A 144,179-nucleotide genomic window follows, 5' to 3' on the forward strand; every position below is an offset into this window, starting at 1 on the left:
ACTTGTTTTTGAGGTCAAGAAGTATCCCGTGCATAACCCACAAGGCCTTCCAAAAAGATATTTCCTGGCGATTCATAGCTCTGGAGCTCAGTTCTTCAGGTGAGAAATCAAATTTAATGGGATGTCCATACATGATTTTAAGCTAATGCATAGGTGGGGGGTTGGCATGGTGGTGTGGTGGTTAGCACTGTCACCTCACAGCAAGAGGGTTCTTGGTTCGATCCCGAGTCTGGGAGCTCCTCTGTGTGGAGTTTGCATGCTCTCCCTGTGTCAGCGTGGGTTTCCTCTGGGCACTCCGGCTTCCTCCCACAGTCCAAAGACATGCAGGTTAATTGGTGACACTAAATTGTCTGTAGGTGTGAATGTGAGCGTGAATGGTTGTCTGTCTCTATGTGTCAGCCCTGCAATAGTCTGGCGACCTGTCCAGGGTGTACCCCGCCTCTCGCCCGATGTCAGCTGGGATAGGCTCCAGCCCCCCCGCGACCCTCAAGAGGATGAAGCGGTTAGAAGATGGATGGATGGCATAGGTGGGCGAAGTACAGATCAGAACAAAGAAAATTAAGTATATTTAGAAACAAACAAACAAAAAAGTAACACTACTAATGAATGAATCTTTTATTGCCTTTCTGTTGTCATTGCTTAAAGATTTAAAGATTTCAGCAGAGGCAACAAATGAGGGTTCAGTATCTTGCTAAAGGAGATGGATGTGGCTCCAACCTGAGACAAGTGTTGCATGACTTTAACACTGAACAATTCTCTCTTGAATGTTGGTACCCTTCCCAGACAAAGCCACAGGATGGTGTTTTTATATCTGCTACCTTATATATTAAGTTTATTTGAGTATTCCTTTATATTCCCATTTTGTGTCAGTGTAAACGGCACACTATTAAACAGGCAAAAAATATGACAAGGAGGGATGTTTCCTGTTAAATCAGACAGTCCTGGATGGGTACTATTAAAGAGGTGAAATACTGAATAGAGGAACGATCATTTTATCTCAAGAAGGGCTCATAAACTGTATGACATTAATCTGTGTGGGAATGACCCACTCACAGTCCTCATAAAGCCTGGCTGTTATTCAGACCACAGGAAAATATGTGAGGGTTTTTTTTTTTTTTTTTTTTATAATCTCCACTGATGGATTTGAGTAGACGGAGCCAAAAGGTCTTTTTCATTCTATTCTGTAACAAATAAGGGGTGTTTTATTTTTATTTTCCTAACAAATTGAAAGAACTTTTGTTGAATATAGTTGTATCTGTACCTTCAGACATTGTATTTGCAGTGTGCCTACAGTTTCTATGAGACGGATCTACATTTATATCTCAGATCATCTACAATTACAGGTTTGTGGGTTTGCATCTCAAACTTTGCTCATTAAAACTTTTGCACTTTTTCGCTTATTGAGCTGGCTATCTGTCCAGGTCTGTGTGCTTTCCAAACACACCAGTAATTGCTGTCAGTTTCTCTGCAGATAAATAAACCTCAGATTGCTCTCCTGGCTCTCTCAGAGTTATGAATATATGTGCAAACAGTATCCAGTCCTGGCGGTCCAGGAAATTAGCATCGGTTTGGTCTCACAATGGAAGTGCTGCCTTTTGCAACACTTCTATCAGACACAGTTGAAAGCAAACCCACCAACCCCTGTATCCCTCCACCAACCCCCAGCCTGCAGCTGTCTGAATAATGAAGTCACCTCTCCCTCTTGGCTGCAGCCCAGGCGTAATAGGAGTATTGTCAGTATCACAACGAGGAAGAACGAGGGTCCCTTACTCACGAGACGAATGTGGTGTCCTTGTCCATCCAACCCCCACCACATGCAGCACCACTTTCCCCCTCCAGCTCCCTGTCACACACACACCTCACCCTCCACCAGCCCATCACTCACTGTCACTGTCATCCAATCTGAGGGAAAATGAAACCTTTGATGCAGACTAACCTTCCCTTTCACCTGCTGCAACAAGCTTAGTAGCTATTGTCTGATGCTCAAGCGTGCAGCGCTAATGCACAAGCTGTGTACACGCGATTGTGAATTCTGTTAGTTACACACACAAAACCTTAATCCCTACATTTAATCCATAACCCTAACTTCAAATGGTAATCCACCCAAAATGTATTCTTTAAGTATAAAACTGTCACTCACGCTTTGCTTCTTCACACAGAACAGAGGCAAGGATTCAAAGAATCATTGTAACTCTTGTGTACCCAAGGTGATCACAGCCTCTTGTATGTTAACAGCCTCCCCTGTTAACATACAAAGCACTACATTTTACGTCTACAAAGGTTTTTGACACCATTAGGGTCAATTTTAGATGCAGTACCACCACAACCCCCCATCAGTAATTTTAACCATTAATCCAAATAATTATGTGAGAACATTTGTTCTTATGATCATACACACATGTACACTTAAAGTAGATATAGCTAACCCAAACAGTACTGTGGCACACAGTCTCTGCTGTCTGTCATCTGTACCACACTGTCTTGCAGCCTGCTGTAAATCGACTCTGCAGGCAAGGTTCTGTGGCACAGACAGAGTGGTAACCCACTGAATCCATTCTTTCCATCAGGTGGGGCAACATTATTCTGCAGGTGTTAAGTCCGAGGAAACCCATATTGCTAGAATAATAATTCCCCGGTTCAGGCTATTCCCTGACTTGGGGCCGTGAGACATTGCGCTGGCGGTGTGTTTGTAAACCTTGTCTGAGACCAGAATGAGATATTACCTTGGGAAGGCTGGAACGGTCTTCGTTTAGAGGACACACAGATGATGCATCGCTTATATGAAATGATTAGAGGCAAAGAAGCATGACGTGGTGGCAAGTGCAGGCAATCTCTCAGGGTAAACCAGCTGGAAACCAAATTAAAATAGGCCTTTGGAACATCTAGGCTGGATAGCATGGCTAACCCCAGTAAAAAGGACTTTTCACTTTCCATTGCGTCCTAAAATGCTCAGTATATCTGGGCTTGAGAAGAGTGGAGAAAGAGATTGGACACACGAGGCAGCCTCTTGTGAACGCAACAAATGTGCTTTCAGGATAGACAGCACTTTTTTTTTAGCATACATCCTGCTGCATATGATGTCTGTGTTAAAGGGAAAGGAAGTCAAGTTTTCACATCTTGTTCTTACTCCAAATAAAGAATAAAAAGATCTGGCACCTGTGTCAGCTGCATGCTGAAAAATGTACGAAGAGCCCTGTTTAAAAACAAAAGTCAGCATGATGATTAATACTTAAAACACAGTGAAAACCATTTGTAGTGGTCATGGTTACAGTGATGAACCACTTCTATGGATCAAAAAGCTTGGGACAGACTCATCCCTATACATATGCTGGTTAAATGGTTTGCTTCTAGTAATTAAGTAGATCAAGTAGCCTACTTACAGTGTTCATTTTAGGTCTCTCATACATAACAAGAAACTATGGTAATTTTATTTCATTTTATTTTAATTTCTCTCCCATGATCTTTCACCTTGTGATTACCCATCTGCTCTCAGTTGGCTACCTGAAACTGGTGCCACATGCATATTGAAATGATTGTTCGTAAAAATAAAGTCATTATCTCTCAATAAAAAACAATGTGAAACAGTCATTGCTGTTAGTGATGGAGACAGAAAATACATGTCATGTAATGGCCACATAATAAAACAGTCAATTCAGAATATAGTGAATTTGCCCTCTTCATTACTTTATACTCATGTCATAAATATACACGTGTCAGTTAGATAGTAATTTGCATTAGAAATAAAGAAAAGGGAAAAAAAATGTACTTATAATCATCTGCTCATAATGATCAATTTGACTCAAACAGATGTGATCACTACAGAACAAATCACTGGGATGTGCTAACAACAATGTATTTTAGCCTCCTACAAAGACTCACCTAAAAAGAATGATGTCACTTTGAGTGAACGCTATATTTTGAATATTTTTATTCTTTACCTCACACATTAGCTGACTGAGGCAGTAGCAGACCAGCAACTCCCATGTCCTGCGAAGTTAAATCACTGTTTTTCAATGGAGTCTGGTAGCTTAGAGATAACGACTTCAGTTCCCTGTTGGAAAGTCTGACAGCATGTAAGGTGGTAAAAATATTCCACATATAGTGTACACTTAAAGTGATATTGATTTTGTTAGTACAATAATAATGGCGGAAAACTAGCCTCTCCAAATTCTTTGTCTTCAGTTTGAGACAGAGATATTCAGAGGCTATTAATTTCTATCCAGTCACCAACAATTTTGTCAAATTAAGTGAAAACTGCTGCTGTTAAATTATATAAGCTATAACAGCCTACTAATAATTATAAGCTGTAGATAGCTAGCTAATAAAGCTGGCATTAATTCCATGCATTGGTTGAAAGCACTGTCGTCAGTTCACTTTTTAACGTTTCCAGCTGACTTTAGGATGCAGTAAATATGCACTTGATGGCTACTACGGCTGCCCCCTAATAGTCAACCAGAGGTTAGCCGACCAGAAAGGTCATTAGTCGACAAGATTTTCAGAAAATAAAACAAAAACAAAAAAACAAACATGAAACTCTATTACGGGCTGCACCTTGTCAAAAAAATCTAAACCTATATGAGTGGACTATGTGACAATTTAATTTGAAAGGACAGACACAGGAAGTAGCCACGCTCAGTAGCGAGACAAGAGTCACGTTAATTTACCTGTGAGCTAGTTAATAACATGTTGGACAGGAAATCCAAAGTGTGGGATCATTTTGAGAAGGTGAATCATTCATTGACTACAAACATGACGGATCATCTGAAACATGTAACCAGCTACGTACCCATTAGCCACTTAGCACAATCATTACTGCTTTGCCAACAGCATAACGTGTGACGTGCACTTGTAGATAAAATATAGGCCTATATTAATGAAGGTTCATTAGTATGGTTTTGTATTTCTCTGTAATGTAGCACAGTGTTAACAATGTTACTGACACTATTCTTTCTCACACCTTCAACTCAAACCATTGTGTTGCCCCGCTCAAAATATGTAAATCAATATTTAAATTAATATTGTAAACATGCGGGCGACTAGTCAACTAATGGCCCTAAAGGATGTTTATTGGCGGACTAGGAAAATGCCCTAATGGCCTCATACATGATACTGGGCTTAGACTGAGGTTAATAAAGTTTCATATCTTAGGCATAAAGTTGCTCAGCATCCTCATGTTACTGGTACACAATTGTTCATGAGCTAGTTAGTCTAGATAGAGGTATGATAAGGAAAAATGTAAAATCAGATTATCATCCCAATATAACACTGTTAGGATGCTCAGCTTAGATGGCATCCAGGACCTGATTTTATTTTGGAAACCAAATATACTCTCATAACATGCAAAGTAAATTTAGTTGTTACTAAGCACTGATTGGACAGTCACTGTTCTGGGAAGAGAGACCAGTACAGAACCTACCAATGTTAATGTGGTAGTAAATTTATTTTGTGTGACACTAAAGGTAGTGTGTTACATAACTAAGAAAAGAATGTGGGCGTCTCTTGAACAGGTTTTCATATTAAAAGCATTTCAAAAGACACTTTCAAGTCATTCTTTCTAAACTGCCATATTTTTGTCTGGACATGAGAAAAACTGAGCAAGTTAAGAAGTTTTTCTCTGACTATAATAATTGGAAAGCTTTCAGTTTAAGCCAGTGGGCGGGTTGGAACAATCATAGTTACAGGGCCAGGAACCTGATGGAGGTTTGAGGTGGTTGTGAGTGCATGCGGAACAAAAGACAGGCAATTGTGCTGCTGCTGTTAGCAACTGCCTTTTCAAGAGAACAAAAGAAAATGCTTAGTTTTTATGTAACACACAGCCAAGTTCACTCATGGAGCAAAAGTTGACACTGAATTCTTTGAATAGCCAACAGAAGTGATAGGAATGCTCTGAAAGAGAAAGATGGAGAGGCGGCTCATCATAAAAATGATTTTATTATCCTAATTGTTATCAGAGGACGGATATCAATTCTTGACTTTTTACAATATATTACTATCATTAGAGTGTTTTATACATTGTTTCATATATTAATAATTTTCAAATAATTTTGTACATGCTTTTGGGACTGACATTCCCTGGTCAGATTAAGCAGAAAATGAAGAAAAAAAGGCACATGATTGCTCCTGTCCCCAGCGAGCAATACAGTCCAAAGAAACAAAGAACTGTAGTGTTTTGTGTGAGTGCAGGTGAAATGCGTCCCGATCAGATGGTGGGCAGCCTCTTTGAAGCCTATTACATGTCTTGCCAGTGTAGCACAATATGTCCAAAGCAATTTTCCAAATCACAGCCCAAAATAATCACTTCGATGTGGCAATTGACAGCAATCATATCTTTTGATTTGCTCAGATGCACTCAGAAAAAAACACTCACACGCTTACAGACTCTTTCTCATCTCCAAAGCTCTGATACCTTTACAGTAGAAACAAAAGTTTTACTAGGATCTTGAGTCACCTTCAGGGGCTGCACTCAGGTGTCTTGTTACTCTGTTCTATACATGTAGCTGAGTGTCAAAAATGAGGGCCATTTCAAAGAGTGCAGCTTGCCGTAAGTTCTCTGTGAACGCGCCGCTCAGTGGAACACATGAATTTATCAGATTCTTCTTTAAGACTTGGTGTTGGAAAGCTCTGTGGCCTGAGGAATGCTCAGTGTGCAGTGCAGTCTGTAGTGTGAAATACCACACACTGGCACTACCAGTCCCTGCTCCTCTCTCAACTGTCCACAGTTTGAGATCCAACTGCGACTTGACACGCTGCCCAAACTGTCTCAGAGGTTGCTCTCTGGCTTCAATGCCTGGGATGCTTAATCCAGTTTCGTATCATCCACTTCTGACCGGAACATCTCTGGACCACCAGGCGAAGGCCAAAGTTGGCATCTTTGGACATTTCTACCTCCAAACATCGACCGGTGTCCCTGCTGATGATTGGACCATTCTGAAATTTAAACACATGAGGATATGATCACATTTGTACAATAGCCTCATTCATAGAATAACTCCCACACTCTAATGCCTGTTGTTATTATAACAATGACAGTAATTAAGCATTCAGTAACACGTGTCCCTGTCTTATTTCAGGCTTCATTAGGACAAAAATCATTTGTTTCCTCTTTACCTGTGTAAAGTCCCACAGCCTCTGGGAAATCCTTGAAACTGCATCACATTTTTTCAGTCTGGGTGTTCGTCCTCTGCCGTCATCAACAAGGCATTTCGTGTCAGGCAGGAAGGTGGTCGACCCCAGGGGTCCCAGCTGGAGAAGCCCCTCAGTGGAGTAGCGGGCGAGCTGCAACAGAGAAAACCGATGTGTTACGCTGCTGGACTCAGGTACTGTGGCAGCAATCACAGCTTCAAAAAACAAACACTCGACTGTTTGGAGAGCACCTCAACATCAGTGGAAAGCACAAGCTGTAAATGGGCTTCGATGAGACAGACAGCAGTAACCACAGAGGCTTTAAAGTTTTCAGGCTGGTTGGCAGACTGTGTGACAGATAGAAAGGTTGTAATGCTTTCATTTTACACCTTTTCAAGCTGATTATTTTACACATAAAGTAACTGGCATAGAACCCACATAACACATAGAAACTGCAGATACTGCACTCTGCCTTTATATCATCCTTAAAATGAACAATAAAAATGGTCTTTTAGCCTCCTCGGCTATTTCATCAGTTTGTTCAAGAAAATGTGAGTATAAACAGCACAGGCCTAAAAAGGCATTAGCTTGTCAGATAAACCGTCCTTAGGAAGAACAAAACACCACCATGTTTTTTCATAAATTGAATATGTCCCCATTATGAAAGGGATGGACATAACAAAAACATTTTATACAGCACAAAGTGATGAAATTGATCCTTATACTGACTCACTGCATAACTGAATAAGTGCAGAATAAAACCACTCCAGAGATGTTACTAAACCTCATAGAATGTTTTCCCTATTAGGGGAATTTAGTTCAAATTTGCCTTGGTACCTGCCATTCACCACAAAGCAATAGGAATATCAAAATGTGTTTTGTTATAAACCTAGAGCCTAGAGGCTTTTGAATACAAAGCTGTTGTGTGCAGACATTTCATAGACACCATAAAAGTTATTTTCATTTAAGGTCATTCATGTGGTATGTTGGTACAATTCAGGTTATCAGGAGTAAAATGTATTTTTGCATGGTAAGGTGACAAAGTATGAATACTAAACTGCTTTCAAAAATCTCTTTACTTTAGAACAGTGTTGTGATAGCCATTATGACTGCAATATTCAACTGTGCCTATACAAAAAGTTATGAATTAATTTTTAATCGATTGTATCGGTATGTTGTGCGCACCCATTTCCCAATAAAGAGGCAAAGTCCAGCTAAGAAATGTAATTGAACTGAAGTTGATTTAAAAACCCTTCAGGGGGAACCTGTTGGTCACTGTTTGCACATGGGAATTATAAGTGTGTGACACATCAAAAGCCCAGATTTGCAGCCAGTGTGGGGGATGATACAATTAAACCGAGAAAAACAAGAGTGGGAGTAAATTACAACAAAGCACCAGAGAAGACGACCTACCATGGAAAGAAAAGAGATGAAAGTCAGGAGACAGTGTCATGTAATCTACCTGTCTTATTTTTCTTATGTTGTGGTAAGAGTGATAATATATGTTATAGAAGCTATTGTGCACAGATATAAAACAGGTGTACCTTGAGATTTAGGCTTGCTCTTTGGCGTGCTGTGGGCACAAAAAGTTTGAAAACCACTGCTATAGAAAATAAATCAAAAACAAAATTTTGATCCCATGGAGCCAAAGATATAAAAATATATTTCCTCTTACAAATGTTTAAACTAGCTCAACTAGCTAACAGATGCTGTCACTACTTTTCAAGATTTTATAAAGACTTTAAATTCTTTTTAAGACCATTCTGACTGCTATACCTTAGGAAAAAAAGAGAGGTCCAGTACTGCCATCTGAAGATGTCCCCACCCCCTTCACTCCTGTAAATTATGCCCCTGGCAGCTATCATTATAAGTAGGGAAAACCTGATAAGTAAATGTATTTTTAGCTTTAGCTAAGACTAGCTGTGACTGTCTCACCAGCTAGCTTTCATTTAATAAAGCTTCCCTGCTGTAGCTCTCTAGTTGGTTGGCTCTTTGTTCACAGTGCAATCTAAAAAGCTGTTTTCACAGAAATCATACATTTCTGTGGTGCAATATGATATGGTAAAAAATGTCCAAGTCAGATTTAGGTCTTAACTCAATCTTGATTAAATATGTAGTTTAGATACAAGTTTTTGTGTCAACCTTTTATTTTTAGACAGATTCTAAAAAGCAGGACTGTTTTTCCTTGTTACTTCTGGTTGTGTAGAATATTTGGGTGCAGAGCACCGCACGCAAACCACAGTGTACAGCTTATTAATGCCACAATATTTCCCCAAACCAAAACTTGATCCCTGACTGTTTAATCCTGCACATGAAAGGCTCTGTGATGATACATATCTATTACGTAAGGATACAGTAGAGATAGCATTTATTATTTATGGGAGTGATCCTCTGTGAAAAATGAGATGCCAAAGATAGGGAGGTCTTCAGCACGACAGCAGCCCTGCTTTGATGGTAACACGCATACATGACTGAATCTCACACACACACACACACACACACACACACACACACACACACACACACACACACACACACACACACACACACACACACACAGTCTTCTACTAAAGCACAGGGTAGGTAGTTATGTCACAGTCCTGGAAGGATCAATACAACAGCCTCTGAAAAATTGACAAAAATGACATATGTGTTTTCCAATGCTTTATTGATGAAGAAATATACTATACCTTTATTGTCCCATTTTTTTGCCCCAGAAAGGCTAGAAAGGCTATTTTTTCTGAGGGCTTGAATAAGAAAATTAGATTACATATAAGACATACAAGTGAACATATCGGTTGAAGTTTAAAATGTACTTGTATGAAAACCTATTCATTCATTCATTCATTCATCTTCTAACCGCTTCATCCTCTTGAGGGTCGCGGGGGGGCTGGAGCCTATCCCAGCTGACATCGGGCGAGAGGCAGGGTACACCCTGGACAGGTCGCCAGACTATCGCAGGGCTGACACATAGAGACAAACAACCATTCACGCTCACATTCACACCTACGGACAATTTAGAGTTACCAATTAACCTAGTCCCCAATCTGCATGTCTTTGGACTGTGGGAGGAAGCCGGAGTGCCCGGAGAGAACCCACGCTGACACGGGGAGAACATGCAAACTCCGCACAGAAGGGCTCCCACACCCGGGATCGAACCAGCAACCCTCTTGCTGTGAGGTGAAAACCTATTATTGTGGCTATATTCTGTTCAAGTTCATTTGTCAGTTGATTTCAGAATGTAAAACTCTCTTTAAACTGATATAACTTTGAGTGGAGGATTTTTGGAGTGTGGATGGAGAAAGTAGAGCTGCAGTAAGTGGCCTGTGTGGGTGTTGCTCCTTCTGAGAAGAGAGCGTACAGGTGGTTGTTAATCCAATGTTCTGCCCTTAAAGAGCCACTTGGAACAAATGGGAAAAAAAGAAGCACCAATTTATGTGTCACTTCAAGTTCACTGGAGCTGGTTGGGTTGTTAATCATGATGCTGATAAGGATAATTCTCTGGACGGAGAATATCCGACATTTACATAAACAAATTTCAAAGTCTCAGTCTACTGCAAGACACGTAATGTTGTGAACTTGTGCTGCTTTTCTCCCGGTGGCAGCCTAAAGGTCAATATTACAGGCAGTGTGATTGAGAATTCTTCACGGAATTTTAGATTTCTGTCTTGGGTCTTTCAGGGTTGTAATGCTCTAAGCAGGTTTATCCATGGTGTAAACTATGACTGGGCACAAGGAAAACCCCATATAATCCCTACTAATACCTGTTTACAGCTCAGTCTGGCAGCCTTTTATACGCTAATACATTTAAAATGGGACCATAACAAATAATTAACGCAAGGAAATGATTCTGCCAAGCCAATTAACCTGTGCCTCGCGCAGCAACATTAGACGCTCCATTGCCTTCCTGCCATCGTAAAAGTTCTGCAGCTGCTTTCTGGAGGTCAAGCTAATCACAAGTTTCTTAATTAGCTCATTAATGGTGCAACGCTGTGACAATGTCAATATAAGATGGAGTGTTTGTACATTGCATTGGGCTGTAATCTCCACATTTCTACCTTTCCTGTACCTTGCACCACCAGGAAGTTATGGGTAAGTTTATGCGACGGATTATAACAAATGTCTTAAGAAGAGCTTGGGGCCTCAGCTCTGGACCCGGCACATTTCCTTTCCATATAGGGCTACAGTCTAGCATGGGGATCTGAGTGAGCAAACCTCTATAGGAGAGACGTAAGTGGCCCCAGAGCCTAAGTGGTGCAGGGGGTGTCCATCAGCACCATGCACGTCCAAGTGCACGACACAGTTGGGATTCCTTGCGGCAGCAATTTGCTATTTGCTATTAATATGCTTGATTCTATCGTCCTCTGATTTGAGAAGTGCTGTGTCAGAGTGCAGTACTATATTGCATGGCCATCCACTGTGTTTACCTTTATTAAATGACACCAGACTGCTACAAAATACACCTCTAGACACATCAGACTGGTCGGCATTCTCCCTGTGTATGCTGGAAATGCTGGATTCCTGGGACTTATTCGTACCATCACAGCCTCCTTCAAACTTTTATAATTTTGCTTTATCAATAGAATTGATTCATGTTTTATTGTTAACATGCTTTATGGAGCAGACTCTGCTGTCACATTAATTACAATGTGATGTGACAATTTACGATGTGTGATGCACTAGAATTATGACTGAAATAGCTTTGGATTGACCAGACAGTTTTTTAGCATTTATTTTTATTGTCGGCCTCGGCTGCAAATACTATGTGGTGCTGTGTGTTCACATCCTACAACTGGCACAGTTGTTTCAGAGCTGTGAGAACTAGGGATGAGACTGGCTGAGAGCAAGGGCGTAGGTTTTATTTTAACTTTGAGGAGGATCCTTTGCCCAAATTTTTTTAGCATCAATTTCCCGATTTCTGGTGAATTTTGATGTACCAATTCGTGCATTTTATGCACTGTATGGATGTGAAATTATTATTATCGTTGTTGGCATGGCTCACGTTAAAACCTAAACTGGTGGGGCTTTCTAGTGTAAAACATTGCCAAATTGCTAACATTTTGCTAACATTTTGCTAACTGCTAACGTTACACTATTTACCAGAAATCAGTTCTTCTTTGTTGCTCTTTGACAGTAGTTTCCAGAAGCTGCACAGCAACTTGTGTAAGCTGCTGTTTTAGAGCATCGACGAAGAATTGATTTGCGGGAAAACTGATATTTTTTGCTATTGTGAAACTACCTGTAAGTTTATTGATAAATTATTTGGTATTGGATTGTTGTGTAAAGATTCACATACTCGTTAATACCCGATCCAGCAGTTTATGCAGTATTGGAGGCATTTCCAAAACTAGTATCGGGATAACTCTAGTATTAAAATATTAATAACAATAATACAATATGATATTCAAGAGCCCCAAGACTCAAGAGCTCATCTCAAATCTCATCTTAAGAAAATCTATGGAAAAAGATGCATCACTTTAACAGACTACTGCTTGGGTTGCGTGTGTGTGTGTTTGAGTGTGTAGAACAATGATGCAGGCTCTGTAGCTCATCCAACATGCTTTCACTGCATTAAACTATTGGACAAAGGTGAGGCATTATCCATGATTTAGATTTCCAGTGGGAGAGCCGGCAGAGAGAGACTCATTCCTCAGAAACACAGCAAAGAATTATTCTGGCCAATTATATTTTTTCATAAGTAAACGGAGCAATGGTTTAAAAAAGAATGCAAAATAACAGTGGCCCTTGAAATTGAATCTTGGACCCACTCACAGTAATGTCGGTCATCACTGTAATCTAATGATACAAAGACACAAAATTCATCTCCATTTGTTTATTTCCCCTGGGGATCAGGATTAAAAGAGTCAATGAAGCTTTACATTACTGGACCCCGCTGAGCTCTCTGTAGAGGGAGGGAGGACAGGCCGGTGAGCGGCTGACCTCCTTATAATACTCCCTCCCATGACAGATAATGAACATGTCACTCACCAGGAAGAGAAGCAGTGAAGAAAGGTGGGAAATTTAAGACATATTATACATGAATAGCATTTTCATGATTTGTATTCATAAACAGCTTTAGTTTCACAGCATAAAAAGCAGGACAACAGCCTCCCACCCACAGTGCCATTTGTCCTGCTATCTATTCAGGTAAAGGTTATGCTGAGCACACATGTTCTTATTTCTAGCAGCATCCACCTGCATATTCATAAAATTACATGTAATCTCACCTGGGAGTGGCCCAGTTTTGCTTCCAACTGAGAAGATCAGATAAAGCTGTTGGGGATGCCTTGCTCAATGTACTTTGTACAGTCAAACACATTTTACCTAATCATGAAGCAGTGGAAAGATTTGGTTTATTGTCCCAGGAGCTTTATATTCTAAACAATTTAACTGTTAAAGAAAAACAAATACAGCTTTCTGGTGAGATACATACAGCAAAAAATACTTTATATTTCAGGCTTTACATTCTCTGTGTTCCATGTGTCCAGAAAAAAAGGAGACAATCAGGTGCAATGATCTAAGTGGGCTGCTATTCTATAAAAGTGCTTTTAGAGTAGCATTATTTTATGTAGAGTTGTGGAAAATGTTCTGGCTCACACAATGTTGCAGCGTGCATGAGAAGTAAGGATAGATTAAAGAATAAAAAAGGGCATAAAGACACTGTCCACAATATAACTTACTTTCCCAGTTATACCAATAGATTTGGTTTTTACTGACACAATCTGTGTGTTTGCTGCATCTCCAGCTCTTATTGATTATGGTTCAAAGAAAAACCTCTTTATGTGATCCTCTGTGCATGAATCTGTATATAAATGCATACTGAGCATGTGCTTACATATCACTAGTGTGCATTTCCAGTCTCATTTCATTTATTCTCCAACTGTAATACCCAGAGTCTGTTGTGAATGTTTATCGGCTCCGCAGTAGGTTTAAGTGCTAATTAAACAAGTCAGGAGGCAGGAGGTAGCCATGTCATGCTCAATGGGAAAAAAGAAAGAGGTCCTTTAATGTGTCTGCTACACATGGATTGCTACACATAAACTGTATAATGTATATGAACCATTTAATAAATGACGAACCATTCCCAAGGATGTAGTAAGAAGATTCAGCCGCATAAAAAGATCAAGGTTTTAAGAACTTCAGCAGTGATATGGGTTAACAGACAGTGGGACCTCTTAGCTAATGGCAATAAATAAATATCTCCTTGATTATTAAATCTCAGTGCAATAGTGGTTCATGCATATTTTCAGATAACGTAAAGGCAGCAAGCCATCCACAAGTGCACCTCGTGTTTCACACTGTGCTCTGGACAGTGTTATACTGTATAAATGTTTGTGTTCTCATATGTGGTGTTATTTATGTTGCACTATCACTTCATATGTATTTCTTTATTTGATTCTTATTTCTTATTTATTTTTCAATAATTATTCAACTATCAGAGGTCCTACACACAGGTTTAGTGAATTTATTATAAATAGATGTGTTAAGACCTTGCTTGATTATTATCTATCTGAACATCATGTTTTATGTTTGTTTACACCTTTAGAATAATTTTATTGATATGGAGTATGGTGAACCCAACTTTATCTTCAAACCTGAGAACTCCTTGTGGGTGTGCAGATCCCTTAAAACCGACAGTAAAGCCACATCTTACTAGTTCTTCCTCCATGAGTATAGATGTTCATCTTTGGGAGTTTATTACTATTCGACCCAAATACTTGTTAAAGTAGAATTCACCTTATGATTGAATCCACACACCACTTTGTTTCCACTTAAGTAGCTCCCGAATCTAGATTTATAATTAACTGTATTTACAACTCATTGTGACTACTTCAGTAATGATTTGCGACATCATTTTATAATCTGACCTCAGTGTTTCTTGGGTGTGTCCTAGCCGTTTACTTAAAAGCATCAGCAGGGACGTGTGAAAGTCTGTAGTTCTGTTAAATTAGAAGCAATCAGGCAAACATATTTGTCTCGATGGCGCAGTTGCTAGCACCACTTATTAAAAAAACATTTGATTAAACTTCTATGGGGCTTGAAGAGCAGAGTAATTACACCACATCATCCTGAGGAGAGTCCTCAAGTGTTTAAATGCAGAATATGTTGATTCACAAATCTGAGAGCGAGTATTTACGTTTGCCAGGAGGGCAATACATGGAAACCAAATATAAAAATAACACTTGTGATGTTACTTTGGAAGACTCTACACAACTGACTCAAAGCTTTTTAGCCATGTTCATCAGGCAATAATGCCATTAATGAACACAACCAGTGGCGTAGTCACGATGGACCCCAGTGCACGCTACTATGACAGGCCCTAGTGCATGCTATAGTGCACATATCATCTTGTCACATGATCAGAGACTTAACACTGGATAACATCAATCATGGTGGCAATCACTCATGAGGGCCCATTCTCCACCCAACGCATTGTTGGAGGACCCACTCTCTCTATGGGCCCCCCGTCTCACAGGCCCCAGTGCAACCGCACTGCCTGCACTGTCTATATTTACGCCCCTGAAAACAGCTGTGAACATGAACACGCAGACAGCTCATGAGTCTGGTCTGACCTGGGAGGACATGCCGTGGCATGGGTAGAGGATGGCTTTGTCATCGTCCTCAGAGCCCTGGTCCAGGCAGTAGCCGCTAGCTTTGCTGTTTCTCACCTGAAAGACAACACAGGAGGTACAGGTTCTTTATGAATGTTTGGATTTTTAAAGAAGAAGTTATGGCAGGAGTTAGGAAGAGACAAGAGAGAAGATTTTTGTATGGTGGATGCCACTGTATTAGCATCAAAATTAAAGGTTGTTTTTTACTTTAAAAAATATGAAAATAATTTGACGTGTGAAAATATTCTTATCAGTCATTATTAAGAAGCCCCCCGAAAAACCCTTACCTTGTTGTTTTTTCAGGTTTTGGTGATATAATAGATAATAATATTATTGTTAATGAGCTTCAGAGGTGCTGGTAGGTAGATTTTGCTACCTTTGGATAGAGCCAATCTACCTGTATTCCCTTGTTCATGTTTTTTTTGTTAAGAGAACTGTGTCCTGGCTGTATCTTTAGATTTAGCATACAAACAAGAGAGCAGTATCAATATTCTCATCTAACTCTAAGCAAGCAAGCATATTAAGCACAGTTACAAAAATGCTGCACTCTGGCATTAATTATAAAATGGACAATAATTGTTGCGCAAATTATGATGGAGGTGGAATTCATTTCTCTCATCCGCTTCAGGGGTGTCGGCTAATTAAAAACCTGCCTCATCCACAAAAAGCTATTTCATTAGCATGACATGTAAGGTAGGACTATAGGTAGACATTATAGATATTAGTGTGGATGCCTGTATTAGCCAAACCCAAGTGCACACTTACACAGTGCTGGAGATAAAAAAGGATTTTGCTACCATTGCTCAAAAAGTACTTCTTCCCTGCTGGCTGCTATGGTTACATTTGCCACAAAATCGGATCTGAAAGCAAATCATTTGCCAATTGTTTATTTCCCTTTAATCCGACCCATTATTTCATGCATGTTACGCTGCTTCCTGTCTATCAGATCCACTGTGGCTTGTTCACATGGCAGAGTCCTCTCTCAAAGTGATGACCTGGACGTGACAGAATATCATCATGCAGTGACCAGTCCCACTTCTGTCTCTTCCTCTCCTCCGGGCCTCCAGATGGTGGTGTGCATTGAGCATGAGCTCTGGCTCTGTGTGATTTGAATGCATACGGCTTCATTTCCAGGTTGTGACATATCTATCATGTGCTGTTGTCAGGGAAGGTTCCACTCGGCTGGTCTGGTCAGCACGGCCGAGCGCGGCGCTGATGCTCAGTGACAGATGAGACTCACTTCTGCGGCGGCGGCTGTGTGGCAACACAAGGCTTGTCGACAGATCTGAAATAGTGCCACTTAAGTGGCTGCCGCTCTGAGGAATCCATTAGCTGGGTGCCAGAGCCAAAGCAGGCGGCAGGGGAAACAAAGGGGGTGGTAAATTTACACAACTTTGATGAATCTAAAGGTTAATTTTTAGGTGTATTCTGACATTGCATTTGCAGAGCATATAGATTTTAACACTGTTTTTCACTGTTGAAATTGATAAGACGAAAAATGGTGCTTTTCAGCAAGCCTCCAAATAGTGTCTGACTCTGAGGTGTGTTCAATTCTTCAACCTGTCATAATCCTGTTTTCTTCCCCTACTGTGCTGAGTGTGCAGCCAAGCCCAGAACAATCAAGTTGGAATGGAAAACTAATAAGTGTTTAATTAAAACTCATTCTGAGGAATTTGCATCTAATCCTGTGTGGTGATGCTGTATTGCTATAGCAACGAGATACTTTAACTTGAGATTGGCTACAGTGAATTCATATTTATTTGCATTGAAGTGTAAGGCTGGAGACTGTTACTTATCTTCTCACATCAGCTTGTGTTTGACCACTGCTTACTTGCAAAGGGTTTTGTACAAACTATAACAGATGTCAACTCTCTGCTTACGTCTGCGTTTCAGGGGAATATCTCTCAAAAAAGACACAGACGTCACAGAAATGATCCTGATAATGTACAGCTCACAAATTAAAAAATTCTCACGAACTCATTTTCTGTATCTATATTCTGTAGAATCAAATTAGCTGTCTCTTTGTATGCATCCTCTTTAAACCATGGCTCTGTAATAGAATTACAGATGATGATATAGCAAAATCAACATGCAGACTATTTCCAATAATCCTGTTAGTGTCTCACCTCGCCGTATGTGATGGTGTTGTTGTAAATCCGCATCTCTGGGTAGACGTGTTCAAGGTACCAGCGGAAACTCCGACACTGCAGCCTCTTCCTTAAGGCCAAGCGCTCCGAGACATCCCCGAAATCAACCCCAGGGTTCTGTCAACAAACGGTGCAAAACAAAGATGAAATTAAGCTCTTAGCCGGCGGGCACTTTACTTAAGAACCAAGTGAGAATACAAGCTGCTGGAGGAATGGAAGACGCGAGAGTGTTGAGGTGCAGAGAGGACGCAACAAGCATTTAGTTAAGAGATGGATAGATGCGCCTGTCATGTGGGACCTTTATTGTTCTTTCATTAGACATGATCTGTGCTGAGCAAATTCTAATCAGCTGCTTAATTATGAGCCCTCACGGCCCTGCCTGCCTTATGGAGGTGGCTTCCCAGATTGATTAGGGGAATGCCTAATAGCTGTACTGCCTGGCACAGAGGCCTGATCCTGACACACAAAGAGGGCAAGAGAGAACCCATATCAGTATGTGCATATACAGTGCACTGCTTAAATCTGCATGAATATGCAAATAAATGTGCTTTCTGTATAGCCATAGAAAACATACACATGCAAATGAAAGGACAATGGCCTTCCCATGGAAACTGCTGTAAAGACACACCCACACAAACAGTTTTGTCATTACCAGACAGCGTTTCCAGGCAAATCCTTCTCATCAGTTTCTCCTCTCTGCTGGAGTCTAAAACCAGCTGCTGAACTTGCTTTCAACATCTGTTAATAATGAATTCTAGTTGGAAACGTCTACTTTTTTTGTACCATAAAGTGACACTAACAAATGCATTTAATTTCAGTGAGATGTTGTTTGGTATTTGGACTAGGGGCCGGCCACTGTTGTGAATCATAAAGCCTTCCCCCACCAAAGTAATTGTGCTCTCAGCGGGTACCTCAGACAATAACAAGAATCAGTGATTGTGTGCATGGGCGGGTTGGGAGGGAGGGGGGGAGGGGGGGGAGGAGGAGGAGGGAGGGAGGTAGATGGAATAATCGTAGCGTTAGGTCTTTGTACTGTACACAAAATAACTCTGCGCCACAGGACAGCTGGGGTAATAACGTGCCATGCCACTGTGTTTGTAATTACACTGGAGAAAGGATGTGGCCTGATTGGCTAGTTTGTCAAAGTTGCCCCCCTCCCATCCCGCCCCTCCTCCTCCTCAACATGTCCTCCGTGCTGCACTCACACAATAGTTACAACATTTCCCCAGCTGGTGCTTCCTACCTGCACTTAGTGAGTTCTCATGTAATGATGTTTGTGCCAAATTTGTAGATGACATGCAGGCATCAGCAGCATGTCAGACCTGTATGTGACTGCTACACAGCTGGTCATTGTTTTGTTATGAACAGCAGTTTGTTGTTTTGGGCAGCACTCAGAGGCCTTCACTGATGTCCTTCACTGACAGTCATCTCATTCTGCATGGCTGAAGAGGCAATTAGGATTCAATATTAAACTCTTTATTAATGAAAGTAGCTGTTTATTATTTTGCAGCCCATCTCAAAGACCCTTGAAAGCAATTAAACTGAACTGATGTGTGTAAAAATAGACTGATTAGACATGAGGCTCATCACTTGGTGCCCGTCTCTCATCTGTTTGGAGTGAGACTCTGCTGCCTCCTCGCTCTGCCTTTGCTCTGCTGCCAGTGTGAAGGTCAAATGGGATGAAATCTGAATTTTGAATTTCTATTGACTTGTGTCTCTGGGGACCCGGGCTGCATGTCTGAATGAACAAGCAAGAGGGGAAGAGAGGGAGCAGAGGGAGCTCAGGGTTTGAGGGAGGGAGTGATTTCAAGAGGGAGGAAAAACTTACGTTCATGGGAATGTTCCAGGCCATGTAGACGTGGGATTTGTATTCATCCATCCACACCTCAGCGGCCCGCAGGGCATTGCGCTTAGCGTAGTAATCTATGTCATTGTTGTAGGGCTTCTTGGTGCGCTCGATGTGAGCCACTCTGGCACATGGCAGAACCTCCATACTCCCTCCACACTGCCACACCTAGACAGCAACAGGAAAGAGAGTCCATGGTTCAATCAAACGTGGATTCACACAGGAATAGCTTTACTTTTTAAATATACCTAAACATAACAGGAATGAGAGAGGATGCTTCATATTCTCTGTTTCGTGCAGGGGAAATTAAACTCCTTCACTGCTACTGCTTACCAGAAATGTGGAATTGCCCTCAACATCACTAAAAAAAATGTTTGTGTGTCTGTGGTGGTTATGTGACTCACTGCAGTCATTTTGCATCTTTTTGTAGTTGTTATGTGTCTCTTTGTGGTCATTTTGTGTCTGCTTGTGGTTGCTTTGCCCCTTTTCGTAGTCTTTGTGAGTCTCTTCAGCTGTTTTGCATTTCTTTGTAGTTGATTTGGATCTCTTTGTGGTCATTTTGAGTCTCTTTGAGTGACATTTTGCAGGTGAAGGTCAGGGGTCCCTTGACACTTTGGGCCCCTGGGCCTGTGCTCTCTGCTCATCCATGATTTAGTCTCTAGCTTTTAGACTCAAAATATGATTAGAAATATGATAAAAAGACACTGAAATACCTCCTTTTCCACACTCATGAGGCATTTACTGGAAGCGGATTACAAAGTAATTGTTGAGATCTTGGAACACAGCAAGAGTGATACAACAAAGTTAGTCATGACAAGAAAGAAAGAGCTGTCAGAAAATATGATAAATTGTCAACAAGCCAACAGTTTAGCCAGATTATTTCTCACCCTGTGTTTTGAGGTCATACTGAAAGAAGTCATAGCCTTGCACAGGGTGTGTGCTGTCACAAATATGGCAAGTACTGAAAGTTAATATTGACTCCAGAGCTTAATTTGTAAACAGTGATAGATGTTTGCAGCCTTTTTTAGCAACCTTAACACAAGTCAAAATCTTAACAATTAACTCAGTAAGTGCTATCTAATTATTACCAATGGGAAGAATGGCCCAAACTCCCAAAATATAGATAATTTAAGCCTTTTCACAGCACAACTCCATTCTGCCCACACTATCTGCATGCTGTGTTTGTTCAAACAGTCACAGTCTATCATTCTATGCAAAATGGTTGACACTGATTCTGAACAAATCAAGGTTGCATTTGCAGTACATCGTACATGGCATGTACAGAAATTCAAATTTAAATGCAGGGGTACAGGTCAAACATGTGTCTTGATTAATGTGTCAGTAGCATCACGTTCATTACTGGATTTGCTGTAGTCATCTGCTTTCTGATGCAGCCCACTGATTAACATATAAGATGTATGCATGGGCACACAGAAATCTGTTACTAAATATTCCAGTTCACAAAGGAGTCAAGCCAAATCTACAGTTCAGAATGCAAAGTCCATTCGATAAACAAACATGGGAGCAGACTGCAGCATGCACAATGACCACAACTTGGAAAATTAGGACTGGATCTGAATTCATGACAACTCAGATATTGTTTTAGTTTCCAGTTGTCAGTTTTGGAATTTTGACATTCTTTTTCTGTTTTGCCTAAGAAATGTTTATACCAGTGGCTGCCCACCACAATATCAACATTCACTGCCACATATTGATTTTCTTTCAGCACTCATTGGAGTGCTGCATTTTAACCAAAACCGAACCTGAACCAATCGAAACCAGTACTAGCCAATCAGAGGGAGAAAAGGGTGGGTCATGCCTGCGCCATCCTAGAAAAAAAAATTGCTGCTGGGGACAGCTGATGATAACCTCTTGGCACACACAGTGATAGGGCTAACAATTAGCATCACACAGCTAATGGTTCCGTAATTAGCTAATGGTCATTAACAAGGTTAATGACATAGTTGAGCTGTTTCGGTGTCGGTTTAAATTTGTTGAGACTGTCTAATGGCTCAGTGTCAGATGTTAACTGCTGCTACTATGTTAACTCTGGCTAACCAGGCAGATGTTGAACTGACATTCGCTAGAAAGAGAGAGGCTCTAGGAATAGACCTTCAGGACTGTAGAAACACATAATCCTATGAATGTTAATCTCAAATGAGTGTGATGGAGGGTTTATGCAGGTATATAAACTTTTTTCTTTTCCTGGCTGTTTACAGTATACATACCCTTCAGCCAAAAAGCCATTGGGATATATAGGAGAATTAGCCACTCCCACATCTACCTAGTGGTGCACCCACCTCATCAAATACCACTACACCACTGGAGCCTATTATTATGAGTATTTATGCTACCTCTCCTTCGAACACTGGGTTAACAAATATTTGACTAGCTTCAAATATTCTCTATTGATTACTATTGAAGCCCAAAAGATTGTACATCACAGCAACCTTTACACTATTTCCTCTCACCAACTTTTCCTTTGAGCTAGCTGGTCTTTCTTTAACTTGACACACATGTGCCTGATGCTGCAATAAGGTGTTACTGTCCGTTATGTTCTGCTGAAGCAAGTGAAAGAGTGTGTAATAAATAGCTCTGTGAGTCTATGGCCCATAAATACAGAAGCCCATGAGTGCTTTGTGTATGGTAAGGAGTGTATGGAGTGATATATAAACCCAGTAAATATCTGTCGTCTTGAACAGCATCTATCAAAGCAGGAAGTGCTGATTGATTGCAGACTTGGGAATGTTGTGACACTCGTCTGACATACTCAAGGTAAGAGAATAATGCCAGGCATATGGTAGAAAAACAACCATTTCTTAGAGCGCAGCAAAAGATTTGAATTTTAAAACTCTCCCCAAAATAACACCCTCCATTGATATACAGTATGCAAATCTGCAAATCTGTGCCATGCTGTGGGAAAGTGGCCCGGCAGTTACACACTCACGCAATGCCATCAGAATGCCACAGCATATGGTAATGCCCTTCCAGCCGTACAAACTGCAGAGCCACCACCACCCACAGCCTCTTAATGATGATCACCACAATGCGTAACAGATGTTCTGATCCATTAACTTCTCTCTGAACCCAAAACGATACCCCCTGCATGGTGTTAAAGGAGACTACTGCTGCAAAACTATTTCCTGAATCACATCCAGAGCAGAGGTTAAGACTGTTGAGCTGACCATGTTTATTTAAGTAAATACAGCTTCTTCTGCTTTAGGGCATCTTCACAACAATCATGCTTGTTGTGCTTTATTTAAACTGTGTACTTTACCTTCTATTGTCTCATATATATATATAAATATATATATATATAAAAATATATATATATATTTTATATATATATATATATATATATATGTATGTGTGTGTGTGTGTGTGTGTAGTATTTTACTGTTTAGAATGGGTAAAATTGTATGTCATTGTGGAGTTGCATGCATCTCCTTGCTCTGCTGTCTCTCCCTTTTTATCATGAGACTACTGCTGCAGGAGTGTGAGCTCTCTGTTGGCAGCTGCTGTTGTGTTAGCTCATGCTAACTGAGCAGACACTGAACTGACAGGGAGGAGACAGCTCCAAAGGCAGTCCTTTTAACCTATGTAACGGCAGCAGCAGAGTATTTGCTGATTTTTATAATGATAACTTTGAATTTCTGGTTTTATTTTGCTAATTGACACCTTTTTTGGACCCCTGAATGCAAATACTTTGAACATAATTAAAATCTATTTTGAGAATTTTGGCCTTTTTGGTTTATCTTACTATACAACGACGAAAACGCTGTCTGTCTGTCTGTCTGTCTGTGTGTCTGTTCCACGTTTTTCTCCTCACTGACTTGGTCAATCCATGTGAAATTTGGCACAGTGGTAGAGGGTCATGGGAGGATGCGAATGAAGCAATATTACATCAACTGGCCAAAGGGGGGTGCTATAGCAACCAATTGAACCTACAAACTTTGAATGGGCATATCTCATGCCCCGTATGTTGTAGAGACTTGAAACTTTGCACAGAGATGCCTCTCCTCATGAGGAACAAATTTGCCTAAAGAACCCATAACTTCTGGTTATATAGATCTTCCGCCATTTTGTATTTTTTGAAAAACACTTAAAATCGATCTCTTCCTAGGAAGTTTGACCGATCTGCATCAAACTCGGTGAACATAATCTAGGGACCAATATCTAAAGTTCCCTCCTGGCAAAAGTTGGAAAACTTCCTAAAACCAAGCTTCTACAAGGCAATGAATATTGTGGAGGGCGTGGCTCATCACATAAAGGTGCATAAAGGGTTTCACCGATCACCACACGACTTTGTAGGCATATGACCACACATAGTCTGAGGGGACCCCCTTCATTATTGACCCGATCAAACAAAATGGGAGCGCTAGAGACCTAATTTCTTATCTAGGCCTAACCGCCATATCGATTTTTATTTAACTTGGTAGATATGTAGAACAGGACGCCTCAAGGTGACTGGAGAAATTTAACTGTAATTGGCAACTGGGTGGTGCTATAACAACAGAAACATGCTTAAAAATGGCTAAAATATGACCAATTACTGTGGCCCCCCTGTGGCCAAATGTTCATTCATTCATTCATCTTCTAACCGCTTCATCCTCTTGAGGATCGCGGGGGCTGGAGCCTATCCCAGCTGACATTGGGCGAGAGGCAGGGTACACCCTGGACAGGTCGCCAGACTATCGCAGGGCTGACACATAGAGACAACCAACCATTCACACTCACATTCACACCTACGGACAATTTAGAGTTATCAATTGACCTAGTCCCCAATCTGCATGTCTTTGGACTGTGGGAGGAAGCCGGAGTGCCCAGAGAGAACCCACGCTGACACGGGGAGAACATGCAAACTCCTCACAGAGAAGCTCCCACACCTGGGATCGAACCGGCAACCCTCTTGCTGTGAGGTGACAGTGCTAACCACCACACCACCGTGCTGCCCGTGGCCAAATGTTTTTGGGGTTTTTTTTTTCTAATTTTTTGTATGACTAAGTCATGGTATGGTATACTCAATGGGTACGGACTAATTAAGAAAGTAATGTAAAGATGTAATCTTTAGAAACAGGTCAGAAATATACACTTAAAAGGAAAAAACACCTAAATAACTCCCTTAAACAGCTAGGCACACTAGATTTTAGCAAATGTTATTCAAGTATGAGTAAATATTAAGTTAGCTGGGGACTATTTTTAGCTGTGGATTAATACATAATTGTTACAGTAGTGAGCTTTTTGGCAGCAGGATGGTATATGTGGGATTGCCTCAAAATAAACCACAGTGCCCATGTTCATAACAGTGAAGGGACATGTTACCTGGGGAAACAGTGTCCTTGATTCAGGGTAATTCAGAATAATAGTATTCTCCAATTATATGGTCATTTGAAATTTGTTTCTTACTCTTTCCTTCCTTATTGCCTACTGTGTATGTTTTGCTATTTATTGTTAAATGTAGGGTTGCCTGGTGAAAGTCAAATAGTCTTATTGTTTTATTTTTTATCTGTCAGTTTTCAGTGCATTTATGGAGACATTTTGGCCCCCAGATGTAACTGCAGACTGAGCGCTACTCTGTTTCATATTGCTCTCCGGTACATGCAGCTGCAGACCCAGACCCAAGGTGAGTCTTAGTTACATCACTGTCACCCTAAATGTCCCGCGGAACATTTAAACTCTCAAATTCTGTATAGAGAAAAAGGAACGAACAGTTGAACAATTGTATTGAATAGCCAAATCCGATGCAACTGACATAAATCTGAGTCGGGTAGTAAAGGGTTACTGGATTCGACCAAAATTATGACAAAATAACATTAAAATCATCATCCAGCTCTGTGACCACGCAGTGCTGAAACAAGCTGAGCATTTGTTAAGATAGCAAAAAGCCCAGTCAAATCACCAGAGTAAGCTCCTGTGGGCAGGCAAGATGTCTGAATCAGTAAGCCTTGAGCCATATGGCTGAGTGTGCAGCATTCATGGAAATGAGAGACTATCAAACATTTACCCAAGTCCCACTTACCATAATTTACATGTTTCTGTAATGCTCAAGGGTGTATGAAAAGCCTGTGTTTAATTGTATGTTAATAAAGGCAACAATTCTCTGTTATTCTCTCTTACTCTCAAACTCTTAATTGCCCGGGCTGTATCTGTAGTAGAGTAGCTCGCCAGGGCTGACCTTAGCTTAAACACCTCCATTGACTGGCTGACCCCCTCATCTTCACCGCTGATGATCCGCAGTGACCCTGGCCTAAAAAATCCATTAGTACTGTGGAGTAGGCTTTACTTTCTTTGCTGCTGCCCATGACAAGTGCTGCTTTTCCACAATAGCCTTCATGGTTGGTGCGGTAGTGTGGGTGTAAGTGCAATTCCAATTTAATGCCAAGTCTTTAGTCCTTGCAGATTCCACCCATCACCCTTTGCATTATAGTAAGCTTTGTGTTTTACCATCTTTCTTTGGTTTCTTTATCCATGTTTCCGGCTTAAAATCAATAGTGTGTGTGTCAAAGTATTTATGTGTGTTAAGTGCTTGTGGATATGTGCTAGGAGCACTCATGGATAATTGAAAATGTGTATATGTGTAATTGCAGTTAGCAGTTTGCCCGGCACTAAAAGTAAATTGAAGATCGATATTTTCTCAACCACTATTTCCAGAAGGTCACAAACCTTAATAGCTAACTAGGCTTGTGAAACAGGCTTTAGTTTCTTTGCATCACATTAGACTTCACGTGGTGTCAATCGAAAGAACCAACACAAAGTTTTTGTCTCACTAATGAGGGAAAGGATTATTTTCTTTTTTTTCTTTCGTATTGCAGCAGTTCACTGCATGTCGTTACCAATGTACCCCCAGACAGCTGATAATAATACTGTGTGGCTGTAATCATCTCAATAAGCATAATTTCTTTTAATTATATATCACAACATGGTGTGCTACAAATCACATACTAAGTAAATTGCAAGGAACTATTTAATGTGGCATCCAACAGAGAATAATGCTATATTATCTGCCAATTTTGGTGGCTGTAGGTGTTTGGAGATTCAGATACTTTTAGGGCAGGAAAAGAGGAGCTATTCCAAGAGTGTTCCAGTGCTGAAAAAAAGATAGCATTGCTGAATAAATTGAGCTGCTGTAGCTTCTTTCATACATACTAAGCTCTGTTCACCTCCGGGAGCAGGGGAGAGACTGTGTTTAAGCCAGCAGTTTTATCTGTGTGACTTACCTTGTTTGTCAGTATCTCTCAGTATAATTAGAGTGAATGATGTGTGTTTGTACAATTGTGCAAGCATGCATGATAGTGACCAAAACATTTCCAAAGCTAAAATCACTTTATATTAGAAGAAGCGGATAAACAGGACGCCTTTTTGGACTCCACATTATAACTCACTGGACACCACATCAGCATGTTGACAGCATTTTACAGTCTATGAAGGTTGTGATTTCTTTCTAAAGGTTACTGAGATTAACATTGGAGCACTGCAGTGTTTGGTTTTGTTGATATGTGACAAGTGAACACAAGCATGGCATCTGCACAGCAACCGTGTTAATGAAAGTTATTTTCTTCTTCTCTCAGTAGGTTTCCTCACCACTAAACTCAAACAAAAAACTAAACTAAAAAATGACCCTTAAAAGACAAGGGGCTGTATTGGGGACGGCGTGTCGCTTCATGTACCAGTCAGACGATTAAACATGAAATGTGATCCAGGGAGTTCTGTTAGACTGATACATACATGATTTTGAAGGCTTATCCGAGACCAAAACACTGCACAGCTGTTTAAAGCTCCAGTGTGTAGGACTTAGGGGGATATATGGGCAGAAATACAATATAATATAATAATAAGGGTTTTTTTGTGTATAATTACCGGAAATTTAGAGTTGTGCTTTTGTTACCTCAGAATTATACGTTTATATCTGCATAGGAAGCAGGTTCTCAACTACCGAGATCGCCATGTTGCACTGCTATGCTTCTATAGTAGCCTGGTACAGAAAAACCAAATACTGGCTCCAAATAGGGTCAGTCACAATTTTGCATTTTATGTGTCGGCCAAAGTAGTTAGCAGCCCTTCCACGACAAGATGTTTGGAAAAACATTTATTTCTTTATTGTGAAACTGCTTTATTTAGTGCTCTTACCAGTTTAAATAAGGAGTTCGTTAGTTTTGGAGGCAAAGAGACCTCTGCAGACGATTCTGCTCCTGGTAAAAACCACCTGAACAATGAGCATGGAATTCTAAACGGGATAAGTTTCACCTGGCTGCAATCTGCAATCCTCACTGTTAGATACCACTAAATCCCCTAAATCTTACACACTCTTCCTTTAAAATGTTTTGACAAAGTACTTAACAAAAGTTAGTAAAAAAAGTACTTTTTTCTAAATAATGCTGCATTTTTACTTGCCAGAGGCTCTGCATCAAGACCCCCACTGGACCAACAGAAATGAAGATTAGTACCTTCACAATATCCAAAGAGTTTATACAATATGGTGTTTCCTTATAAATTAAACTACCTAATATACAACTACATTTTCATGTTACATTGTTAGCACTTTATGTGGAGTAGAGGATCTGAATACTTCCTCTACCTCTACTTCATGTCTGTGTGCAGGTCTCAGGACCTGGCACAGCATCTCAGCTGCTTGACATGCCAGTTGTGTATATTTGTACATAATTCATTGTTGTAGACTTGGCTGTTGCTCTGTACACTATTTACTGGACTGCACCACCTCACCACAGTGTATTGTACAGTTTCCCTCTACATGTGAAATGTGTAACGGAGTGGAAAGACCACTTCTATGCAATAGAGAACATCTGTACACATTGTAACCTTTAATCTCTGAGTTAAAAGACAATTGGTGATGTGAAAAAAGCTAATCGCAAACCACCAACTACACAATAAAGTGGAAGAAAGGGGGATGAAGTACATTTCTTCCTTGATTTAACAGCAAACAACCTGCTGCAAGACATCTGCAGGGAGTCAACTCTGCCTTTAAGGATCATCAGTGCTGATGTGAACTTTTTCAACGTGTGAGAGAATCACCGATCTGAGGATTTGGAGGAAAAACAGAACAGCAGATTGCTGGCTCCAACAGTGTGAGTTACATTCCAGGAGTGCTCATAACTCTATCCTGCCGCCTGCATCTTCATAACTGAAGCTTCAAAGCATTAGCAAAACAAATCAGACCAAATGTCTGAATGTTTTCCTTTGACGTAAACACATAATAAGAATCTTGTGCTTTTGCATTCACATTGGAAAGCATACTAACAACATGACAAGAGCACCTCTGCTAATGACATGGTCTCACTCTGTGTTGTTGTTTTGCAAATCATTCAATATAATGATGATTCACACTAACTAAGCCAAACGGTTATCTGCCACTGCACTTACTAAAAAAAAACTGGAATACTTAAATACAATAAAATCCCTCAAACACATGGAATACATACATGAAAAAACACAATATTATACCAGAGGTACAAATGGGAGACAACATGCTGCAGTTACAGATTGTGTCTTTAAGTATTCTAATGTTATGGAAATATAATAAAATCTAAATACCAAATCAGATTGTTTTAATCTTTTACCCCTCAAGACATCCCACACATGGGTCCTCAGGACTGCATTTTGCACAAGTTCATTTGGCACTGACCCTTCATAAAATTGCAGCCTGCATCATTAAGAGGAGGCACTTAACACAGAGCACTTTGATGTAGTGATAATGTAATTGCTAATTTAATTTAATTGTCTCTGTACATGCAGTTAGTTAATTGCAGCTGGACCATTTGCGTGATAAGCTCCATGGGGCTACAGAAAACATCAGCCATAAAAAGCATAAAAGCTATTAACAGCAGTAAACAGGTTTCCATCAGCGCCATTACACAATACAATCAATAAACTGGGAAAATGCAGCACACAGAAGCTTATGACGGGCATTTAGACAGGCTTTGGATTTAAGATGTTGGCTATTTTTTATAGCAAAACAAAATATTCACACGTGGAGGAAAAAAATCCAATGAAACAGCATTTACACACGAACCATGGACACTTTCGACTGAACTTGGATACCATTTAAAACAATAAAAACAGGGGGCATCATCAGTGTGTCCGATTGGAATACTTTGCAAGGGACTGAATCAACCTTTAAACAGTCAGAGTCTGCTTGCAGGTTGCTAGTCAGCTACAACAGTAACAGAGAGAGCTGTGCATAAGATGAGGACGGTGTGCTGGCATTGCTCTACAGTTGTAGGGTCTGTGAATCGAAACCCATCCAGCATGCTATCACAGCACTCAGATGTGCCAATCAATTGGACGAGGAACGAGCAACCCCTATTTTGTATTTTGAGTTTCATAGCGTAGGAGATGCTGAGAGATGTAAAGTGCATACAGTCTCTTTCAAAATGCACCACATTGGTACAACACCGCAAACCGACATTCTTTCCCTTCAACAACAGAACCATGTGGTTACGTTTAGTCAACAAACACATGTGATTGGGTTCAGGCAACAAAAGCTTGAGGTTTGGTTTAGGAAAAAGAAACAAGATTTGCCTTTACAATCATATGGGAAGCAAACATTGGCCTCCCATGTGAAAGTGGTGGTGATGGCTGATGAATCCATCCACCATCCTTTTAGCACACCCTACTCATATCTTCGCCCCCTTCTTATGTTGTTGTCCAGCCGTGTTTCCCCCTGACGCCGTTGGGCACCCTTACGCAATAATGGCAACCAGCCGCTTATCATGCCAACGTGAAAAGACGGTTCATTTCGCTGGTGTCTGACGCCAGACGTCACTGCCCAAGCGCCAGCATTCGATGACTTCTAATGTGGAAAAGGACTGGTTGGGGGTATGGTTAGTTTGTGCTCAGGTTAAGGTGAATCAAATTGATGGCGCCCAGACAAACACTAGCCATCACAGAGTGAAGCGAGACCCGCTAATTATTTGAGTAAGGGGATAATGGCACACATTTTAAGATTGTCTCTCCTGGGAGGCATTCATTGTGTTGCACTCAATTGTAAACACCTGAAGTGCCAGAAATGGTTGTGTAGACGAGGAAAAATGTTGAGCTTCTTCTCTAACCTCTGCACACCTGGCCAATCAGGGAATTAAGTGTGTGTGAAAGTCGGGTTGTTGGTTTTGGTGTACAGAAGTTATCAGACACAGCTCTGCCTCTCACCTCCCCCATTTCACCGTCTGACAAGCACTTCCATAGCAGTACATATAGGCCACTTGAAAATGGCCCCTGATTTTCAGATCCACCAGCGCAACCTTTACTGAAACTGCAAGGGTGATATTACCAATTAGGCTTTTTCCTCAGTCAGTGGTCAAAATGGAAAATAGGGCAGAGGAGACGGAGCCAGTGAGCAGCTAAGAACCCAGATTGAGATGAGGAAAGGGAGTGCCGAGGTCAGTCAGACTTAATATAATGCCTCATCTTTTCAGACAGCTGACATGTTTGACGGACAGCGAGGAAAATTACCCTGCAGCAACAAACAGAGACCCCACGTTTGCCCAGATGAGTGTAGCAGTAGCCTGGGGTCACCCAGAGTTCGTCTCCACTCTCCGCAGCTATTTTGCTTGCGTGACTTAAACTGCTCGGCCACATATACATGCCAATTGGTTTGAAGCTGTGCGGGTATTTCATTTGAGCATTACTGAAAGAAATATTATTTGGAAGACTGATTCACTGAGTGTATTGATCTTTTCAAAAAGAAGAAGACACTGCATTCTGCCATACTGCTCTAAAACTCAAAGCCTTCGCTAAATGGAGACATCAATGCTTGTGTCTTTGCCATGGATATAAATCTATGGAAGTATATTTCTGCATCAATTCATTTATTTAACCTCTGACAGGTCAAAATTTCACCTTGTCCAACAGTAACAGCTGGATTCCTGACTCCCTTATTCCAGTTACAGTGGCCAGAGATGCTTGCCATTAAAACGAAAGTACATACTGAACTAAACTTAACTTATTCTGGTAAAAAAAAAAAAAAAAAAAAAACTTTAGGAACTATTCACAATTTAACAAAGGAACAAGGCTCTTTATTATAGGTGTCATATTGCAGAGTGAAATGTTGTAGCAGCTCTGGTTCACTGGGGGGCATTAATTGACTGCCAATCTACCTGCCTTCTTCAAGTTTCTTCACAAAACATCATAAAAATACATTAATTCCTGCTGCCATTTGTTCCTCTCCGTATGGAGCAGAAGATAATTACTACTGTGTCATTACTGCACTGTTGGCGGAACACTGGGAATTAACTTTATATAACTCATCTCTTTACTTTCAAACAGCTTCATTTATTTAGTATTCCTCTCAGCTACTGCGGTGACTTGCGATTATGGAAACGTCAGACGACTTTGTGCTCTCAGTTTCTGTCTACTCAAAAACATTATAAATAATGTCGCTATAAATAAAGAAATCTAAGTATCTATTCCTTTTTATTTTGTAGATATTCAACAGGCTCAGTTTGCAGGCAAGTGACATTTCAAAACCTGAACGGATGATCTCCCTGCAGTGTGACTGCTGCATTCAAAATTGATTGCGCAGATGCATTAATCCGGCAGCTCTCAGTCCTCGTACTTGAGTACACATCCAAGCAGGTTTTTGTCCCACTAAATAACATTCATCTAAAATCCCAGATGTTAAGTCAGTTCCTGACGTGACAGCAAGAAAACCAGATGGGCTGCAATACCTAAGAATTAAGACTGAGAAACACAACATTAGCGATACTGCCAAAAAACACACACTGGAATTGATTATATTTTGTATGTCCTGTTGACACAAATATGAGCAAATGAAAGATGACAAAACCTTAAACCTGTATTAATTCAGGTTCACCACATTGGGGCAGTGAAACAAGCTGTACACATAACACTGACATATTCTCATCTAAAAAAGTTAATATGGTTAGCCTATTACAAAAGAATTGCCTACACAAACACAGCTGCTAAATGCTAAACTATGGTCACAGGCTACTTGCTCAAGCCAGTTGCCAGAGTAAATGTTGGCATTGTACGTTTCAGCAAACCACAGATATGTTACATTTGTATGTAATTATGTAGTGGTTAAGTGGAAACTTATCGTTTCTTCCCTTAAAACAATGCTGTGGTTAACATGTGGTTATGTTTAGACACAAAAACCACTTGGTAAGGGTTAGGAAAAGACCATGTTTTGGCTTAAAATACCTGCTTGGGGTGGCACAGTCTGGGCTGGAAATGCCACTAATGTCACTAAAAACCACAGTTTTGTTGCATGTGGGTCCTGAACAGTGTTCTGCAGTTCGGCAGCCATCTCACATGGGTGACATGCCAATCAACCATCCCCTTCATCGACTTTAGAAACATTGATATGATACTCGTAAAACATACAAATGTAGCATATCCGTAGTTTGATGAAACCTAAAATGCCAACATTTATTGGACTGGGCTGAGTTGTGAACTTTGTCTGCTGTTTGGAGCTGGGCAGGTAGTGTTAAGTAGGTTTATAAGAGCTGATGAAGGCAGTGAGACTCAACCAAAACATCAAAGTTCTGGGCCAGTAATAAAAAGAAAACAAACAAACAAACAAAAAAAAACAGCTGAAAGATGCTAAAATGCTCCATAGAGCTGAGGGGAAATGCAGATTTGGGTGAAAAATCTTAGTGTATTTGTAACTCCCCTAACATTACAAATTTGATTAATTTTTAGTATAAAGATACTGATTATATGCTTTGGGATGAGGTAAAGTCAGAAAAAATGATTTACAAGTTTTTAATCCGTGCAGTGTTGGCACCAGGCTCCAGTGCCAGTAGACTGTAAACAAAACTGCTATATGTGTTTTGATTAAAGTTATTGGAATCATACACAGAACTGTGTCACAGGACTACCTTCAAGTTCACACGGAAATTTTCACAATTAACTTGGAAGAAAGCCATCCACAGACTTGCTGTATCCACTTGAGATAATGAGTTGTGTGCGCTCGGCTGCATCTGGGGAATTTTACACGTCCCTGTTTTTAATTGAAATGCTCTCCACTCTGCAATCTCTATACCCAAGGGATGTCTTTTTGCAGGATAATATCCCAAAAAGTCTCACCCGTTTCAAAGAAATGCCAGGAAAGGCTTATTGAGGGTGCAGGCCAACCAGACTGAATGTTTATATTTTCTCTCATCCTTTCTTCAAGGTTATGGGGAGAAAGACATTAAGACATTATGACAAATATCATATAAAATAAAACACAGAGGGATTTCATGGGATACAGTGGACACAATCCGTGTTTCCTGTGATGTGTTGAACCATCTTGTGCTGGCAAAGCAGTTATAGACACAGAGAAGGCAGATATATTAAAACAGAAATGGGGCTAACCTTTTCCTTATTTAGTATCAGCTTTGGTGTCACTATCTATGCAATGTTTATTCACACTAACACTAATTTCCAGTCCTGAAAGCTGTGAATATCACATGGTAGCAAGTCATTTTATTGAAGCTGTTATGTGAATGAGAAGAATATCAACAGGGAAATACAAGGTAACATAATAATGTGAAGGAGTACAAACAGCCTGGTTTATTAGCTGAAATCTATCACTCTGCATACGCCACTCCTCTAACAGGAATTTAGATTTTTTTTTTAATCTCATCATAACTCTGTAAGTCTCTTGGGCACATTTCACATTGGCATTTGAAGAGTTAAATATGCAATAAGTAATTTATGAGTTATCGATCTGCATCAGCAAAGGAGGAAATGCAGCATTGACGGGTCTCTGGCACAGCTTAGAGTGGCCTTTAATTACCATAAATAAATTCATATTTTTACAAAAGCACAAACAAGCTAATTAATTAGGACAGAGCTCTAACAATGTAACATCTAGTTATGAATTTAACACGTATTCAAAGTAACAGTGTGTAGTAATAACTTATATTTGACCAGTGTATGTTGGGTGGTAAATGACTATTGAAAGGCTGAAATCTGAGCACCACGCAAAGTACACTCTGAGTCACTGAGCCATTGTGTGTAAGGTGACATGGAGCCTGATCCTGAAGTCTTAGTTAATGCACTTGACATTTGACTGATGTGTTGCAGCTTGAATGAGCATTCAGTGGCCTCCAACCTGGTACATTTTTTTGACTGTAACATTTAAAATAATGACTGGTGAAGGAATGGTTTGACATTTTGGGAAATATGTTTATTTGCTTTCTTGTCGAGACAACTTGTTCTCATTCCCAACTCATACAGCAGCTTGGACAGTGTCCCAATGCTTCAAACTATGACACTCTAAATACCCCTCTAGTGTCAATTGTGGATACTCAGGGACAGTTTGCCAGTTTCTGCTCTTGTGACATGACATGTATCATGTAACGTCAACTATGAAACATAATTAAGAATCAACGTCTCCTGTGTGAAAGTGTGTTTGTTTGACCCACCCATCCCTACCCCACACCCTTTCTCCCTCTTTATACTATGTCATTGCTATGAAATACTATGAAATTATACTATACTATTATACTAAATTTATACTGTGAAAAATAAAGCTAACACAAAGTGCTGAAAAGAGCAGTTCCTCTAATGGCCACTTGAGGCTGGCTCCTGAAGCGAGTCAGTCCATAGCCACCTATGTGAATGGGGACAGCATGGTACAAAAAATGGTTTTGGTCTCTCTAATTTCAACATTCATGACAACTGTATGGGAGGTGCATGTTACATAACTCCCTTGTGTACACTTTAGTTAGGCTTGAAGTTACACATTTAAGGGTGGGGCCAACTGAGTGAAAGGCTGTCATGAGGCGTCATCAAAGCCTGTGTTTCAGAACCACCCTCGCTGCTCCAAAGCTCCACCCTCTGGTCCAAAAAACAAAGATGGTGGGAGCCCAAATGTCAGACTTGAGGCTTCAAAACAGCAGTCCACAAACCAATGGCTGATGTCACGATAGCTACATGCATTATCTTATAAAGTCTATGATGAGACAGGTTGGTTGAGAAAAGATAGGAGGATACATACTTCTGTCATTGAATGCTAAATATGAAGCTACAGTCAGCAGCTGGTTGGAGACAGGGAAGCAGCTAGCCTGGCTCTATACAAAGGTAACAAAATCTACCTTTCGATTTCTCTAAAGCTCATGAGAATTTAGCAGTTTATGCTAAGCTATGCTAAGTTGAGCTACCTGGCTACTTAGGTTAGCTACATATTAACTGTACAGAAAAGGGTGGCATTGAAAAGGAGCAAATAAGAGTATTTCTTACCCCTGCCAGAGTACACTGAGCCCTCTGTGTTTTTATTAAAACATATTTACAACACCTATTGACTCTCTGTGGACATTTTACCCAGTTAGTTAATATCTCACACTGGACAAAATCCCTGCCATTCTAGCCTCCCCCATTCCCTTCCTCTCAGGTCTGGTGTAATGATGAGTGATGTTTCAAAGCGTTGGGAACTGAAGGCTCCCTCCTCCATTGAGAGGCAGGATATGCCCCTCCCCACGGCCCATCACTTCATTTCATGCCTTCTTTTCCCGCCTCTCCTCATACACCCATAAAATGGAGGATGCTGATGGAGAGACTGATAGATACAGAGGCCCTTTTAACTTTGCCTGTCAAACGCTAATTCCATCCACTGGCTGCCCTTCGTCTTTGATATGCCTGCCGATTTGCTGGTGTGGCCAAAATCAGCGCATGCTAGTGTTCTTCAAATACTTTGGTCTTGTCAGATCATTTCAGGTTTTCAGCCTGAGTCTGAAACATCTAACAGAAACAATTACGTGAACGGGTTAACTAATGTGCAGATAATGAATGAGATGAGCCAACCCATGCTTGTTAAGTGTTACTCTATTTCCTAGTGATAATAGTGTCCACGGAGAGAGCTTTTGATGCTTCTCTATATAATTCAATTGTACCAAGTAGCAGAAGGATGTGAAATGCACAATTCATCTAAAAATGATCTTAATTACCTTGTCAAAATGTGTTCAAATTAAGGTGGGAGTATCTGCAGTCACTCTTGAAAGAGGTTTTTAATGAAGTTTATGATTCACATGGATAATAGGCAAGCTGACAACGTCTGTCTAATTACTTATCCCTTTGGCCCTGAACACCAAAGCAGCAACTCTCTGATGTACACTGATGCTCAGGAAGCCATGTCATGTTTCCAAAGTCATTTTAGGCTGAGGAGTATGCTACATGTCAGTGTTAAACAAACGGTGAACATAAAGTATACATTCCAAACACACAATCTGTTGAGGCATAAATTACAGATATAGCCTGGATCAGCAAGATCTAAATTATAAGCGAGACAATACAAGTGTTGAATTACCTATGCACGGAACGCACAGACACATAAATGCAAATCATGAACACGTTTTATAATGTCAGCTGATTGAATGCAAAACCTATGGTAAACACAAAGCATATGCAGAGCTGTTTCACTTGGCCATATGGTGGTCCTTCAATAGCTGCAGTAATTCCTCTGAAACAATGCCTCATTGGAGTCTTGTATTCACATTTTTATCAGCTGCATCTATTCTCGCTTGTCTCCACTCCCTGAGAGAGATGCAGACTCGAACATACATTAATGAACCATGGAGTAAGTAAACCTGAGTCCATTAAGCCCCGACCAATTGATTCATCCACTAAATAACGCTGGCATTGAAAAAGACAAACGCTCAATCAATATCCAATGCTATTGTTACTTTTATGTGGGCTGTATTGATGGAGAGCAGATGGCTCCTCCCATGTCGTAGCTCTACTATGTTGTGAGAGAATGAATCAGGCATGTAACAGGGATGGAATGAGCAAACAGAGCAGAGTTGTAGCCAAGGCTACCTACTGCAAGTCGAAGACAAAGTACAGTCGAGACAAAAGAAAGACTAGGATCAAACAAGCCCCGGACCAAGTCAAAACCAAGACTGTCAAAACTTGAGACCTCTCCAAATTCAACTAGTCTTTAACCAGTGGCCATTAAATTGTTCCTTTCTCAGAGGATAGAAAACATATCTACATGAGACAACATGAGACCAGTCTCAAGTATCACAGCCCTGTAACAGATAAAACTCCCACAGGAGTTATATATGCAGGTCTATAAAGCATCTACCAGATTGTTTGGTATGTGGTGTTTTGTCCAGAGGCTTATACAGCATTCCTCATTATGGCATGTATCCAATAATTTGTCTCCTCCATTTGATGAAGTGTAATACCAGGATTCCTCAGAGGCCTAAGATTTGTTCTCATCTATGGAATGACTCAGTTTGTTGGAAAGGGCTCACATATGGTCTGCGCCCACTGTCATTTGCTGCTTGATGGACATGAGCACGCCAGTAATTTTGAAGCTGCCAGAATGGCTGGTGTCCACAGATGGCCGGGGCTTAATGCCGCCTCATAACGACATTCCTGCCCCTTTCAAGGTGACTTCTTTGGCTGTGGACGGCTGCAGCTTGTACGAGTCGGAGGCAAGCACTACAGAGGTTTAGTTTGCTGTTCTAATAGGGTGTATGTCAGAAATGTTTAAGGAATGATCTGTATGATCTGAATGTTCCTGTTTGTAATACACAAGACAACACACATATACACAAAACACACACCAGTGTAAGAGAGTTCCTGGTGTGGTATGTTATGAATAGGCGGAGAAAGCATACACACCTCTGCTGCTCCCAAAAGGAAACAGGCTTATCAGGAATACCTTGCTCTGGGCTTATCGTAGCAGTCCCTGATAACTCATGCGGATGATATTAACATTTACTCTGTTAGTCCTGGTAAAGGATCAGTGTTAGGCCCTGCATTACCGTCATGTCACTGCATTCTTTCAGAAAGTTGACAGCAAACTACGACAGCAACACACCACCCACCAGGTAACTTGTTAAGTCTCATGGTCCTGTACCTGTGATTTGTGGGATAGGCTGACTGAATGAAGCAAATGTAGTACGAGTAACAGCAGTACAGTAAATCCCTAGTTTTAGGGTATGGTCACATGAGCCGATGCAGGTGAGTGACCATCACCTACTGAGGCATTACTCACGCCAAATGTAGGCAGTGCCAGATGTGATGCACACAGAAAGCTAACCTGCTAATAAATACAACAAAATATGATTTGGTACATTTTCTATTTTCGTACACTAAAAGGCAGTCTCCTGACTCACCGCCAGCCAGGGAGTATCTCTCATGTGGGGCAGTTTGTATTTTTCACAGCCAATATCATACAAAATCGGCTGGTTAAACAATGCAACAATCACTGTCTCCTTCACACATACTACTTTGGTATTGGTTAAAGCTGTGACTTCGCTGGTCAAAGTTCACCAAAGTTAAACTCCCTGTGAAGACGCAAATTTGCTTTGCAACTGGAGGCGAATGTTTTATTAACCTCCTTGCTTGCATTGGATAGAAGTGAACGTGAATATTCTCCAAGGTTAATTTCGCTCATGTTTGACCGTACCCTTTGAATCACTATCAATGAAAGGCAGAATTGCTGTGTATTTGATGGTGTTGGGAGTCCCGAGTTCCCCTGATCCTCATTGTTAACCTGGATTCATACCTGACACAAGGTGTTAATGGGAGTCCTGCCCTAGACTGCCACAACTTAGGTGTATCAGAAGTAATACGCATATTGTGCTTTAATTATATTCCCCACAGCAACGTCCTTAATCAACTTTGCAATACAAGTGATGGTGGGAAGGTCCAACTTGTCACAGTATAAAGTGCACACTGCCACAGCAGGGATACCATCAGAGGTATTAATCCAACTTGACCTAACCACAGTTGCTGTTCATCTTCTAATCCCCTGCTCAGCTTTAACCCATACATTAGAACAAAAATGAACATAAAACAGCAAATAAAAGTCACTTCAAAAATTACACACTTTACTTTCAAGGTGGGTAGAAGCAAAATACAAATTGAGCTGTTTAACCCAAACCTTTTCACAGTCTCAAAACATCATGTTTATCTGCAATATCACAATAATACCTGTACCCCAGTACTCTGAGAGCGACAGGAAACATTAAAAGTAAAATTTGGATTTGTCTGTATATAGCTGTATATATTATCATCACACATTTAACAAAGCAACAGATCTGGAGTGTGCCAACTCCCTTTGAGTCGATTTGTATCGACACATCCAGGTGGCTTGTGAGGTTAATCAACCATGTTCAAGTGCCCAGGTTTCATCTGTATCAGTCAGCCAGATGTTCTCAGAATAAACTAAAAGCAACATCTGACTGCATCTACCTACTGCTTTGAAGCAGCACCTGTTATTGTGCCACCTGAAATAATGCTTACTGGTGCATCCTCACTTCACAGGTTGTTTATTTATTTATGTGTTGTTGTTTTTTTGCATTAAGCAAGATAAGAATCTGGAAAAATAGATGGACTGTATTATGAGAGTTGTGGGTGGCATAAAATGCAGCATACAGTATGCTAAGCTCTCGGGTTTATTGTGTGGTTGACTGGTTATTGATGCATCCAGTCAACAGATAATCCATCTTTTCAGTAAGGGGTGATACAGTTGAACGAGAATATACAATATTTGTTCTTTGGGGCATACTACATCACAATACTGATTTGCAAAGTTTTCCCATTTCGGAATTGATTTGGAATAAACTGAAGTAAACTGCATAGAGGCTGAATATAAGCTGTACAGCTAGGCCCATGGCTCTGTGACACATCTGTCATCAACAAAAACAAAGGGGAAATGCTTTCTCTATATCGGTTAACGCTTGGTATTGAGCACATAGATGATAGCCAGGGGTTTTAGAATCTGTGGGGACTCCTCAGACAAAATCGACAGAACTGGGGGTCAGAGGGAAGTAAACAGGAAGTACATGACATGGAGCCAGGCAGTTACCTTTGGGCTACAACTTGAGCACCATTTATTTAGCCTGTGTTTGTTTACATATTTGGGACATTGGCACCGTTAAACATATGCTTTTAACAATTAGCAATCCTGTTTGCAATGTACCCATGAACACAGCCAGCTATCACTGGACTACTGTAATACTGAGGAAAGAAAAAAAAAAGTACAACTTGAAAACATGATGGAAAAATTGGTGACCACACCTATATTTTTTGGGATTGTCCCAAATTGGATAAATATTGGAAGCAATGCAAACAATGGGGGTAGACCTGCCTCTGGAGGCAGCACTCTTTATACTAGGAGTGACTCCAGAGAAGATACCAAACACCAGACATATTTGCTTAGGGCGTTGCTGTTGATTGCAAAAAAAAAAAAAATGATCACAGTAATGTGGAGAAATGTAAAGCCACCAACTGTCCAACAATGTAGGGAAAGATTGAAAAGTGTATATTTGATGGAAAGCATATTGGCCAAGCTCCAACTAAAGACTGATGTTTTCAAAATTAAGTGGACTCTGGTTATACAACAGTTGCCAAGACTGATTAAGGACCCAACTTTTCTATAACCCTAGTGAAGAGGAGGAGTTTGATTGATACTGTTCACATGCAGCTGCAGCCATAAATACAGATATGTTTGTGATTTTGTAGAAGTACATGTATAATGGTGATACACTGAAAATTGACCTTCCTATCTATATGAACAAAAACATGTTTTTTTATGATTTCTAATCAATTTATGGACACTTTTTCAATGGACATCTGAGGTGATTCCCAGAAAGTGTAATTCACACTGAATCTAAAAATATGTGTATTGTGTCTTTTTGTTCACGTTGACTGGTTTATGACTCACTAAAGGAAGTATGACGTTCTACACAAATTGCAGCATTTGGGATGTACAATAGAACAGTTCACACCACCAGCATTCACCTGTCTCTTTCACCTCCCACACTGTCTCTTGTGCCTCACTGGGGAGGTGACTCTCACACTTTGATAGCCTTTGCTCTAATTTTTGAAAAATATGTGGCCGTAAATTTCCTGTTAAATATTTAACACATAAAACTGATGGAAAATCTAATCTTAATTCACAATAATAAACGTATTGAACTGTTGTACTGTAACATGTCATCACACTTTAATAACTCTGCTTGGGATGTGGAGGGGACCAAGTGAAGTGTAATTATGTCCCACTCCTGTCTAGCTGCTGGTACTGCTAGACTTTAATTAGCGCCATTCTCCTCACTACAGAGAGATTATGACCAGATGCCTCGAGGCCCAGCCCAGGTGGTTATGGAGACGAGACTTCAAAGAAGAAAAAAAAGAATAATTTTTTGGTTCATTACTTCTGAAAGGAGTTCCTAGTGAGTTTAATAAATGTCACTCAGACAAGAAGGCCACCCCATGAGATCACACTTGAGTATCTTGGATTTGGAAGTGACTGATTGTTATGAATATGAGACAGATTTCATGAAGCAGTTTGGATGGTTTCCTCATGGCAAAGTGAGCACATGGACATATTGTGTGGGGTAAACCCATCTAGTCTCAGATTGGCCTTTTTGGCAGGAATGAGGCTGCTGGCTGAACATTTTTATTAATAAATAATACACGTCATAGTGTTAGGATGAAACAGACCACTGAAAAACATAGTATAAATACCTCCTGTGCAGTGAAACCTCTACTGTTAATCATTGTTGTTACATTGATTTAAATACTTCTAATTTTGTCCAATTAATTTCTTATTTCTGCTACTGTCATGATTCAACAAATAAATGAGATGGTAGCTTTTTGTTTCCTAACTGGAAAAATATAAAACAAATGCAGAATTAACACAATTATCATACTGAGTAAAGCATAAGCATACAATAAGTAGATTTGGCCAGGAAATCTGATGGGTCAACTCATCACTGAAAATATTACTATGCCATTTCCATGGCAACAATGTAACTTCTAGGGCTGAATCAAAAAGCCATAGGTTACAATACTTAAGTGCAACACACACTGCCACCAGCATGGTGCTGTGGCCATCAAGTGCTGCCGCCCCCAACACACACTGGCAGCGGCGCGCAGCAGCACTGTCGATTTCCCACCCCAGCCCGCTAGGTGGCTGTACCTACACTATTTGCCAACGGTTGCCAACTGCTAGTAACGGAAGAAGAAGAGGAAAAACTTTGAGGCAACAACAACTTGGATTTCACGGGTGAGTTTCTTATCAAAATCGTCTTATTAAAAATTTGAAAAACTTAATGACGTTAAGCATCCTAAGCATATGGCGGCCGAGATGTACATCAAAGGCTTTTCTTGCAGTGCCGGCCGTGCTGGAAATAGAGCAGTGGGCTGAAGCAGAGCGGCGCGTCGGCCGGCGCCGGTGTGGGTTTGTTCATTGAATATAATGGAGGCGGCCGTTTTGACGCGCGGCGTATGTTGCACTTAATACTAAATGGATTTTTTTTGTTGTCAATTTTGATTGGAATCAACTTTCTTTAATGAACATTATTTATGGTGCTGCTAGACCACCCCCTTAACATAGGTCTGTACCCATCTTGTGTGCAGCAAGCCAAAAGGCAAACAATTTTGTGAGCACAGTGACTTCCTAGAGCCAGATGTGACCATATCTGGGCAGGAGGCTGACACTGTGGAGGAGCAGGGATGGATCTGACTAAGGAGACACTATCGGCAGACAGCCAGTCGCTACAAATAGCCTGTCCTCAATTATGCATAACTTCAAGCCTCAATAAAATGTAAACGGATGACTTATATTAAAATTCATCCCTAGTTCAGTGGTCATAGACAGGGAAATTAGCTGTAGATAACAAAACTGCTTTTTGTACCAGGCTGTAAACATATTTATTTCTGCTGTAAAGTTGGGCATTTTGACATGGGGGTCTATGGGGCCGTTCAAAGAACTGTCATTTTTGGCACTTTGTGTTGACTTCATGTTTCAGCCCCAGATACTGCTGCTTGCTTAACAGGGGACTAAAAAATTGTTTATGTTGCTAGTTCGTTACCAAGGTTGGAAATTTGCTTTTTTTGTCCACCTGCCACTGTGGCTGGTGGACTCCAAAATTGACAAGCCACTCCGGAGTTTACCATTGTTTTTTGGCTGGTGAGTGAAGCAAATTTAGTAGCCGCTTGCATATTTTACCAGCATTTGGCTGGTGGCTGGAGCTAATTTCCAACCTTTGTCGTTACTTAGAGTCGGCCTACTTGCTGGAGGAGTAAACTAGGCCTCATTACACAGGAGTCTAATGATCTGACTTCCATTAATAAGTCACCCTAGCAAAAAGTATTTCATCTTTTGTGTTGTTTTTAGCTGTTGTATAATTGCAATATTACACTTGACGGTGAGCTTTAAGGTCATTACTGGCACTTCATTGATGCAGGAGGACTGAGGTTCTTTCGCAGTCTTGCCAATTATATGGGTAAAGCACACTCTTATTTAATATTGCTGAAGTAAACTCCATTATGTACAGTAATATGTTATCAGCATTACAGCAGCCAAATTAATATTTTGGAGCAAAACATACTTTCCTTTTAAAAATACAGGCACATCCTCTTAGCATGCAATGTACTCTTGTGGCCTTTGAGGTTATGCAACACATCAGACTCTTAAAAAAGTAAATTTAGAGGCCCATGCCTAGAACATACCAAGGTAACATAACACTCAAACTTGCCTGCATAAGATGTCAGTCAGGTCAGTCATGTGACATTGCATTGGTCCATTGAAACAGAATGTTAGCTGTGGTCATTTGACTAGTACAAAAGAAAATGGCAGTTGTTAGTTGTTAGGGTGATGACACACGTCAGAGGGGCCGTCAAGTGTGTCACAATAACCATACATCAATCCAAGTTTCTGTCTTGCACTGAACTAAGACTAATATAGTGGTTTGTCAGTCCACTGCTCCATCAATCACCAACTCTGGTTTGGTCAAACAAACAAGAAGAAAACTGAATTCAGTGAGTTAAATGTGAAAAATATGCTCATCTGCTCGCTGTTTGTCCCCATGGTCTCATGTTCTCAGCTGTCCACTGAGCAGCAATTCTTACTTGTTCTTCGGGGGCAGCTACAGTAACACTACAATATGTTTCAACAAACATGCAATTAATGGCCACAAAAAGAAAAAACAGGGAAATAATAGTAAGGGTTTTTTTTTTTATTTTTTTAAAGAAATGGATTGCTTATTTGAAAATGTACTGCAGCTTCTTCGGTCAGTACTGTAAAACCTTTTCTCAGCGAGTTTTGACTTGCTGCTAGTCGGTTTGTTTATATAAGTTAGCCTGCTACTGTTGCAGTAACAACAGTACACATAAAAATGGCCGTCCATGACCATCCTGCTACACTGATTTGAATAGGAATGTCCATTCTACCCTCATTCTATTTCTATGCTTTGATCGCTGTTTCCTAAATCTGTGTCTAAGCCCAATAATTATGTTTTAGTTTCTTCCAACAATCTATGTCTTAATTTAAATTTGTAACCATTTTTTGAGGATTAATTGTTCACTTAAATGTGATGCGTGCTGTTGTTTCCCATACGTTTTAAAATGGTCTAAATGCTGTTTAAGAGGCTAAAATTGTTTGTTTTATGATGGAAATAAATACAGACAGGCCTTTAGTATAAACAAAGGTACCTGGCAACTTCTAAATAACCAATGCTACCACTGTGTGCCTTTGGGGAAAAAAGTCAAACCCCAGTAGATAAAGTTTACTTGCAAGTGCATTGATTCAAATGCAACACTAAATCCATTCCCTTACCTTAATCCATATACAGTAAGCTGTTAACTATATGTGGGGAGGTTTCCGTGGAACTAGCAGGAGCAGTGGCTGCAGTGATGACCCTTTATAGATTTGATGTAGTATTGTATTTGCAGACACATTTACCACAGTATAATATCTGTGCCCACAGGAACTTTGAAATGAAAGGCAATGTCTCGGTCTCCTGAGATGCTATATCAGCAAAGACTCAGTAATGCAGGAGGGGTGGGAGACACATTGCAAGATAAACTCATATTGACACTTCTGGCAGAATTCATCATTTCTGTCCCTGACCATTTTTCTCTGTTTGCAAACGGAGCTTAGCAGCAAGCAGGATGGTCGTGTTCAGACACTTAGAATTATTTAAAAGGTGAAGATCAAATTCCTATGTTGCTCATAGATGTGGCGAAAAGGAAGAAATGTGTTAGGAGTTTGTGACATAGACTGTACACCTGATGGATGTAGCTAACGTGATGTCACCCATTGGTTTGTGGAATGCTGTTTTGAGGCCTCGAGTTCGGCATTTTGGCTGTCGTGAACTTGATTTTTTTGGAGCCAGTGATCGTATTTGATGGAAGTTTGAACTATGGACTGTGGTGACACCTCGTAGACAGCCTGCCACTCAAGCGTCCCTGCTCTTAAATTTGTGTAACTTGGGGCGAGTTATATAAAATTGGATCATGAATGAACATGAATCAACATCATGAATGTTTAAATTAGCTACAGAGACCAAAACCGTTTTTTGTACCAGGCTGTAAACATGTGTATTTCTGCTGTTAAGTTGGGCAATTTAACATGGAGGGTCTACAGAGATTGACTCGCTTCTGGAACCAGCCTCAAGCGGCCATTCAAAGAACTGCAGTTTTGGCACTTAGTGATGACTTCATGTTTCAGCCTTGGGGGTTTCCCACTTGAGTGAAGCAGCATCAGTGCCAGAACTAAGCATTCAGCGGTACCCAAGGCAAGGCTCCCCTGCCTTCGATCTAATGCTCTCCACATAGGGTTCTCTCCACCGTGCCCATCAAGCATGTTCTGACTCTAATGATCACCTACTGATAAATACAGGTATGTGAACTGCATTGACATGACTAGAGGTGGTACCTCTTGTACAGATCAGTCATTACAATTATAACTCTGGATCATTTTTTTCATTTTTTTCACAGTTTTGTTATCTAAAAAAAGAAAAGACAAAAAACAAAAAAATACTTGGGGGGGATTTGTTTTCTCCCCTGGGTGGTGCCTATGTCGCCTATCACAAGATCTGGTGCTGAGCAGCATCAGGAGCTGATCCGGTAATGGTAAGAATACATCCAGTTGGTTCTAGTTAATTTCTTAATGATAACAGCTCCAATGAATGAATGTATTAGTGGTGTGGCTGCAGGTGGTGTAACTATCCTTCACTACATCATGCTGGGAGCATCTTATCCATTTTCTTTGTCTCTGAAGTTTTATCCTCTCTTTGTTCATCTCATTTCTTTTACAGGTCCGTACCTTGTAAATTATTTCACATCTGAACAAACAGAAAACTTCAGTGAGATCCATGATTTATTTTCTCTTCCCTTTGGTTTTCTTCTTTTCTCTTCCTCACGGAAACAACACCACGTGCAGTGGTATGTACTGTATAATCAGCTCTAGCACATTCTAGCCTGCTTTCTGCTTACAAAGAGGCCAGTTCTTTGGATCCTGGAAGCCTTTTTACCCAGAGCAAGCTACAGAAGCCAGGGCTCACAGTAAATTATAAATACACCATAACCTTTCTGTGTGAACCCTGCCTTTCATCAACCCCCTGTAGTCAGATGGTCCTGGGCAGGCTCAGCTATTGTGAGCTGCCCGAGCTAATTGTTAAACATGTTCTTGTCAATCAAGCCTATCTGAAATGGCAACTCCTCAGCCAGCACTACAATGAGCTGCCTGAGCCGCAGTAGCCTTAGAGGAGTAATTGCCGTCCACTCACCAGAAGCCCATCTCCATTCCATTAGCGGCTGTGCAATATGAATGGTTGAAGCTGGCTGTTGACTGCAGACCCATTCAAGCTTGTACATGTGCTGAATAGCCCCTTTTCTGTGGCATGTGTTTCATTTCCACATGGACAGGCCAAACAGGAGGAGAGGTAATTGCACTGGTGATGGCATTGTGTTTGCAGACAGAGCGGCATATTCTCTTCACTTCATAAATCAAAAACCCACAGTAAATATTCATAGTGAGAACAGACAGAGTCAATGAGGAGCCTGTGTGTGTGTGTGTGTGTGTGTGTGTGTGTGACAGCCAGAAGCTCACTGTTACACTATATCACACAGTTCAATAGAGTTGTTCTAACTTTATTTAGCTGCTGTTGCTGAATTGATCTCCCTCCATGAACTTCATCTAACTCAGTTGCATGGTTTGTTAGGTACATATAAGCAGCTCTATTGAATGAGAAAACACTGTGTAACCTTGGGAGAGGCTGATGGCAGTTGACACATAATACATAATGCTGAGTTATCACTTTATAATATTGGCAAAAGAACTCAGAGACAAAGACACAAGAAGCCAAATGATTTTGTCATTATTGTCGACAGTAAAAAAAAAACAAAACATGCTATTGATGTGGGGGGGAAAAGTGGAATAATGAGAGGCTCTATATTGGTCACCAACTACTGTGAACGTCTCTGATTTCAACAAAGCATAGCGGCAATCTGTAAACCAAGATCCATTCTCCGTCCCCCACTCAAGTGCTTTTTCAAAGGCGGCCGACACTTCAGAGGTGTCGTTGAAGGCATCTTGAGATTTTGAAATGGATGTGGGGATGACGTTAAATGAAGGAGTGGGATCTATCAAGCATATCTCATTCCAATAAGCCGAAGGAGTGCGTTTAGATTCTGAATGGTTCCACTCGGCTGGAGAGAAACATTTTCTGAATTTAAACGCTAACCAATTCTTCAGCAAGCCCTTCGCTCACATGAAGCGTTAAATTCAACTCAAAGCAGCAGCAAAAGAGATTTACATTTTCCGTATACAGGCTTTAGAGCCTTTGGGTTGGTTGAAGATTTGCATTAAGGGGATTTTTTTTCTCCTCCACTCCCATCTAAGAAACTTTGCAAAGTTTAATCATGGCTTCTGTTGACGCCCCTGGGTTTTGTATCTTAAGCTGTTTCCCCCTGGCTGGGGAAACATAAGAAAACTTCATCATAAGCTGTTCCAAAGTCTGAATATAGATTTCACAAATCATTCCGAGCAGGACTTTACATCTAAAAATTACACCCTCAAATATTGGATTTGTAATTATGGCTCTTTGTGTGGCCTTCCTGGTATATGGCTCCACACAAGAAAGCCTCCTGCTTTGAAGGAATGCCTCATTAAAAAACAACTTTTCTTGCAGCAATTCTCCAAGCAATTTCATCTTCTGCTTAAAACAGTGACTTTTAATTCAGTTTAAAAAAGAAAAAGGCAAATTGTTTATCAAAGTCTCCTTCCAATTTGAATGCTTTTAACAACAGCATGGGTGATGATCTGTGGTCCCTCCTTACCCGCATGCCGAGCTCGATGTTCTCGCCTCCGTAGACCTCCATGCCAGGATCCAGAAGACCAATCTCACCAAAGTATTCCCGATCGACCACAAAGGAGCAGCCAATCATTGCTGGAGTTCTGGATGAGCAGAAAGAGACAGCATCTTTTGAATTTTTATTATCCAGCCACTGAACTTTAATACACCCACAGAGAATGCTAAAATATTCAATGCAATCAAGGCAGGAGGCATCTCAGGTTTTTGAAGTTCTTTTGTGCCTTCCTTCTGCCCAGAGTGGCTCTGAAGTCTCTGACAGAGTGACAATATGCCAACTGGAATAATGAAAACAATTTGAATTTCTCATCAGCCCAGTGCAGCCTGGTTGATAAATGCAGCCACTGTGATCGAGGCAGACAAGTCTCTCATCCAATCACGATATATTGGGAAGGCAACATTTATCAAGTCAGTCAATCTTTTGTTAGGGATTCTACAATATGGTGCAGTAATAACTCATCTCTTGGCAAACATTCTTTCAGAGTTGTGTTTCTGATCACCTTAGAAATGAATGACCAATATTCGCTCTCTTTTAGCTCTGGTCTAGTCTCTACCAAAAGAAAAATGTCTGCTGCTAAATGCTCCACTACTGTATGTTGGCTGTTTGGTGCTAGGCAGGTGCTAACAGTCTGAAGAGTGCTAACAACGGCAACAATGCTGGCAGAGCTAATAGTGTTAACCAGGGAGGAACTATAGGGAAGGGACTGCTTCTGTAACATTGCCGTCCCATTATTTAAGTGCAGTGCAGAGCGGCAGCAATTAGCTATCCAATGGGAAACACACACAGGTTCACACACACTAACATGCATGTACACCCAGACCGTCTTCCACAACAATGAACAGAGAAGCTCAGATTGTAACACACGCAGAGTGGGCATGACTTCATTCTCTGCTCAGGAAGCCCTTGCCCAACATTACTCAAAAACTAAATCTATACATAGCAAATATTTGTTTGCTGTGATACTAATGCTTTGAATATCATAAAGAACTCCATAAAGATTAAAACATTGATCAGTGTAGCTTTAAAGGAATACTACATCCACATAATAATCATTTATATATCAGTTATTCATGCAACGTTAACTTGAATTCAAGAAAAAAAATGTTGCTTTTTTTGCATGCCTCTGATGAGCCAAATATTTTAAAAATGGCAAATACTGTTGATTAAGGGTCCAGTGTGTAGGATTTAGTGGCATCTATCAGGGACGTTGCAGAACTGAAACTTCTCATGGGCAAAGAATGTAGGAGAACTACAGTGGCTGACAGAAAAATGCAAAAACACAATGGCCCTATGTAGAGCCAGTGTTTGGTTTGTCCATTCTGGGCTACTGTAGAACATATATATGGCAGACTCTATGGAAGAGGACCCTCTTGGTATGTTGATATAAACAGCTTATTCTAAGGATACAAAAACACAACAATTCTTAATTTTAGGTCATTGTGAACTAATGACAACATAGCTATGAATATTCATCCATTTCTGCCGCTAGATGTTCCTAAATCCTTCACACTGGGCCTTCAATCGAAGTAAACAGGGCTTAAGTTTAACAGCTGCAAAACTATATCAAAATGTGTTTAAAAAGTCACAACTTCTGCAGTATAATCCAAGTCTCATTTATCTAGGCGTATGCTCAGTGCTTCCAAAACACGTTGCGTTGCCTTCAGCCCTTTCTGAACGGGACTAAAGGTGAAACTTATCTATGCTTTCACTTTTAGTCCCGTTCAGAAAGGGCTGAAGGCAAGGTAATGCAACATCTTTGGGAAGCACTGAGCGTACAACTGTATAAATGAGACGTGCAGGAGTTTTGAGTTTGTAGACAGAAGTTTTGATGTAGTTTTGCTTTTGCTAAACATGGTCCTTGTTTACTTCAATCAATCAACAATGTTTGCTGTTTTTGGATTCTTCATTCACTGGAGGCATGCAAGAAAAACAGGGTTCTCTTTATGAATTCAACGTGAACAACTGATATGTAAATGGTCATTTTGTGGGTAAGGTATTCCATTATTATTGAGATGAAATTAAAAGTACTGAAGAAGATAGGGAAGAAAACAACATAGGGTAAAATGCCACTCCTGTGCAACAATACAGCAATGCATTTTAACTGTAATTGTCAGATTTCATTTATTACTAATGCTTTACTAGAAAAATCTAAAAACACTTCCAAAACTAGCACAACTTGAAAACTACACAAGTTCAGCTGGTAGAGCAAGAGATAGAGAGTGTTTTTCACAAAACAAAGTGGTCACTTTCCACCTTTACTAAAAGGAATAGTCCTACTTTAGCTGCTGTCCCCCCAGGGCTGCTTTTCACTACTATTATCTGTCAGGTCTTAAGTGCTCTGGGAAAAAGCCTCACAAAAAGCATGACATTCATATGGAGTACTGAGCTGCGTTATTTTTTTTCTCTAAAGTGACCATGAGTGGCTTTATTCTTCTTTCTGGAATGACGCCAGGGGTAAGTCCACCATATATTGTTACACACAGACACACACACACACACACACACACACACACACACACACACACACACAGAGAGAGAGAAAAGGCATATGTGAGTCTGCCACTTCAGTTTGAGAGACATGGCAGTAGAGAGTACTAAAAGGAGAAAGCGGCATTATGATTCATTGACTCTGTATTAAAAGAGTGCACTGAGCCATACATTGTGTGAGCCAAAAAGAAGGGTGCTTTTAGGTTTAGACCTCACATAAAACACTGTCTGGACCATCACCACCGAGTGTTATTTTGAAAACCCTTGATGAGGAGATGAATAAATCTGTCATGCAGGAATGGATGTAAATGTACCTGGACCATTATATTTCCAAGAGCTTTCCTATCATTTTTGCTTACATAATTCTTTGTGCCTTGACACTCACAATAATTTTTATATGAGCAGTGCCAACTTGATGTAAGTTGCTCAAAACAAGACATTTTAAAGACACAGTAATGATATACATGTAAGTCTGTCCATTCTTGATTAAAAGCTGTTTTCTTTATAGAGTATGCCATGCACCATCTGGTCTTTTCCCTGTATGTGTGCTAACTCACTCAGTAGCCATGTTTCCATTAAATTGTCAAGCACATTTTAAGCTGACATGTTGCAGAAAAGAAATATGACGCATTAACTAGTGCGGGACGAATAAACTAGGTTCTGCAAAGCGTAATTTCACCAGAAGTTGGTGGTAAAGGCTACGTTTAATGCATGGCTATAATTTAAGCAGTTGAGTAGAGGAGGGTGGAAACTGGAAACAAAACAAGTCACCTTGGATATCTGCACCATCTACGAGAGAAAAACACTGAGTGGTATTCAGGAGTTTTTTTCAACTGGGCAGGTTTTAATTTTTTGTTCATGACAGCTAATATTGGCCATGTTTTAGTGCTGCCCAGAGACAAAGACAAATTGATGCAATTATTCTAATGCACCGGACGATACTGACAGAGGAAAAAGCTGATCTGTCATGTGAGTTACATGCTCACCACATCAGATTTTATTCAAAAAACGCCTTTCCATTTCCCATTTATTGGATCAGCTCTTTTCTGTCAAATCTTTTTCACCTACTCGAAGTTAAATTTTATCAAATTTCTATACAGACTTTCTAATGCAATACTTAAGATGTGCAGAAAAATACATTCATGGAAACACTGCTATTGACTTGAGTTGCAATGCTTACAGGAGTGCACAGATTTAATTGGTCAGATTATTTACAAAGAATTCAATTGGTTTGTGAGTTTCTCGAGTTACTAAACCAGTGCCATAAATTCTAGAATTGCTGCACTGGTCAAAATATAAATGCTCCATCAAAACATATTAATTCTCCATAACATATCAGTTATAGGTCAGGATCCAGATAGGACAGCATCTAGATCCAGACCCAAACCGCAGTCCAACTTTTAATGACCTCTGGGGAGGATGGAGATGGCTAGCAGTTTAACTTGAGGGATGCATTTTGGTCATTTTGCTAACAAGGGGGATAGCGTCCCACCTCATCCCCCCTTAAATCACCTACTGATTAAGAGTTATACTTTGGAATCCTTATGGTAAAAATGTAGTAGTCCTCTCTCGCCCTCCTTACTTATGTGACATCTGTCGAAATACAGTGATGAGAATAAATACTTACGTTAATGTTGGGAATGTCTTTGCTATCATTAGCTAACTTTTTTAAAACACCTTCGTTCCACACTGAGAAGTAACTTCAGTAAAAAACAAAAACACGCATGCTGACTTATATGCTCTTATTGCCTGATGTAGCTTCATACAGTCTTTGTTTGAATTATAAGGCAGTGACAGGGAGGCTTTCAAGTGCCATTATTTGCACTCAGTGTGCAGATAAAAACGACAGACACAGCACACACTCAGCCTCGTTCACCTCATCCTTTCTCCTCACTTGACAAGTGACCTACCTTGCTTGTCTGCACAGTGCAAACTTTGTGCGGCTCTCTTTCAGTGCTCTCTTTAGAATAAGCTTCCTGGCAAAGTACAGACTCAGCACCTTAAGTCAGATGCATGTGACGGTGAAGCTAAAACCTCTGGCTGATCATATTCATTATGTTTGTGATGCTTTTCAACACCAGGTAATGTTGATGAAGAAACAGTCACAACTTTAATTGGTTATGTATTGATAATGTTTACACGGGGAAGAAAAGGGAACAAATTATACAACAAAGTTTGGTGCCTCTGTCATTTGTCTGGTGTGCAAGGTGATCAAACATGCAAAATTAAGGCATGAAAAAGTAATTCCCCCACCAGAGCCAATTAACTGCAGCCAATTAAATGAGTAATAAGAGCCAGCTGTTCCTCCAAAAAATGCAGAAAATAGAGAGGCTGAGCATGTCCACTTTTGGTTTCCAGCATCAAAACAGTGACGGTTTCATTCCTGACTCACAATTTTACAGCAGCGCTCAACAATCAAACAAAGAGAAATCAATCATAGAAGAGCAAGAGGTACCAGCTTCTCCATCGACTGAAACGTTCAATAGGCTTTGATGCAACGCAACCACCATTTCTGCTCTGCGTGACCCTGCCATCAGTTGTGTGTGAAATACAACACAGTCTCAAGTGGCTTTTTTGGAATATTCTGTAAGTGGGAATGACACATCCAGCCATTGTTCTCTCTCTGTCGACATATTTTTCTCACCTGCACTGTTGTTCTGGCTCTTTGTACCTACATGTATACAGCACAGAGAACTCACTTCAAACAGCAACATGAAAGAGTGTTTGTGAAAAACAAGAGGAAATTATAAGAGTTTGTCACAAAGTAACTTCTGGGCTGTGCAGATTGATGGTGGAATCCTCTGATGGGTTTCTCATTTAATGTCATTAGGTTTAGTTATTTTTAGTGTGCAGATGGTCAGCCTGCAGGGCTCATCCGCCCCTCACACCCCTATCTTTGGCCCCCAGATTGCTTGCTTGCAGTAGGCAGTATGAACATCTGATACATATATGCAATTTGGCAGGATAAAGACTTTCATTTCAGACTGCTCACTTCTCTCCCAGATGAAGATACTGCTATTAAGACTAATTTTTGAACCTGACATTTGTCTGCTACTTCACTTTTCAAAATGTACGACAGTCCTGATGCTGAGGTATGAGAGGAAGATTCATTAAAAAATCTGTCATTTCAAAATAACAAATTGACTATCCTAAAAACTGTTTAAAAGAGATTTATCCATTAAAGCCACTACTGCCTGATATATAATGAAACTACTTCACTGGACTTTTTGGAAGATAATCTAAAAGGTACAAAACTGTATGTTTTCTATTGTTTCTTCAAGGGACAGTTCACCCCTAAATCATAGATGTAGAGCTATTTATCAGTCTAAACTGTTGTGATGTTATTAGGGCTGCCATGATTAGTCGACTAATCAATGACTAATCGACTATGAAAATAATCGGTGACTATTTTAGTAGTCGATGGCACGTGGCATGTGGTTATCAAAGCGCCAAAAAAATACACTTGAAAACTCAACAGCAATGTCTCTTTCCAGAAATTATGTCTCGGTCAGTCAAGATTACCTGCAAACCATTTTGTGAGCAGTTTTATGTAGAAATTATTTTCTTTACTAGACCTGACAACCGCATCACTGTGCAAAAGGAAGCATACATCTACTCAGGCTGTTCTCATAAACTCTTTGTACGTGTCCTAAGGAAAGTAATTCACTCAAATCCATACATATCCCATGTAATCATGAGCCAGTAATTTGTGCATAATACAGGTATTTTGGAAGGCTGCAATTATGTCACCAATGCGCTGATAGGGGTACATGAGGAAACTGTCCCAAGCAGTCTTTTAAGGGGGCAGGTTGGGGCGGTGTATAGGTCACAAAACACAGGACTTTCCCCCAGGACTTTCCCACAGAAATGCATTTTCATAACAATGTGACTTTGAGTCATTTTAAGGTGCATCATTACTATGTTTCTTTTCCTAAACCTGCCCTTAAGTAACTTAACGTTGATTACATACCTTCCATGGGGGGCTTATTTGTAGGATATCATACAAATTCCTGTGTGCGCATTTTTGTAGGATATCTTAAGAGTTGTTCTATGATGATACGTTGATCTGCTCATGGACAAGATGTTTAGGCTCATGCTCACGACAGCGCAAGATCTACATAGCATCCTACTGGGCCAGAAGTAGGCAACCTGTGGCTCTTTAGACCCTCTCCAGTGGCTCCCTGTGGCTTTGAAATAAAATTTTATGGAAATGTATAATGTATAATGAAATTTTTTTAACATTCAGAATTTCATTTGTCATTTTTGTGGGCCTAAAATGATTACTGCATTCTACAATTGTGAAAATGTGTAGTCTATACATTAAATTAAAAATTGTTTTTATCAACTAAAATGTGCGTCATACATCTTCGACCTGGTGCCTTTTGCTCGATGTCAGTAGTGGTGGTTGGCCTGGAGTCTCTCTAGCAAGATTAGCTATGGATTCCAAATCCATAAAAGGAAAAGTCTTGAAGCAAAGGATTTAATAGTGTTTGTACAGATTCATTTGCTTTTAACACCAACGCTGCAAAGTTATAATAGCCCACTGCAGAGTGGCCACCTTGCAGTAAATCATATTAATGAATGCTCATTTAGACCTATTCATAATGTTGATGGGCTAATTTAGATTTATACGATGGTACTTTTTTTCAAATATGTTTTGCAGCTCCAGACAAATTTTATGACTCTTTTAATGGTAAAGGTTGGTGACCCCTGTCCTAGGCTGAGCGGCAATGTTAGCTATCTCAGTGGTGCTCGGTGAGCTAGCGCCTAGAGTTGGCAGGTGTAGCTTAGTAGACATAAAGTAGTTCCTACATGAAACTGCTCACAAGAAGGTCTGTGGATTATCTTGAGTAATAGGGTCATGATTTCTGGAAAGGGACATTGCTAGTGAGTTTTTCAAATGTATTTTTTAGTGCTTTGAGCACAACAAGCTGAGTACCATCTAGATCCATTATATTTGGGAGACGGGAGATTTCTCTAAGCTGATATCTCCAACACTTGGCAACTCGCACCAAAACAATCTAGGTTGACAAATAGCACCACAGGTAAAATTAAAAATATGTTGTTTTTCTTTTATTTTGGGGTGAATTGTCTTGTGGGTGTGTGCTCACTTTATTCTTTTTTATCTACTGTTACACCTGTTGAAAGTGTTGATTTCTAACCTGTAATTTGCTGGTTAATATTAAACTTACTTTTATTTAGAGAAAATGTATACTCCTATTCATCTTCCTACGTCATATTCCTGTAGTGTACTCAGATGCATTAACACCTTTTAAGTTTTGTTCAAGTATCTGTGTGAGCAAGCTGCTTAGATTGAAGTAATTTAGTATCACTTCAACAGTAATTGCAGAAAGCACCATAAGTGCATCTGTTGCTCACGTCTGATTCTCATATTCTTTGTCTAGAAGTAATTTAAACTCAAGAAATTACACATTTTTAGCCTGGGCCTTCCTATACATCACTACTGTCATCCAAATCGACAGCTTTCCACTTGGAGCCTGCGTGTGGTTTTCTTTGAAAACTTGTAGGTTTGTGTCCACACATTCAAACCACTTTTCCAGTACCTTCCTATTCTGTCCTGTCAATAATCACTGTAGTTGCCAAAGCAAACCTCTTTTTGTCAAATCTCCAAAAATGGTTGCAATCCTCTTTACTCTCAGAATGTGGCAGTTTTGTGCCTTCATGAGCCCCTTTATTCACTTTGTTGTTCAATGTGTCCAAACAGCCAGAAAAGGCTTTGAGACTGAGCTCCGAATGGCCACAAAGCTTCTGTTGTTGATGGGCAGAAACCTCGAGGAAACAAGTGGGAGAATGATTTCCAATAGAAATCCACACAGCCGACACACTTCAGCTGGCCCTTGAGGCGATCTGTCCATTTGCAGCAAAGTGTCAATGAGGAAACACGAACCAGCTCTGCGGCGTATGTTGCTGTTCTGCGATCTTTCTCCTATCTCTAGTCTAGCACTTTATGCTCAATAATACATGATTTTCACTGAGCTTTGATAAGACATCCAATATTTAGGTCCACAGTATAAACTGTTATCACATTGTTTGTTTGTATGAGGCTAACTGTATCAAATGAAACCATTATTGCTTTGCCTACGCTGGACCAAGCGAGGTAATGAAACTTTGGAATTCAGTTTTATTGCCCCAGGTCAAAATCTGACAGTATGTGTGAATGCTTTAGCTTTGGTAGTTATTATGGTTATTAGAAGACATTCTGGCAGTAAGCATCAGTATGTTTGTATGCAGCTTGGTTGAAATGCGGCAGCCAAAGCTTTCAGTGACAGAAATAATAATAATAAAAAAAGTAGCTTATTCTGATTCTAGTAATTGGGGTTAGAATCAACTGAAAGATTTACTGATTAATTTTGAAGCACGGCAAGGTCCACCCTTGCACCCTTAAAATACTGCAGGGCCTTGAACTCCCCATTAGCCATTGTGCTCCCTCAGAACCTCAGGCAGCCTCCTTAAATCCTTGCAATGTCTGTTAATGATACTCAAGTTCAGCCTTTTGGCTACAGAACAACTGGCAGAGAAGCTTATGTTAAAATAGCTAATTTACTTGTGTGATTGCTTTTACTTTTATTTTGCTGTCTGTTTATGCTTTCTATGCTTGTCCTTGTGGTATTCTTTTGTTCTTAGTAATAAGCTGAAATCACAGCATATAAAGGACGTGGCGTGTTTGGAGAGCACTTCCACGGCTTCTTGGACTGAGTATGGAGCGGTGACTCGCCTCTTTATTTCTCGGCATTCGCTGGACTCTGTTGACGCCTGGCTGGTACCTGTCGTCGGCCTGGATGAGGTGTTCCAGCCCTGCGGCCCCTGCTCTCCTTGTCCCCGCTGGCACGGGGTGAATCTACGCAACCTGCGGCCTCTGTGTGTGGCTCCCCGGACAGCTAACGCTGTGGACTCCTGCCAGGATTGGGCTGGTAAATGCTAGATCGCTAGCGAACAAAACGTTTATCCTGAAGGATTTCCTGACTTCCTGAGGATTGGATTTTCTCTGTGTGACTGAGACGTGACTGACTGTTGGTGAGTCCAGTCCTTTCACAGAACTTACTTACTTACTCGATGATTGCTGCTATTTTAACTCCCCGCGGACGTCGGGTCAAGGAGGGTCGAGGAGGAGGAATAGCGACTATTTATAAGAGTCACTATAAATGTAAGCAGCTAGGTAAGTTGAGGTGTGCCGTCTGAGTGCCGTAAATCGTTTCGTCCTGGAAGCAACCTGGGGCGAACCCGGAGACAGTTTCCTAAAGGTATGGATATACACTATATAGAAATAGCTTATCTTCACACTGATGGTCTCATTTTCTGTTGTAGGTCACGCACAGACATCAGCAGAAATGAGAGACTTTTTAAAAGTTCCTTGTAGCGGCTTTAAAGCAATACCCTCCTTTGTTTTTTCTTAAATGTTTTCATGAGAAAGGTCCTAAGAAAAGTCTACATTAGAGTCATGACATGCTTAAACCGCAGAACTTTTCACACCTGTCTTCTTACGTCAATTTCCATTGTCCTTGTAAATTGACAGTGCATGCCAGTTGATCCTTATTAGTATAGTTAAATGCACTGCCAATCCCAATAAAGGGCAAGAGACTACAATTTCCAATAGTTTTTAAGTGGAGGTACTTCTTTAGGACATGAATGCCGAACAAGCTATTTAATATGGTCAGTAGTGTATATTAAATAACAAAAATAATGCATAGGAAGCTTGTTCAGTTAAAGCTGTATCCAGAGAAGGGCACGCAACACCCAAAAATTGCCACAAAAAAACACAAAAGATAGTCTGAGAAATAGCATGATCAATCACTAAGTACGCATGGTCCCCAATTAACTTAGCCTAATTAATGTGAACTTAAGTGTTAGTTTAGTTACTGTAAATTTTAAAAGACCACAATACTTTTCTATAATGAGAAAAATTATTATTTCCTTAAATATAATATACATTATAAAAAATATTACTATAATTTAAATCTGTAGTATTATACAACTGGGTTAACTAACTAGGGTTAAAGAAAACACAGTCACCAGTTATTTTACACTAACAGGACTCAGGTGCCCTTGAGTGAGCATGTTCTGTTCTTACCAAAGAACAAATCCCAATTAAGAAAACAATAGGGATTGTCAAAATCTTCTGAAAACTGCCTAAGTGGGCTGGATGAATAAATTTCTTCTCAAGAACAGTTGATGAATAATAGGGCTACACAATGTGCAATAAATAAATACAAATTTAAAAAGAATCATATCATGATTATTTTGACTGATACTGCAAGAGCAATTTTTTAGTGGGAAGGGTAATTTTTGCATTTCTTTTTCACTCAAAACATATAAAATGATGATGTAATTTTTGCTGGGATCTGTGCCAAACAAGCATGTTCCCTTACGTCTGGAATATTAATTATTATTATTAATTATTTTTTTAAAGATTATCTTCATGGGCTTTTTGCCTTTAATATACAGGACAGTGTGTGGGATGGGGGAGAGAGGGTGGGGAATGACACGCAGCAAGGGGCTGAGGGCTGGAATTGAGCCCATGGCTGCTACAGCGAGGCAGGGCCTCTGTACATGGGGCCCCGGCACTATCCACTACGCTTTTACCTTTTACCTTTATCAACAAATTGCAGCTCCTGCGATATGGTTATTGCACTTTGTCATATTGCAATTTCAATAATATCTTGAATAACTGAATAGGCTGAATAAGGCCCACTGTTCTTATATATTGTAACGTAGTGAATAAAATGACATGAAAACAATGTCATAATGTGAAACTGGTCACTCGTAGTGAATGTACAAATAATTAGCTCAGCACCAAACAGCAGACATGTTCAGCGACTAGCTGCGGAACATAGCGAAGCATTTATCCCTCAGGAGATGGTTGAGGCCAAAACAGATGGACACAAACACAACTCCAATGATAATGTTGCTCCATAACTGCTGGATGTAAAAATAAGCAACTGTTTGCTAACATGTTTGCTTTAATGTAACAGGTGATAATATCAGTTTTGTGTTTCCAATGTGCTTCCTCTGTCCAGAGGTGCTGTTATTATCCATGGTTCCTAAAAAACGCAGAATATTTTCAAGGTCCTGACAAGTCAAGTGGAGGGCCATCGCTCACACTTCTGTGGCCAAGTATCAAATTTGAGGTCAGTATATTATTTTCTTTTGCTATGAAAGACCATCTGGTATGAAACTTTTCATATGCCTATATGCTTTGACTTCGCATATGACCTCAGGATTTCATAGCAGTAAAACTGCAGCAGCAATGCACCAAGCCCACAGCAACATTTGCAATCCAGCAGTGCCATGAATATGAAAAAGATGGGAAACAATAGCTGAGCTACTTCATGCTGTCTCTGGCTTGACCTCACACACTTGGCTTCTGCACCAGCTTTGGCTTTACCACATTAATACAAACAAATGTAGTTTCTGTTCCTCCATGTAAAGCAGCAAAATGAAATGTTCAGTGTGTCCCAAAACAGTTTATAAATTCCCATATCATAAAACAATTTAATCATCATATTTCATACATTTTCACAGTTTCATTGAATTTTTCACAGACCCATGCATTTATTCATTTCATCAGGGAGATCAGAGCTCAGGGGCAGCTACTAGCGTTAACCCTGCACTTGGGAGGCAGATATGGTGTTTAGTCAAAAAGCACATTTCAACAGGCATGACCACATTTGCTATGTGCATACTGCACCTATTTTGTCATGTCCTTTTTGCTCTCATATTTCCATTATTCACTTATATGTATTCTAAAATCAACCCCAGCCAGAGATATTCAATAGTATCACCCTGTACTAGAAAAAGACACCACATCCAGTTTTGCAGCTACACCTCTCTTACTGGTTTTTAACACATTCCAGTTGCAGCTGTCTCCCTGTCTTTCTGTTGTTGCGCCTTTGTGATTATGAAGGCTCAGCCACGCTGCCGTGGCAACAAAATCATGGTAATTTTCTCTGTTAAATGATGTAACATTTTCTTATCATTATGGCAGATGATGCTGGTGGGCTGCATTCCCGCGGATCTGATATTGTATCATGAATCAGAAATGTGACTGGTAATGGTCTCCACACTCCAAATAAGAAATCTGACTCATTTAGCTTTAGGTGTTAAACTTCCATTGATATACATATCCAGGTCCCCACTTTGTGCATATACAGTATCCAGAGAGCCAAACTGCAGTTCCAGTTTTTTCCTGTTGTCCTGGTAAATTCAATATAATGTACACTTCCACAGCATTAATTACAACCTTGGAGTCTTGCCATGCTCTCCACTGCTGATGAGTTTCTCTTTTGAAACAGAAATACTATTTTGATTTATTAATTATTTGAGTACGTTTAGCTTTGCAGTTTTTTTAATCAGTGTTAAGTAACCTTTAAGGAAATTCAAACTTTCTGCATAGATGTTTTCCATTTAAAGCCTTCAAGTGGCTAAAAGACCATGCTCTGGCTTTTCTGGTAGACTTTTAATTTCGAATATTTGCAGGAGGTGTTGAGGTGTTGACTTTCAAGTTAAATGTGTGAAGTTAGTATTGTGGAAATATACATTCTATTAACTTTCATAAGGTCTTCAAGGCAAATATTTCTTCCTTTTACCAATACAGTCGCTATTTCATGCAGATATTGTAACCAATGGATAACACCACATTTCCAGTGTCTGACCCAAATTTGTTGTTTTACGTCAAAGCAGATCTGAGAGGTGAAGTGAAATGCTTTCTCCTTTTCTCCTTTTCTAGGATAACCTATCCACCTCACAGGTGTGGCATACAAGATGCTGAAGAAACAGCATCATTACGACACAGGTGTGCCTCAGGATGGTCACAGTGGAAGGCCACTCTAAAATATATAATTTTGCTAATGTGAGGGTTGTGAACAGAGTGTCCCATGATGGTGGTAAAGTTATGGTATGGGCTGGCATGAGCTATGGACAACCGACACAGGTGCATTTTACCGATGGCAGCTTAAATGTAAAGAGATACTGTGAAGAGATCCTGAAACCCTTTGTCATTACACTTATCCACTGCCATGACCTGATGTTGCAGCATGATAATGCATGACTCCATGTTGCAAGGATCTGTTCACAATTCCTGGAAGCTGGAAACATCCCCGTTCTTGTTTGGCCTGCATACTCACCAGATATATCACCCATTGAGCATGTTCAGGATGCTCTGGATCTGCTTTTACAACAGTGTGCTCCAACTCCTGCCAATATTCAGCAACTTCACACTACCATTGAAGAGAAGTGGGCCAACACTCAACAACCTGATCAGCTCTGTGTGAAGTAGATGTGTTGCACTGGATGAGGTAAGTGGTGGTCACACTAGATAAAGACTGATTCTATGGGGCATCTGTGACCAAAAATGCAACACTTAACGCAAGAAGTGTTTTTTTTACCCTCAAGATAAAACTGCACCTTTAAGAGTGGCTTTTTATCGTGACCATACCAAGGTGCACCTGTGCAATAATCAGGTCGTTTAGTCAAAACCTTAGTAGGTCCCCCTTCAGGTGGATGGATTATCTTGGAAAAGGAGAAATGCTTGCTAAGGTCCCAATCATACAGAAAGCATTTTGCAGGTTGCAAAATTCGAGGCACACCACACTGCCCGTTCTTATACCAACCTTCCCATGTAATTAATCTACCAAAATGACCAGGCGGAGGGTCCTTGCTCTAGTTCTGGTTCAGGGTAAAAGGCTGTCAGCAAACAGTTTGTTGGGCACGGGGAAACGCAGATCAGTGTGGGTACATGAGACACTAAAAAAGAGGGTGGATCACAGGAAGTCCCACCAGTTGGTTCCAGAGCTTCCCCTCCATGATGGCCATTTCCAGGCATATTTTAGGATGACTCACTAGTTTCTCCTCCATTGTTTTGCAACTGTAAACTTGTTGTTATGACCACCACAGAGGTCCCAACTCTCAAGTCATCTGATTAGATGATGGGAAAAAAGATGATGAAAAGAGATGACGTGGGGCACATGTTTTTACACTCTGAGTTGAAGTTTTTTTAACTCGAGGAGTTCAGAGCACTCTGCCAAAAATGCAAGGTGCATTGCAACTCAAAAACTGCAAGCAAAAAGCTTCATTCTCAATACAATAACAAAAAACTGCCCCCAGCTGCTAAAACGCTTTCTGTGTGATCCGGGCCTGACACAGATAAATAAAAAATTCTCCCTCTCATTCCAACTTAGTGGGGCTGGTGTGTGTCTTCTGAAACCTTGGGTCCTCTACCAGAGGCCTGGGAGTTTGAAGGTTCTGTGCAGTAAGCTGTTCCTAGGACTGCACTCTTCTGGATAGAGACCTCATATGTTGTATCTGGAATTTGCTAGAGCCATTCTATATCTATATCTATATCTATACTTCTATATACTCCTGCACTCTTTCTCAGTCAGTTTAAGTTCAATTTGATTTAACCAAGGACACATATAATCAATTCTAGGATTATACAGAAACATGATACAAGCCAGTGCTGTCCTCCAATCAGCGGTGGAATAATGGAATGCCCTACTCATATTCAACACACAATTACACTAATGACAGTGCATCGCTGTGGCCTTGTGATCCTGCATCAAAATGAAGATATTCATCATGGTAATTAGACAGCTTTGTACAGGAAGGCTTTATTTATGTGTTTGAGTGGAACGCTGGACCACAGAGCACCTTAGTTTGATGGTTCCACACATGAATAAGTCATATCCTGAGGCTATCCATATTTCATCAAACATCCTCATCTATAATGGACGCTCTTTGCCCGCCGAGGCCCTCACCTGATAGGGGCTGTCTCATCGCCCTTGTCCAGCCATTCCTGTGGAGGGATGATGTACATACACCACAGCCCCCAGTTGTAGCCATGGGCGGCGTTGGCGTATTGCTGCACCTCAAACGTGTTGTACTTGATGTTGTCTATGGCGGGCAAGATGATGCGGGTGTGATCCTCCTTCATCCGGGTCAGAATGGGTTCAGCCCTTAAAATGAAAAAAGAGACAGAAGTTAAGAGTGGACGTTCTGAGTTAAGTATGCAGAAGCTTCAACACACAGTTGCAAAAGGTGAAGAGAGACAGTGTGAGGAGAAAAGTGTGCTACAGGGCAAATAATAAAGCCATGCATATTTTCATTCTGCCCTGCAGAGGTTTGAAGTATTAATATTGCAGCAATGGTAGAATGAATAAATCTGGTCAACAATGGCCAGATGGATAATGTAACTGTGTGTAAATGTGAAGTGAAAGCTGTGAATGTGGTTTCACAGAAACTATGTGTAGGATTAAATATATTGAACAGACAGGTATTTACTCTAGATTCTAATTCCATGAAACAATGCCAGTAACAGCTATGGATGACTGCAGATGTCATCTCAACTTTCACTCCAGCGTTACATTTACATGGGTTTTCCGCGACGATGCAGTCTGTCGAGTCAGCATCTATTCAACATTCAAAACGATTGCCAGGATCCGTTTCCCTCCACTGTTTATGATGTGAAGGTCTCGCAAAATGAATTTTCTGCGGAACAACAAATAATATCATATCATATTTTATATCTCCTGCTCATGAAAACGAAATGTCAAAATGTGACACTTATCCCGGTGAGAGACTTGATAAGAGGTAAAACCTGATAAAGCAAAAGACATCAGGTGAAAAGAGAGGCTTAGTCTGCTCTTGGGAAAACTATCCTCTCTCTCTTTTTTCCCCTCTATGTGAAGGGTTGCAAGTTAGTTTCTGAAAAAGGCCTTGCTCCGAGCACTCGCCAGGCTCTTCATCTCATGGCTTTTGCTCCGAGGCAGCTTTGGCTGGCACACTTTCTTTTAGAAAACATCAAGTGGAGAGCATGGGCTGTATTCACAAAACATCTTAAGGCTAGGAGTAGCTCTTAACAGAACAATTTGGGAGAAACATCTCAAAGTGACGGGCTTGTCAGTCCGTTATACTAGAGTTGGGACAGTTTCAGGTTTTGCTGGTTCAGTGTATGAACTCAATTTTGTGCAAACCAGCTGAACCGACATTTGTCATTACCACACATTCTGGGGAAAAAAAAAAAGAAAAAAGCCTACATCAGCAACCTGTGCTGTCACAGTAACACAGCATAGTATTGCATTAGTAAAAAGCAATGTGACAATGTGATTTACATAATATTATGTTTGTTGAAAAACAGACTCATGGAGCCCCTAGTTTCTAACAGGCAGTGCCCCATGTATGACTGAACCAAGGCCGGCGTCATGAAGGGGATCAAATTTCAGTGGTCGTGGAAGGGAGGAAGAGCGGCATATGTTGTGTTGTTTACTACACCGTACATGTGGGTTTTTTTTGTTGGGAGGAGATAGGATATGGCAGAGTTAGTCCGGATGAATACCCAGATCGGGTATCGGCGCTGATCACGTTATTTTTCTACAAAATCAGAATCAGTAATAAAAGATCGGAGGAATCAAAACAATAAAAATGTCCAGGTTTTTCATCTGTGTTGTTCATTGTTGCCTCCGCTTTCCAATGTATAAAGTGTGGCGATCCTATATATTTTATAAATATATATATTTTTTTATAAGACAGTGGTTATCAGCTGATGGCTTGCTCACCTCCAGACACACCCACCGGTGCGATCAGCCAGTGGGACGGCTCGATCAGCTGAGCCCAGGTAGACCGGCCCCTACATGCTGCTCCTGGCAGTATGACGAGAGACGCCGGCGAGTGAGAAACGAGTCCTCTGCGTATTCGTCCTACCACGGCATTTTACACCGCTCAAAGTCCGCGGAATAGGTGCACTTACGATTTTATGACTCCACAATCGTGTAATGTGACATAGTGACTTTCAGAACAGGCAGAAAAGTCGTGTAGTGTGTACCAGGCATAATGCAAGTCTGACCTGTCTGTCAGCGAGTCCTCCTCCATCTATTGAGTCGTGGGAATTTTACTGACGATCCTGCGGAATGTTTTAGACTGCACTGTAAACAATGGCAGCATTTCTCCGACCATGTAGCGAGCCACAAGCTTCATGGCTTCTTTCGGACTGATAGGTTTAACGTTATCTCCGTTATTAGAACCAAAAGACAGCCGTTGCTGTTTCGGAGCTGAAGGACCAGCGTTCTAAAAGTAACGGAAGTAACTGATGGCTTGTTCGAAAATGTAATCAAGTATTTGATTACTCAAACAGCAAACTAACGCGTTATGTTACTCGTTACTGCAAAAAGTAATCAAAGTACTCTAACGTGTTACTTTGTAAAGCGTTATACCCAACTCTGGTCAAGACAGTTTGGGATTAGACCCCCTGATGAAAAAGGATTGAATGACTGTTTGACTGGGGACTTTTTATACCAGCTGGTACTGGGTTATAGTAGCAATACCCAGCAACATGTCGTTGTCCTGTTTGTGGTTCTGCTTCACTCTGCTTCTGCTTCTTCTTATTTAGTGTTTATTGGTGTTTAGCAAACCAACTTAGCATTACCACCACCAAGTGGACTGGAGTCACTCTCATTCATTATGTTGCATTCGTCATTAGTCACAAAGAACAAGTCACAAACAGTCCTGACAGTGGTCACTGCCTGCAGTCCATCTAGTAAATAGGCCAATACTTTTGACAGATTGAAGACATTCACCTTTTAAAAATAAGTGTTTCAAATGTACTTGACATTATTAATAAGAGTGGAGCTACATCGTGCAGAATTGTACTTTACATCACACCCTACATGCCCTCTTTAGATGCCACAGTGCTACAGTTAATTTCCTACAGATTTACAGCACCTAACAAAGGTCAACACTGTGGCAATTAACGTCCAGTCTCTTCAACACTGAATTCTTTGGAAGTACAAGTTCAACATGTTAGTAATATGCTCTTTAATTTCTTGCCAGGAATTAGATAAGAAGATTGATATCACTCTCATGTCTGTACCTTAAATACCGAGCTGGCCCCAGGACGTCACAGAGCCCAGATGCTGTTACACTGTAACTCCATGTAAAACCACAATTTGTAATTTTAACATTCTTGTTTGTGTTCGGATTTAACATGATGTAACACTTCAAGCAGATTTTTTATCTTCAGGCAGAGTGAGGCTTGCAGTTTCCCCCACCTTCTGCTCTTATGCTAACATAAGCGAGGGGGGAGTGATACCAGTTGAGATGATGTCTCTGTCTTACCAATGGATCAACAAAATGCTCATTATAGTTTTGTTATGTTTGTTTAGCTCAGAGTATCTTGTTCGGGAACAGTGTGTGTCACCAATAAATTGGTACAATGTTTTATTATTTATGAACACAGACTAAACCCTTCAAGCAATCATTAGATGTGACACCATCCAAAGAATCAACCCACCTTTACTTTTAAAGTTCTCTCCATTCCTCACAGTAAAAGCTGCCCTCAGCAGTTTTGTTAACAGATCTTAAGAGGCAACACTTTGCTACTGTAGGAACTTTAGTGCCATTTAGGAGGACTTCCACTGCGAAGAAAAATACTCCTGATTTTTTTCTGTGTCTCGGTCACTGGAATGCTTTTCATCACTGCCATACACAGTAAGCTCCCTGTGCTATTTAAAGCCTTAGCCAAAGGCAACATGGTCTTGAGATCCATATGGTACAGAATGATGCCGAAACGCTGCTGGAACTGGCTGCATTTGTATAATCTTCTCATGCTGAGAGATGATCTCCAGTATATCTTCAAAGCAACTCTTCATAGGCTCAATTCTTCACATGATATACTTCTAAATTTATAAAAGGAGGGGCCAATTATAAAATGATAATTGTATCTCTCCAGAAAATTCCCACAATCCAACTTTTTCTCTCTCCCCCCACCCACTGACTTTCTTACATTCCATCTTCACCCTGATCCTTCCTCTCTCTCTCCCCCCATCTACTTCTCTTCAAGAAGTGAAACCCATTTATCTTTTTAAAGCAAAATTACTACTTATGACATGAAGGTAGGGGACAGAAAGTACGGAGGGAATGGATCCAAACTGAACAATATGGGATGTCAGTAAAATATGAAGCAGTACTTAGAAAAAGCCATCATTTAATAACGAGAGAGTGGTCGCTAAAAGTATCACAGCCGCCCTTCTGAGAGGGTGGCAGACAGCTCTCTCTGTCTTTACTCCAAAGCTGTATTAACTAGACACATTTTAGAGTTTTCTTCTTTAATTTGATCGCCAGTGTTGTGGGTAACTATAACTTCCTGTCAGTGATCATGGTAAGGCAAACAACCAATGTAAATCAACTGAAAAATCTGTGTTGAAGCCAGAGCTAAACATGGCATGTCAGCATTACTGCAGAGGCATCTCAGGTTCAAACAAAATGCTAGACATTTTGGGATGTTTTGGACTTTTGTACAGATTAAACAAACAACACATAATGTGAGCTTTATATAGATTTTTGCTTTTACCTTTGGATGGATCCGTTCTACCTATTTCCTCCTGTTTCCAGTATTTATGCTAGACTAGCTCAACACATCTCTGCTCACCACATTTTTTTTAACTTTAATTAATCTCCAATAAGTGCTCACATTTACATTCTGTGCAGCTGCAGGAACAACGAACCAACCATGGATGGCAAAAGACCAAAACGCTGTCTGCAATGTGCTTCTGATCTTTTGCTAGCTAGCCTGGGTACCAACTATATGTTTCCTAGGTCAAATTCCACTATTGCAATTTACTGTGTTTCAGATATTAATCAAATCCATCCTCTAGCCATCCATGATGCCTTAGGGTTTAGTCTGTAAGCCAGTTGGAGGCTACGCTTCTGACCTGCCAGAGGCTGTGTCTGTGTGTTGTCTGACTATGTGGCAGCTCTGATCTTAAATGCACAATGCAATGGGATAAAAGGGACCTTCTTTTATATGGATTAAACTGTTCCTTCAACCACCTAAAATGGCCCAATTGTCAGGCCAAACAGGCAATTACATATCAATTGTATGTTGGGTATGTTATTAAATTAAAATAATTGTCCAGATCCCTGTTGATTTTATTTCATTTTTTACAGCTCTGATTGCATGTTTGCATTTTACGTTAATCGTACTAGTCAAGACGACCCGTCATCCTTTGCACGCAAGCCAAGCACTGTTAACTGGTGTCGTAACACATTTACAGCAAAGCTGAGTAGCGACACTGAGTAGCGACACTGCATCCAGCCCTCATAATACATCTATGGTTACACAGCACTTTCAGATTCTTTTTTTTCCCCAAAGCCTGTGTCATAACAGATTTCACACTAGTGTTTTAAGATTGAATAGCTTTCACATACACACAGACTACCTTCATCTGTCAGAGGGGAGACTGCAGACTGTGATGAAGCCAAACAACCACGCTCTCACTGTGCACTCAGTTTGACTTCCACAGTTATGCCAGTGTCGCTACAGAGCCTAATACATAAATCAGCCGACAGATTAGCCTACATGAAATATATATATATATATATATATATAAACAAAACAAATGAGAAACAATGACAAGCCATATTTACACATCACCATATAGAGGATGTATGTGTTGATGTCTGCCAGATATTCTCTTTTATGGAAAACAATCAGATAGATCTGACAGTTAGACTTTAGAAATTACTTTCTGAAGATAAACTGCTTGAATAATTTTTCTCTGTCTTTTTATTGCTGCGGGTTGCAACACGGTGAATTTGATGTTTCAAAGCCATCCGATAAACAGTTGAGCCATTCAGTTGTTTGAAAAAGACAGTATGAGCAAACATTGCTGACTGAAGGCCAACATATCATGTACAGCATGCAAGAACATGCTAAAAGAAAGACTTTGCTGTTAACCTTTAGACAACTTTTGTTTAATGTAGATTCTGATGTGGTTGGTTTGTTGTGGTTAGCTGAGGCGTTGCTGCTACTGAATCTCTTTCTACACTTCCTAACCTCCTGGAGCTTTCTCTGCCATCCCAGCACCTTCCATTCATCTCCCTGCGTCCTTGAGAAGCCCCTAAAACACCCCAGAGCCAGCCAGCAGCTCCTGCACCTCAGGGATCCACGAGGCTGATAAGATTGAGACGCTCTGGAAATGAGGACACATCTGGTTTTGACAGACGAGCCTGTGTCATCCCTCTTACTGTATCTGCCATTTCATCTGCATAAGACTGAGAGGGTTATTCATCCACACTGGCCCAAATCATACTCTGTTCAATACTACAATAGGATTTTTCCCCTTTCCGGCGATGACTCATCCAATATTATGAATACACGTTGACATCCTCCACTGCCGTCCGCTCCACCATGACGTTTCTTGTAGCGGTTCATACTGAAGGAGGAGCCCCTTTGATTTATTAACTCTACATGGCTGACTGTTTGTCTTTCATAATAGCCGGTACCTTTGTGGAGCTTCGCATCAGGGTGTGCACACATTTGGAAGATTTAAACAAACAGAACGACGTGTTACAAACCAGGATAAATATCACTGTACAATCACAGTTTATATCTGATTTACTCAACCTCAGCGTCCTTCCTTTGTCCAGTGCTGAAGTAAAAACCCTGCAGCTCTCCCCCCTTAGAGATTACAGTCTTTATTTAGAATTTCCAGATCAACAGATCTCAAATAGTTAATGATTCTGGAGCAGGGAATTATCAGATAATGAAATCTAACTGCACTCAGAATTATGCCCCAAAGAGCAGCAGGCCCTCAGTGCCTAAAATAAGATCTCCTTTTATTCTGCATAGGACTTAATGCAACAGAACATGTGAGCTACTCATGCAGGGGGGAAATGTAATTTCAGAGTACTGTAGCTCTCATGGATGACCCAAAAACTTGATGTGAGAGCATGGACAAGAATAGCATGGCAAATTGAGGAGAGTCACATTTCTGGTGTTAAGGAGAGCCTTCACAAATCTCACTTCATGAAAAGTTAATTTAACTGTGGTTTGACTTCATTTGTCTGTCAACAAAAAGCTGGTGTAAAGAAACGGTGTCAAGGTTGTTTTCTCTGAATTTAATTTTTAACTCCTAACCTGGCTGTGACACCACCAGTCCTCTGAGTGTTAACTATAATTCTTAGAAAAGGCTAGACCTCATTGATCCCCAGAGAAACATTCACATGCACTTATGCAGATACTTATCTTTATCTTGCTTGTTGAGATTAAGCCATTAGCCATTACCTGTTATATCCTCAGGTTAGCTTAACAGGTGTCCTTTTTTTTTTTTTTTGCTTGTTTAGTGTTAAGGGCTTTGTCTATAACAATCAGTCCTTTACACCTTCTGAATTTATTATCAAGTAAATGCAGGTATTTTGAGGTTTGCCAGCTAAGGCAACAGTTGGAGGGATGATGCTCCACAGAGCTTCAATTCAGCACATTAGTTAGAGGATTTTTTTTACACTTAAGTGAAACATTGACGTCACTAAACTAAAATTACCTTTTAATCATAAAGGCAATATGCAGAACAAAATAGGCTAAATGGCTGACCTATGTAAAGTGAAATCATGGAAGCAATGGATAAATTAATCTATACTGTTTCATGTAGATGGCTGAATTTATATTAACGTATTAACAACATTAACATCTAGAATGATTATGCTCACTAGGGCAGGGTATCGGTATTCGATATCTTTAAAGGTACTGATTGAAATAACCCAGGACCAGAATTATCGAAACATCTCTGCATACAATTATTTTTTTGCCTGTATAAGCGTGGTGTATTTGACAAAGTCAGTGTGCCAGGATGCCACCAAAACATTTGAAAGCATGGCTACACTACACACCACTACATTCACATTATGGGTATTGAATTAAGTACTCCATTGGTATCGGTATCACTTAAAAAGTACTGGTATTGTAATTTTTAATGATACCCAGCCCCAATGCTTATACACGTGTGTATACTGTGTGAGCATGTTTTTTATTTACTTCTTTAATTTATTTATTTTTTCTTATGAAAAAGGCTTAACATTAACACTGAATTTGTATGCCATGATAAACACTGTCGCTTTGATCTTTGCACGAATTCTCTCTCCGACCTCGTCACAAATTGACATTTGGTCATGGACTTTCCACATCGAGATACACCTCTGTTTTTACAGGAAATGTATAGTTTGCATACAGCCTCTTTCAAAATAAACACATTATGTTGGTACAACACCACAAATTGACATTTTTTTCCTTCAACAACAAACATACATGGTTATGTTTTGCCAGCATATGCACATTGGATTTAGGAAGAAACAACATGGTTTACAATCCTATGGGAAGCGAACACTGGCCTCCCAGGTAAAAGAGGGTGGTTGTTGGACCCATCGACCACCCCTCCCGCACGCCCTAATTGGAATTCTGCCACCTTAACTTTCATTGTTGTCCTGTTGCATTTCCCCCTGATGCCACCGGGTGTGCCATTAAACAATAACAGTAACTGGCCATGTGTCATGCTGACGTGAAAAGGACAGCCTTTTTTGTTGGTGTCTGACCAAACGCTTGATTTTGACAACTTCAGAGTGAGATCAGGTTGATTTTTGTGGTGTATGATTTCGAACAAAGGAAACACTTCGCACATCTATAAAACAAGACAGGTGCATTGGAGAAAAAAGACCAAAAAGTAGCAAAAGGATTCCCGCACACTGTCCAACTTGCAATAAATCATTTATTTGCGACGTTTCGGTACTAGACTTTCATCAGGCAAAATGTCTTTTTTTTGCCTGACCAATGATTTATTGCAAGTTGGACAGTGTGCGGGAGTCCTTTTGCTACTTTCTGTGGTGTATGATTCAAACCTAATTTTTGACAGTTTCCTGAATGTCACTGTTTATTGTATTATATGTGATTCATGTAACCATATTTATACACACTGCAGTGTTAATATAGAGGCAACACATGTATGGTTAACAATGACACTGTGTGGGAGTTCATTTCCAAATGCACACCACTGTTGAGAACACTCAACAGTGCTAAAGAGTGTTAAATTGAAAATTTTAAAGTGTTAAAATGAACTCTGATGGTGTTAATTAGTTTGCAGTGTATGTGTGATGCATGTGCATATGTATGTGTGTGTGTCTTTGACAAGAATTTAAGCCTGCAGTGCCTCTGGCCATTTTTTAAGTGCATTAAATCTTTGTAAATGTGAGGTTGTCCACAGTTTCCTGCCTGGCTGTTTCACAGAGCAGCCCAGACATGCACATGTAGAGCACATGTTACTACTGGCCAGTCTCCTGCCTCCCATAAAAAATGCATAATCAGAAAGAAAGTAAAAGGTATCCATGCAGAATGTCTATTCATTATGGCGTCAGAGCTTTTTGAAGTAGACAGTGGGATGCAGAAGCATGAACTAATAAAGGCTCCTACAATGCAGTGTTAGATTCCATGCTACTTCTAAATGCATTTGCTCAGGATGTGGTTGATATGGCACAAACGTAAAGGTGGTATAAATCCCTGTCTTGTCTGTGCTTTTGGAGGTCTGCCTGGCCTGTGCTCTGTGAAGCACTAAGTATGGCTGCAGCCTTCTTTCATGTCTCCAGACAGATATAAACACTGAGCCACCGCCAGACACAGTGAGCGAGGGCAAAGACACGATTTACTTTTGCTAAGAAAATATTTCCTCAGCCTTCAAGAATCCTGAAATCTGTATACCATCAAGTTTAATATAATACCAATACACCTGTGTGGCATAATAAGCAGACAGGGCTCCATATTAACAAAGGAAATATTATCAAAAATGGATGTGACAAATATTACATATTTCATAATTACAGGAGGCGGAGGTTGGTTTTATCCTTTTCTTATTTTTATGAATTCCACCACTTTGTCTCATTCTTAGATAAATTCGCCAGGTCACATAGCAGCGGAGCATTCAAAATTCATCAAAGTGTTGCTTTCTGAAGCATGTATTTCATTACAACCTCCCTGCAATAGCAATCTTATCTCCAGCATACACTCAGCGGGGAGCGGCTGCTATACTTCTAATCATTAATCGTTAATAACCTGAGATTGCAACTGTGCAGGGACTTCAAAAACCAAATAAATATCAATTTCCCTGCGCTTCCCCTCAGCAGCTGCATGGTAGCATACAGTAGGTCCTAATTACAACACGCTCCCATTTCCTGCCATTAATCCTGTTTATTTACAGAGCAGGCAGAGCGAAACGGGTCCTGTTTGGAGCAGAATGGACAAGCGTTGTCTCAAGGATGGATGGATATAAAGAGTTAGAGGAGATGGATTATGAACATTTAGCTGATGCAATACTGCCTTAATGATAGGCAACAATTTCATATCCTCATATTAAAGCAGAGCAACGCCGTGAAAATCTGATTCCATCACTCGTCTGGTGGAAACGGCTCGCCTCTTAACTCCTCATAAACCAACATGGTGTGAGGGAATGGGAAACAGCTGTCAAGTGCACTATACAGTACGGTACAATTATGTCCGCTTTAACAGTAATGTGAACCAGCATTACATTTCAGCTGCAAATGTACAGCACCCCAGGTGGAATGCCATGCCAATAAATCACAGCACTGCAGCTGAGAGCTGGCAGCATTGTCTCTGGCTCAGTATGTACAGGCAGCGTGTGCAAGGTCATTGAGGGAGACTCTCCACAACATCTATGGGACCCATCCATCTCACTTATCACTGTGTGTGCAATGGTGAATAATCATATTATGATAAATAGGGGGCTTCTTCGTTTGTAACAAATAGATAGTGTAGATAGCACGAGTGAATTTATCTGAATACAGGAGCAGCACAGAATGTTTGTAGACATACAGTAGATAATAAATGCCCGCACACACACACACACACACACACACACACACACACACACACGACATCTGAGCCGCACGGTGGAACTTCTTGAAGATGTCTGTCACCTCCTCGATTGCTATATCCCTTTCTCCCAGTGTCTACTTGTAGAAAAATCACAGGGATTCTGCTCTACTTTTCATTGACTCCTGTAAATAAAACCTCACGCAAAAGCAAATCTGAAGCAGCAAAACAATGAAAAAAAAAATAGGCTGAGGTTATCAAAGGAAGACGGAGACGGGTACGTGGGTGAGGGTGTGTGGAGGGGGAAACAAAGGAGAGAGGTATGTGAAATTCACACGATGGCAGCAGGTGAACTAACTCAAAGGAGACGCAGCCTCGGCATGTAGAACAGGGGGGCGGTGATGGCATAGCATGAGAACTCAGGAGGAGGAAACCTATGCGGAGGTGAATGGGTGAAGTGGGGCCATGAAAGGTATGTCTATTTTTGGGCAAGAACAGATGGGGGAAACAGATGAGGGATCCACCAGGGTATCAATTATCATCAGTATTGCACCTAGGCAATGATGGAACTTTCTCCCTGAGTGCCATTTGTTGGCTGGGAGGCTCGCCTTACACAGCCTCCGGGCCTTAAGTTCACATTTGTGCTACAAAACAGAGTACCGAGAGGCAATCATCAAGGTACATCAGATCACAGCAAGGGTTACAAGGTCAGTGCGTCTGCTGGTAAATGGCTGACTAATACATGGTAGGCGGTATGCATCTGCTTTACTCATTTCATAAACAGGGTCATGCTCACCCTCACCATTAGTGCATTCATGTCTCTTAACAAAGGGACCTTGATCAGTATTATACCAGTTAATAATGGAGAAAAAGCTTACTTTAACTGGCATGTCAGTACGCTGTTTTCACGAGGCATCATACATGAGCATGGCAATATTTGGTAGAATGTAACACAATGCTACTATCTGTTAATTCTCACATAAATATCTGCAACCATACTGTATTTGTAAGTGAGCAAAGCTGACACTAGATGTTAGAAATCATCTAGACTGCTTTATTTTGACACCCTCTCCACAGCCTCCCGGAGCGACAGAGGAGCAGCTGCAGCAGTCGCCTCATCTCACTGCGTTGCAGAACAGAGCATTTCGCGCGTCCTTTGTCCCCATGGCAACAAGACTGTTTAACAGCTCCTGAATCTAGTCACACACACACAGACACTTACACACATTACATTAGCCACAACTGGACTGGACTGTGGAATGGACAATTTTATTTTAATTTAAATTCAATTTCAATTTGTGCACTTATTTTAACCTTTGTTTGGTGTTGAAGAGGGAAGTGTGGTTGCTGTTTTTTGTCTTTCATGAAATGCTCGACAGCTGATTTCCCTTCAGGGATGAATGAAGTCCATTCTATTCTATTCTATTCTATTCTATTCTAGTCTAGTCTAGTCTAGTCTTGTTTTCTACTGCCATTTATATTCCTAATAGATATGTATGCGTTTATTAAGCTGCTCACCACAAAAATATACATAATAGCCTTTTAATTTATCAAATAATGAATCATTATTTGTATTTGAAAATCTCATTCAAAAAATGAAAATGTAAGACTAAATTTATTCCCCCAAAAAAGCTGTTTATGGTTGAGGTGGAAATGAAAAGAGGAAATACAACAGAAGTTTTTAACAGCAGAAAAAACAAGTCACAACTGTATTGAGCCATACTGTATGATTTTCCTCTCAACACTGCAGGTTGTGTACACAATGGGAGGAGGCCAAAGTGTTTGTCAAGTCTTAAGTGTCTATGATTAAAATGATTTATCATTAGTCATAACACATGGGCTGTAATAAGTCATTTGGTCTTATTGTATTTTTAATGCACGCAAAAGGAGGAGGTCCAGAGGCAGGTAAAGTTGTCTGTTAATTAAAAATAGTACAGGAAAATTCTATGGTAGCCATATTATTTGTGAATGTGAGATGCAGAGTTGCAATACTATATCTCAATCCAAATGTGCACACTCAAATTTGTAAATATATGCACAAAACTATGATACGTACATGTGTAGAAGAATCTAAAAATATGTTATCAAAAAATGGGCAACATTTAGAGATTCTTGTACAGATTCACAAATCTGAGTGTGCACCTACACATTGGTGCACAGTTTTTATTTTCCATGCACATTGCAAAAAATATTGCAACGACACTGTTCCCATGAATAGCTACTGAATAAAATCTATAAAAACAGACATGCATATTTGAGATGGTTCCTATAACTTCACCCCCCTCAGTTTCTGTCTACTGTCAAGTCACACAAAGAGCCAGGCTTCCATATCGGATCACAAGGTAAGGTTCACGTGAAGGGTCCACATGAAGGCCCCCCCCCCATTGTGGTATTCATGACCTTGCAAGTGGAAATTTCCTGAGAGCTCCGAGTTCATGACTTTGTCTACATCACTCCCTATGTCATAAACACTAGCTCACAAGTTCCATTTGAACACAGCAAACAACCAGCTGGATTATTACAACTGCTGCTGCTTGGAGGAGCACCTTCCTGTCACCACGATATTGTGGTAGTGTGTGGGATTTCTGTATGTTTCAACCTTTCTGGGTTGTGACTGAGAAGAAGTAGTGTAACATTTGGAGCATACCATGTGACAGCAGTGGGAGCTAAAATAAATTCTGCTTGCTTATGCTTTTCATACATATTTAGAGCAGATTATCTCTTCATATAAAAAAAAAAAAAAAGTGATAATATTTGTTTACATGGTGGGTATCTAGTTAGCCAAAACAGCTGAACGGCATCCAGGGACACTGTAAACAATTTATAACTGAAATATATCTCTCTGCTATCCTCGTCCATTCCTCCTCTTCATCCCTCCATGTCCCCCGCCTGCCTCCCAGGGAACAAAAGCTACACTTCATCTTCAAACACTGACAGCATGACAGGCTCACATTAGGTGCCAATTACATCTATTTGAGTGACTTGTTTGCTGGTAAACTTAAGCAGCAGGCAGACATTGGACTGAGACCCCCAGAAGTAATTTCATATCTCAAAATAAGCCCAGAGCCTGCAGGTGAAATTATGTCAAAATGCTCAACATTTGTGCTCCCTCTTTAATTACACTCAGTCTCACTTTTCACACTGTTTGGCTCGCTCTCTTGTCACCAGTGTGTATTTCCCAGACAGGTAGTGTCATTTAAATTGGACAGTCTTTTTATTCAGCTCTAAGCAAAGCCCATTACTCACACTTTCAAAGGAGATGCAAGAGAGGAAAGCTTATTAACGATAAACCCTCAGTAATAATAAGAGTCATTCTGCTGAAAAGTGCTGTCTCAGTTAGAATTGACCTGGCGCTATATCAAAATGCTTAGGGCACACTAAACTGCATATTTCAACGATAATAATCTTACATGACATCCTTCTGTTCTGAAAACATGAAAAGCAAACCACAAAGGCAAAGGTGAAAAAGGACAGAGAGACAGCTCAGACCTTCTCGTGTTAAACATGACCTTTTCTTACCAGCCAGTGTTGAACTCGACGTGGGCATCAAAGAAACCGACGACAGGAGCCGTGGCGGCGTTCCAGCCGTGTATTCTGGCTCGGATCAGACCTTCCCGCTTGCTGTTCCTCACAATCTTTACCAAGCCTGGGTAGCGTTTGTTCACATACTGGTCCAAGTTGAATTTCAGCTCCACTGAAAGACAGCAGATTAGAGAAAATCTTCCTTTAAATTATACCCAAATGACAGTGTGAGTACATTAACCATGGAGTGTAGCAAATGTGTTTCCAAGATGGTTTTGGTCTAACTTGCCTTGAGTCTTGATTTCAGGACGGCAGTGAAAAATGAGTGTTATTTTCTTCTTCTTCCTTTTTTTTTTTTTTTTTTTTTTTCCCTTTACAATTTTAGCTAAAAGAGCATGTGATGATGGTAACCAGTGTGGGAAAGTTGCTTGAAAAATGCAATCAAATACTCATTACATAGTCATTATGCATTAAAACAGTTTTTACAATAATTTTCTAATTATTCAATAGCAAAATAAATTTGATGACTCTGAAGTTGGCCTCTACTCAGGAGCCTCCAATTCAGCATTTAAGGGGAAAGTTAACAACAACTTAACTTACAGTGCTGAGTGACCAATAGTGCTATTTATTGCACCTCTTACTGTTGGAAAAGCATGCTGAACATTTTCGGTAAAGCCTAATTGCTGTTTGAAACCTACCTTCAAACTTAAAAACCATTTTTTCATTTGTGAAAATGCAAAAAAACTGAGATTTCAATGCTTCTTTTCCACATCGGACCAGATAATATTTATCGTAATAAGTTTGTTCAAAAATGTTGCACCACCATAGCAGGCACACGTAACACAGCGCAATCTTCACAAGATGGTGCCCCTGTCCAAAGAATTTAACATAGTATGACGACAACTTGACATTCTTTTTTATCTAGTTTAACATTACCTCTGCTAACTGCAATTAGCACTCCAGTGGTCTCGTCCTGTAGGGTTTAGTGTTAGAAATTAAGTTTTTTCTTCCAGTCACTGGAACCAGCCACCATTTTGTTTTCATAAATTTGTGTGTAACTAAATTTGATGTTACATTTGTCTGTCCAAATGGGGACCATCAGTTGTGTTGTGCAGGAGTCAGGTTAATACACAGCCGACAGCCCTATTGGACAACTGTTAAAATTCATATTATGGCAAGAACCAATCAGCTAACTAAACTTCTGCACAACACAACTGATGGTCCCAACCCCATTGATAAAGCAAGAAATTCCGCTAATTAACCCTGATAAGGCACACCTGTGAAGTGGAAACCATTTCAGGTGACTACCTCTTGAAGCTCATGGAGAGAATGCCAAGAATGTGCAAAGCAGTAATCAGAGCAAAGGGTGGCTATTTTGAAGAAACTAGAATATAAAACATGTTTTCAGTTATTTCACCTTTTTTTGTTAAGTACATAACTCCACATGTGTTCATTCATAGTTTTGATGCCTTCAGTGAGAATCTACAATGTAAATAGTCATGAAAATAAAGAAAATGCATTGAATGAGAAGGTGTGTCCAAACTTTTGGCCTGTACTGTGTGTATATATATATATATATATATATATATATATATATATATATATATATATATATATATATATATATATGTGTGTGTGTGTGTGTGTGTGTGTGTGTGTGTGTATGTATGTATGTATGTATGTATAGACATATAGATAGATATAGATATAGATATATCCTTTTTTTGGTAAGGGCTTGTTACGTGACCTTAACTCCATCCCCTGCGTCAAGCTAATGGTGTTTTTTTTAGATCAAACATGCAAGAGCTCTACCTAGCTTGTGCGGATAGGCGTGACCATACCATTTACCTCCCATCAATGCCACAATTCCATTGGATGCCTGTTGTGGAGGTCAGCGTATTCACCTTGTTTTCAAACACAAACAAATAAAATAGTGAACAACTTCCGTGTTTTTGTGCGTGACTTCCGGTCAGCCACTTTCCCTTACCGGAGCTAACGGCGCAAGCTAATTTTTTTCAGTTTTCAATTATTTATGTTAGTCAATCAGTTAGTTAGTTAGTTAGTCTGTGTATTTTATATAGATAACTGTGCCCACGTTTCCGTTATCCGGTAATTGTCAGTAAAAATAATTCCCTCTAAAACGCAAATAAATCGCACGTCAATCAAAAACTATGAACCAAAAAAGCACAATCTATCCCGAGTGAGACAAACTGCTTGATCCCTGTCTCCAGTGTACCAGCAGAGAACCTGAAGAACCTAATCAGCGAAAAATCACACCGGGCTACACAGCCTCTCTACCTGAGCAGCTGAAGCTGCGGCTCGCACCCTCGACACACAGACACACAGACGGTGCTTCTGCATGCCAGCCAAACGTGTGCGCAACTGTGAGAAATAAATATGTGAGGTGTGTGCTGCTTTTCTGTCTTTTTGTTCTTTCTTTCTTTCTTTCTTTCTTTCTTTCTGTCAGCAACATACACTCCAACTCCAAACTGATAGCACCCGAATGAATCAATCATCCAGCTGCACCCGTCTGCAGCTGCACGGACATTTCCACCGCTAAGTTACCTTTTAAATTATGTGGAGCAGCGCCAGCTTTTCAGGTGATTTATTCTTTAACGATTAACTTCAAATATTTAAAGTAAGTCCTTAAAATTGCTTTCAGTAATGTAAAGATTTCCATGTGCGCAGTAATGTCACTGTAGCAAATACCATGGGACATTTACATAGTGGTCAAGAGTGCTGGACCGGAAGTGTTGCACAAAAAAACGGACGCTGGCTGCCTTCTGTTTTACCTCCGTATCTCCGTGAAAAATAAGGTGAATTGGGTAAATACAGTAAGACAGCAAACAAGCCGAACCCCGAAATGTTGCTGAAATAGAGCATTGCTGGGATTAGTAACAACACTGTGATTACTGAATTTCGTGAATCGTAAACCTTTACTGTACTTATTAATTAGTAACCCCACTACTGAAACCAATACTGATGGTAACTGGCAGCTTTATGTAGCCTACATGATGACAGCTCAGAAAAAGAGAAGATGTGATGTTGCTTTGTCGGGCGACCCATCACTGCTTTATAAAAAGGACACCAAACTGATGAGCGAGGTAGAAGATCTACCAAGGGCTTATGTATTTTTGTTGAAAATTGTTTTAATCTTTGGCAGCTCAGGTGTGTTTTTAACTCGTATGCTGTATCAAATCTAACAAAATCCAGAAAAGCAGCATTTGTTTGATTATCCCAATTGAGACAGTCTCTTCAAGGTTACCATACAGGTTGCTGTACGGTGAGAGTATCTAATGCATTCCACTGCTGATGTCTTTATTCCAGATGGATTACAACATCTCTCCTCCTCTGCTCTCACAGACAAGTTTGGCTGTCATCACTGGAAAAAAAAAAAAAGTTTCCGGATAAACAGCCAGTTGCACAAATTGCTGTCTGTGTTTTGTTGGAGGATAGATGGCTGTTTGAGCTTCTCCTCTGGGTTACTGCTGAGCGTTCCACTTTCTGAGGGAGAGATTAATAAGGATGCTTGTGGCACACCGGCTCTGAACAGCATCCACACCTAGCTTCTGACTGTGGCTCGCCACATAAATCAGCCAGTGAAAGTAGAAAAATGGCAGTCGAATCCCCTGTCTGTGTGACTGAGGAGACACAGTGAGTGAAGGGATTGTCAGGAGTCTCTTTCTAGCTGAAGGTCTTAACATATGGCGGTGGCTGCTGCAGGGAGAGAGGGTGAATTTAGAGGCAGTGACCCGTGAAGCAAATCAGGCGTTAGCATTTGACACCAAATTAAAGAAACCACTCATGGGAACTCTCTCTCTCTGTTTCTGTCTATCTGTGGATGTGCTGATTTTTTATTTTAATGGTACTTTCATGTTTAACATAAACACATGGGCAGCAGGGAGCTCAGTAGTTTGCGCTGTGACTGCACGTAGGTAGTAGATTTGAAACTGCTGGGCAGCTGGCTGCAGGATTTCTGTGTGGACATGGCATGTTTTCCTGTTTTTTCTCCCACTGTTCAAAGACATGCTGCCTGTAGATGTAGATGAATGTGTCTGTCGCTGGTGGCCCTACTGTTTGTTAAGTTAGAAATACTTTCCTCTACTGTATGTTTTAGAAACTTTTATATATGAACCGAGATTATGTAGCTTTATTTCTGTCTGAATGTTAACCTGGTGTTGGGTGTTGTAGTACCCAAGGTTGATCTTGCTCTCGAGACCAGTCTCAACAAGACCACTTGTTGAGGGTCTCAGTCTCGTCTCGTACTGGACCACATTTTATCTCTGTCTTGTCTCAGTCTCAGACAATGAGGACTCGTGATTTTGTTTCAAGGCCACAACTATGGGGACATTACTTTATTGCCTGCAAAAAATTAGTGTAAATGAATAAATGGTTAAATTGATTTCATATCCTTAGTGTTTGTATTTGTTTGCTCATAGAAACCAAAGTAAAATGCCCACACATAAAATTCACCTCTGCAATGCCTTTTGAACACGCACATACATATACATATATATATATATATATATATATATATATATATACATACATACATGGCAGTAAAATGAGGTGAATGAAGAGGAATCTTTCTTGTTTTCTGTGGGTAATTATACAGTAATGTGGATCTTTCATATTTGCTGATGGTTTGCATTTTTCACACCTTCCACATTTGTATCATAATTGGGTCATGCAGTGTGGGACATGCCCTGGCTTGGTCTTGTCTTGCTCTCAATTCACTTTGGTCTTTGTCAGGACTTGGTCTCGTTTAGGTGGTCTTGAGTACAACACCGGGGTGACCTCTACCACTCAGAGGAAGTTATAAATCAAAAGAAAAGCAAAAATAAAACAAAAAAGGCAGTCAGTACTCCATCCAGAGAGAGCTGGACTCATCAAAGTTAGACCTTTCCTCTTTAATCTCTTTGGTATGAAGCATCTCAGCAGGGGATCGGCTACAAATGAGCCCACTGTTAGCATTTAGTACTAATGTCAGGTAAGATCATTTAGAAATAATGAGGTTCAACCTTACTGCATTCCCATTTGGATCAGTCACTCTTAAAAGCTGCATTGTGCCTCTTTGAAGGTCCTAAGACATTTGCAGTTTGGCTCTGTTTGCAGTGTTGAAGTTTTGAACCTGTGCAACTAGTCTCCTTCATCACAGGCCTTCCCTGCAGCTACAATATGATAAAAGCTATTAGAGTGTAATAATTACTGGGCTTTGCTGGGAAGGAGAAAAGTTATGGGCCTCCCTCTGATCCTAGCAAATAAAACATTGGACTGCGTCCATGGGAGGAGAGTTATGGAGCAGGGAATACATTTTAAAGGACTAGCAGTGAAACATAGCTGAGGATAAATAACTATCCATCATGCTATGAATTTTAAAATGAATGCATAGTAGACTGCACGAGGAGCACCATGAATTCCTTTGGCGACGTGGGAGGTGATGGAAGCCGCTGTGTTAAGGATAGATGGTAGGGAGGTATTGAACATGCTTTTGATTATATAAACTGCCTTAGAATTCACTTACATGCTGCAAAGCCTGACTTATATCCTTCCACATACTCCCTCCTATGTACTCACTAACTAACAGTACAGCTGTATTTTAAATAAGCTGCAGGATTCAGAGATCTAGAGATCAGCCTCAGAACGCCCATCAGTTGTGTTTTGTTGTTGTGTTCACAAAGGTCTGGTCTCTACTACACAAACCACAGACCACAATCTTCTAACAGAGGATTTATGGACTTGTCTGAGACGCTGGTACGGAAAGAGGTCTAAAATCAATCGCTTTGATCGATCATAAGAAGAGTAGTGAAGTTACCTAACGGGTAAACTGGCTCACCCCATTATTTTGAAGTTCATTAAATATTCAAAAACATGGCAGCCAAAAGTAAAATGATACTCCTCATCCTGGCATAACATCCGAACGCTGTGCCACAGTATAAGCTCTCCACTGTAAGTGGGAAACATTTTGGCAGTAGACCTGTGCATTGTGGAAATAATCTGTGCAGCGGCATGTCAGCAATATGGAGGTTATCCACCTCTCACACATTTATTGGAAGCAGCATGATGGTAAATTGGTTTGTGTTTTTTGACTCCTCCACCGTTAACCTACTCTTAACACTGTCACACGCACTTAGCTTAAAATTCTGCTCTGGCAATATTATGCTATGATTTTTCTCTGAATCACTGACAGATAACTTTTAAAAACAACCATCAGGGAAACACTTTCTAACCTGAGTTACACTCTTTTTCTCTGCTCTCTGTCTTTTCATCACCCACGTGATTGTATTACCTGCTCTATATACATGGATGGATTCTTGAATGGGCTTAGTGGGCACAGGCCCAGGAGCCTAAAGTGTCAAACAGGCAAAACCACCACAAAGTTTGAGTGTCTTGCACTGATGTGGGAGAGGTGGCGAGGCCTTTTGCATATCGGTGCCCAGGGGCCCATTACACTTGCCCATACTGCAAGTAGTGACTGAATACCATATGTGATGAGTGCAACTAAGACAAGCTCCTGCCCATTAATAGATTTTTTGCAACTGTCGAGTCAGACAGACTTTTAATGGAACATAAAGTCAGAGAACTCTAACAAAATTGAGTTTAAATGAAGATCATTTATAGATAGAGTGTTTTTCCAAAATTGTTTTATACAATGTGTCAATTTGTCAATGTGTCAGACAAATTTCCTGCAGAATGTTAATGGCAAATCATCCATTCTTTAATCAGATTTAATGTATGCAATGTTTAAAGTCATTCAGTTCCATTTGAAATTAATACTACAAGCTGTACTCAACTGGTCCTCAGTTTATATCCTGTTTTCATTATATGAATCATTAAGTTATCAATTTGGTGGTGGTATTTGCTGGAATTGAATCCTGTAGGGCTCATTAAGCCTTTCCTTGCTGCTACCATGGCAAACAACAATGAATTGGAGTCGTACCACTAACACACACACATATACACACGCACACACAGCCAAAGCTTATCACTGGGAATGTGACTTTACTTCAGACTGCTGGAACCAGTGCTGTGAATAAACCTCTCAGCCACCAATAAATGTCAGCGGCTGTCCCGGCTCAGGAAATGTGTCGCAGCGACAAGGCAAACATGCTTCCTGTGCTTGATTTATTATGCCAGGAGTGAGTGTGGCTGTACCTCCACTCATCTCACTGAGCCTTGTTTAAATGAGAGGGGACAGACAGAGCCATCCAGAAAAGGTCAAGCAGTCCAGCCCTGCATGTTAATTGTCTAATGTCACAGCAGAGCGGCTCCCAAGAAACAGCTCACACTTCTGCACAAATCATCATCACAGTTGGTAAACATACAGTAAGAGTCGCTGACGGATGTGTCAGATCGCAGACGGTGACCTGAATGTGACCCTATATTAAACATGCACAAGTGGACAGCCAAAACATCAACACCTAGTAGTCATGTACCGTGATGTCAGTGAACTGAACACAGCACGCTAATGTTGAGCACCAGTCTGTGACGCTTTACAGCAAAGGTTACCGAACAAGAGACAAAGGCAGAAGTTGTAACATGAGTTTAGCTTTCTGTTTGGCTCGCTGCTGTTTAGGACACAGCCTGTACATCAATTTCAATTTGTTGCTTCCTCTGGCTGGAGACAACGTTATTCTAACAGCTCTGATGAGTTTCCATGCCTGAGGGGTTATTGTGGCAAATTAGGTGAATCTCCAGGGTTTAATTAGCGGGAATGGGATGCCAACTTTGTGGTTTGAATATCAGGATATCAAACAGTCATGACATTTGTTGAAGGAGGTGGCTACTCTTGTCAAAAAATCCATTAAAAACAAGAAAAACGTGCAATTAAATTAAAAATTTCTTACATTGCTTATTGAGGCACTGCAACAAACAAATTATTCAACACTGACTTATAACCTTGTGATTTTGATATGGTGAAGCTGTCAAAGAGTTGCCTGTCACAGAGCAACATTAGTATTCATTGGGGGTCACGTTTCAGGCTACTTTGTGAATATAAGTCCAATATGCACCCTCTTTTTTTTAAGGGTTGATTTGCTCTCCACGGAGTCCTTAGGGAAATACCTGGCTCTTTAGCTGCTAAATGTCTCACTACGTTCACCAACTTGTTGCTAACTTTGTTTGTCTGCCATTCGGTGCTTGCCAGGCATTGTACAGGAGTGCTGCTGAAAACACTTGCATGCTACTGCTGGAAATGACACTGATGAGAGCAGCAGGGGGGAACCAAAACAGTGAAGTTGCAGGCTAAAACATTCATTCATTCATTCATCTTCTAACCGCTTCATCCTCTTGAGGGTCGCGGGGGGGCTGGAGCCTATCCCAGCTACATCGGGCAAGAGGCAGGGTACACCCTGGACAGGTCGCCAGACTATCGCAGGGCTGACACATAGAGACAAACAACCATTCACGCTCACATTCACACCTATGGACAATTTAGAGTTATCAATTAACCTAGTCCCCAATCTGCATGTCTTTGGACTGTGGGAGGAAGCCGGAGTGCCCGGAGAGAACCCATGCTGACACAGGGAGAACATGCAAACTCCGCACAGAAGGGCTCCCACGCCCGGGATCAAACCGGCAACCCTCTTGCTGTGAGGCGAGAGTGCTAACCACCACACCACCGTGCCGCCCCAGGCTAAAACATAAACAATGAATTTTAAAGATGATAAAACACTCTGTAGAGCTGAGGGGAACTGCAGTCTGATGACAGCTCACTATTGCTTCATCACTTTTCACATGGACATTTAATCCTTTCTTGATAAGAATATTGACTATAGCAGCTTTTGATATAGTTTTCTACTGATAAATAACAAGTTATTATGGAGTTACTCTGTATACCAAAGTAACTTCATTATGGATTTCAGTGAGAGTTTTTGCTATCATTAGAGTGTAAATGCTGTTTCTTTTAAACCCTTGCAACGATAATATTTTATAGGAGCAGAGAGACGCAACATTTAGCATTAAATACTTTCAGAAAAATTTTGCGGTCCTTATAGTGACAGTACAGTTGTCCTTCAAAGATCTGTTTCAGGAGAACCAGAACGTGTGGGGCAGACCGACATAAAGACATAATAAGAGGAGGGGTCAGCTTCCATTTTTGTCTGTTCACCGGCTTTTAACAGCTCCCTGTTTAATGGTAGGCAGTTAGAGCCTCAGCGGGGAGCGGAGATGTGCCAGTGGTGACTCCTACTCGGCCTTCTTTCAGTATGTTATTCATACGCCCTTTTCCACTGCCAGCCTGAGGGAGGCAGGCCGGTTACTCTGTGCCAAGTGAAGGAGGGCCAAGTGTCGTCTGGAATCTAGTTCATTGTCCCTCCCTCTCCAAACGGGGAAGCTTTTGGGATGCGGAGCCGAGCATCGTCAGCTGCTGTGGGCGTCATGGTGTGGAGGCAACTGAAGCATTTGCCCACATCGCCATGGAGACAGTTGTACACAGCAGTTTTGAAAAGGACGAGACAAATCCAATCCCTTCTCTTTCCTCTTTTTTTTTAAGCTATTTTAAAACCCGGTGTTCAAGACTCCACCCTCGGGGGCTCTCTATCCCTTCAACTGTTACTCACAAAATCAAACACACACACCGACACACAAAACTGTGCCACATACACACACCGACACACATAAGAAACTATACGACTGACGACTCTGGCAGGAGTCCAAAAACATCACACTAATTCATTTGTGTATGATGCCTTAGTTCACGTTCTACCAGGGAAGATGAGACATGATAAATTGGGTGACTGTCTCAACTGAATAAGCAAACCCACAGCATAAGACAGTGATAAACTGCGGGTTCTACAGGTTCTGTGATTTAAAGTCTGAGAGGATACGCTTGGAGATGAGAAACAATTAAACATGATGCAAAAAGGAAATGATCAGAAGGATGTTGGATCAAACGTCCACAGTGACTGACAGGATCTCAGTGACAACCATCATTTAATGTCCCGCAGAGCATATACAGTGAGACACCAGGAGCCAGAGACTTGTTAAATGTTGCTCCAAAGCCATTCTTAAAGTGGTGATCCTTGTTATTTTTTCATCCTGTTATAATTAAGGTGTCAAAAGTCTTACCGCTGTCACTGTTGTCATCCACCAGGATGATCTCCTTGAGTACGTGTGCTGGCGTGTGGTTGACCACACTGTGGACGGAGCGCAGGATCACTGACAGTGCCTCGTTCACGAAGATGAAGACCACAGAGATCTGAGGAAGGTCCTCCGGGTACGTCAGCTGCTTACACCTGTTAAGATACATTTAAGATTATGAGCCAGGGCTAAAACTATCTGGACTTGGTTTGCATATTAAGCAAGAAAAACATGTATACAGCTAGCTATCTCTGAATGTTTAATACGAGCAGTTAGCTAACATTTCACACTGCATATGCTCATTTCCTTTCTTGCCAAGAGCTACGTGAGAAGATGATACCACTCATGTCTGTCTGTTAAATATAAGGATACAAACAGGAGATGGTTAGCTTAGCTTAGCATAAAGACTGAACAAAACAGAGGTAAACAGTCAGCCTAGCTCTGTCCAAAGGTATGAAAATCCACTGAAAAGCAGATATAAGCGGCTTTTGTTACCCATTAGCTCTTTCCCCCTGTTTTCAGTCTTTATGCTAAGCTATGCTAAGCTATGCTAAACAAGCTAAGCAGCTTCTGGCATTAACTGCACTGTACAGACAGAAGTGTGATATCAATCTTTTTTTTTTTCTTTTTTTTTTATTCTTGGCAAGATCTATGTCTTAAAGTCCGACAAGCTCTCTATACAAAAGCTTAGTGTGAAATAAATCCAGTGTAGGAGAACAAATGTAAAAACTGATTTCTGTACACAACAGTTTTAAGAAATAATCTATTTAAATTAAAAATAAAATCCCACTATACAGTGTGTAATCATGACACATACTTTAAAGTAGAACATATGTAAAAGACAAGTGAAATTAAGATATAAGCAATCTTGCTGAAACACCCTGGAGCTTCCTACAAGATCCCTGAAACATCTTAAATAAAACCCCTTAATGGCCCATATGGGAACCGCATCATGGTCCTCTGATACCTCCTCAAGGACTCCTAGAGGCACCTCAAGAACCTTTGTATAACCATCAGCCCACTTTAACAGCAACAGTACAAACCTTTCTCACAGCAGACATTTTAACTTGTCATGGCAGGAAACTCACAAGTGTAACTAATAACATTAATGATGGCTTCCTTTCCATTTAGGTGTGCAGGCGAGCATGTGCAGTAGCAGGGCCCTGGAGCTAGCACACCTGCAGTCAATGGGATGCAGACATAATTAATGTGATTAGTTACACCTGTTTGAAATGTTCACCTAGAAAGGCCTATGATGTGTTGAGAAATCTGCCTCATCCTTCTACTGGTTTGAATCTTAAATGCTTTTTCCTTTTAAAATATTGAGTAAAATGTTCAGTGTCACATTCCCATTGTATCCCCATGGTGCATACAGCCTGATATTTCTTTCCAAAAGCAAAGGAATGTATCCTGGAAAAAATTTTCCTCAGTGCACCAAATCAACAAGGCAAAAAATAGCTCTCTTCTAAGATAGCATTTGAAGGCCCACATCCATTTGATGGTGAAACTGCAGCTCCCAGACCTGGATTCTCTGCACTGTACTGTGACTACTGCTGCAGTATAGCTGCCATACTGACACCATATGCTCAGCAAAAAGTACATTTCTCCAGGGTCACAAGAAGAATGTATGTATTTACTTGATTTGACAGGTTCATGACAAAGTAATGTTTGGTAGCACTCACTATACTTGCCACCATGATGACAGAGAAGATAAAGACAAAAAGAAAGTCTTCTAAAAATGATGTTTATATTCTTTTTATTAGTTAGACGATGCATTTTGTGGTAAATGTAATCCTGCTTCTATCAACATAACAGGAAAAACACTGAACTTTTCCTTTCTGCGTTTTTCTTGTGTGTCCTTGCGCACAGGTGGAACTCTTCTGTTTTTCCCCAACAAAAGTTTCCCTTTCACCGTGCCTGATGTTCTGCTGCTTCATCTGTGCCGAGTGTATGGTCTGCACTTCACTGAGTGTTGAGCAATTAATAACCCAAACAGTATGTATATTCCAACAGTGCACTTAATGAACGGTCCAGCTCCAAAAATTGAAAATCAAAACATGGTGGCACATGTTTTAATCGTGGCAGGCCACCACAAATGAATGCGTGGGAAACCCTGAGCATGATTAACGTTTATCTGGTTATGTTAAAGCAATTTAAAGCACTTTGTTAATGTATGTTAATGTTCAATATTCGACCACAAACACTTTCTCACTTTAACCCTTTTTTGTTTTAGTAACCCAAAGCTAACAACAAGTGGGACACAGGAAGCAACACAGGAGAATGTACGTGGCTCAGCAAGTTAGCTGTATATGAACAGAATTTTTAGCAGAAATGTTTTCTGCATTGTCACTCATGAAATATAATATTATAATGAAAAACTGAGTGTCATCTTCATCTTTTGAATATTTTTATAAAAACACAAAGTAGCCTACAGTTGAGGCTGTTGGGAATGTCATTAGTTGTACAGGTGGGTCTATTTGGTCACAAACCAAAGTATTGGACAAATTAAAATGTTGATCTGATGATGGCAATAGATTAATGCTCAATCAGAAGTGTGAAAAGACAAGTGTTTTGCTTTTTATCATTATGAAGTAATCACTGATTGCACAATGTAATGGCTGTAGAATAATGACACATATGTAAATCACTGTGCTCTAAAATGAGGGCTCAATTTACAGCACAAAGGAAATGCATCAACCATGATGCAACCAAAACAGAAAGAGTTAAATTCAGCTTAAGTTTTCCCCAGTAGCTATCCCCAGAATTAGCAGAGCACAAATATAAGTTCTTTGCAGTTACTATCCCCAGTAGTGGAAATGGCAGACAGCGGAAAGAGTACCCAATCAGGATGTTATCCACCCATTATATGGCCCTTATCTGTGGCTATAAGGCTCATAGATATGGCCAGCAGGGGCCTGTGATATCTCCTGGTAGGTTCATCCAATGACAGTTGCCAGTCCTTAAGTTTCACTTTCACTTTCTTAGATTTAGGCACAAAATGAAACATCCACTCGCACTTCCCATATGCAGCCCCACTTGCACATGAAAGCCCTATCTAGCAAAAACTTTAATTTCGTGGCCTGATAATGGCCTTCTCAACCAAACAGGTGTGGCAGGCCCTTACTAACCCATATCTGTGATGCTTATCACCACTGATAATGGCCATGTAATGGCCTTCTAACAGCTAGATCTGCTTAAAAAGTTGTCTGTTTCCACTCTAAGGGTCAGAGGATCACTGATTCCAATTCATCTTGAGGAAAACAGACCAACATTTCCTCCCCTTGAGCCATGCAGCTAGCATGGCTAAAACCAAACAATGCTCATTGACACAATGATGATCTACAAGCTGAAAAAAAGTCTGACTTTGGCAGTGTAGAGGATAAGCTGCACTGTCTTCCATTACTAATGGTAACATTGAGATGCCAACTCCTGTCAGGGTAGTAAATGCAACAGAGTCCAGGCAGCCAGCAGCCAAACTGGGTTCATCCTCATCTCCTGTGGGAATTCATTCAGCACAGAAATAACAGTGTGGCTGGATATGGGGAAGTCAAACGCATGCCTCCACTGACACAGACGATCGAAATAATAATCAGGTTTCTGTATTATCCTTCTTTATCATAAGATCATAGGCTTGATCTAAATCAGGGTAATACCAAAATCCAGGTTACAAGTTTGCTTCAAATGTAGACAGTGTTGTCCATCTTATAACCTGAGAGCTCTCGCAACCCATCTCTGCCTCATTCTCTCGGTCTTATACACTGTACAATTAGTACATGGTAACCAACTCTGAACATCTGTGATTTGAATCCTACCTCATGTTGCCACTTACACTGACACAATTAATAAATGAACTGCACACTTCCCAGGCAGATGAATATACACTGCATTCACTTGGTTTGTGTGAGTGTTTCCCTCACACACTCTGTCACAACAATCCCGTTACTCTCCTCTGCTGATAATCTCAAGTCTGTCAAATGTCCCTGTCACTTCCAGTAAAACACACTATTTTCTTCCAGACATACTGTGACTTTGAAGTCAGAAATAACAGTGTTGACCGGATGGAAGCACTTAGCTGATTCCTATGGCAACTGCACACACACACACACACACACACACACACACACACGCACGCACAGCCAACGTTTTGTGAATCTTTCCGCACTGTTCCATTCAGACTCTGAACCCAAAAGCTGACAAACGCATTTCACTCCCCTCTGCCTTTGTTTCTCCATGTTTCCACATATCTTATTCAACAGTGCTGACTCATTATGTAGGGACAATTTGGTGGCTATTGTAAATGTTGTGGCTAAATTATTTACAAGAGATTTTGGCTGCAGTGAAATACTTGTAATATTGTTCTTTATTGGAATATCAAATTGACATGAATCAGCTATAGTGTAAACAAATCTATGTGTTTTTGTTTAGCTTCAGTAAATCCTGTCAAGCTCTCAAATTCTCTTGCCAACCATTACGGCAGAGGAGTGTTAAAGACAGTGACATATTGCATGTGCCAGGTGAAATACCATCCAAACTAGAAATATTAATGAGACAATATATTGATTTGTCAGAGTGCATCAGTCTCAAAATCTATCACAGATTATTAAATGTGATAGGAGCAACGAGTGAGGCTGAAATTCAGTCTTGAAGATCTGCACTTAGCAAGTGGGTTATTTAAAGATGAACTGTTTCATCATTCTGAATCACAAATTAGGGTTGCTACAGAAATGAGCCTCCATAATCTCAACTAATAAAACACAGAAAACCTATCCTAAATGCCCAAATGAAATTGCGGCGCTGCATACAATCACTGACTTATCACTGTGTCATTTTTGCAGACTACAGCACGTACAGTGAAATCCAAACTTCCAACGTAAATGTAACAGTTATGACACTGCTACTGTTTTCCTCGTTCACCGTGTAGTCATATTTTTAGATGTGAAACTTAGTAGTGTTGGTATCAAAGTCAAAATTCTGCTACCTTGAACATGTTTTGTTGAAAGACAGCATGTTTCCTGCTCTTCCACCCTTGCTGTGAGCCATCTGAGCTCTACTGGTGCTCGGCACCCTGATACCCTGGTGAACTGCGATGTCAGCTTGAGTCAGCAGCATCCATGGGGTCAGGCCGCAGGGGGACGGCCACACAGCAGATGGATCCCAGCGTGGTGCTAAAGTTACATCCTCCTCTCTCCACCCATTGGAAGCCTCCTCGTTCTCCACAGCCGCTGGTTTGTGTAAGCGTGTGTGTGTTTTTGTGTGTATGTGTGGCGGGCATGTGTTAGCGGGTTCTCACCTTTCAACAATGAGAACTGGCAAGGGACGAACTAGCAATTATGTAGGATGACACAACAGATGGTATCTTATTCACTTGTGAAATTATATAGTAAATGCTTTGCATATCACCACAAAAGACCATTTCTGCTTTCCTTCTGTGCATTACTTTACATTTTTTTACTTTGCACATCTATCTAACACAACATTACTTGGGAAGGTACACATGCTGCATCAACTTCCTTTGTAAATGAATCTCTTTTGCAATTTAAGATGGTTGCTTTTAATATTAATTTTCTCAGAATTTAAACGTATGCATGCTGACGCACTCTTCTTTATTGCTGATGGTTAAACATCTGAGCTTTAAAGTAATAATCCTGAAGATTCTCATTTTTAAAAAAAAGTCTGTTAAGTCACCATTTATTGCCTGATGTGATGACACAATGTTGATTGAGGCTACGGCCCAATGATGAAAGCCCTTGCATTGCAGTATCACAAACTGTCTGCGGCGCCATTCCCTGAAAAATAACAAGCAGCACACAGTCATCAATAATCTGCTCTCACCCACACCTGAAACCTACATCCATGTGCGCACACACACAACAACCTGATTTACATAAATTCACCAGCCTAATTTAAACCTATAGACCAGATGCTAAAACTATTACTGCAGATCATGAGTCGGCAGCAGTGCGTCCTCTCTGAACAGCCCAAATGGTTAACATGGAAAGACAGGAGGCACCATTTCCTGGCTCTTTTCCTGGGACAGTTTGGGGCACATTGCAGAGCTACTGCCTCCTGCCCTTGGCATCAGATACTGACACACTGAGACACCCTTCAGCAGCAGTATAAGCTGCACCAGGCAGCAGCATTTTTTGATGCTCTGAGCAGCTGCCTTAGTATAAAGAGCAAGTTTCCTAAGCAAAACCAAAGTTGTAGTTATTTTAATAACAAAATAGTGTGCGAGTATGTGTAGCATGCTATGCTAATGACGTAAGTCATATTAGGTTCGTAAAAAGTGTAATTATTTTAAGCCAAACTACGATTTCTTTTTTTTCAAACTTAACCACATGCTTTTGTTGTCTGAACCTGAGGAAGTAAACCCAGAAACAAAGGTTTTTACCAACATTCTAAGCTTATTTTGAAAAGAGACTGTATGCATTTATCTAGCGGAAACTGTGAATTTCCTGTAAAAAAGGGGAGTTTATTTTGAAAAGACACAATGCATGTAACCAGCGTAAACTGACTTGTCGTCCCTGAGCGTTGAAAACTGATGCTGGGGCTTAACTGAAGCATATATTGACATGTAGGGCCACTGACAAAGCATCGGTATTTGATGTGTTCGGAGTGATACTGTGTTGATCTGAACCCTCTGCTGACAAATACACTTCAATTTCCGCCACCAAAGAAAACAAAATGGAAATCTTTGAGATTGCAACTTTAAATGCAAATTGACAACATGACACATAGTGTTTCTTCTATCCCAGAACTATCATTGAGCTTATAGTCCAGAAACTGGCCTACAGAGAGTATAGCAATAATCAGGTGAGGGTTTTTTTGTTATTTTTGCCAACTAATTCCTGTTAATTAGCTAGCTAGCTAACAGTTGGCTTTTTACTCTTTACTGTACATAACCAATAGATTTGGAGCAACATTATTTATCTATTATTTTATTTGTGTCATAGTCCTGTTTATCACCACCCAATGATCCAGGTAAACGCCGTTTTTTTAACTTATATTGTTTGACGACAACTCTGTCTGAATCTCTGCTTTGTGTGACACTACGGCAACAGTGCAGAGTTCAGCCTCACATATTGACACGGCTATGAATTTTCAGGTGGTTGGAATATAAAGCAGGTAACTGAGAGGCACTCAAACATCCTCATTCATTTCATTTCTTACATGACTCCTGGACTTAATACTGCAATTGATTCATGCATAGGAATGACAGTTTCAGTGACCAAGTAGGCTCGTGCCTGCTGCGCTGGACTGGGAAAACTTAATTTCATGCACTGTTATCAATCACTTCCATTACCGCAGCCCACATGCATTTGACAGCAGAGGTAATAAAAGGAAAACTAAACCACAGAGAGTGTTTATGATGGAGCACGCTGCGTACATCTATCTATACTTTAAGCCCTGCTCTCGCGCTGTATTCGTAAGAGTAAATGCACAAGTGTTTTGATTGATAACCCCTCCACTGTATCATTTTAGTCCTTCCCCGTGCATTTATGCTCTCCCTCAGCAACTCCTTTGTTCCCTCTCACAGCTTTCTCTATTGCCTCTCTCAATCAGCCTTGCCAGGTCTATAAATACAATGACAAATCTGGCAGTGAGTTCGAGGGGAGATTTTTTGCACCGAGGCACTCCTTTGCACAGCCACAACATGGCAACTGTGCAAAACAAAGTAATGTATATTTCACTCCTGTTCAGTTATACGACCAGTGGAGAGGCTGCATTTAATGAATATTACCAGAGTAATATCTTGAAAATGTCAGAGGGGGCATGGCAACCTCATCGCTTCTAGTTGAGATGTGGTGTGAGGCAGGATTTCAGTGTCGAGATCGTAAAGTGATATTGTAGTTCCATTGCCCTAGTTACTGGATCCAATTTAGGGCATCGCTCAGCCTTAAATTTGTACCTGTCTGCAGAAGCAGGGAAGCCTTGTAAAGCCGTAACAGGATGAGCGATCGACTCATCTGTTTGTAATGGGACTGAGCTCACTGGCCAGTGCTCATAATTTGACCCGGAACAAGCTTTGACAGAAACAGAGCACCAGATTAAGATGTATTCCAATCACACCTCCCCCTTCTCCTCCTCCACCAGCCTGCTGCCCCGGCTGCTCCCTCTGACTTTTTCCCCGCCGGCCGCTCTTATTCGCTGTGAAATTTCACATTAACCTCCTGTAACCCACGCCGTGCAGGCAACACCAAAGCAACTTTCCAATCCGCGAGCACTCCTCTCAGCAAGATAATCGTTTGCCTTGTCATTTCTCCACCCCCCCATCCAGGAGATAAACTCTAGCGCTAGAAAGAGCAACAATTTGCAGCAGGAGTTGCTGCACCACGGAGACCTTACGATCCCATTCTGCAGTATCAGACGCTAAGGAGATGAGGTAAGCCTGTTTCTGTAGCCTCCCTCTCTGGTTATCACCCTCCCACAGGCAGACAAACAGAAGACGAAGGGTCCTTGGGCTTCAATATAGTTTTGGGTTTAACTATTTTCACAAAATAGAAATAGAATCTTCGACAAAGTGACAATAGAGATACAGGTGCGATTAGGAGTAATTGAATATGAATCCCCTTGGAGGAAGAGAGCTGGAGGGTGAAAAGCAGATCTGATGCCTCGAATTGCATTTTTCCATTTATGAGTGACACAAGTTCCATTTAACATCTTTTGTTTGTTTTGTGGGCATCGGTAATCTTACCAGCTCGCCCGCCTTTGCTGTTTTTCTCTCCGCAGCCGAATGAGATGTTATCACACGTAAGCCTCCCAAGGACAGCGAATGGCAGGCTCCAAGTCACCATAATATAGAGCCTACTTAAGTCCCCGGGTATCTCAGTTAAGAATGTCACTTGCAGAAGTGAAGGGCAGAAGAGAGAAATGCAGGCTGGCGGGCGGTGAAAGGGGATTACAGGTTTTTGTCCGAGAGACAATCGCGACTGTAATTATTATGAATTGGTTTTTGCTGCAGACAGGCGTGTTTGAAAAGAGAGAGACTTGAGAATGTGCACATCGTTCTGTCATGGCGATGGACTTTGCTTCCCTATAGTCATCAAAGTCCTCTGCTCAATGACTCCTGTTCAATTAAAAGCCCATTAGACAGGAGGTGACTGCTTCCTGCATTTAACCTCGCTTCTGCAGTGCTGCAGTCACCTTTTTTTTGCCTGCAGGACATAATTACAGAATCAGAATTAGAAGTCAGAAATATGTGAGAGTCTTTCATACTTGTATGAGGCAAAGAACTGCTTAAAACTGAGGCAAACAGGTAGGTGTGAAAAAACATTTAAAGTCCTGACAAGTGCGACAACAAGTGTGGCAGTAACAGTATTGTTCTGGGTATACATATACCAATTTTCTTTCAATTGCAGTGTCTCTCTTTAAAGTGCTGCTTCAGTGTCTTAAACAGAAAAAAAGAAAACTATGTTTGCACATTGCACTGTATTGATTTCTATTGAGCTTCACAACAAATGTAAGTCTTTATCATAGAGTGTACCTATTGAAAAGCTGTCATGGTCTGAAGCTTTACCTTGTTTGACACAACATGTTTTGTTTGCACTCAGAGACTTTAAACTTTTTTGTATGGGTACAAAAAATATTCTGTAGATCAGAAACACATGATGGATTATTGCCTGGACACGGAGACACCTATCGAGAAGTGTATAATGACAAGAATCTAATCACACCCCATGGAACTGACACTAAATCCATATACAGACACACAGTCAGCGCCAAACAACCACTTCAGCAACCCCTCGACGCTCACTTCCTTTTGTCTCAAGTTCCAATTTTTGTTGAACAAGTTGATTAAAAGCAGGAATTTCCTAAAACCCTTCCATTCCAGAGGTACTCTCAGCTGACTTTATTAATTAGCAAGCTCCTTTTTACTCGCCCTCCTCCTCCCCGTTCCACTCTAGTCTAATTTTTCTGGGCGTGAAAAGAACTGGGAACAAAGCGGCGTGGATGAAATGAATTGTTATCCCCGCTAAAGCCCTCAGAAACCTCTCTTGGCCGTCAGATTTTCCTCTCAGCGTGTCTGCCTGTCACCATTGTTCTTTGACACTGTGTGATATGAATGCCACTGGCAGCCCTGATTACCCCCACACACCCCTCACATCACAATCCATCTCCGGCAGCACTCACTGTATCATAGCTGTAGTTCACTTTCTAAAGACAAAATTTATTAAAAGCGCCATTAATGCTACTTGCTGAGTGTCCACTGGGTCTCTTTCATAAAAAATAAAGTAATTCATGATTCCTTTTATTGCAACATTAGAACATAGCTCTTCAGCTATCAGCATCATCTTGCCCATGTCCTTTCATGTAGGGATTAGGCGTGTCTCAAGTCATTTTCTTTTGTGTGACTCCCCATGGCCGAGGCCCCAAGATGCCCTGTGGCTAAACTGACTGTACTGCATTGACAGAAGAGAGAGGGAAGAATTAAGTGGAGTTAGGCAATAAGACAGACAAAAAAGATAAAAAGTATCAAACAGGAAGTGAAGATGGCTTGTGAAGAAGGAGACTCTTGAGGGACCATTACGATGTGCGAGGTGAGTTGTGTAACAGCCAGAGACAGCTGTAGGGATCAGTACTGTAGGCTACACTTTGGTAGCCTTGCTAGCTTGTCTACTTGTGCTGCAAGACGGTATTAAGTGTAGAAACCTATAGTCCAACTGTCCTTGAAATACTCTCGACAGCAAAGGGTAAAATCAATGTGGTGCATTTCTCTCTTGTTCTCATCTCACTCTGGTTTTAAGAAAGCAGTACCAAATCACTATGATTCAAATGTAATCATTCCCCAATGTAAGAGCATGTAGCCTATAAACAGAATTAAAAAAAAATGTTTTACTATTTAATCAATGTCAAAATGTGCCTTTTTCTCAAAATTTTGCTAAACTTCCACAGTGGTGGCTAGTCTTGGGTCTCCCCAGCTAGGCTAGCTATGGATTCCTAAACCAAAAAAGTTAAAGTCTCGGAAGAAAATAGAGATTTAAATGGTGCGTGGACAAATCACTACCAAAGCTGCAAACTTTAAGTACCAAATAATCATAAATACCCCACTACATAGCAGCCATCTTGTCTCATTTTGACATAGTAGTAATGTAAAGCACACTAATTTAGACTGGATAAGTTGCATTACCTCCATTATAAGGCTCAAATATGTTTTGCAGCCCCAGTCTTTTTTTTTTCTGTCCAAAAATGGCTCCTCAGATAGAAAAGGTTGCTGACCCTGGCATAGATGTAGACTGACTATTTCACTATCTACTGAGTATGAAAAACAAGTGCATTCATCTCCCATATTTTAAATATCAAAGTAGCCAAGGACTTTTATTTTTGATGAATTTAAAGTCATTTTCACCGAGGGGCAAAAACTGATGAATACAAAGTCACCAGAATGCAGATAAGAAAGTGTTTGATGCTCAACATTTCCTGTAGGAGGACCCCATGCCCCCTTTCATATATGTCCTCATCTGAAGTTGAAACAAAACCTACGCCCTTTCATATCTGATATATATGCACATTTCATCAGGGATGCTGGAGCACAAAGGCTGCTCTATTGAACACTGCGGGGGTCACAAACAATTTCTCCACAGTCCATCAGCCAGTAAAAATGCTGACGGTACCTGCTTACAACATTAATGCCGACCATTGTGAAATGGATGCAAAACATGACAGAAGTGCATTTGTTCAAATTGCATTTTTTAAGCAAGAAACAAATGAATTCATACTTGTTGAATGCACTGCTCTGTCTGGCTCATGTCATTTTGCGTTGGTGCCAATTTACAATGTCCCATGTGCTATTGGAAAACTGGAGAGGGCCGGTGCAAAGTGAATGTCATAAACCACAGAAAGTCGCCCGCTGGAAGCCATTAAATTTACAAGGGTGACATTTGCATTTTCTTTTTAATATGGAAACCAATGAGAGGTAGTTCTTGATCCATATGACATTCCATTAATCTCCTCAGCAATCCAACAGTAGGTACTGGGTCTGGTGTTTTTGTAGTAAGTCTTACATAAAGATGAAGAGACATTAGAAAAATATACAGCATATACAGCACCTTAAATTAAACTTTGAGTAAGAAGCTTTGTTGTAATGTTGTAAGTAAGAAGCTTATTTGTAACTTGCCATGTTGTAACGGTCTTGAGAGATCCATCCACCACTCTGCCACTGACATCTTTAGAGGATAGCTATAACAAATTCTACTAGTTTCACTCAGTGCATCCTCACAAGTGCATACTGACAGTTCTTTGTTGGATTCACACCACTGTTGCGTGTATTTATAAATAAATATCAAATTTCTCATATTTCTCCTAATGGGAATTAAACCCAGTTGGTGAACTGTAGAAAAGAAGCTTTTCATATTTCACTGCTTAGCAAAAGCAAAAAGATAGCATGAGTGTGCCATGCACTTTTGATCCTGGTCTGAGCTTGCAGGAAGTTGCTGTAAATTCCAATAATCCTCAACACCACAACTTAACTGCACAGCTTATCATTTCTGACACACCTTGTACTGCGTCTCTGCTTCTACTCTGGCATAGTAAATGTCTTGGAGATTCACCAAAATCTAAATAAATACCAAAAAGAAGAAGAACAGAAAAAAAACCCACTGGACTTGATGAGAATGCCAGTTTCCTGACAAAAAGACCTGCTGTACATTGTGTGCCTTCACAAAAAACAGAGCCCATCAACTGCAGCAGGAATTAAACTGGCAAACCTTCCTGTTACAGGACTCTCTAACATTACACAACCCTGCTAGGAGGAAAAACAGGTGTATAGCTGTAGTTGGAAGGAGAATGGACATGACAGAAAATGAGAAGAAACAGAGGGTGGACATACTTTTTAGGCCTGTAGTCTGGGATGCTCCTGTCCAGGGATATGCGGTCACTGAGCTGAGCGTTGTAGCCGTACTCCTCGTATTTTCCCTCGGCATCACGACTGTCCTCTCCCAGAGTGGCAGCGGCTCCCCCCTGGCCAAGGCCTCCGGGTCCCTCAACTAGCCCCATGGGCTTTGCCAAACCTGCCAAAAAAATGACAAAACAGAGAGACAATCATCCAGATGTACATGGCGTGTGTGTAAAGGCACACACACACTCAGAGAACAGGGAGAGACAGGTGAGAGGAGAGGCTATGCAGAAGGGCAGCTGACTGACATTCTCTAGCAGTGCAAGGAGATTGGTGTATGGCAGCTCCGAGACCCAGCGGGGCTCAACCACAGGGCATCATTACACTGTCTGTCAAAGAAAAAGCTGAAAAAACCCACATGGACACAAATGTCACAAAAGTAAGCAGAGCAGAAGCTGAGAGACACACTGGTGAAAGGGTCAGCACTGTAACAGAGACCAGAGAGAATTCATAGCGCACAGCTGTAGGGGTGAAAGTAACAGTACAATTAAGTAACCTGTACTCTTGTTACTGTGACAAATTAGTTTTTAGTTTACTCGTACTTCTTGGAATATGTTTTAAACTGAATATCACTTTTAAGTACTTAAGCTAAGTACCGTGAAAACGTCCTGATAAACCATGTAAGAATGAAGCTAAAGAGAGGCACCAAATCAGCAGCTGCAGCAGGGAGTTGCCGCAGGAGGGCAAAGCTCCACATTCAGAGAGGTGACACTCTGCAGTCAGCTAACACTCTGAAAAAAAAAATCATGTTGTAATGTGTAATTATCAGACCCAAACAGAATCTGTGGAATTTTTTTAAGTTAGTGGAGTGTTGTTTGCTTGTAATTTGACAGAAAATATTTCTTCTTTGTGCCAAGCGAGTAGGAGAATTACAGTGGCCAACGCAAAAACGTGAATGGTCCTTTCTAGAGGCAGTTTTTAATTTGTCCATGCTGGGCTCCTGCAGAATTCCTCAATCCATCAATCAATCAACCAATTTTATTTATAAAGCCCAATATCACAAATAACAATTTGCCTCAGAGGGCTTTACAGCATACGACATCCCTCTGTCCTTAGGACCCTCACAGCAGACTCTGCGGAGGAGGATCCTCTTCTGTATGTCAATGGCTCATTCTAAGGTAACGAAAACTCAACGATTCTTATTTTCAGGTGATTTTACACTAATGAAAACATAGTTATGGATATTTTATACCATTTCTGCCAATAGACGCCCCTAAATCCTACACACTGGACCTTTAAAGGCCTAACCTACCATAGACATCTTGGACAGGCCTTAAAGTCCTTTCTTATAAACTGTCACAAAGAGGGGAAATACTATCAAACTGTTTATTTAAACCAATATGACTAGTAATTGTAGGGATGCACAAGCAATATAAATAATCAAGAAATGGACACGTATTCTGACTTTATGACTGCTTCAAAGGTAGCGTAAATGGTAAAATGCTTAGAGGAAAACTTAGAGGAGCGCAGAGGGATAGAGAGGTTGGGTCAATTAGATATTTTATGGTTTAAGAATGATCAAACAAATTATCTGAACCCAGAGCAGATCAAGGAGGATGTCGGTGAATAAAACTCACAGAATGGTGTTCAGACAGATGAGTATCAACACACACTTAGCAATAGATGTACTGCACACTTTACACCCCATCTCTCCACTCCTTTGTTCGGTCACCCACAATGTCTTTTATTTAAAGTATTGCTACCAGCATGAGCCATCCAGATGGCTTCCTATTATGTCCTGTAGTATTTTGTCTCTCCAGCATGAACAAAATGCAAATGTTCAAATACAGTCTTCAACCAACAGGTGTGGTATTGTCATGAGTAGGTCTAGCATCCTGCCACTGTTGTTATCTTGATGAAAGAAGAACATTTCTGAACCCTGCTGTTTCCTTATTGTCATGGTGTTGACTGACATGATGTTGTACTGTACTGTCAAGATGTCATTTATAATGCTGAAAGGACCTCACGCTGGGCTGTTTTCCTGCAGGTATTATTTCAATAGCAGGAAATGTAAATGTTATATAGCTAACAATTCAGTTATATCAATTTTCTGAGGTAAAACTATAGAAAATACTTGGACATGTAAAATGAGTAAAATTATCTTGCTGTTGCTGTTGAGAGGTGGTCCATAGTAAACACCATATTTACCCGACAAAAATATATGATGAGGAGAAAATATCCCATAGGAAATTTTTTGGCCTGTGACAAATTAGGTAATAAAAAATATATTCATTTTCTCAGATCGTTTTTTTTCCCCATCAAAGAGTCTTTTTTTTTTTTTTACCTGACTGCATTATCCAGAATCAAAATGACAAGCATGTAACCATTTGGACTGAAAGGTGATTTCATCTTAGCCATTTCTACAGAGACCTGTCCAACAAGGAGGCACCAGATGTTAGCAGTGTGTGGCAACACCATACTCCACTTTTGATATTCAAACAGTACTTGTTCCATGCGGGTCCTTTTATCCCACAAAGAATCCCTGAAGAGAGGCCAGATTGCCTTTCTGTGTGTTTAATGGTGAACTAGAGCCAGTCCTTGGCCAGCCCCATCATGTGAGGCTTCTTTGGTCTAATAAAAACTAAATTCAGCCCCGGATTTAATGTGTCGAACTTAAAATACCCCTCTGCTCTCATTAAAATGACTCATGGCTGTGATTTAACAGGCCGTCGCTTAGGTGCCGTGACAGTGACATTTTCAAAGAGGAAAGGAGAAAAATGTGGAACAGTGTCAAAAATGAAGTCTTGGCTGATAGAGGAAAAATAGCATGTTCACTGATTCAGACCTCATAGGGACTGGACTGGAATTATTAGGGTGTGAGCCTTATGTTTCTGTCTTTTTTTTTTTAAAAAAAAAAAAAGCATAACCCTCCCAAGGGTCATGAGTATTTGTTTGGACCCTCCTCTTTGACTGATAAAATAATGCAACACCCTCCTCCCTCAGATTAAATATAATTCCAAATGTCATATGTTAAATGGATACTTTATGGACCTTCAATCAGCTTTGTCTCATAACAGTGAGGGTATATGTAAATGAACTATGGTAAACTTCCCTTTGTTTTAGTTATGCCCAGCTCTCCCTGCTCATCTCTCAGCTCTAATCTGCTGGCTCTTGGAGGCTGTTGCTCAAACTATAGATTGTACTTCTGCATTTTTGTGTGCCTGGCTCTACAGACATAAAGAGTATAGCAGTGGATCAAGAGAAACATGTTCATTCCTAGAAAAACTGCTCAGTGGCACATGAAGCCAAAAAAGTTAAACTACAGCATTTAATATTGCCTGAACAACTGATGCTGCTTCTGCACTATGTGGCCCATAGAGCAGACATGCTAGAGACTTCCACCAGCCAAGCCCACTACTTCAGGTTTAGCCCTCCGCTAACTCTTCCAGACTTCTCGAAGACTGAATGGATCAAATCTGATGAAATAATTTATTCGAAATTTATTTGCAGATGTTGTGATGCTTAAAAAATGTATCTCTTGTCTAATGTAAGTCTATCGGAAAATGAGTTTTTGGGCCACACTGCATTACACAACGGTGTATTTACACTGTTTGGCCACTACATAAATTGGCTTCAAAGCCCAGCGCACTTCCTAGGAACCTGGTTACCAGCCAGCCACCATTTTGTTTCTTATAGAAAAATGGCCAAGCTCACATTATGTCACCAGGGAGCATTTATTGGTCAGGAGTGGTGCAGTGCATTCTGTTAGCTGATGGTTCTCTACCACTTGACCAAAAGGTCATGTGGTCATGTTGCATCTTTCTACTGCATAGCCAGTCTAGCTTTATGAAAATACCATCTCCTCAGCAGTACAATACTTCTTTAAAGGAACGATAATTGTTACAGCCCAAATTGCATATTAAGAATAGAAATAGAAACACATTAGAAAACATAATGTATGGAATATTTACTAAGTATTCCACCAAGCCAACATTTGTACGTGGGCTTGTGTAATAAATGGGCTGAAAAATGGGCCCTATATTGGATTGTCCCAAAGTTCCATAATGGCTCCATGCCATTTGCCCACATGGGTGGATTTACTCAAGTGGGCCCCAGATAGGATACCCATTTTTGGTCCATACCCAATTGGTTTCCTGGTAGCCCTAGCAAAACCCTTCTGGGTAAATCCACCCATGTGGGCAATTGGCATAGGGCCACTATGGAACCTGTGGACAATCCCAAAAAGGGTCCATTTTTCAGCCCATTTAATACCCAAATGGGCCCCACATACAAATGTTGGCCGGACAGCTGCTCTCTGTTCTCTATGTTTGACACGTGTTGTTTCTCACAGTCGACATATTGGTCGTACCAGCTACTTAAAAATAAAGCCCTGACACTGAGAAATGATTGTTGTCCTCTGCATATGGTAAGATGAACCTTTATGATCCATGGCACACACGAAAGGCTTTTTTTTTTGGACTATTTGATGTTGTGTGTTTTCCAGTAAATCTTGCAAGAAAAGGATTAAATTAATGTGTCATGGAAAGATTAAAGACTCTGCCTTCAAAAATATTCATATAACCCGACCCCTTTTCTGACCCTGTGCCCCCCTCCCAAAACAAAAGCCTGTTGTCAGCTCATTCATATCTGTCTCTGCAGGCTTGACTATTGTTTGACTATTTAAAATTCCATGAAACTGTAGGATAATGTCAGATAATTGTTATGCGAACCAAGCTTCCAGTGTGGCCTCCACAGAAAAATCGAGCTGCGTCTGTTCTGCAAATCAACAGATGGACACACAGACAGTAAGTAAACAGCGCATACCAATGAAGAGCTCAGCTCTCAGCTTCACCCCTCCAGGAACTGCGGAGTAATCACCATATTTGGATGGCCTCAAATCCTCGGGTGCTACTGAAGATTTGTAATTGGAGCTGAATGGTTGCAAACTGGCTTCTCCCGCGAGAGGGATTTAGCATGCCCTGCACCAGCCAATGTGGTGGCATTTTGACAAGTACGGGTGGGGTTCACGTCACCGACTAGCCATCTGGCATAGCAGCCCATGTCGCACAATAACACAGATACCCTCCAGAGCCGGAGACTCGAGTCTGGAGGGCCTCTCTGTCTCCACATGAGTCTTGGAAGCAGGACAATGCCCGCCAGCTTTGTTTTCTGGTCGCTGCATCACTTTACTTCCCCCTGCCTTCCACTTTCCCTGTCTGATTGAAGGAAATTCCATTATAGGATGAGAGGCCTGAAAATCTGATCCACTGTCATCTGTCTGTAGCACTTCAACATAAATTTAAAGATTCTGCAGAAGCAATCTCATGATGGAGGGTTTGTATTTGTAACGTTAAAAGAGCACTGCAGTAAATTGATGCTGTTTGTTTGGAAGCTTCAACTCTTTCTTCCTTTGCAGGGTTCTGTTTTTATGTAGTTGCTGACCTGTTTTGATAATGCCTGGTAGGTAATTTGAGGTAGCTAAATTGCTCTGCCGTGCTCGGATTTATCTTTTATGTTTCCTCCATTTGGTCTTTTCATCTTTTGAAATTTGCTTGGGAGAAAGCAGAGAGTCATGCAAAAATTGAATATGCATAAATTTATCAAAAGCAAAATGCTTCTTCTTTACACAGCAACATTTTTTTCCCCAAAAATGGATTGCTTGCAAACAAAAATAGAAGCTTTTAATACATTTCTTGAAAGAAAGAATTGGACCGTGCAAGTCTGTGGGTAGAGCATCACACTAACACTGTGGGGATTAAATCTGTATTCCCACGGCAACTGCATGAGTTAAAAATGTATGTACACATGATCCTGTGAGGCACTTTGTATAAAAGCACCCAGCAAGTGGGCTGTTATGTTCTGGTCGGGAAAAGATGACAATGACTAAAGGCCCACGCTGCTTACTGTAGTGCTGTGGCTAAGATAGCTGCAGAGACAAAATCAATGTTGATCTATAAACTAAATTAGACTATCGTGTCTGTAGAATTTGACCACACAGCTTTCAAATTTCTGAAATTTGCTGTAAAGTACTTTCATTCACTGTTCCCAATGTGAGATTCACTCTCCAAACGGCACCTTCGCACTTTCATCATCTCACCATAAGGTAGTTACAACATCTGTTTCTTCCACTTAGGCTTCACTCCCATCCAAAACTAGATGTGGATCATTGCATTGTTTGAATCTCACTGTGCCTGAGTATACATCTGTCTCTATGCTCCTTCCTCAAAATCCATTTGTTCATATGCCTCTGACGTGATACTTGAAACCCATAACAGCTATAAATTATACAGTAACCTTCAGAACGTGTCTGATTTGGCCTTTATAAGACAGAGTCTCAAATTCAAAGATGACCCCATTTTTAATAAATGATTCAAGAGCAAGAGTGGATTTATGCATGTCCAAAGTGATGCAGCGGAATTCTAAATATTGATGGTGAGGCGAGAGTAGGGGATTCAGTGATCTCTTCAAGAGGAGGAAAATAACTCGATCTGGAGAGATTTAAAGCCTTCAAAGGCCAAAACAAATCTGTGAAATATTGAGAGCTTCGAGGAGAGCTGCATTAATTCTAACACTGCCACTCATAACAGCAGCAGGCATGTCAGGAGGATAACAACTCTGATTTGGAAATTGGTAGCACTAGACCCCTGAATTATCTCTAAACAATGGATTGTTGTCCTTCTGCAAAATGCAAGCCCTACGAGAGCTGACATGATGTGCAAGCACAACAAACACAGAGCTGCTATCTCTATCTGTTCATTTCACACAAAGCATCTGCATTCTGGTTTTGGGAATTATCTGCTGCCTCCACTTGCTATGTCCAATTGTTTGTTCCTTCCATTTAAACTTTCCATGTGTGTGTGTGTGAGAGAGTTTAGCTGTTTGCAGACTGTACAGAGTAACATCCTGTTTAAAACATGTCCCTCAATTAATCAATAAAACAGTGGTATGCTCTTGACAAAATGTGTACCATAATAGTCAGAAGTTTTTCATAGGGGTATTCACTGAAAATCGTAGCAATCATATCAAGGGTGGCTTTCCCTTTGGCAGCACCACTGATAGTAGCTAATTTTCCCATATTGCATCATAAAAAAATGAAGATGTGCATAAAATTGGAGGATACAAGAAAAATGAAGTTGTCGAACAATAAAAAAGTAAGCTATTGACAAAAAGGGTCTCTCTCTTGGCCTTTTGTTCGCATCTTCAGGAGTGTCTCTAAATTCAGTTAATGATTTATCTGTTCACTGTCAAGCCACGTAAAGTTTTTGTGTCAAATTTAAATATTGCAACATACGGTGTAAATAACACCTGTGCAGCATCAGTCAAGCTTTATCCTGCACTGTGGTCTAATTAATTCTGATTATTACGGACTGACTATACCAAATATCAAACATATTGCCTGCATTTGTTAACATTTCTGTAATTCTGCACAATATAACATCACATTACATTAACTACTGTCTGTTCCAGTCTGAATCACATGACTATGAGATAAGATTCAGTTATAAGGAGCAGTTATATGTGTGATTTCTAAACCAAATCATGCCTGAAGGTCAATCTGATTACATTTCAATTTAAAAAAGAAAATGTTCCTGCAGAAATTCTAATACCATTTGCATTTGTTCAGAGTGCATAATCTATTCATATCTGAATAATGGTTTTGTATTTGGTTACATCTTTAGGACTGGTTGTAAAACATTTCAAAACACTTTTGTTCCATTTTGTCAAAATTCTCCCAAAAAAGAAAGATAAACAATCAAAGTGCGGAGCCACAATGAAAATCCATTTACATCATCAATTATCCAGCTTGGCATAGTGTCCTCCTTCATCAGATGTCATCATTAAATGTTAGCGATGTAATCACTGCATGACTCCAGGCCAGCAGTGTAAATATGAAGAACGCTCGCTCCATCTGAGATTGCCATTATTGTCTGTGGCTGACTGCTGATTGTCAGGTTGGCCGCTGAATTCATTACCATGATTCCTCAAGGCTGAGCAGAATTGATTCTTATCTGATTCTGAAACTGTTTTGTCGACCAGAGCCTCATCTACATATCATTATTGCAATATATTTCATTTCATCAGGCCTCACTGTGCTTCCCTGCAGCCGCATTACACACTGCACAACAACATATAGGCACACCGCGATGTGTATCATACAGATACAGTCAGAGCATCAAGTGCGTGTCAGCGTGGAAGAGAGAGAGAGTGTGACATTTCTCATCAAGTCTTTGCCCCAGCAGGCTTAGCATATAAACAGCATTGGTTTCTTTGCCATAATTGGGCATTATAGATAAGAAGCATATCTGGTGCTGCAGCTGGGCCTGTGAGGCTGTCTTCCCATCAGCACCTACGCACTGGGAGAAGGCCGGGAGTGACATGCATGGCTGATGACAACAGCCTCAGTAGGACCGTGAGCTGGGGGACAACAGCCAAGCTAAAGCAATGACACATCCAGCACTGGTCAGAGGAGTAAACTGCATAGTGGCACATCCATTTGCTAATAGCAATATCTGTTTTTTAAGAAGCTTATTTTTAGAGCAATTCTGCTCCGAGTAGAAGAAAGAGAGGCAATGAAAAGAAGGTCAGGTAGTTTCATCTGAGTATAATCCAATTTAGGTTTGATCATAAGACCATGAGTACAAAAATTAAACAAGATGGTGTTGTTGTTTATTCATTAGATGTTTTTGTAGTAGCCTAATTTTACATATATTAGTTTTGCAATATAAAGATGTTTTCCCAATCATAGCTTAGTCACCGTGCTTAGGCTTGGAAGGTCAGTCCACCTTTGGAAATCACCACAAGTTGAAGTGATGTACATAATGCTATGGTAAGATCTGAAGGGGATCTATCATGCAGTTCCTTATTTTATGTCATATAATGGTAGGTAAAGTGTCAAATAATTAAGTAAATGCATGTAAAAGTAATCCCTGTGAGCAAAAAGCTCAGGCTTTAGCATACTATAATAAATACGTAATACTCTGTATCAATGTTTTCTTTTTTTTTTATATACTTTTGAGCTGACATCAGATAAAGATACGAGATAGGATTTCTTTATATGGTTATCTACTCCAGGCACGCTACTGCAAGTGTTCACATTGTGTAGCCTACACTACACTACATGACGCTACATGCTAACATCAGGGAAACATGTTTTTAGCTGCTGGTGTTGTTAAGTTCTCCACAGTTTCAGATTATATTCCTGCTGCCACATGTCCAGTTGTGAAATTTTTGATTTAATTTTTGATTGGTGATATTTCATAGTAGAAAGTGTCTGATGACTGACCAATCTGAGCAGACTGGAATTTTTGGAGGAGGCCTCAAAGAGACAGATGCACAAACAGCATAAGGAAAACAGAGTGTTTTTATTTTATTGTATTGTATTTTTTTTTAATCTTTACATTACAACATGTAAACATGTTCTATAATAGAAATCCATCATACAAGTCTGAACCTGAAAATGAGCATAATAGGTCCTCTTTAAAGAATTAGAGGGTGTTTTTTTTGTGTGTCTAGGATAAAGTGTAATGAATGGATTAAACAGTGTGTTTGTCTTCTAAAATGTAAGATGCAATCATAAGCTAATAGTGATAGTTGTTAGTTACCACAAGACCTCATGCATGCTATTGTGACGGGCCCTATTGCATGGTCGTTACTAGTTATGAGGCGCACACACACACACACACACACACCACAGGCAAATGGTTAAAAAAAAAAGCCAAAATAATGTAATTGAGGGCGCTTCGCTACTTCTTCCTCCTGTTCATTTCTCTCTTGTCCTTTCTTACTGATGCTCATATATTTGAAAAGCATGACTACTCGCTGGACTTGTAGTTGTGCTCAGCTTGTTAGTCTTGACAAGTTAAACTAAGTACGGCTATAATTAGTGACATAATTACTGTTATAATAAAGTTAATTGGTATAATCATGTTAAATAAATATTATCAAAATAATGTTAACTAAAGTGGTACTATAATAAAGTTAGATAAAGTTAATTATGCCGAAACTACAACACTGACATGCAGGTTACCCAGCAATCATCACTGCAAACCTGTCTATGACAAAAATATCATAGAAAATAATTATTCATTTAATTGATTTTTTTAAATATATATATAGTTAATTCAGAGTTTTAGATTATGTTGAATAAGCATTTTTAATTTTTTTATAGATTGCTACTGACTATTTTATCCAAAAAAAAAAAAAATAATAGAAAAGAAAATCATGTCAGAGATGTGTCACCATTTTTTATTTAACATGAGTTCTTCATTGAACACAGGTCTAGGTCTAAGGTGGCAATCTGAATCATTTGCGAGGGCGCCCCCCAGCCCATGGGCCCCAGTGTAACCACACTGCCTGCACTGTCTGTATTTACAACCCTGCATTCGTCACTCTTAATCCTAAAAGCTTTTACTCTTATAACATAAAGACATATGATTAAAAATAGAAACAAGGACTCTATGTAGGAAAGAGTGTAGCCAAATAGTGTTATATTACAATAAAACACCTTTCATTTTCCTTATTGTATAGCTCTACACTCCGACATGAATGATGCTACTTCTTGTTTTGCTGAGATATTTAGCTTTAACCTCAGTCTATTAACACGATCAAGTGCCTCTCTGTAAGATTTCTGTCTGAAGTTCAGCTGTTAACATTAAAAAATAAGCCTAACACAACATTCATGTAATTCTTACTCAATACTCTTTTCAAAAGTAATGACATTACTTTACTTATTACTCCTTGTCAACAGCTATTCGTTACACTATTCGTTATATGACTTTTCCATTACACCTCATAAAACTATGTATCTCCCCAAAATTCTGGTTAATCGCTGGTTGGTGTAGCTAACCCTAGATCACTTGCAAATGATTTTGTTTTTTTTTTCTTTCATTTTTTTTTTACTTGGAGGTCTTCAGTTGCCTATGACCAGTATTTTACCAAGGCTATGCCTGAAAGATGGAGTGTCAGTCATGGGGCAACATTTCATCCACAAAATATCCAGCCACAAGCTTATTATTTCTTTGTCCACGATTAAAATCCAGTTTTGGTTGTTTAGCCAGTGTAGGGCTACAGGTCACGTCAGCAGCCTAGGAGGGCTCACCTTTGGTGGGGTATATTTCCTGGAGCTTCATGTTGTTGGGCTGTCGGTTATAGTAGCCAAGGTGTTTCACACTGGAGGTTTGAGGATATGTTTTTCACAGTGGAAAGAGTTTTAGTTCTACTACCTGCAGCAACAGTGTTCTTGTCATCTTTCCTCCTGACAAAATCAAAGTAATGGGAATATTTCCAGCCACTAAGGTTAAGTGTTTTCATCTTTCTCATTAGCTTGCTGTTTTGTGACATGCCTGCGCAGTGCAATGATCAGGAAATGAGTGTGATGATGTATTTCAAGTCAATAGTGATGTGATAACAAAAGTAATGTTGTAACAGGTCGTTTTGGGGTAACTAATATTATTACTGAAATTTTATCAGTAATTAGTTACACTACTCGTGCCCAACACTGTTCACAACTAATGTGTTGGTGAAGATTCTCAGTCATCCAGGTCATGGTAATTCTAAGTCACGAGGGTTTAAAGCCTGTGACTCCCCACCAGTCAGTTAGAACCGAAGAGGCCTCTTGGATGAGAGGTGAAACAACTACAAGAAACTTAAGCCCAAGCTCAAGTCCAGTTGCCAACCATATAGCATTTAGAATCCACAACTAACAAATGGAGATCACTTTAGCCTAATTAGCTAGCTAGTTTCTGATAGCCATTAATGATAAGCCTGCTCTTGTCCACCTCTGTCTTCAAAAATCATTCAGATTTTCAAGTGGTAAATCTGCCACCATTATTACTATAAACTGCATTATGTGCCATGTGTGAATAGCAAGCTTGAAAGATGTAGCAGCAGTAATAGAGTGGGGCAGGGCTTAGCAAACAGTGGATTAATTCTTTAATCATGTTTTCCCTGTGTTAATTGAATATCAACACATTATGTTGGATATCTACAGCTTAGTTCAAAATTTCCACATCAATATTGACCTTCAAAATCCCTATCAGTCAAACTCTAATGTTCAAAAGTACTCATTTCTATCTCTTTCTAAATAATGGCACTTAATCTTGCGTTTCGTGTTCATTTAGGCCAGGCAGACTGGCGGTGCTTCAGCAGGTAAGCACTGGCGAGGAGGTATTTACTGGTTCTAATGCAGTACTTAAGGTCAAAACACTGCTTCATAAGCTTGTTAACAAGCTTAAAACCCACTCATCTGATTACCCAAAGACGGTGGCTTCCACAGCAGAGCAGTGCTGCTGATAACCCTCATGTTGCTCATTTCTGCGCAGAATGGGCCACTGATAAAGCTTGACCGTTGTTTTCTTGTTGGGAGTCTGGTGACCATTCATCAGGCGACTATAAAAAAGGAATTCTGCGACTTGTTTATGTCCTTCAAATCTAATTGGACCTTGCTGCAGCTCCCGTGGCATGCCATTGGTAGGCAATAAACAACAGAGGGAATGGGCAATTACTTCATATCGCTACCGGACATGGTAATAGTTATTGGCGCACTGAGTCCTCCTCTCGCCATAGTTATTCCCAATGGCCACAGACTACAATTTGTGTTCTGTGCACGATTTAGAAAAAGGGCCAGTGACCTGGGATATGAGGATGTGATTAAGTATGCCATTAAAGAGCTCAAGACAAATCATGGAGGGATTGTGACAGCCAGCGAATGTTTCCAGCCTGTGTGCACTCCTGGGTACACATTGCCGCTGTCAAAGAAAAATTACGTAACCACGACTGATTCCTTTTTCTGTTCCAGACTTGGATTGTGTGGGAAGAGAGTTTGTCTGCAAATTGTAACTTTGAAATTTGTCGAGCTCCAACTGAACAACTGGATTTGCTGAATTAATGAATTCAAACTCAATTTGGAATCCAGTGTAACAGCGTGACACTGAGTGACATTATTACAAAATGCAATAAATTCATTTTAGACTGACACATAAGCTCAAGATGCTTTGATGCTCTTGTATTCCTGTGCTAACTGGAAAGCAGGCAACTGTGCCAGCTTTGCACTTAGTTCATTGCCGGTTCCTCTCTCCAGCTCATAATAACTGTTACTGTCTCCACTTGTGAGAGACCTGCAAAGCGTGTCCCAGCTACTTGGACTCTGCTGTGCTACAAGGGGAGTCAGTTTTGAGAGAGTCATCTTGAAGCTGATATGAATTTCACTTAAATAAAACAACTGTCACAGAAAGCAACTCTTTTGACTCTGTATCGACCCTTAGACAAAGTGAATGACCTTCAGACATCACTTAGGGAAAATAAGTCAATTACAGTACCAATTACACTTAAGCAAATAAAATTCTGTAAGTTCATGTTTTAAAATCCACCCACTCAAAAGTAGCATGAGACAAATTGATAAAACTCATAAAGTATTTCAGCTTGGACAAACCCTGTTGTATAATTCCACATATAAATGTTTAGTGAACAGATAAGTCTTTCTTTTTCCCTCAGCACAGTGTGTTTCTGTCCCACAGCAGTGACACAGTGTGGGGCTGCATTGTCTCTATATAAAGTTAAGTGACTGAGAGGATGCATTGTACTTTTTGAGAGGCAATGCCTGCTGGCTGGATGCCACATGCCAAGCATAACTCAAAGTGACAGAGTGACCCTCAAATAGCTGCCGAGGCTCGGGAATAATAACAAGATCATGCAGAAACAGTCCACAGCCGCACTGTTCGGGGGCCATGAAGCTGTGAAACCTCCTTAACTACTGACTGGTGAGCAAACTGTCAGATGAACTGTCGGGCCACTGTTTCTGGTTCTTGCAAACATTACAACCAGTTAGATGGAGACGCTGTATCTTCAACAATGAAAAGGAGACACTTTCTCCATATTTTTTCTATTTCTTTTCTGCATGTTCTTGGATTCAGGATTTTAACAGCTTTCACAAGGCTGACTTTAAAAGGGTATTAAGATATGTGACCTCTACTGGCAACCAGCGTGAAATATGACAACATAAGTAGAACCTGCCTCCTCCTACACAGTCCCCAGCCCTCACAGACTTCCCTTCAGCCTGAGCTCCAGTCACCTGTAATTTACACAGATGATAAAGTCACAGTTTCCCAGGAGAATAGTAAGCAAGTGAATAGAAATTGACTTTACTGATAGATTAGAAATCAGTTAGTAGCACCATGCTAAGGAGGAAAATTGGAGCATGCTATTTTTTATTATTTATGCTTGGGAAAATACATTTTGGCTAATGTAGATGACATGTCACTGGTTCAAAACATTAAGTCATTGCTGTTGATCTACAAGTTGATTAACTCGCTGTGAATGCTAAAGGATCAGTTTGTGCTGTAAGGTAGGACAGAATTTCTGTGGCATTCTCATACAACACCACTGACATTGAAATATGCCACCAAAGCAGTGTGAGAAATTTTTAGCTGTGATCCCACTTAGCCTCAATATCCTGTGAGCGAGTACTGTGCAGTCCAAAAAATACTCTGAATTCAAGAAATGTGCTTCCTTCATTACAAAAATGGCCTGTGCAGGAGTCAGTGGGAACCTGTCCAATTCATTTTTTGCTATCAGCCATGGATTACTATCGTCTGTTGCATAAACTGTTTATAGTTTTTGGCTTTGAGTCACTTACAAGGAAGACAATGGTACAGGACCTTTAAACTAGGGCTGGGTGATATGGAAGAAAATTAAATATCGCAATATTTATATATCACGATACCAAATACCTTGATATTGCAATGATAATGTAGTACTGACTATTAGTGCTTTCACAAATATTTACACAAGACCTTTGAAAATAATCATGAGTAATGAGACTATAATGACTATACTGTAATGCAGCCTTTGAAGTCAGGAAAAGACAACACCTACTACAGGCCTATTATGATATCCAAAATCTAAGACAATATCTGGTCTCATATCATACTTTAAATCTAAATTGACAGACAGATTTATCTCAGAAAATAGAAGAAAATTATAGTTCTTGGTAAAGAAATCTGTTGTAAAATGATTCATATGCATTGTCACTCTAGCCGAAGCAATAAATCAATTAGTTGATCGATGAAAATGTTATTATTTTGATAATCAATTAATTCATTGATCGTTTTGTCATTTTTCAAGTTAAAATGCAAAACATTTGCTGGTTCTGCTTTTCAATGTGAGAATTTCCCTGTTATATATTATAGTAAATAATAGATTTTTGTGGTTTTGCCTGTTGGTCAGACAAAACGAGACATTTAAAGACATGACCTTGGGGTCTCGGAAACTGTGACAAACATTTTTCACAATTTTTACATTTAGTTGACCAAACAATTAATCGATTAACTGAGAAAATAATTGGCAGATTAATAGATAATGAAAATAATCACATTTTGCATTAATGAATTAAAAAAAAAAAATAAAGCCCACAGACTCATTATTACTAAATTTGCCTGGCTAAAGCTGAGTGAGTGTAATTTAATACATGGGAAAATGGTGCTTGATGGGATTTTAAAATTAATTTTGAGAGCGAAAAAAGTTTGTTTGCTTCTTTAAAGTTATTTAACACTGATGCAACTAAAGTCTCTATATTCATTCTAATGAGTTATAAACTTGGAATATCTCATGTACTGTATCCAGGTCAGTCTTTTCAAGCATCTGCATGAATGACGCCTTTAATCTATGGTGATTATATGGATCTCCCACAGGAGAAGAGGACCATGAGTTAGACAGAGTCATATGTAACCTGATTGTAAAGGTTGCTGCTCTGCTGAGGAGACCAATTCTGCCCCACAGACTAATGGCCATGTAATGAAATACAAGTCTGTCATTCCGTTATAGAGCCATTACATTAGACTCTCCTTCAAAACTCAGACAGCTTGTTAAATCTGATATGTTTCACCAGCAGTGCCTCCAGTGAAATGAGCTGCTGCTGCTGAGACACAGACTTCCTCTGAGCGGGTTCTATACAGATCTACAGACATCAACACTTAAAGCATAAGTTTATGTGAAGTTTACAACAAGTCAATTATGGGTTAGGGGAGTCACGGTCTAATAGGCTGTTAAAGTAACAGCCCAGTAAAGTCTATCAACACAAATGATAGCAGCACATATATACTAAGTATTGCACTGTGATACATCACCCTGCTTCATTAGCTCCTATACAAGGGTTAGAGCTTTGGAGGCAGCAGATGTGTGACAGTGATTCATGCGTAAAATCAGACTGATTTTTCACTGCTTTACCAAAGAAATGAGGCTACCAGGCTGACAGGAAAATATGCATGAGTCATGCTCCAGGTCGGCAGAAAACTCACCCTTGTGCATCAGAATGTGCACCTTTTGATTCTGGAGGACAGTTTGGCCAATCAGGCCACAACTAAGTGCTCCACGCTGCACAAGAGCTGTCTATTTATAGACTATAGCTACAATTCATAAAATGTGTCGTTTGCAGTGGTCATTATCTGCTTCATTATGATGATGATCATTTCTGTAGCAGTAAGCCACAGCTTTTGCTGTTAAGATGATCCTACCGTTTAACTGGTTGTAGACCACATCCTCCAGCCTCTCCAGCCTCTGGAGAATAGACTGCCTGTCCACCAAGTTGGAAACTTTGCCATTCCTGGCTCGCAGCCTCTGGTCAGACATACGCCCTATCTGGATGAGCTCCTCGGATCGGTCCTGGATCCTGCAGTAGACCGAGAACAGGATAATCCCCACAAACACTAAAATGTTGACGGTCAGCAAAGTTTTGATTTTGCGTGCCACAGCCATGAAAGAGAAGATCGTCTGGCTGACTCAGTCAAGCCCAGCAGCTGTCCATGTGCGGTGGCCTGCTTTGCCACCTTACTCCGTGTGTGTGTGTGTATGCGCGCGCGCGCGTGTGTGTGGTGTGTGTGTTGCAGGAGGATGATTTTCTGCCCGGGGAGAGAAGGTCAACTCGTGGAGACCCGAGGAACTGACGGATCCGTTCAGCACCGCGGACAGCTCCGGAGGCTGCGCTCACTTCTTCCTAGCGGGGCATCGCACCCGTCACACTGACACTGAGAGGTGGGGAAGGTTGCTGGCGGCCACGGGGCTCGGCTCCAGCCGGTGAGCGAAGCTTTTCTGGGGCTCCACAAGCCAAGAAACGGCTGCAAACGCTCTGCCGCCGTCACAGCTACATATTACAAGACGCCAGGGCAGGCATGCATCCTTTAGAGGAGCCTACAGGCAGTTGCAAAACATCTTTCCTCCGCAACGTGATAAGTCGCCAGCTCCTTAGCCCCAATATGTCTCGTCCATCTTACAGGAGATGCACTGCAATAACCGCTCGCATCGAAGCATCGTCCTGCTTTGCTGTAGCATCTCTCTCTTCAAAGGCGTTGTGGTCACTCCATCCGTCCCGCTCTGCAAATATGAACCCGAGGAGCTTATGTCCAGAGAATATGTGGATGCTTCAAAAACAAGGCGGCGTTTCTCTCCCGCTCTCTCTTTCTCTCTCTCTCTCTCTCTCTCTCTTTCTCCCTCCGTCTCTCTCGCTGTGTGTTTGTGTTCCGTCAGTCCATTGTTGTTCCCCCGGTCGGCTGTGCGGGGTGGGATGAGTTGAGAGCAGATTCGCCCTCAAATGCGGTGGGAGAGATACAGCCGGGCTCTGGCATGCTGTCTCTCCTCCCAGCCTCTCCGCTCTCTGTCAGGGAGGAAGAGCCGCCGCTGCGTCCTGACGTTCAGAGGCTCAATCATGAATATTCACGAGCTGTGTTGGGCTCGCAGGATAAAATAAACAGCACGACCATGAAGGCAGCTAATACTTCCACTTGGTAGAGCGAGCCTTCTCCACGTATCAGTTAGTCAGCTGTGAAGATGTGTTAACAGAGTTTTGATCCGTAATGAGAAGGTTAACAGTTTCCATCTCACCTCTGATGCCACCGCCACCAGCAACTTAGCTGTAGTGCTTCACATCCATGTTGCACATAGGACTTAAAAAGCACGTTATGCAACTGGCTCTGCATACATGCATGGTCAACCTCAGGAGTATAATCATCATTTCACTAATCACATGCTTGAATGGAGCTTCAGTTCCATCATATTAGAGCTAACAGACACTGAACAAATAACCTATTTTTAATCAAACCCAGTGGGAGAAGAGGTGCTGTTCCTTTATGTTTCTATCTGAGCCACCTTCAGAACAGAAGTTCAACTTTTTCAACAACAACAACAAAACAAATCCAGCTCACATTGCAGCCCACGCTGCTGACTGGTCTCTGTGAAGTGCAGCAAAAACCCCACAGCTAAAAGCAGATATCTTTATATCTTAAAGGATATGGAGACCAGAGCCATGCAGTCATGATTCTAATCATCAGAAGCCACTTCTTCCTCACAACTCAATATATAGTAACCTCACCACTGCCATTACGAGCTCCTCATCTCCAATTCCAAATGAATTATGGCTCGAGTAAATCACGTACAAAGAGATTTAGTCTCACTGTGTACTTTTACTTGATTAGGCAAACCCAGACATGGCACAGGCTTCCCAAAGCACTTTGATCCCACTTCACACCCACCAGAGGATCTCAGATTTATACTCTTCACTTTGTTTGCTACTGCACTATAATCAGACGGCGGCTGTAACTGTAAAAAACCTTTATAGACTGCTCAGTTCTTTGTCAGAGGACGTCTGGTATGTACGTGATCTTGTAAGTATTCTCATACCTCTTTAAATGCCTTGATGGTATAGCTACGTCTTCAAGATGGAATCAATTCTGCTTGTCTGAGAGCGGATTCAAGAGCTTTTTATTTTTAATCCTCTCGGAAATCAGTTTTGGAGTTGCAGGGGAATGGTGCACTGTGGTGTTGAGTGTGCTCTACAAAGTGCATGACCCCATCATTTCTATCAAGACACAAACTTAACATGCTCAAGAGCACGGAGTGTTTCTGTGGTCTATATATTCCTCAAAGATCCTGCAGTCTGACGTGTGGTTAAATGCGTTCTCTTTTTATTTTGGATGAATTTGTCATGCTGTTCTCTGTGTTGTGATAACACGGAATCTCCTATCATCAACCCTTTGTGTTTTAATGATTGTAGCCCATGGTGTTGGTATGACAATTAGGTTTGAAATAACTGGCTTTGTATGCAGCGTTTAATTAGGATTCCTGCTGCACATGAGCCCCATTACAAAAGGTGCTGATTTAATTCAAGGTCTGCAGAAACAGACAGACTGTGGGGAAATCACTGTTACAGCCACCTCAGCCACAGTGCAGGCCTCACACACACACACACACACACACACACACACACACACACACACAGCTGCTTATACAGCAGCTACAGTATCACTGCCCCCTACGCTCCTCTATAAGACTCTCTGAAGACTTCTGTTCTGCTTTCTGCGTTCAGCACCCTGCATGACTGCAGACACTGGCACTCAAGTGTTTTAACCATATTAACCTGGGTCACTGCCAGCTGCACCTTAGTCATCCCACTCAGTGTTTCTACATAAGCCACTTGAACATATTCAGTGGGAGGACGCAGGCTGGATGGAAGTGTTTGCATTCAGTGCTGCTGCAATATCTCCAGCCACGTGTTTGCCAGATCTGTGCTTACAGGAGACATAAAGCACCAGCTTCAACAGTGACTATCCGGCAAAGAGTGGAAGTCACTTAAAATGTATGTATGAATCAGTGTGCTATGTATTTATCACAAATATGAATGCAGTGAAAATGCTAAAAGATGTCCTAAAGGTAGTCTTGTCCACCAAAAGTCCAAGTCCATACCTTATTTGTAGTAGCAAATTATGCTAAAGTGATACTTGAATTTATATTTTCTTATTATTGAAAGGAAGAAACAAAGGCATTTGGAGATAAATCTGAAATGTCACTGCAACCAATTTGCAGTTGTATTGAAGGAAAAAAAGATAGGTGTAGCATGTAAACAAATCCATCTGGACATTTTTCAGTAAGTTGTTAAGATGCCAAATGTCTAAGCCTATTTACTTTTAGCGCTCTAGCCTGCAAACTAAACTAGCCAATGAACTTTTCCTATAGTGGATGTTTGTTAGCCTGTACAGCAAGCCAAAGTGGGTTAGCAAACAGTTGCCCATTGGTATGGGTCAAAATTAGCAATCATTTCCTGTCATGTTCCAGGCAACCCTGTCTCCTAGAAATGAGGTTTGTAAATTACTACATTGTTTTCATAATAACATAATGGTGATGAAGTAATTGCCTGGATTATGTTCAGAGACAATGTTTCTTTGAATTAATGAAACACTATACCACGCTGGAATCACAGGGAGGTGATCAAGAGGGTTGTACACAGATCAGGACTTTGACAGGTCACATCAGGTTCACATCTGGAGTCATGTCTGTGGTAAGGTTTAGGCAACATAACCACTTTGGTTAAAGTTAAAGAAATATTGTGATTTTTGTTGATAAAAAATGCTGTAGTCAATACAAATGGATAGTGTATTGCAACATTACCTATTTGCTGATACTTCAAGTGTTCACATTTGTGTGACTTGCTAGGTAGGCTAAGTTAATTAGCAACATTTCCTCATTATGTTAGAAAACATAGTGTGTTTGTCTCCTTAAAAAACTTTATTTTTTGCTGTTCCAAATTAGTTGTTTACAGATGTAATTTCCTGGAGACAGGGCTGGTTTCAGGAGACCTGATGAATGTAGGTCACTCTTCTTGTAGCTCTGTTTTGGTCTCCACCATAGACTGTATAAGAAAGGTGGATGACATGACAATTCCCCAAAAGTGAACCCAAACATCTTGATCGCCCCCTGGTGGCTGGCTACATTACAGGTCATAAAGGTCGCCCCTTCTGTGTTAGCGGATGGGATGAGCCAAATTAAAAATTCAAAATACACTTAAAATTTAATTTTCCCAAAGTTGTTTTCTGTCATTTTTAGGTAGTTTATGATACTGCTGTATGCTCAAATGTTTGTTTTTCTTATAGGTTTGGTTGTAATTAGTTATTTGATACTTTGAAAATGGGGTTTGACATCTTGATTGACAGCTATGTGTACCAACCAGTGTGCTCGGGATCAATGGCGCTGTTCACGATTGTTGTGACAGGTGTATATATCCACTATATTCACCACCTAGTGGCTAACTTTGTGTACTGTTCGGTATGAGCCAGGTAACCTACATTTATCAGAGCTTTTTCACTGACAACATTTACGTTGTGCATCTGGAAATGAGGCTGATGAGAACTGTGAGAGTGAAGCAAAACAGTGATGCTGCAAGCCACCAAAACACCAACAGATGCAAAAAGACTTAGTGGAGCTGAGTAACTGCACAGTCAGGTAATAATTCTCTGTGGGTTCATCACTATGACCAACACCTTTCACTTCACACGTAGCTATTAGATCTCTCCTAAACACAAAAATATTGATAAGTGCAACTTTAAAATGTGAAGAATATATACTGTACATGGAGCATGCAGTAAATATAGGTAGTTAGGAATCTAGAAAAGTCTTGACCCCAAAGAGGATATTAACTACTGTAAAACCCAAGGTAGTGAGCACTTTGTTGGGGGTCATTTTGTTTGTTACACTCCAGTGATTTCAGTACACTGGGCATCCTCGTCAGCTGAAGCTGCCCTACCCTGTTTGGTTCACAAGAGGCCGACATGGCCGGGCAGAGTGTGTTCAGACAAGATGCTTTCAAACAAGGACAGCTAGAAGTAAACAGATCCACTGCATTGCAGAAATAATTTTAACAGCAGAGTATCAGCTTTTTTTGTCTGTGGAAGTATTAATTTAACATTTCATCCAGGTTTCCACTAACCACACACCAACTCTTGTGCCCTTGCCTTTCTAATAGAATAGAAAATCTACTCTTGGATGTGTTGATAGAATTTAATGAAAGAAAGACCTTGTAGTGTCTTCAGAAGTAAAGTACTTTGTATTCAGTATAATGTGAACTAAGAGTTGTTAGGAAAAAGGAAAATATGCAATATTTAAATATTAAATTATTAAATCACATCAACCGCTGGACACAGAAACTTCCATCAGAAATACGCAAGGTTGTTTTTTTCCCTAGGGAGAGAATTGTATCCTCCATTTGTATTCACACTGCCTAATGTGCATAATGTTTGGCATAAACACAAATGATCTAATTCACGACAAGCTACACCAAGGTCAGTGTGACCATTGTGAAAGAAGAAATAACAAAACAACTGACAAATCTGATGCAGCAGGAACAGTGCTACTGATGTAGTCGAGCAAATAATCCATGTTTGTCCCTGATCAGCTGACGTACAGACTTGCTGTGTCGCTTTCAGAATAAAGCACCCACTCTAAGACACTCGTTGGTCACTAATGTAGTGCTGTCTGCTCGCCTGCCAGAGCTAAGTTCATACATTATCACTTTGACCCCCAGGCTAACAGCTAAGCCCCAGTTCTGTCTGCCTTAACTTAGCTCATTCACATTCCACCTCCAGCCACTTCTCCCAACTGTGCTGCTGCGGGAGCTGTTGATTTGCCTAATGCCTTAACTAAATTAGAATAATAACCCTACGGACTGGAATATGTGGTGCTCAGCTCCGGGCACATTTTTACATGTTTTTGGTTTTTTGTACAACATAGTGAATGAAACAACACTGGGGGCCAGCAGCTGAATGTTTATCAGAGCCGAGGCCTCATTAAGACACAATGTGCTCCTTGACCTTGGCAGACAACTGTAGCTGTACCCGTAATGCATCACTCAGTGGCAACCCAATCACAAATGCAAAGTGCTTTTTTCTCAAGTAGGGACCAGGCAAATCTTGATGTTAATGAGACAAATGCAGAAGCAGTGTTAGCTCTGTACAAACAAAACAGTGACAGGAATTATCAGTGTAAGAACTACCAAAACATTAAGCTGGAGACTGAGCACATCAAATATGAGATGTCAAAATGAATGATTGGATTTATCAATATGAACATAAGCCTGGCTTTTCAATGTGTTCATTTTAATGGAGAAGGAGCTCTCCAGACGCCCCCAAATGTTTCTTGATTTATGGCAGAAGCAATTACATCTTGCCAGTGTACCGATGCTTGATGGGCGAATCGGTGCAGGTAATTAGAAAGAATAATGAAACAGGGAGTCAAGGGAATGAATCCCTGCATCAAAAAATCTAATCAAAGATAAATGGACTATCCATATTACCTAGTCATTATACCGGAAAGATTATTGTTTTAAATCCCTGTGTGCACCAGCTATGGACTCTTTCTCAAACAAAAGCCATTACTCTGCTGACACCTCCGACTTGTTTGCAGACTGATTGATATTCCATGGCTTGTGAGCATTCCTCCAGTTTATGTTTTCAATTTCTGGGTGAGACAATGGATGGGGGTATTTTTATACTGAGGGTGGGGGGTGGCGGGGTGGGGGTGGGGGAGTGGGGGGGGTGGGGGGGCAGCTATTGACGGATTTACAAAAGAATACAGAAATGTTATTAAAATGCACCCAAAAGCATACATTTGAGCTCAGACAGAGACACAAACATGCACACCTTAACAAATAGACGGAGCTCTGTGCGTTGGCTGATTCAATTGGTGCATTAAAGTGCATTGATAGAACTGTTGTGAGGATTTCTATAGTGTCAACACTAAACCCTTTAAAGCAGAATCAGCTGTAATTACAAGCAAATCCTCAGCTCAGTTCTGTTTGCATCTCAAGGTACTCCGTACCATACTGCTGCTACAGAGACAAAAAAAAACCTTAATCTTTCTGGAGGTTCTGTATATAATTTCCAAAATAAAAGTAAATGCAAAAACAGCATTGCTTTTTTCCTGGGAAATATATTTTTGGAAGCAGTGCCAGGGACTAATATAGGGCAGGGAGGCTCGAAGACTGAACTGGCACATATTATATATGATGTTATATAGTAGGGAGACCGGGGGCAGTTGTAACATCGTTTGGTTTTAAAGTCATGACTCAAAAAGCTCTTGAGCTATGTGGAAAAAAATTTTACGTAGGCAACATGTATCTGTGTTCATCTTGTTAATAGCCATCAAGCAATGTTAGAGTCACTATACTGATTAAAACAATAGAAGTCAAATGCTACATCTGTCCCCACATGCAGGGGCAATTGTAAAAAAGCACACTTAATACCTTCATATTAATACCTATTAATTGTATAGGCTAATTATACAAACATAAAAACATATCTTAAACAAGTATAAGATATCACTTTGTCTGTTATATCTTAAACAAGTATAATATATCACTTTGTCTGTTCACAGGTAGAGAGGGATCACCACAGAGCATGTGCAGAAAGTCTTGTTTCTTTTTAAAGATATTTTTTGGGGCATTTTTGCCTTTATTGGACAAGCCAGGTAAATGTGAAGGAGGGAGAGAGAGAGAGAGAGAGAGAGAGGGGGGATGACATGCAGCAAAGGGCCACAGGCTGGATTCGAACCCCGGCCGCTGCGGCAACAGCCTTGTACATGGGATGCCTGCTTTAACCCCTAAGCCACCGACGCCCCAGAATGTCTTGTTTCTGATTTCTGCAATTTAGGATGCCACACATCCCCTGTTTATAATTGTACAAACTCAATAGCTCCGACCAGGTTTTCAGTCTGAGTGAACTATTTAGTTTCAATACTAGGTTACTATTACAAACGAAAAAAAAATAACAGTTGAAAAATATATTTATTTCCAGGAAATGTGGCAGTATTTAAAGCGAGGACAACTTCTGATTCAGAGACATTAAAGGTTTTGAAAGCATGAGAAATTAGCTTTTGGCAGAAATATAATCTAGTGTAAAAGAGATTTAAACAGAACACAAAATAATTTTTCTTAAATTAGGGACTGTTCTTTACTTATCAGAGAAGGGGGGTGGCTGAGGCGTGACTTTTATTATTTGTGAGGTTTTTTTTGTTTTTGTTTTTTTTTTACCATCCCAGAAGCTACAAATAATTTTGGCACACCGTCCCTCCACAATGAATTAGCTCAGTAATTAGATTTTTAAAACGTACCCTTCGATGTTTGAAAGTGAAAAGTCGAAGACCAAATCCTGGAGTTGAATAAATCCTTGTTTTTTCACCCTTGTTTTGTATGCGGGTTAGTTAGTGCAAACAGTTTATTTTTGGCCAGATTTAAATGAGACATAGAATAAAGTGATCTTGATAAACTATCACTATTTTAAGCTCAGATTTGATTATGTTTGTTTTCTGACAGTAGCCTTTTTCACACATGATGAGTGCACGGACCATCAGAAATTTGAAAATCCAACATTATTTTTATTTATTTATTTATTTATTTTTACAGTTTATGACTATGATAAATGGTGTAATTTTGGTGGGGGGGTTTTTTTCTTAAAAGAAACATGTCACCCAAACCTGCCCTCATGTTATCTGTGCAAAAATAAATACAAAATACAACCATATACATTTGTGTGCCCCTCTCCTTAACCCTAAAATAAAAAGCATAAGTCCCTCCTCTGACCTTAAAAAAATATTTGACAAGCCTCCCTATTATTCCACCACCCCTCCCCCCACATAAATAATGAACAGTCCCTTATTCAAAGAAAAACAAAATCGATGTCACAAAGCCAGACACCGTTTTGATGGTGTCAGGTTCAGTTATAACACAGCATTACAACTGACCTCAGCCGTACCCATGACACATGCTACCCTGCTGGCTAGAAACAACAGAGCTAACATTTCACAATGATATCTAATATTAGACCAACAAATGGTCTTCAGAACTAGATAGATTTAAATATGTACATATAATATTATGACAGTATAAGGGAAAATACTGTAGATAAAAAAAATCACTTTGACAGGTAGGAGACACTAGTTTTTACTTTGGCAGGCAGAAAGGGGCCATTACAGACCATGTGCATAAAGAGTTTCATTATTCTGTCTCATTTCTGATCATTGCTATTTGCAATTACAATGCATTTGCGGTTACAATTTCCCTGATCTCCCCACACATTACATGTCATTTGTTTAATCTGTACACGACAAATAAAATGTTAAAATGACAGTTTTTGAGATAAGTGAAGGTATATTTTTCAGCATTGGACAGAGCTAAGCTAGCTGTTTTCCCTCTGCTTTCAGCCTTAATGCTATGCTAAGCTAAGCTAATCCTGCAGGCTCTAGCTTCACACTCTGCATACACACATGAGAGATGTATCAATCTACTTCTCAAACTCTCAGCAAAAACAAAAATAAGATTTTCCATAATAATATTCTAAAACCATTTCCTTTGAGGTGAATTTATTTGCAGCTTCCTCATATTTGAATCAGAATCTCATTTCCAGTGATGGTCTACAGCATTTTAGTGGTTTTGTTTTCCTGCCCAATAACAGATTTGTGATCACACACACCAACTTTGAGTGCTAATTAATGCCTAAAAAAGGCTGCAGCATCATCCTGAAAAATACCACTGTGAGGAATAACTTTCAAAGTTTCACCAAACTGTGGCATGGTCTGATATGTGTTGAACGGATACCAGGAGGATATTAGGGCTCCATTTTCACAACATGACTCACACAATAGCACATTGTTACAGCTTTCATTTCTGACGCTTTATTTACACAACAAAGTGTTCGCTGGGTTGAGCTCAGGGTATCGGGGACAGAAAGAAACTGGCATTGCTAGGAGGTGGCGGACTCAAAGCGGCTGATTCAGTCCAGTTTCTTGTCCGTTTGTGGCCAAAAAGAGCCAGCAGCCAACATCTCAGCCAACGCTCTAATCAGAGGCTCACAGCAGCAATCACAGAGCAAGTCGCTAATCAGTCAGCACAAACACGCACGCACAAACAAGCCTACATGCACACGCATACAAACCAGTGTCTGCACATATACTCCAGAATATAAAATGAATATTTGCGGTGGTGGATCACTAAAGATCTTTATCAATCTGTTTTTCAAAAATGTTGTCTAATTGCTGTTTCATATGCTCACAGGAAGACATTCTAAGAGAAACACTGCATATTTTTGCATGAAAGTGCTCAAATTTAAAAAAGCATATCTTTTTGTCTAACTTCTGCTTTGATCTTAAAATATTGTTTGTGTCAGTCCTTAAAAACCCATAATCTCACCACTTTACAATTTTGTATATACAGTATGGATGCATCAAGCAAAGAAAGAAATCATAGGCTATAGTACGAGCACAGTGATGCCCGCACACACACATACTAATCCCCCCTGCCAGTGTTCCCTCCAAAAAGAACAAAGTCGGCGTTGGCAGTGGGGATCAAAGCGTGCAGATGGCCAGACTGGATCGGAGCAGAACAACACGCTGACCATTGTTAAGCTAACATCACCGCCTGAAAACCAGCCCCGGATCCAAGCATTCGCAAGCTGCTTTGGATAAAGATACCATGCTTTACGACCCCTCACTGCCAGAGAAAATATGATGCTGTGTGGTCAGGATGAGGTTGACATGTAAGTATTGTGCCAGTTGCCAGGAAAGAAAAAAGGAAGAGTGGAGGGTACAGACATCAAAGCAACACGTCTGGTCCCTCCTGTTAAAGCCCGCTTTTGCAAAATTGTAATCAAAGAAAGAGGCGCATGCAAGCAGTATGTCTCCCAGAGAAAATAATTATGTGGCTCCGCCAGTTAAGAGGGCATGTGGGTGGGGGTGGAAAGGAGGGGAGGGGGTGATGGTGAATGGATGTGCGGCCGTGCAGTGGCTGAGGTGTGTGTGGTGGGAGGGGAAGCCACGGGGGATTGCAGCGGTTGAGGTCGAAGCGGGTGCAGAGGACTGCGGGTCATCGCTCCTCTTCCCACTGCTCTCCATTCAAAGTCCCTCAACATACACACACACACACACACACACACACACACACACACACACACACACACATTCCCTGATGGCTGATTAGAGGGCAGAAAAAGAGATAGAGAGAAAAAGAGGTTGGGGGTTGGGTGTGTGTGTGGAGGGGCCTCCTCCCAGAGGCCAGTCAGAGTGTAATGTTTGAGCAAGAGGTAGGATGAAATTATGGTCCACCAGTTGAAGCTGGATTTATTAGCACATACTGCAGCTGTGAATTAGAATTCTATGTGTGTTTTTTCATTTATTTATTTTCTAGAAACCATCACCAGGCAGGAATTTGTCTGTTTGGCAGCGACATCAGCATCATGTAGACTCACAACACACACTGAAGCTAATTTCATGTGTTTGTGGTTTTGATTTGTCATCTGATGTCTTTGCAGCATAACAAGATAGTGGTCCATGACAGTATCCATAATGAGAATTCAGCCAGATAGTGATCCATGATGGTAACCAGTGAGCCAGTGGAGCAGGATGGTGATCCATCAAGCAGACACCATCCAGCCAGGATCAGTGGAGATTAGGGCCTGTGCATTCCATGTTGCATACTAGAAATAAAAATAAGGCATGGTAAACACAAACACACACATACACACACATACAAAGACAAAAATAGCCTGCATAGTACAACTAAAGTCTAAAGTCTTCTTACTCCATGACTAATTCGTCGTGGTATGCAAAGACATTAGGTAACTGGGGACTGTGGTGTAACTGTACAATATAAGTAGTTACAGGATATTAAATGCAATTTCTATGGGTGTATGGATGTAGGCCTCAAGCACTGCACATCATGTCAGTTTTACCTTTAAGGAATAGTTTGACATTTTAGGAACATTTTTTGCTTACTTGCAGAGAGTCAGATGAGCAGATCAGTACCCCTCTAATGTCTTTATGCTAAATACGGAGCTACAACAGCTGCTGATTAGCATACCTTAGCTTAAAGACAGGAAACAGCTAGCCTTGTTCTGTCCAAAGCTAGCCTGCCAGCACCTCTCAAGCTCACTCACAAATTATATCTTATTTGTTTAATCCATACAAAGAACCTCAAGTGTAAAGGGCTCAGTTTCATGTTAGCTCACCAGCTATAGCCAGCCACATTGGCTTATGTAGGCCCCGTGCCCACTAAAGCGTTTTTCCCAAGCTGAAAGCGCTGGGCACTCCATAGGAAACACCCAGCTGGGAATGTTTGAGAGTGCTTTGGAGGCAAAGCGTTTTTTCAGCTGAGAAGCTTTGGTTGCATCTGGTTTCTAGGATATGAAATATCTGTGGAACTAAACATGTTAGCACTTGGTTGAGGGGAAGGCTGACGCATGCAGGGAGAAAGGATGGACGACTGGTCTGTTTGGGTTCATGAGAGGAAACATTGTATATTACAGTATACAGATTTTTTCCCATTTTGTTGTTGTTGTTCAGCACTTGAACATGTAAGATGTGACAGTTACATGTCACGTGTAAGATGTGACAGTTTGTCTTTGCGGTATTTGTCCCCCCTCCACCGTGATTGAACAGTTGACTGTGATGAGAGCAGCATTGTAACCCAAAGCAGAAAATTTCTCAACTCTCCGTGCTTAGAAAAAAAAAAAGCACAACTGGCAGCGCTCTGCACAGAATTCATGCCCAGTGCCTCATAATGCTGCTGGGGTTTGTAGCGCAGTGTAAACACACAGCTCTCCCATTGCATAGAAAATATGCTGTCCCTAGAAAAAAGCACTTTGGTGGGTATGGCCCCTTATGCTCAGCGTTAGATACATAAAAAAACATGGACATAGCCTTCGGTCTGTACTCTGTGTTCATTTTGTCCGTATTTGTGCACGTTTTCTAATAGCTTACAGAGATGTAATGGAGTGGTACCACCAGAGATCATTGGCAAAGGAGTAGCATATAGTTCAACTGAGATACAACCGTAGGACACGACAAAGACATTTTTAAAATGGCGGAACACAACAAATCAGTAATTTAGTAAAAACAATTCACTTTGCACATGTTGCAACATATTTAATGGCTTCACAGACCACCACTGTATACAACACTCTCAATGTTACAAAGGTACATTATTATGACCGTCACCATGTTTGTTGTTGTCAGAAACACCAGACATTTGTCGCTGTGGACAGACGTGACGTTGATGATGGAACCGTCAAATCCATGGAGCTATTAAAATACAGTGGGCAAGACTTCATGACATCCATTTAGATGAGCTGAACATGAAAAAAGTAAAGAAATACTGACTAAGATGTTTTTTAAATATATCTAAATTTGCGTTAGAGATTAAAAATGTAAAAAGGGGGCATTTGCACATTGGGAAAGATTATATTGCCAAAGACTTTTCTGAGAAGTTCATTTTTTATCATTTTATTTCAAATGAAAGTCAGTTGTCTTTAACCATTTGAGGTGGTCCTAACTAGTTTCAGTGCTCCAATGACGCAGTGAAGCATCAACTAATCACATGTTTTTGTATTTTGTTTCTAGGTGTGGTGCTGTGTTATTTAGCTTAGTTAGTGGTGCTTAGTTAGTTGGCAATACACACCAGGATGCATTGGGGTGGCAAATTATGATATTCAAATATTGCTCAGCCAAAGCATTAACAAAAGAAAAGACCAAATGAAAATTTTAGATGACTTGAAGTGCATTGTTGCAAGTAACAGACACACGCGAGCCCATGACAACATCACTTTGCTGACGAACTAAGTGGCTCCCTGACAACCTGAAAGAGGACAAGACTTCAGGATGGTGCTGGTGGATGGATTTGTTACTTTTGGACAAAGCCAGCCAGCTAAGCCAACCGACTCCTTGCTGTATACATATGTTTGCTAGACAGATATTAGAGTCATATTGATCTTTTTAATTTACCTCTCAGCAAGAAACAAAATAAGCAAATTTTCTAAAATGTCAAACCATAAGAATAAAATGGCCATTGTAGGCCATAAAACAAGGACAAAAGTAGCAGTTTTTCAGGTGTAGTAATGATCTGACAGAATCAATAAGAAAATCATCACATGAACTCTTGGATAAATTGCTTTTAGTCACTCACAGCCCCATTAAAATGAATGCCATTGTCCATTACAGCATTTTCAAGTGAAAAGCCTCACTTGCTTTGGAAAACCTAATAAGAAGAGGGTTTTGTGTGTGCAATACACAGCAGCCAAAAAAGGGTTATTAAAGAGGACTTAAATTAAAGGAAAAGACAAATGAGGGTAATGGATCTTTAGAACGTACAAAAATCACAAATCATCTGCCTTGGTATTGAGTCATGTAATATGATGTCCATTGTTACTGAGAATCCTTGTGGAATGAAAGCACAACTGGGGTTTCAGATTGACTCGTATTACTTTGAAACCCAAATGAAAGCTGAATCTCCTCTGTTGTTACTGTTTTCATCCGGCGTGACAAACCATGTTTGAAATACAGATTGGTTGCTTACTCCATTTTTCAGCCGTGGCATCTATTTTATGCGGAAGGGTAAGAAAGTCAATTGAAAGTTAATTTCAATGTGTTTGATTAATGGGCACTGGAGGATGCACTCTAATCTGCGCACTGTTCAGCTGTTCCATTTCAAGCCACGCACAGGTAATTATTCCCTGCTTTCTCCTGGAGTAAATGTTTTTGTTGCCCCTTCCCCTCCTCTGACACCGGTTGTCTTGTTTCCAGGCATCTTCCAGGAGATGTAGGGTAGGTAATGTAATGGTGGTCTGGTGTGTTTTTATTCCACCCAAATTAAATTAGGCCTATAAGAAACTTAGTACTGAGAGCTTCAAATTTATTTTAGCGTCAACACAGGCTGCAGGTCTTGCTGGATATCCAGGTGGTAACTGGAATTTTGCAGTTATGTGTGACAAATTGAAGACAAAATAATTTCAATGTGAATTCTTTAGCAGTGGTTGGGTTTCTGTGCAACACTACACATTAGGCAGCAGACATGGAGCATGGGAAACAGGCTGCCTATGTAACAAAGGGCTAACAGACAGACACCCGACCAGTGATACTCAACTTACAGGCTGCAAACCATAAAGGGTGCCCACCAACCATTTTCTTATTCATGATACCTTTTTTTGCCAGAAGAGGATCTCCTGGACCCCTTGATAGAGATTATGGCTGAGCCCCAAATGTCCTCAAGTCCTAGAAACATCCGTGAGTACACCTGACCTGCAGGGGCTGCAATTAGTTTATTAACTGGCCCCTGGACTCCCATCATTTTGTAAAAGTGGCCCCTGGGCAGAGCAAGTTCAGTAACCTTGGCCGATATCTTTTAACAAGAGATAACAACAGAAAGAGGATTAACCAAAATGTCCGGCGGTTAGTACGTGTCAATCTTGTGGCCAATCGGCTATCATCTGATGACGGTAGAGCCTGTGGGGGTGGGGGCCAATATTTCGGGCTAATCAGGTACAGCCAGAGGTTATACGTGCCAAACTTCCTCTCAAATGGGCGAATTTTGTCTGCAGAACTGTAGGAAATGGGACAAGATATTTTGTATCGGAAGTTTCCATATGTACCATCTGACCAATCACATTTAAGTGGGAGGTAAGTGACAGCAACACATCTTATTTAATCTAAATTAGCTTATAAACATTCCTAACAGGTCTAAATGATCATTGATTAATATGTTTTATGATAAAGTAGCTACTCTGCAATGGGTTATTTATGAATATTTGGTACTTGGTGCATTGGTAACTTTGCTGTTTTCCGTTAAGACATTTTCTTTTTTGGATTTAGAATCAATAGTTAGTCTCACTAAGGAGATTAAAGACTAGCCATCGTCACTGTGATTTGACAAATTTTAGGAAAAGGCGCCAGGCCATAGACGTATGATGCACATAGATGACAAGATGTTAAAACTTTTGTTTTTATTTAGTGCATGGGCAATACATTTATGCAGTTGGAAGATGTAGGGGCACCCGGCAGCTTAGTAGGTAGAGAAGGTGTCTCATATATAAAAGTCTTGCGGCCCCTTGCTGCAGTCATCCCCTCCCTACCCCTTTCACACTGAGGCTGTCCTATCAAACAAAGGCAAAAAGCCCCCAAAAATCTTTAAACAACTGGAAAATGTAAGAATTATTTTAGGCCTACAACAATAATAGATTAAAATGTTTAAAAAGAACTGTTATTCATTTCCATTTTTGTCAAAGCCACAGGGAGCCACTGGAGAAGGGCTAAAGAGCCGCATGAGGCTCCTGAGCAGCAGGTTGCCTACCCCTGGGTCAGACCACAATTTGTTTATTTATTTCTGATTAAATGTCCCCCCCTCTGACTCTAATCTTGCATTAGGCAGCATATGTAATTAAGAATCATCATAAGCTCACTGATAGTGGTATAACACGTGGCATGATGATTTCATAGCAGCAGCAACATACAACTAGTCAAAATATTACTGAAAATCTGCATATGACAGAAAAAAAGTGGCACACCATACATACACTGGTGGAACTCAGATGACAGGCAGTTTATGTTGCCCAAAGCTACAACGTACCATGTGGTGCTGCAGTCAGAATGTGACCACAGCTCAGCACATTTGGAAGAGAGTGGAGGGTCTCAGGTTGTCACAGTGTGATTGTTTCATGCTCACCTGACTTTAGATGAAGTCATTTATTTTATACCTGTCCAAGCAAAGACAACTATCTGGATGATTGAACCAGCCAGGTAAAATATAAACATACTGTGATGTTATCTGACTTCTGTGATGCTGAAATGTAATAGCAACCCAGTGAACATGAGTGAAATAAAATATGTAAATGTGTGAGATGTTGAAACTGCAGAATCAAATCTGTGGATTTAAAGCAGTGCTCGGTGTGCAAATGTGCATCTCATGTTGTCTGGGATGGAGTTCAGTTCAGTTCACATCCTCCAGGGTGTCCTGGCTCAGCTCCCCAACAGAGCCATGTCTTTTTCACCAGTTTGCTAATCCTGTCTGCATCCCTGCCCTTGATGTTTCCATCCCAGCACTCTACTGCAAAGAACAGAGGGCTGGCCAACACTGATTGGTAGAGCATGCTGAGCTAAGTGTCCATGAGCCTCTTGAAGAAGAGTTGACGTGGAGGACTGCACCAGCTTGATGGTCATAGTGAGTGACCTGAAGTCTGTTTAATTCAATCATTTGGTTTGCAAAATGCTAATTAAAATGATAATGAAACACATTATCACACATCTTTTTTTATCCATACAAAGTGATTTAATTGAAGTGAAGATAAATGAGTCCCTGGTATACGCACTTTGAAGTTCAAACGGCCCTCTGGAGGAAGGTTCAGGTCAGACTGGCTTTGGCTTGCCTCACCAAACATCCCTCCAAAAAACTGTTACACCACTTGTGTCTGGTTCACACCACTAACCTTCCTGGCGCTTTCCATTAAGCCCACAGCCTGGTTTTATTGCTCAAAGCTTGAGTGGCCAACCAGGCTTTAATAGACAATGTGAGTATAAATGATTCTATAAACCTGATAAAATGCGGTTATCATTTTGCCACAGACATTATGAGAGTTCATTTACCATTTGGCTAATATGATACAGTGCTATCAACCCAGTTACAACATATTTATAGCTTGCCACTAACTCAATTTCTTTGAGTTGTTACCCTCTAAATGCTGCTGCAGTGTGTGTTGATAACACTGTAGTTTGTCACACCAGGACACAAAAGCATCAGAAACACATTTATAATCAGCTTACTCTTGTAACAATATGAATCACTGTGATGCATGCCTAAAAAATGACCTCCAGTGCATTCATTAGCACATATTCTATGCACATGCAGGCTCTGTCCTGTTTTTATTACACTATGCACATGCTGTAAAACTGTGGAAAACCTCAAATGACCTCCTAGCCTGAAGAATAGATCACTGCCAAGGCGCTGCCTCCTCTCTGTGGAAGTGTGCAGGATGTTTAGAGGGTAATTGTTTGCTGCTACCACCGTGAGCAAACAGAATGCTTTAAAAGCAGAGCAGTAAATAATGTAAGCTTTCAAACCCAAAAGAAATGTCTCTTAATCTGGCGTATTTTTTTTTTTTTTCACTTTAGCAAATGTAGCATTTATCTCAGCATGAATAGTTTAGTTAGAATTAGATTACCTTAAAATGTTTCTCTAGAATTAAAGCTTGATTACTTTGGGTGTGTAGCACTCCGGATGAGAGTTTCATGTATCATAGGGAGATAACTACCAAATAATTAGATCTAGTCTCAGAATGATTGCTCACATGAAAACAAGAACATTATGGATGAGCGGAGGCCGGAGGGGTGGCGCAGCCCCCCTTAAAATCTGATTGGCTACCTCTAGTGGGCGGCGACTGAGATAGCCATTTTGCATCACTTTCTGTCTGGGTATCTTGCTCCTGTGTGGGAGGGGGGGGCTTTTACATGTCTGTGTCCATGGCTACATCCTATTTGGAGTTACAAATAGCAGCAATTTATTGATATAATTTCATATTAAAATATTTAAATTTGCTTATCTGACATTCACTTATTACACTGAATAAATATTGTAAACATTGGTAATGTGCAGTTTATTCTTGCCAAGAACCAGGGCCAATGGCATATCCCATCCCCTTTTTTTTTAACTTAAAAAAATTCAGACATCAAGGAAAGCATTAGAGTAATATATATGAAAAGGCAAAAGCCATCACAGGCACAGTGCAAAAAAGGAGAAGAGAAGAACATGAAATTTGCACATTCGCACATATCATATTCTGTTATTGTTCATTGTTCAATAAATATAACTGCAATAAATATATATGCAAAACATTTTTCAAATTTGTTGTAGGCCTATGGGTTACACATTTTTACAGTTGCATAATGTAAGAATCACTTTAGGGTTACAGCAAAGAATGAAAATGTAAGTGTTCATAAATAACCATGATTCAATTCCATGTAGCCAATTTTTTGGTCAAAGCCACAGGGAGCCATCGCAGAGGGGCTAAAGAGCCACATGCTGCTCCGGAGCCGCAGGTTGCCCGCCCCTGCTCTGGGTGCTAGGTCCGGCACTGACCAAGGCTTTGAATTTGAGTCTTAAAACATCTTTGAATTGACTGTTTCAATGCCTTCATCTTGATGGCCCCTGGTCAAAAGAGGTGCAATAAAAGGCATGTCAGTAATAATTAAGTGGCACACCCTAATGCAAATTTATGGTGTCAAGACTCAGCTGGGTTTTGTGCTCTTGACTTTAATATAACCCCACAAGCTAAAAAAATATGTTTTAGGACAACTACATTTTACATGCTCACTATGTACACATAAATGTGTTTAAGTGCATCGATGGAGATTGTCTATAAATGTCAGGGAGGGTGGGCGTTCCCTGGCTGTGGTGTGCAGCCAGCTGGCTCATCACTTCCTGTCATTAAACCTTTTCTTTTTCTGGACAGTGCATGTTCACGGAGCACAAAATGGGGCAAGCAAAAGTGTTATCTCCTCCCAAGCTAACTTAAGGTTCTGTATACTGTATTTGCTTAGGGTGATGCAGCACCTCCCACACATGGACAGCAGTTTCCCTTTTGGATGAGCTTTTGTGGCAGATCAGCTCTGCACTGCCTTCCCTATGAGAAAATTGTCAGTATACTGTGATGCAGAGACATTTTGATAGGTATTGTATTTACTGCTAATCCTGTGCACCCACACTGTGCACAGCTGAGTTCTTCCAGCGAAATGAGTGGCCTACATGCTGGCATTGACTGCTTGTTCTATACATGGACTAGGCTTGTGACACTGTAAATTGCCAGAAAATATATGCAGGACCAAAATGGATCTCTTTGCCCAAACTCATAATACATTTAGCATTTTTTCCTGTCTATAACACACAAAGAAGTCTAATCCTAATGTTTAAAATGTATCTTTTTATGAATGTATTAAGCAGTACAAACTGCTTACACACTTGAGACAAAAATAGTGGTGGATGTGGAATTAAAATGAATTACCCTGAAGCTCTACTGTGTTGCAAAATCAGAATAGGCAATACAGAACTGACTATTGCTGAACCCACTGCTTTTAAATCCTTTGCAAATGCACATTTTTGTGGGTTTCCTACAAATGACAATATTAACATTTATGAAGTAGAACTCAGGCAATTTTAATGATCAGAATTTTGAGTAGAGTTAGACAGAATATGTGCTGGGACATTGAGAATCACTTTGTTGATATTGTACATACATATATGGAGCATCATCACAATACCACACTGGAATTCATTTGATTGGACAAAATGTAGAGACAGATACATAAAAGCTGCTCAGTTACAGTATCAAGATGTCCCCATGAAGCGCTGAGCAGTGTGCGCTGTGCTTTCAGAGGAAAAAATGATTCAGTTCAGTGTGACAGGTCTCTCTACATACCACAGCTGGACAACAGCGCTCCGCCAGTCTGTAATGTCCCCGATAGACCCTCGAATGTCACCAAGGTAGCAATTGAAACAGCAGTTGGATGCCCTCTCAAGCTGATTGAGTAAAGCTCATTATCTTCAACCGTCACAGTGAATCCATTTCATCAGTGCAACAGCTCTCTATATCAACTGTCGCAACTCATCTCATCCAATTGAATTTCACCCAGGCCCTTTTTATCACAGACAACCTTGATGTCGTCGCAGTCTCTTTTAAGCAGATTAACTTAACATTCTCATGAAACCTGTTATGGTGTCCCTGTTGTCGCTGGTGTTGATTAACTGACTGTATAGAGGAAATAATGGAAACACCCTAAAGAATATGACCTTTGAGAAAACAATTTCTAATATTCAAGGCACAAATAAAACTCAAGTCACATTGGTCAGTTACTGTAAGATTCATCTTGCACTCAAGTAAAAGAATCATTGATGTGACAGACTTCATCAGTCAAACATTTGTGTGTAAATATTCGCTACTGACATGGATTTCTTATTTGTTACAAATTTAAGATAATCAAAATAACATTCATACTTAATTAAAAACAACTTAAGATTGGATTGAATTAAGAAATTTAGCATTACTACTCCATACCCATTGAGTGCACAGTTGCCCACGTACAGTTTCACATGGTGTGTGTTTGGGATACAGGTCATAGGAAATTGCAGATTAAATAGTCAACTGAACCCATTAAGAAGAGCAATGTATTCAGACAGAGTTTTTGAGAAATGTGGCACAGACAGAATGACTGACTGACAGAATGACACACTGACAGTTTCCGTGATTATGTACAGCATACCATACCATGACTTAAGTCAAACCAAAAATCAGGAAAAAGAAAAACAAACATTTGGCCACAGGGGGAGCCACAGCAATTGGACGGTTCAGCCTAGATAAGAAATTAGCTCTCTAGCGCCCCCATTTTGTTTGATGGGGTCAATAATGGAGGGGTCCCCTCAGATTATGTGTGGTCATATGCCTACAAAGTTGCGTGATGATCGATGAAACCCTTGAGATGTTATACACCTTTATGTGATGAGCCACGCCCTCCGCAATATTCATTGCCTTATAGAAGCTTGGTTTTAGGAAGTTTTCCAACTTTTTTAGATATTGGTCCCTAGATTATGTTCACCGAGTTTCATGCAGATCGGTCAAACTTCCTAGGAAGAGATCGATTTTAAGTGTTTTTCAAAAAATTCAAAATGGCAGAAAATCTATATAACCGGAGCTTGTGGGTTTTTGAAGCAAATGTGTTCCTCATGAGGCGAGGCATCTCTGTGCCACGTTTCATGTCTCTTCAACATACGGGGCATGAGATATGCCCATTCAAAGTTTGCAATTTCAATCGGTTGCTATAGTGCCCCCTTTGGCCAATTGATGTAATATTGCTTCATTCGCATCCTCCCATGACCCTCTACCACTGTGCCAAATTTCACATGGATTGACCAAGTCAGTGAGGAGAAAAGCGTGGAACAGACACACAGACACATCACCCACAGAGTTTTTGTCACTATATAGTAAGATGAATATAAAATTTCCCCAATAAGATTAAAAAAAGTTATCAATTGTGCAAAGTTTCTTGTCATCAAATTCGAAATAAGTGATAACAATTAGCTGCTAGCTGCCAGCATGTTGAGAGCTGTGCAGAGACAACCTGAGCCAGACCCAGAATCACAAATCTGAATGTTTCATACAGCTCCTTTAATGATGGAACATGACTTTTAGAAAAGCAATACATTTTAGCTGCTTGTATCCCTAATGTTTGCTTGGTCCCTCACCAAATGCTGTGACCATATGGTGAGAGTGGAAATGTACAGTAAATCGACAGTTTCATTTCAAGTTCCAGCTTCCTCGTCACCACCATATGGTTCACCTGCAAAATCTTCACACCTACTGTACAGTGACTGTTCCCATCTGCCTGCCTGTCTCACTCTCCATCATACTCTCATTCCTCAACAAAAGAAATACTGAGATACTTAAACCGAACTCCCACAACTCACTCCGAGTGCAATTCCTCAGGGGCAATTGTTATTATGGCCTCATATTTAAAGTGCTGACCCTCCTGCCAACTGCTTTACATTCGGCAGTAAACAACTCACTAAGAGGCCACTAAAGGGCTCGCAACACAGCTGAAATCTTGTTTGTGAAAAACACAACCTAGCATGGTTTTGTAGACACTGAGAACTGAGTCGTTGTGGAGAGTGCAGGCACAATTTAAATCACTCTTACAGTATAGAGTAAAGGCCCAGTCACATCAGAAAGTGTCGCAGCAAAATTTGTCCACATGATCTTATCAAATAGGCAGTGCGAGGCAGTACTCTGTGTGACATGCCACTGGTTAATTACTGTAGCTGATCACTTACAGCTACACACCAGCCCAAACAATCACATATAAGTCACATATAGCTCTGAAGGCATCTTTCTGTTTTCCCTGTATCTTGTCATTTATCCCCTTCTGGCTGGCAAGCAGTCATTCTGCAAAAATGTACTGTCCAATTAGCTCGGTCATTAACGGAAAATTAAATTCACCATGTTTACTCAGTTCAGTTGGACCACAGACTCCTGTCTCATATCTGCAGAGCAGTTTGTTCTCTGACAGAGAAGGGTTATGTCATAGTGGATGGTACAACACAGCTAATGAGCTTTAATAACTCTCCAGCAAGCCGTTCCCTCAAAGGTCAACAATGTCAGCCCTGGCAAAGTTGTTAATCTGCATGTCAAAGTTCACCAAAGTTTAACTGGACTTAATGCCTGCAAGTAAACCCACAGATTTTTTCGACATTAAACCACTTTATTCAGGGGGTTTTTTTTTAACCAGCTTAAAGTGAGAAGGAGACCTCTGCAGATAAATAAAACCCTCCTGATTGTCTGGATCACAAAATAAGGTGAGTACACATTAAGTTATCAGATAAAATAGCTGAGCATGCATTCGTAGGTGCTGGGCGAGCAGGTCATCTATGATGTGCCAAGCAGCATAGGAGGAACACTGATTTGTAACATGAAACTACTTTAAATTTTAATTAACAGGTTTTAATCACCTGGTCTGCTTGTTTCAAAGAAGAGACCTCTGCAAATAATTCAACTTGCAGTAAAAAGGTCCTGAACAATGAAAACTGAAAGAATCCTACCTGGTCGAAGTTTCAGCAGGTTGCAATCTGCAATCCTCACCACTAGATCGCATTAAAGGGGAACTAATGTTTTTTTCAACCTGGGCCCTATTTTCCGATCTACTTTTGTCTAAATGAGTGATAGGATGTTCAATATTTGACATTTCTCCAGTATGAAGCTAGGGCTGACCTGCCTGCAGCCCGTGAGCGTACGCTATATGAAATAATAGGGCACTCAGACAGCGTCAAACAACTACAAAATACGTCCACTAAAAGCGCATTCTTTTCATATAGATAGGCTCGGATTGTTAGTATAATTATCCGACAACATAACGGAAAGGAGAAATGAACGTCTGTGTTTACCTTTAGCTGGATTCGGCATGTTCCTCTGCCTGTTGCAATTTTAGTATATATGCTACCGAAGTAACACTGCTCCCTTTCTCTCCCCTCGTCCGCTCTTCAATTTCAAGGAGCTGTGCATCCGTGTACGTCCATGTACTTTGTGTTCAAATAAATAAGGGTGATCATCAAATTCAAATGGCTCATCCATATCCAGTTGGTCAAAATCGGGTAAAAATTCAGCCATGACTACTCCAAACAGAGTAACTCCTGGCATTTGTAAGGTCACTCCAGCAGTAACTTCCTGCAACAACTCAAATCTTGCGAGACGTGAGATTTCAGAGCCAGACTTTCACTCTCTGAGTGAGTGTTTTGACTTGCCACAACAAACATGTCTGAATTTTTACCCAATTTTGACCAACTGGATCTGGATGAGCCATTTGAATTTGATGACACGGACGTACACGGGTGCAGAGCTTATTGAAATTGAAGAGCAGACGAGGAGAGAAGGAGCAGTGTTACTTAGGTAGCACATATACTAAAATTGCAACAGGCAGAGGAACATGTCTGAATCCAGCTAAAGGTAACACAGTCATTTCTCCTCTCTGTTATGTTGCCGGATAACTATACTAACAGTCCGAGCCTATCTGTGTTAAAAAAAATGCACTTTTGGTGGACGTATTTTGACGTTGTTTGATGCTGTATTATTTAGTGTGCCTTATTATTTAATATAGCGTACGCTGACAGGCTGCAGGCAGGTCAGCCCGAGCTTCATACTGGAGAAGTGTCAAATATTGAACATCCTATCACTCATTTAGACAAAAGTAGATCGGAAAATAGGGCCCAGGTTGAAAAAAAACATTAGTTCCCTTTTAAATCCCCCTATACACAGGACCATTAGGAGCACTATATAAAATTTATTTGTCACATGAAATTATACAAAATACAACTCCAATAAAATGTCAAACCATCAGTTCCTTTAACTTTCTGCACTGTAATGTTGTATTTCTTTTTGCATCTTTTTATATTGTTGGCTGCTGCTTTATAATTTTCCATGTGTCCTTGTCCATGTCCAAACTGTGGTTTCTGATTGTGGAATTGACTGTACTGTCCACACATCCCAACCTCAACAGTCATATGGTCGCTCCACCCCAACACAGGCAGCGACTCTGCTCTGCAGCGCTCTGCACAGCGTATAATAGAGGTGATCCACAGCAGAAAAGGGGCAGCACCTCACATTCCCTCCAACACACCAGTCCATATCCACTGCAAAGCACACTCCTACTCTCCTCTTCTCACCAGAGTCCTCTGCTCTGTCGAATTGACCTATGGCAAAGCTCCGCCCTCAAACGCGATGAGCCAATCACAGTGCGTATAGCCATTCCCATACACTCGGACATTCTCTGCCTGGGCGTCCATTGAAATGCATTACAGAAAGTCAGTTTCGTTCCATTTTTATGAGCTTTTTCAGAGATTTGAAGTTTAAAAATGGTCAAACGGTGTGCATGGGGTACATGCAACTCCAACACAAGGTATCCTGAGAGGCTGGGTGACAGGTGTATTTTTTACCCTTTCCTAAACCACATCTCAACTGAGAAAAGTGTCTCTGGATAAAGTTGTGCGGTAACGTTAGACAACAACATAAACTCAACGTGATTAATATTAACAGTGATGTCTACATCTGTTCTAAGGTAAGTCAACATCATGTTTGAGGCAACATATTGTCACTTTGCTGCAATGAAATATAGAGTTATCTTTAAGATCTCAAGCTAACGTTAGCTAAAGTTAGCCTAACGTTAGCTCCTAGCTGCGCTGTCCATCATGTCACCTTGTTTGCTGGGAGTTCATTAGCCTATTTTATTCTAGGTTTCGCACTCTGGTGATCGTACATCATTGTTAGCTGTTGTCCAGAGGGTTCTAGTTAAACTAACTTCTGGAGCTTAGCTTCATTAACTTATCTGTAATCGCAGAGATAACAAAGGTTGGCAAATGTTATGCTGAATGATTCAGTGTAAATACTGTAGCACCAAACTAATGGAGAGACACTCTCGGTAAAGATGGTAAAACAGGCTGTTACCCTTTTCTCATTTTCTGAGCCAAAACTCTTAACTTCAGTGGCACTTTGATGCACCAAAATTTGATTGTTATGTCTCCAAAAATCATCAATTGCCTCCTGCGAAATGCCGTGTACTGTCACACCTGCCATAGCACCTGTCACTGAATGTTAATATTTTGTCTGAGTGAGTGGAGGGGGGCATGGCTTAGCCATAGGTCAAT

The 144,179-nt window shown here is 40.5% G+C and overlaps 1 protein-coding gene across 1 annotated transcript; it reads right to left on the reverse strand.

The window, feature by feature from the left end:
• Nucleotides 1-5,981: 5,981 nt before the first annotated feature.
• Nucleotides 5,982-119,073, reverse strand: galnt9 (polypeptide N-acetylgalactosaminyltransferase 9). Its single transcript, XM_049579498.1, has 11 exons — nucleotides 117,889-119,073; nucleotides 101,375-101,555; nucleotides 88,537-88,703; nucleotides 78,466-78,640; nucleotides 64,061-64,258; nucleotides 48,771-48,888; nucleotides 19,710-19,895; nucleotides 17,861-17,998; nucleotides 15,696-15,791; nucleotides 7,108-7,275; nucleotides 5,982-6,927 (listed from the first exon to the last, which is right to left on the reverse strand). The coding sequence occupies exons 1-11, from the start codon at nucleotides 118,127-118,129 to the stop codon at nucleotides 6,781-6,783; spliced, it is 1,815 nt and encodes a 604-aa protein (XP_049435455.1). The 5' UTR covers nucleotides 118,130-119,073; the 3' UTR covers nucleotides 5,982-6,780.
• Nucleotides 119,074-144,179: the final 25,106 nt, after the last annotated feature.

Source organism: Epinephelus fuscoguttatus, linkage group LG6 (assembly GCF_011397635.1).
Source record: "Epinephelus fuscoguttatus linkage group LG6, E.fuscoguttatus.final_Chr_v1".
NCBI lineage: Eukaryota > Metazoa > Chordata > Actinopteri > Perciformes > Serranidae > Epinephelus > Epinephelus fuscoguttatus.

Bases quoted from the DNA above. Each gene is read 5' to 3' on its own strand.
- galnt9 (XM_049579498.1), bottom strand. From the start codon at position 118,129: ATGGCTGTGGCACGCAAAATCAAAACTTTGCTGACCGTCAACATTTTA. The intron at 88,704-101,374 runs GTATGTCCACCC...GTATCTTAACAG, and splicing joins CCAGACTACAGGCCTAAAAA to GTGTAAGCAGCTGACGTACC. The intron at 17,999-19,709 runs GTAAGTTTTTCC...GTTTGTTGACAG, and splicing joins CCTGGAACATTCCCATGAAC to AACCCTGGGGTTGATTTCGG.